General features: G+C 37.4%; 1 protein-coding gene across 1 annotated transcript; it reads right to left on the bottom strand.

Annotated features, from left to right (window-relative positions):
* Positions 1 to 15,431: 15,431 nt before the first annotated feature.
* LOC149785633 (uncharacterized) lies at positions 15,432 to 75,185 on the bottom strand. The gene is made up of 9 exons (XM_089979450.1): positions 74,991 to 75,185; positions 73,214 to 73,398; positions 61,860 to 61,989; positions 60,525 to 60,679; positions 56,530 to 56,666; positions 53,651 to 53,773; positions 37,483 to 37,652; positions 28,930 to 29,101; positions 15,432 to 28,504 (listed from the first exon to the last, which is right to left on the bottom strand). The coding sequence occupies exons 1-9, from the start codon at positions 75,033 to 75,035 to the stop codon at positions 15,759 to 15,761; spliced, it is 13,863 nt and encodes a 4,620-aa protein (XP_089835576.1). The 5' UTR covers positions 75,036 to 75,185; the 3' UTR covers positions 15,432 to 15,758.
* Between the last annotated feature and the right edge of the window lie 35,228 nt (positions 75,186 to 110,413).

A 110,413-nucleotide genomic window follows, 5' to 3' on the forward strand; every position in this document is an offset into this window, starting at 1 on the left:
TGATCACTTATCATTACCTGTGAAGAAAAACAACGCAAAAATGGATATATGAGAACGTTATTACCTTTTGAACCACAGTTCGTACACTGCTTCTTGGAATCCTGTCGTGTGTGCTAAAGGTGAACTACCTCATCGCAAACCTCAAGACCATCAAGCTTATGTCATCAACACGGACGACAGTCATCTCCCAGGAACCCACTGGCTAGCGGTCTACTTTCCTAAAGAAGGATGTGTGGAGTATTTCGATTCGTATGGATTGCCCCCTTTGGAAGACGACATCATTGACTTTATGAGAAGAAATGCTCAGACACCATGATTCAATAATGTGAAATTACAAGGCACAGATTCCATGGTGTGTGGACAATATTGTGTGTATTTTCTTCATCAACGCAGTCTTGGATATTCTTTAGAACATTTAGTGACTTATTTCGATCTTCACTGATCTAGAAACGATGACAAAGTAGATCGATGGTTTTGTGACCATTATGGTTATCTTTTGTCTTTAGCTAGGGAACGTAGTTTACATCGATGGTCCAATGACTTCCAACAGTGGAAATGTAACTTCGGTTCACAACGTTGTTATCCTTGTCCAAAATAGATTGTTATTTGAAGAAAATATTTGATTGTTTATTGAACTGTTAATTTATAAATTTGTTGGTTGTTAGTTATTTTAATAAAAATGTTGTGTTTTGAAAAAATGCGTCTGTCGTTTGTTTGCCATTTGTATCATGAACCATGCTCTTTGACTTCTCAATATCCCTCTCCCTCAAATCAAACTATTCTAGCATTCCGACTCTAAACAGTGTAAGGATGTTTTCTATCGCGTCCGCGCTAGAACCATATAAAGCGGTAGAGTCTTCAGTCCGCCAGACACCGAACAATACACACCAGGATTTAGGCGATCTTAAGAAATGGCAAATCCAAAATATACAAGGTTGCTTTTTGCATTGATGCAGCATGACCACAACCACCAAACATTACCGCAACCTACAACTATAACAAAAACAATTATATCCAGAGGATTTACAGACTGCAGAAGTGGAGCAGCAGCCCGCTATCCTGCCCGCCAAGCTGTTTTGACCTGCAAAAGAGGCCAAGTTGCCCGCCCCGCCGTTTCGACCTGCAGATGAGGTCTAGCTGCCCGCCTAGCAGAACCAAATAATATGTTCACACCATCTTCTATCATCAAATTAAGTCAGGGATCCTAAAGGTAATTAAATATTGGCATTAAACCTTCGGGTATATATCTATTTGTGCTGTTTAAAATTCTCTACCCTCCCTATTTTCTCATTTCTCATTCTACCTAACAATTCACATTATTTACAATATTTACATTTTTTCAATCAGGCAGAAATCGTAGTATACGCATAGATAATTCTGACCCCCATATAACTCAATACCACAAATTACTCCCTCAAAATGTCTAGAGTTACTAGATCTCAAGTTAAAATGAATACAAATAGATATGCAGTTAGGAAAACGAACAATCTGTTAAACAAAATCAGCAAACTGAATAACTCAGTTGGGAACAACTCAACAAGTCCAGATACATCTGGCAAGAATGGCAAGATCAGAGAAAATATGGAAAGCAATGGCACTAGTAACAGGTCCATTTCAAACACTAGACCGGACAGCCCCCTCAACTTCCATACCATTCTTGGACATTTTACTTCCAGCTCTACCTCAAGTCTAGTCATTCAGCGCCCAACACAGGAAACGCAATAAAGGAAACCAGACCTATGGAATTGGGCGGAAAGACCGTACAGTTCCAAATGCCCTCGCACATCATATGTAGCCCGATATTGATATATCGGCCAGCATTAACAAAGGCAGCATCGTCGACAACTCTGCCTGCCCCGACCGGACTGGAAGTGCTAAACCTCTCTCCAAACAAGAAAAATCCAATTAAGATTGGCTCTGATTACAGTATCATGGCAACCGTGACCGGATCGCCAAACAAAATAGGAGAGGGCGCGGTGCTCCCGGATTTGTCGGGGCTGCCGGACTTGTCGGATTTGTTGCTGGATTTACGCATAATACACCTGACCCCAGAACGCCCCTCCCACGCAGTTGATCCTCCCACACTTACCCCCTACTCAACAACCAAGCCACAACTGCCAGACTTACCAAAGTTATCATCACCTACCATCCCATCTCCAATCAATTACCCACCTAAGTGTTTGTCTCCAATATAACCCTCACCAACCCAACACCATTCTCCTAACCATAAATGTCCACAGGACAATCTGATGACAGATGCTCCAAAACCCACTACCACCAGAAACAAGAGTAAGATCACCAAACTGGGTAAATTGGTTCAAATTCCACTATTGTCACAAGGCAAAACAAAAAGGGACTGACCAATTCAAATAAAACAAATGATCCGAACCACCAAAAGGCAAAAGAGGTCTTACACTCCAGCCAAACCCCAGGTCCTTCCATGGAAACAACCTTATCAAACCTAGCTGACCCAAATATGTACGACTCCTTACCATCAGAAGAAGACGATTTCCACATGCTATCACCGGAGAAAAGAAGAGCAAGGTCATCAGAAGAAATATTGAATTCCCAAAAGGGTAAAACCCCATCGAACGGAATATCCAAGGCCAGAAATACAACCAAGGTAATTATTAAGACGACAACAATCAAAACAAGACCCCAATCGAATCAACAAAGGAAATAACCTCAATCGCACAAACAACAGTGGGTAACACCAAGGCAAGGACTAAACAACAAATAAGAATGAACAACGAAACAACAATGGGAAACAAACAAGGAAAAAATAAATAGCATAGCATCAATCTTACTCTATTCATCGCCAGCAACAGTGCCAAACAACTCAATATAAACAATACTAGTCTAGCGTCCATACTAACTAAAACCCATGCTGGAACATTTGAAATCATCCGACCAAGATCGAATTATATCATAGTCAGATGTAGCACCTCAAGGCAATTGGCCAAATATATGGAGATTCAACAAATACGCCGAGCCAAAGTGAACATAACAAGGCATAAAGCACTCTCTAAAAACACCACAAGCAAAATACAACAGGACCAAACAATGAAGAAAAAAAAGGAAGAAAACTCAGATATCGTCCAAAAAAAAAACAATACCCAACAAACACGGACGAATGGGCCCAAATCAACTACAACATACTAAAAGGTCATTAACCTTCATCCAAACTTTAATCACCTCAGTAACGACCACATAGCCTTGGAGCTAATAAACCAGGGAGCTGATATATCAAGAGCTTCCAGGTTTAAGACGAGCCAAGGACAACCGATCAACATCATCCTACTAGATTTCTATCCAATTCCACCAATTCTTGTTTACTTTGATGGCCACTCATACCCACTACTGGAATACAACATCAAACCTAGCTTCTACAGTCTTTGCAAATCATGGGGACACCAAGCTAGCAGCTGCAAAATTTTTTTTAAAAAAAATGCGACACCTGCGGCGGAAATCACAGCAGCAAATGTACATACCAAGGACGAAAATGTGCCAACTGCAACGGCCCCCAACATCCTATCTCCAAAGACTGTCAGTACACCAGAAGAGAAGAAGAAATTATACAAGCAATGAAAAAACAAAAGCTGCCCTATGCAAGCGCCAAATCAACTCACCTATTAAAACGACCCGTTCAGGAAAAGGAACAAAAATTACAAACACCTGCTATAACAGTGCCAAACCCCAAACAAAACCCCAAACCCACCCCTATCCAAGCCCGTCCTAATCCGAAAATTCAACTGACAACAGGAACCACTCTTGCCCTCTAGCTCCAATACAAAAAAGGTGGATCCTAAAGCCAAACAAATAATTGAATAATAATTATATTCACCAAGCCAACCAAATCAGACATATCGACCTTAGTACAGGAAGTTCGAAACCATGCAAAAACCGAAATTGCAGACCCACTACTACCAAGCAATGCAAGTAGCAAGGGTGAAAGCAATGCAGGTAACACAAGTGCGCTCTCACATGACACCATTATCCATTACTTGAAGGACCTCATGGTGGGGATCACGAATATCTCTTAAAATTACCGTATACCATGTATCCCATTCTTCAGTCTATTACATGATTTATTGGAATAACACCTCCAAACGAAACACTGATTTGACCCCATAATTTACTACTATAATTAATTATAACAACGAAAATGGATACAACTAGGAAAAAAATAAAGTAATCTGGCAATGGAATAGCCGGGAATTAAACATTAATAAACCGGAACTAATGAGTAAACTCAAACAATCTAACAATAAACCTGATTTGTTAGTCATACAAGAAACACTTATCCATCAAAAAACTAAAAATAAACCAAAAAATCTCATTATCTCTGATCTTCGCGATCAGTGACAATGAGCTAAGAGGGGGTGGTTTAGCCATCTTTGTCAGTGATTCACTCCCAAATACATCATTTCAACAACACCCTGTTGGCATAAACGACCCCATTATCCCCACACACCCCGAGTATCAATCGATACTCATCCATAGCGGGCAGATTTTTAAAAAAAATCTTTAATATTTATGATCCTGGCAAACCTCATGCCGTCTCCCTTCTCAGCTATGCCCAACTCATCAGCACAACAACGGAATATATGATATGCGGTGACTTCAACGCACATATCAAACGATGGGAAGGAACGCATCAAAACAAGAGAGGCAAACTAATCGAAGATAGGACCACCAACAATAATCTGGTTATACTTAATGATGGTACTAAAACCAGAATTTCACCAGAGGATGGATCACTATCTGCAATTGACCCAACAATTTGCATACCCAGATTAGCATCTATATCTAACTGGGAAGTAGATAGATATACCACCATTTCCTCATTATTACTACCATCAATTTTACCAATCTTGTTGCCACTTCCTCCAAAGTCTCCAAATGGAGACTGGACGAAGCCAACTGGCACACATTCAATTCTTTGCTCACCGGAGTGACTATAGCCAGCCCACGGGACGACGACATCAACAAATGTAACAAAAAAAATCATCGAAACGATCAATGCAGCCGCCACTCAATCTATCCCCACTACTGGAACCAAAAACACCGCTAATGCTAAACAACCAATCCCGTGGTGGAACGACTTCTGCAAACATATAATCAAGGAAAAAAGAAAGCTATCAATACATTTCGCCATACAGGTCTCTCAACCGATTATACAGATTATAAAATAAAAGTAAAAAAAGCAAAGAATATCATTAAAAGAGCAAAGGAAAAATCTTGGCAAAAATATTGCTCCACCCTTGAAATTAACCAATGCAATTCAAAACAAATTTGGAATAAACTAAAAGCAATGCGAGGCGCAAATAGCAACAGTATTCCAAACATCAAGGGTGCAACAACTGATAAGGATAAATTAGAACAATTAGCAATACACTTTGCTGGAATGAGCAAAAATGACAATCATACAGCTAAATTCCAAGTACACAGTAAACCAATAGAGTATAAATACCCATACCTATTTACTGACTTAGATCAAAGGTTTTCTCCATTAAACGAACTATTCAGCCTAGACGAATGGAAAACAGCACTTAGAGATAAGAAGCCCCCCAGGGGAAGATAACCTAGGATACGAAATATATAAGAAAATACCACCTAATATGGAAGAAATCATACTAGATTTGGTTAATCAATCATGGCAGACAGGACAAATTCCCCATAAATGGAACCAGGTTATATTCATCCCGGCATGGACTCCACATAAATATCCTCTTACAGACCGATCTCTCTTATTGATACCATATGCAAGAGGATGGAGACGATGATAAACAGCAGACTCAAACATCACCTTGAAAGTAACAATCTTCTCTCACAAAACCAAAGTGGCTTCCGCAATAAAAGATCCACCCTAGATCAACTAATAAGGCTCGAGTCTCGTATCAAACTAGCTTTCAATGCTAAAAGAAAATGCGATAGACACCTCATAGCCATTTTCTTAGACCTTGAGGAAGCCTTCGTTTTAGTTTGGACTGATGGTCTTATTGCCAAACTGAACCATTATGGAATCAATGGCAAAATGCATAAATGGATTAAAACCTTTTTAAAAGACAGACACATCAAAACCAGAATAGAAGCGCATTATTCAGAAGAATATGTGCTAGAGAACGGCACCCAACAAGGAAGTGTCTTGAGTCCGACCCTATTTAACATTATGATAAACGATCTAGAACGCTGTGTCGATCTCTGCAAAATAGACCTATCGCAGTTTTCTGACGACAGCGGCTTATGGAAAGCGGGCAACCTACGAGCAAACAACTATTAACAGAACTGTAAGTCAGCCTAACTAACATCGGCAAATGGGCCGACAAATGGGGGGTTCAAACTGTCAAAAGGAAAAACAATGGGAATACTATTCTCCCCCCCCCCCCCCCATAAAAGATACAATATAGAGCCACCAACCCTACATATTCAAGGCGAACCAATCAAATTTGAAAGAGTGGCAAAATTCTTAGGCATGTATTACGATCAACATCTCACATGGAACCAACACATCACCAAATTAATTCGGAAATGTAGCGGAGTCCTTAATCTTCTGAAAAACATCAAAGGCTCACAATGGGGTGCAGACCAAGATACATTGGTAACACTCTAAAGAGCCCTAATTAGATCCAAAATGGATTATGGATGCCAGATCTATTCATCTGCCATCGGTACTCAAACGCCTTGACATAATCCAAGTAAACCTTAACACTAAGGAGAGAAGAATTGATATTAAGATATGCGGCCAGAATTTCAATACAAAATCCAAACCACCCAACAAGGAACATCATTAACAAATGCAACATCCCATTTAGCCGGAGACTAGTTCCCTTCCCGCCATCTGGGAAAATGATCCACACATTATGTAATGAACTACAACTCGACTGACTTCATGCAGAATCAATACGATATCCAGACCCTACCCCATGGTCAAGGAGAAAAACAATTATCAACACCCTAGCAACAACCTTCGGATCCAAAGAAGAACATCCTTTGGAAATAAGATCAAAGATCCTCACTATATTAGACAACTCTTACAAAGACTTTGTCAAAATATATACAGACGGGTCCAAATCAAATAACCCAGACAGAACTGCTGCAGCACTCACTATACCGGAACTGAAAAACGAAATAGGAAGTCGACTGCCGGACAAATGCGCAGTATACACAGCAGAATTCTGGGATATATTCGAAGCAGTAAAGATAGCATATCAACAGAAAATTCAGAAAATACTAATAGCAAACGATTCACTTAATATACTAAAAACACTGGAAACAGGCAACTCAAAGGGGCAGGGAAACCTCCTTAAAGAAACCTATTTGCTAATTAACAACATGGAGAAACATGGCCATATTGTAGAATTCATGTGGGTTCCATCACATATAAACATCCCAGGCAACGAGAAGGCCGATCAAGCAGCAAAGAACGCACTAAGCGAACTTGAACCAACCCACATCGAGTACAGCGTCCCAGAATTGTACAGCATGATAAGCACAAAAATTGTCTCTGAATGGCAAACAGAATGGGATACATGCCTCAAAGGACGTACGCTGTACTCGATTAAAAAAATACAGCGAGTCGCAATATCAAATCACCGAAAACCAATATCAAGCATCATCAAATGGATCATTAGCCGAATCAGTACAGGAAAAAAACTTACTTGCAAGCAGTATGGGGAAATATGTCCTGGCTAATCGTGGATTTGGAGCAAAGTGCCCCAATTGCGTTGATGATGAAGATCTCCGGTATGTTTTCAATATATGTCCGAAATATGACGAACAAAGGAAAAAATTGGTCGATAACTAAGGACAATTAATTTGTCATATACCTACCCCGAATTTCTTTATCAAACTAACCCAAACCCCAATCAAACAATTGATGCTATGTTGATTTTCCTTAAGGAAATTGACAAAATCAATAAATTATAAGCCAACCAAATCCATACTCAGACCGACCGGACACTAGGACGATTACATAAGCAATCTATTCTAAGGCATAATTTTAGAAATAGGACAAATTAATAAACATCCATACATCATTAGACTGTACACTAGCGGACACCCCACTTAGTGCGGCTGGGTGGGAAAGTGGGGGTGGGAGTAGCATACGGTTTACAGCCCGAATAGGGGCGAGTACCACCAGCGAGCGGGCTGATGCTACACTTGCACCTATCACGCACTTCGGCGCCACAAGCTTCCCAACTATATAGCGTATTAAGCAATATAACAAGTAATCGATAATTAGGGAACCATCATAGATACTAGCATATATATTCTATCATTACTTAAAGGATGATGAATCGACCTAAAAATACTAATTATGACTGGCCAACAATTATAAAAAATTATAAGGTGGCTTAAATCTCAGCCATCAGGGCCCGCTGGACAATGCGACAACAAATTGACCATAAACTAACCAGAAAAGTAGAGTAACAACCCCAAACTAGATCTATAAGGTGGATAAAAATCCAAAGCCATCAGGATCAGCCACACAAGGTAGCATCAAATTACATAATTAGGATTTATGTCCTTAAAAATATTGATCTATAAGGTGACTAAAAACCCAGTTATCTGGCACCCCACACGAGCCGGAAACATTTATTTTTTAGCATGGAAACACCAAATATCGATTGAGTACTTTTCTCCCTAAAATAGATTAGGAGATTCATCTTGCTATCTATATGTATATCTTTTCTACAAACAGCACAAATGATTTTCCAAAATTATAAATACGGCAAACGACGCCATGTACTATTCGGAAATTGGGGACGAAAATCGATACCGGATGTAGAGTGCATCCCTTCCGTTGAGCCCGATCCTCCTTTTACCGCATCCAGACATGTACCATCTAGGTGAGCGCCTGTGGACCATTCGCTCATCAGTCTGGTTACCCATTGTCATCGAGACAACTGTAAAGAATGAGTAGCAGGATAAGCAAATTGCTTGAACTCCAACTGCACATGGAGTATGCCATGTGTTTATTGGATGAGATGGTTATGGAGGCGATTGCAGATGAAGCCAGGATAGAGAAAGAGGAGAAGAGAAAAAAGAAAGAAGAGGAGGAAAAGAAAAAAACTCTCTTAACTCACTTCATCCTGAGGCAAAGTTGTGAGGTAAAGCATGTGGTGAGGACACCACCACCACTAACACGTCAGCCACAACAGATACCACCGGCGAGAGTCACTGTCCCCCAGACTGAGAACTGGGATGAGGAGTTGGAGAGACAGCGACAAGAGTGGGAGTTTCAGCAACCACGCAAATAAGGAGACCACAGCATCCGCAGGCAGGACGTAGAGTCGTGAGGGACAGAAACTTCACTATCCCTCAAAGTGAAAATTGGGATGATGAGGCCACTCATCAACCATCTGCGCTCCCAACAACAGCAATCAATTGGGATAATTATTGGAGTAGGCGCTGAGTGTGTGGTGCTCGGCCTGGAGGGTGCAGGCATTAACCAGGTACATTTGGAGTTTAAAAAACAGCCCTTCTCAGGGCTAACCAAATCTCTAGAAAAGAGACTATTCAATATTAAAGTTGCCAATTTGTGTGAGTGTGGAGTAGTGTGATTATAAACACTCACACCTTTAATGATGTGAGTGTGTGTGTGTTCTTAAGTTTGTGTGGATAGTAGAGTGTGTGGTTTTTTCCTTCCCTTCTGTGTGGATGGTATAATTGTGGTTAGTTTTTCTTCTTCGCGTGTGTGGATAGTATATTTGTGGTTTGTTTTTTCTTCTTCACGTGTGTGGATAGTATATTTGTAGTTAGTTTTTTGCCTCTTCGCGTGTGTAGATAGCTTATCTGTTGTTTGTTTTTCTTCTTCGCGTGTGTGGATAGCATATATGTGGTTAGCTTTGCTTCTTCGCGTGTGTGGATAGTATATTTTGTTTTGTCGATAGTATACAATAATTTTTGTCCTCTTTGCGTGTGTGGATAGTAGATAATGTGAGAAGTGACTGTAAGGGATGATTTCCTTCACGCCCGTCCTTGACAAATATAAAGTCAAAGCGTTCGTCGTTCGCGCCATTCTACGGAATAACAAAATAAGAAGATGACAATCGCTTTATTAAACAACTTGAAGGACAGTTGGTACTGGACGGTGGATGCCGCCTATGTAGTGGAAAGGCTTGGGAAGGAATGGAGGTATCCAATTACAAAAAGACTTTGTAACAAGACAAGTGACAAGCCTGAAAGCAGCCATGGATCTTGTGAAAGACATAATAGAGGAAGAAGTGAAGAGATTAAGAGGCTTCATTCACCCTGAGTATGTGAGAGTGGAATCATTGAAGCAGGCCATTGATAATGTGATGAAAGACAGTTTTTATTTTATTTTTACAAGATATATTTAATTACACAGAGTGGACTTTTGTAAGGTTGGGGCTGAACAAGCTAAAGAAATCAGAAGAACTAATGAGAAAAGTGATGGAAGAAGAAGTGAAGAAGATGAAAGAAAGGTGGTCAAAGGAAAGAAAGGAATGAGAAAACAGAAAGAAAAATAAGGAGTTTGAGAGACTAAATGAAAACTGGATGAAAGTGCAAGAGAAATTTAGAACGATGAGCCATCCTGACTGGATGCCAGAGACGGAAATGAAGAAGAAGAAGAAAGGAATAATTGAAAAAGTGAGGAAATGGTAGAAGACCTGGAGAAAATAGAAGAATCTAAAGGCCCTATTCAGGGCCACTCATATGCCTCGAAAAGATTTGCTTTTTGTCTTAATTTTATTTTAGTGTTGTGTATAGTTGTTTGTATAATGTCTATTGTCTGTGTTATCTCTGTCTCTGTCCCGCCAGTCCCGTTCCCGCCAAGCGTTCTAGATTTTTATTTTCCCTTGCTGTTTGGTCCGATTGAGGTCAGCTCTTTGCAACATTGATGCTAATCGTCAGTACCGTGAGGTCACCTCCCCTGTTCCATTCCTTTTGTCCCTAGACAGCCCCAATACCTTTTTGTCCCTCTATAGTCCCACCCATGTTAAAATTCCCCATGTTAAATTCCCATTGTCCTTAGGGTACAAACTCCCTAGTTTAACATTCAAGTCCCATAGTCCCTAGGGTATCCCCTATTACTACTGATGCTATTTATTGACTGTAACGCAGGGTGAACGGATATTGACCGCAAAACGCAATGAAAAATGTTGGATACAACAAATGAAATCTTGTGGAGAGTTTGGACCAAATGACAAAGTCCTAATGTAATCTTATCAAAACTACAGACATGCATCAGTTTATCAGACTTACGCAACTTTTGCAATACTATTTACCCAATTAATTATTATTATTATTATTATTATTATTATTATTATTGCTGTTATCGTTGTTTGAACTAATTATCCCGCTGCACCAGCTGTTTTATATACTTCCTTGCTACCTCCATGAATAATGTTACCAGGATATAATTTCTGTTGTGCAATTTGTAGATGGCGTTGATATTTCACCACGAATGGTATTCGTCCTTTGTTCCCAGCGTTCAATTAGAACAACAACAAAAATTGGTTTTCTGCTAGTCCTACATGTAAAACCTGACGCTGATATTTATGTTTTGGGCGTCAGGGTCTTACAGCCTAACTAACGCACGCTGTGTAGTGTGTTTTGATGTCAACTAACATCCTTACGAAAGCAACATTTTCAGGAATATTTCACACAACTGACAACTAAAATAACGACGCTTTTCTACAAAGTAAAGTTATAATGTTTTAGTCAGACTTTACTTACTCTGATGTCTTTTCTCTAATAAATCCAATTCTCACAAAAGAAATGGACCCGTTTTCAAGTTTCTTTGGCCTAATTTCAGTTAGCTGGAAAGCGATGAAAGCCGAGAATGCCGAAATCGGGTGAAGCTGAAATAAGATCTTTTAACGAAACGAATAAACAATATATTATGCCTATTAGAACTGTAAGCAACGGTTCGTTTCGTTCAAGAAACAGATTCCCAACATGAACCTACTTGAACTTACTTCGGCATACCTCGTCTACCGTCGCATTGCAACAAATTCAAATTTATGTCAACGGAACGTGAAAATGCATCCATTTGCTAGTGGTCATATTTTCATTCCACCAGGATAAAGACAACACAGTAAGTATATTAATTACACATAAATTAGTGGAAAAATGTCGATATAGGCTGCACGACATCGGAACACACTATACAAGCCCGTTATTTGGACTAGTTCTCTGCGTGATATGCACGATGATTACTTCTTCGAGATTTGATTTACAATTGTGTTGGTGTGATGCCAGCGTACCATAAATATATGGCTTGCCTGTTTTAAGACCATTTGTTAATTTTTTCTTTTTCTTTTTTATCCTTTATTTCCCCATTATTGCATCATGTAGGAGTCAAGAATGTGTTAGGCTTTTTTGTATATTGTTGTTGTCATTGTAGGGTATAACGCCATTTTTCAGCACACGATAGGCTATACATGGCGGCCATTATTAATGGTGGAGGAAGAACCCGGGAAAACCCCGGAAAGAACCATCGACCCACATTAGCCGATTCCGAGACTCGAACCCACATCAGACAGAGGTGAGATGGCAGTGATCCGTAACGGAGAACGCTTTAGACCACTCGGCCACTCTGGGCCCCTTTTTGTATATAATCCTATTTCTGTTAACTGGAAATTTACAACTCATCAAATACATATGCATTACAATTTTTCTCTTGAGCCGCCATGACGAATATTTTAGGTTAAATGTTTCCTGCAAGTTTTATTTGCAAATAGTCTATATTACTAAATCAGGTCTATTTACTATCTACTAAAGTTAATTTTAATGAAAAATTGATATTTTCCATCAAAAGTGTTATGATAATTTGTAAAACTTTTTTCCAACAAGGAACCGAGAAATGCAAATATATCCGTTTGACGTCGAGGGACTGTAGTGTATTCAACAAATATTGTCAATATGCGTTAAGCATTTTACATTTTTATTTTACCTTTATCTCTTACTTTATACATCTTTCACAATATTTTAACATCTTTACCTTTCAACTTTTATCGTTTAGTAACGCGTGTTTGCTTTCATTTTGAAAGCTTTATTCTTCTAGCATGTCGTTTTTGTTCAAAATACTTTATATTTATCATTTTGACATTTATCCCCAATCAGCACCATATATCCAGTATTGTACAGACATGCCATTAAACTCTACATGTATATATATTCTTTTGCTAAGCTAACATAAGAGTGATGCAATTCAAGTTCTTGACATGTTAAATAACTTGTTTTCATTTCTGTAAAGTGGCAGTCCACGACACATCTGTTTTAGTTCATTCAGAAACAAATTTAAACAACCACAACGTAAAGAGCCTTTTACGCGAGTGCACATGATTTGTGTACAAATCAAAAGTATTGGCGTCTGCGTCCATTGTTTGTTTACAATAGAAAGTAGTTCCTTTATGCACGTGAATGCTATATGTGTATTGCCGCGTGAGTTCAGTATCGGGTAATACTGAACGATTCTGACAATATAAAGTTAACGGGGGAAAAAATGAGCATACAATAATGACTAATTTATGATTTTTTTAGGTTTAATAAACTCAGAAAAAAGTAATGCTTATATTGGACGAGTACTTTGTTTACTCATTCTGACTATACGTAACGTGCTTTATGCCCTTAAAAACCCCATTGTACTTATGTGTATATCTGTATCCGTTGTTATTTTTTTCTTTGTCAAAGTTTAACCACTTAATGAAACTCTTCATGCATTATCTGTTTCTTCTATCACACTGGTTGTGTGGTCTCACCGGTACATCAGTATCGTGCATTGTGGTACCGTACACTATGTTTATCAGGTATATATACTTCACAGTATACCCATATATCTTTAAAACTGAACACCTTTAATTGTTTACCAGTACGGGCACAATGATATGTAGATATTACTCCTCTAGTAACAATGGTAGAGACCTCCTCATTAAGAGTATTCAAATTTTGCTTTAAACTTGTTTGAAGTCACGTTCAGGGCACGGACACAAATGAAACAACATGATCGGCCAAAGACTTTTAAAAACATGTCAATATTCTGTTATAATTTTATGTTTTATTTGGTATCGTTTACTCCACAGTTCACTCTATTTTATATCTTTTATTTCCTACATTGATTTGCTTCACTATTTGGTTACTTTAAAAGAGTACTTAATGTAAAGTTTTAAATTATATGATATGTAATAATATTACCAATGGTTAGGTGTTCACACTGTTTCCTGTAGTTCTATTCTCCACATTATAACTTGCAAACACGTCTGTCATAATCCCATATTGCAATGTTCTGAAAATAAACTCGGCTACCTCCCGAATCCAAACCTGAAAAAAGAAACTTTTGTCCACCTATATATCGTATGGACATAGAGAAAAAAAAACATTTACCCATTACCTCTCACCAATGCCTCCTTACCAACGCCTGGTGACTACAGTTTTAAGCGTTCGTTCTGCACAATAAAAATTCAGGGCTTCTCGGAATCCATCGAATATCTTTGTTATTGCACCCGAAATCCTGCGAATATCCGAGTGATTTCACCCGATCCATCCAGAAAGTTAGCATATTAGTGTGGAGTAAGGTATTTACAACGTGTGGCAATCAGTATTTGTCAAGTACTTTTGATCAATATTTATGAGAGTTTTATGCAGCGTTGAATTCGTTTATTTGGATCTTATACTGCGACGCATTGTCGTCGGTGTGTGTTGTTGGTTGTTTATTATCGCTCACTCCATAAATATATATTTCCGTTTGTTTAAGTGAAGATGGTTGTTGTGATTTGTAAACACTCGGGTTGTTATTGCAGTTTGCCCTGGGTAGAGGTATAATGGTAAGCATTCCCTCATCCTATTACCTATTCCCTTTACGGTGACACTTGAGATTGTTTTGTCTCAGATTCTTTTATTTGTTGAAAATATTTATTATTAGCTAGGCATGTGTTTTTTCTTGATAGGAAGATGTAAAATGCACGTAATACATATTTTTGGTCTCTATAACCTTGACCTCAAACATCTTGATCTCAAGTTCAATCCTTTTTTTTTTGCTTTGGTCACTGCAAGCAGTGCAAAACTTATCACTGGATGCTCTATGTGTTCTTAACATCAACGCTCTATCAATAGATTGCATTCATATTCGAAAATGCTCCATTAAGTTTGTGAATATCTGATGTACACGAGTAAGCAGTGTGTGCGTGTGTGTTTGAGAGAGAGAGAGAGAGAGAGAGAGAGAGAGAGAGAGGGAGGGAGAGAGAGAGATGATTAGCTTTTTAAATACGAAGCTGTAACAAAGTATAAGCGTGCAACTATTACGCCTTCATGTGTCACCACTTGATGGAATCATATTGTCGAGCTAAAACACTTATCTGGGTTTTGGTGTAGGTATATATTCTCACTGAAGGTTTCGTATGTTATGTCAAATGTTGCAGAGTTGCTATGGTTTCTATTGCAAAAACAACTTTATGCATAGGGACATTTTAAATTTTTATGCATGGACTTAATTCTAACAACGTGCAATTAACAGACACCAAAATAGTTTTTGTAGTACAATAAATCAACGTTGGAGGCTATTATTATCATTCTAGCGCAAGTGAAAACCCGTATGTTACTCTGGTTGTTGCCCAAGTAACATTATTTCCATTAAAACGGGCTGTTTGAAACAAAACTTTAAAACTGTCTTTAAGATTAAATCTCCACTCCACCCCCATCGTCTTTCTATAGCCTTAAATTTCTCCAACATAACACTGTTTTCACCCAGCTGTTTTAAGTCCAAGTTAAGGCAGTCAACTTCACCACAACTAAACCCGGTAATTTCTTTCAATATTTGAGTAAATTGATTCGTAATTACTTTTATATCGTTCGGTTAGTTGTGTGAAATATTGATCTACATCTTCACCTACGCGATCCACAGTATTCTTTAGAATTTCCCTACCACGTTTATAAAATTCATCCAACTGTTCTTTTGCTGCCTGAAATCTCTCAATCATTTTATGCCTGATGATTACAGAAGGATAGCGCATAACAGTACGGATGCCCCTTTCACAATATTTCCACAAAGTTTTAATTTTATCCAACATTTGGAAGAACAATTCTCTTGTACTCTGGTACACAGCCACTGCTGTTTCTTGCACAGCGGAACGTGCTTTCTGATATGACACCGCGGCATACTGGACGCATGTGCTAGCTATGGTTGCTACAGCTCGGAAGATGGTAACTTTAACCACTGGATGATGCAACACAAAACTGCCGTTTTTAATGAATTCTGTCTTGTTGATGTTTCCATATAAATAAACTTCTTTACGAATATAGGAATTGTTTATAGGAGCTAGGTCAATATGAAGTTGTTTATCCATTCCAGAAACTGTGGACAAAGGCCAGTATTTTGGTGATGTTGTAACCATTTCTTCCGAATCGTTTACTTTGATTGCTGCTGTTTGTCCAAGATCTCGAAAATATGATGGTCGAAGATCGTTGATGGTTGTTGAAGAGCCATTCCTTTCAGGCGAATCAGAAGTATTTGTTAGCAAGATATGATGTGGTGCTTGTTCTATGTTAGTGTTCTTCTTCACAGATTTTGATTCCATACTTGTTAGAGGAAGAACTGTGGTTCTCATGTCTGCCATGATTGAGGTAACAGACACGGTAAAATTATTATATACCTTAGTCATCCATTCAACTATATCTTGAAAGTGTATGGTAATTGGTTTCACAGTAGGGCGAGTATCAAGGTCAATCAACGTAGATGTTGTTTGAGGAACTTGATCTATAAGATGACCGTCGGTTGATGGAGTCTTAGCTGGGGTTAGTGTAGATGTCATCTCCATTGGTGGCATCCGAGGAGACTGCGAAGGTAGAGTAATCTCTTCTTTGGGCAACAGTTTCAAGGTCGTTGGTGCAGAAGACACTTTATCTCCAAATGTCGGTGAGGACCAATCAAGGGAGGCAGGTCTGGAGGTTTGTTCCCTCTCAGGAGAAATTGTAATAATTTTAGATTCTACAGGTGTATGTGTTGTAGCTGTTTCTTTCACATGTATTGCAGTTGTCTGAGATCCAATCGCAAGAGTTGGCGGTAGTATCTTTGTGCTAAACATCCACTTGCTTGTAGTACTAATACCTGATGGGGCAAAATCCTTTAAGGTTGTAGTTGGAGTCTTTTGTTTTGGTATTTTGGTAGACTTTGTTTTTTTCTTTCTCTTTGGAGTCACGAGATCTTTTATTCTTCGCCTTGGTGTAAGAGTGATTTGATGACTTGGTAATAAAACTTTTGTGGTCAGTAACGTTTGGTTTGGACTAGTACCTGTACTCTGTGTTTCAGATGCTTTGGTTGAAATAGCCATGGTCCGTGTTTCTGTAACCTTGGCATCAATCTTGTCCCTATAATGTGTTGTAGTTTTATTTAACATTTTTGTTTCACTATTTTCAGCTTCAGATGCTGGACTGATTGTGCTCTCATCAGTCTCTCTCCAAGACACTGAGCTGCTGTGTGCATGGTGAGTCTTAGTATCGTTCTCCAAAGCTGGCAGATCAGTAGTTTCATTTGATAAAAGAGTAGTAAGATCTATTTGCGGCAGCATTGTAGACTCTACCTCTACCACTGAGTGCTTTTCAGTCGCGACCGATGCGTACTCTTTATTCGTGATCAAATATGTTTCTGTTGAGTCTGTCCATTGTTTCGGTATTTTAGTAGGCTTTGGTTTTATTTTCCTCTCTGGAGTCACGAGATCTTCTGTTCTTTCTTTTGGTGTAAGTGTAATTTGATGACTCGGTAATAAAACTTTTGTGGTCAGTAACGTTTGGTTTGGACTAGTACCTGTACTCTGTGTTTCAGATGCTTTGGTTGAAATAGCCATGGTCCGTGTTTCTGTAACCTTGGCATCAATCTTGTCACTATAATGTGTTGTAGTTTTATTTAACATTTTTGTTTCACCTTTTTCAGCTTCAGATGCTGGACTGATTGTGCTCTCATCAGTCTCTCTCCAAGACACTGAGCTGCTGTGTGCATGGTGAGTCTTAGTATCGTTCTCCAAAGCTGGCAGATCAGTAGTTTCATTTGATAAAAGAGTAGTAAGATCTATTTGCGGCAGCATTGTAGACTCTACCTCTACCACTGAGTGCTTTTCAGTCGCGACCGATGCGTACTCTTTATTCGTGATCAAATATGTTTCTGTTGAGTCTGTCCATTGTTTCGGTATTTTAGTAGGCTTTGGTTTTATTTTCCTCTCTGGAGTCACGAGATCTTCTGTTCTTTCTTTTGGTGTAAGTGTAATTTGATGACTCGGTAATAAAACTTTTGTGGTCAGTAACGTTTGGTTTGGACTAGTACCTGTACTCTGTGTTTCAGATGCTTTGGTTGAAATAGCCATGGTCCGTGTTTCTGTAACCTTGGCATCAATCTTGTCCCTATAATGTGTTGTAGTTTTATTTAACATTTTTGTTTCACTTTTTTCAGCTTCAGATGCTGGACTGATTGTGCTCTCATCAGTCTCTCTCCAAGACACTGAGCTGCTGTGTGCATGGTGAGTCTTAGTATCGTTCTCCAAAGCTGGCAGATCAGTAGTTTCATTTGATAAAAGAGTAGTAAGATCTATTTGCGGCAGCATTGTAGACTCTACCTCTACCATTGAGTGCTTTTCAGTCGCGACCGATGCGTACTCTTTATTCGTGATCAAATATGTTTCTGTTGATTCTGTCCATTGTATTGGTATTTTAGTAGACTTTGGTTGTTTCTTCCTCTCTGGAGTTACGAGATCTTCTGTTCTTTCATTTGGTGTAAGTGTAATTTGATGACTCGGTAATAAAACTTTTGTGGTCAGTAACGTTTGGTTTGGCCTAGCACTTGTACTTTGTGTTTCATATGCTTTGGTTGATATAGCCATGGTTTGTGTTTCTGTAACCTTGGTATCAATCTTGTCACTATAATGTGTTGTAGTTGTATTGATCATTTTTGTTTCACTTTCTTCAGCTGCAGATGCTGGAGTCATTGTGCTCTCACCAGTCTCTCTCCAAGACACTGAGCTGCCGTGTCCATGCTTAGTTATAGTATCAAGCTCCAAAACTGGCAGAATGGTCGTTTCATTTGATAAAAGAGTAGTAAGGTCTATGTGCGGCAGCATTGTAGATTCTTCCTCAACCATTGAGTGCTTTTCAGTAGTATCCAGGGTGTACCCTTTATTCGTGATTAAATAGTCTCCTGTTGCTTCTGTCCTATGTTCATCCAATATACTTGCTTTCAGTTCACCAGGCAAATTTTGAGTGGCATTGCCAGATATATGTTTTATTACAACTTGTGTTTTCTCTGCACCATAAATGGAAGTAGTGGTATCTTCATTTGATGATGACATTGTTGTTATATCCCTAGATACAGTGACCGTTGGAATATCAGTGTAAGGGGATATGGTAACAGTAGTAGTGGGGATACCAGCTAGTGGATATGAAGTATCATTCAATGTTGCTGTAAACCCGTTCGTTAGTGTCGTTGTACTTGCTTTTTGCATATTAGTTAGGACATTTGGTTTCATGGTTTGTAGTTTAGATGTCTTAAAAGTTGCTAGTATGTCTGTAACTGATTTTTCAGATGCAACAATGTCTTCAGTAAGTAGTATTCCAGTGTGCGTTTCAGTAACTATGTCAGCTGCATCAGTCTGGACATTTTCGCTCGTCGACCATCTACTTTTACCGGGCACCGAAGTCTCACGCAATTCACTTGTTTTTTTCTTACTTGTTACAACAGTTGTATATGTTTCATTTAACATTCGTTGACCTGTCATTTTATGAAGCGCATCTTCTTGCAATTTAATTTCACGATCTTTACTTTCTATAAATTGTTGATCTGGAGTTTCAGGCTCCACTTTGGTAACCTTTCTAACCGATATTGTTTGTGTATGTTCGTACTTAGTTTCAGGCATTCTTGTAGTTTTCTTGTCGAGAGGTCTTGGTGTTGTATCTTTGCCATACTCTCCAGTCTCAACTTGATTAATTAATGTTCCTTCCTCTTTTCCGACAATAGGCGTGTATCCGCTTTTATCTGGCAATATTTTTATAGATGTCTCCGTCGTTTCTGTAGTTTTCCTGATGCATGTGATATTTGTATGCTCTGTACTTGCATTTTGGTCTGCAGATGGTACCAAAGTTTTAATACACGTTATATCGTACAATTTGCTTTGCTCATTTGTCACGTCTTTCCGTGTAGCCGGTACCACAGCTTCGTCAGGTCGTTTCAATTTTGTTACTATTGTTGTTGTTATTTTTGGCGACTTTGTGCTAGTTGCCCTCAAACTGGTGGTACTGGTGGTTGGTAAAACCACTGCCTTTAAAGTTGTGATCAGGGCTTTCTTTTTCGAAGTTGTGATAGGCTTCTTCCTAATCTGAGTCACAGTGACAGTTGTTACTTTCCTTGTTTCTTCCGTAATATCCTCCTTATATGTTGATTTTCCTATGGTGGTATTTGTCAACATGCCCAATTTCTGGGTTGATCTCTTAGTAGTCTTATCATCGTGTTGTATTGTTTGATTTTCCTTACCAGGCACCTCCGAATCATGTGGAAATATAGCAGTAAGCCTTTTCATATCCTGTCCAGTAGATCTGAAATCAATTTTAGTGCTTTGGTGTTCAGTGGAATCCTCAGATTGTTCGGTAGATGTCGTCTCCATCGTTGTTATAGATGTTTTTATCGGTTCTTGAGTTCCAGCTGTATCCAATTCTTCAGGTCGTTTTATAGTATATACATGTTTGAATGTTGAAGCTTGAGTACTTCGATGGGATATACTCACTTTGGGTACATCATTAGTCTGGGCATGGATTGACGTTTTATCAAAATATGGCGTGTGTGTACGTGTCTTTTCTTCTAAATTCTCATCAGTAATATTCTCATTTGCAGTTGTCCGTATTGTAGTTGTAAAAGATGTTGTTGCATCCATTGAATCCAATGATTCTGGCGAAGTTCTTTCAGCTCTAGTAATAACGTGCTTTGTTGTTAGACCTGGAGTTGTTTTATTTTCTTTCATTAATTCCTGCTTTAAGATTGTTTGTTCTTTATTAATTCCCTCAAATGTAGGTTCCTGAGGTTTTGATTCTAGATCTAGAAGCTCGTTTGGCTGATCTGTTATAGAGACCCAGTTTGGTTTTGAACTAGATATTGCTGTTTTTAGGATTCTATCAATCGATGAAAATTCCCGCTGTTTATCTGTTGTTACAGGCATTTTGTGCAGAATACCAGACGTGTCTCGTTCTGCTGGTGGTTTTGTAATATTTCTGATTTCAAGTATTTTCACATCATCTTCCATTTTAACATCAGCTTTTAGTGTTTCTTGTTTTATCTCTACGTGATCTGTAGATTTGACAGCAGATATTGTTATCTGCCCATCAGCTGCATTCTCCATCAGGTCATATTTTGTGGAGGATTCCGTCTTGTCCCTTGATGGTTCATTAATCGTTTCAGATATTGATGTTTCTTGCTGTCTTATGATTGGTTCAAAGATTTTATCAGCTATCGTGACTCGTGGCGATTCTTTGGTCTTTTCGGTAGATTCCGCAGAGAAAGCAATGTATTGTGCCTCGACTGGTCCAGTGGTAGTGTTATGAACAGCTGTAGTCGTCGGTATTTGAGTTGCTGCGCTTGTCGTTATTTCGGTAGCAGCCCCTATCGTGAAGCTCGTGCGTTTCTTAAATTCATCTTGTACATAAGTCTCCGTTCCTTGTTCTGTAATCTTATGGATAGTTCTAGTTTCATCCTTTCCGCTTTTTGCGTCATCAATATCCTTTGTTGACACTAAGGAAGCATACGTTTCTATTTCGTACTCTAAGACAGGGGACTGAACAGTCGGTGCTGATATGGTGCTGATGGAACCTACATCATCTACCGGAGACATGATTGAGAACATAGGAGGTGGCGGTGGAGGAGTAGGTGGAAGTAGGAATATACATTTTTCTTTAGGTACAAAAGAACTCGTACATTTATCATAAAGCGTAGTCTTTGCTTCATATGAATCTTCAGTAATTCCTGACTTAGAGTATGGCATGTTCAAATCACGATGACTGGTTGTTAAATTTGCTTTTGTCGCTTGAGTGCTCATCGTCTGTGGTTCTGAAAATTGTTTCAAAAATTTAGCATAAGTGTAATCAAATTTGTTTTGTTTTGTAGCAGTGTCTTGGACAGAATTTGAAGAGATTGCATGTGTGGACATTCGTGTCGTTGTAGTAGCTGTTTTGTTTTGAAGTACGCTTTCCAACGACTTAAATGATAAACCACCCGAAGCGCTTTTCTCAGTTTTAACATCAGTTTTATGAGATGTTGTTGATTTAATGATGTATGGAATATGATTCGTGCTTGAATACGCTTTAGAATATGAAACTGAACCCGTCTCCTCTGGAATGGTCATTGTGGTCAGTGTTAATGCATTAATTGGCGTATCTTTAACAGTGGATGGTAATGGTGTTTTGGTGTATAGTTTCTCCGCTAAATATGCATCAACCTCTTCAGTAGACATCGTGGGTTTTGCTGTAGATAGCTGAACCGATGGTGACATTTTCCTACCAACATCTTTGTCTGGAGGTATAATTTGAATAGGTATTAGTGGCAGATCAGATAGATCAAATGAAAGCATATCAAACTCAAAGTAATCTTGCGTTGTTAGAATATGTATTACGGATAGCACAGTAGGTTCATTAGTCGCAGTATCTGAAGCATTTAAACCAGTAGTAATAGTTTTGGGACTACTATCTACTGATTCCATAGAAAGGTCAATAGGGATTTCGGATATTTCTCCAGATCCTGACTCTGATAATTGATGAATTTCACCTCTCTGATCACCAGATGAATACATCTGACTTAAACCACCTATCGTCACATCGCCACTTCCATCACGGCTAAAGAAAACTGATGGTTCATCTTTTTTAGATTCTAGAATATCTTTGTCACTCGCGTGCGTTGTAGATGTCAAAGTACTAGTATCAATTCCATACTCACCAGACCATTGCGAATCTTCGATTCTTGCTCCCATTAATGTACTGTTTTCAAATGATTTATTCGAGAAAATTCTTATATCTCCACTACCTTCGCCACTACCAGAGGGTACATCAGAATATATGTGTATTACTTCTATCTCTCCACTACTTTCATCTCCAGATGAAACATGTAAGTCACTGGACTCGTTTGATGTCGGTGAAATTACTATCTCTGCATTTTTTTCACCACCATGAAGTGTTGCTGGGGAGAATGTGCCCAAAGAGGCTTTGAGATAATTAGTAAACTTTTCTTCTCGCGGTTCACCACTACTTTCCTTTTCTGAAAATGTTTGATATTCATATGAAAAGTGTGACGAGGACTCACTCACTCTACGGATATCAGCGCTTTCTGAGAATTCAGGAATAGGTTTGTTTGCAGTGTCTATAGGCTCAGCAGGTCCTTCACCAGATGTTCCAGTTACGTACATTACACTCACACCACTGCCTTCTCCAGACGAATCACGTGCCACATCAATAAACGGCGTGTCTCTCTTTATGCCTTCTTCACTGCTGTGAGATAATTCAGGTGAAAAAGTACTCGCAAAATCTGTTTTGAAGTCTGATCCTTTCCTCATGGCATCGTATATTGTTGTTTTATCTTCTAGCGTTTCCATTCTGTCAGATACAACAGACGAAGATTCTTCGCTACCAGGTAGTTTAGGATACATTGTGTCTGTGATCTCTTTAACATCTACAGACCCTTCGCCAGATGACATAGGTAGCATTTCGTCTCCAGATAAAATCGTTGTTTTATTTAAGTCACTTTTCGTACTTTCTGTACTACTTTCGTCTTTATATATTTTTGTTTCAGTTGTGCTAGCCATCACATTAGAATCTCCAGAGGATTCTTTAATATCTGTTACACTCCCACTAACATAATCTATGGATACTATCCTTTCCTTGAATATGCTAGACTCTGTCTCTCCGCTACCATCTTCCTTAAGAGATTTTTCTGTTGTACCTGCAACTTGCATAAAGTCGCTGAAATCTTCAGATGATACCCGTGCTTCTAGTAAGTCACCGGAAGAAGCTACTCTTTCAAATCCACTTGATTCAGTTTCTCCTGTTCCATTTTCGTTTGGAAATACATCTGATACTTGTGTCGTCATTACGTCCATAAATTCATCAGAATCTTGTCCAGATGACACATGTATTTCCTTCAATCCTTCACTTCCTTCTTCAAACCTTGATACGACTTTCCTCTCATCAGACGCAATTTCTGCATCTCCACTACCAAGTCTGCTATATACTAATTCGGGCAAAACTGTACTTAAAGTATCTTCAAACCCGGAAATTTCTTCACCGGATGACACATTTACTTCCTGTAAGTTTCCACTTCCTTTATCTTCTGATGGAATTTTCTTCTCGTCATATTCCCTGAGCTTTGATAACTCTTTTTCTTCATGATCCCCACTGAATAGGAGTCCAGAAGAGAATGTGTTTATTTCAACCTGAAGATCGCCTGAACTCTCACCTGATGAAAAGCCTGACTCTCCACTGCCACTTATTTCCCCACTATAGGGAATATGTACTTCAAAGTATCCACTTGAAAGAGTATGAGTTTCACCGCTACCCACTGTCTCATCAAAACCCTGACCAGATGATATATGTATTTCCTCTATATAACTACTACCTGAATATCCTTTCCGAATTTGAAAATCATCGGTGCTAACTGATGTAAGATATCCGCTACTTGCGAAATCACCAGAGTCGTCTCCTGAAGATACACGGATTTCCCCGAAATCAGCGCTTCCTCCATCAGCTAACCCGGCAGCCGTTATGTACAATCTCTCTACCAAAGTTTCAGTTTCTTCTCTACCTGAAAAATCATTCGATCCTTCGCCAGAAAATACATCCACGGCTCTCAATAGACCACTACTTTCTTCTCCAGAAAATGATGGTTCTTCGCCAGACCCACTAATTGACGGTCTAATATATAAAATATCTTGAATATCTCCGGATTCTTGTCCAGAAGATATAAGTATTTCTTCAATTCTTCCACCACTTTCATCGCCTGAAGAAAATTCTACTTCAGCCAACCCACTTGCAAGATCACCCGATCTCTCCTCAGAAATCACATATTTTTCTCGAAAGTCACTCCATCTTTCACCAGAAGACACATGTGCATCTCTCAATAGGCCACTACTTTCTTCTCCAGAAAATATTGGTTCTTCATCAGATTTACTGACTGATGGTCTTATATCTAAACTATCTTGAATATCTCCGGATTCTTGTCCAGAAGATATAAGTATTTCTTCAATTCTTCCACCACTTTCATCGCCTGAAGAAAATTCTACTTCAGCTAACCCACTTGCAAGATCACCAGAATTCTCCTCAGAAATCATATATTTGTGTCGGAAGCCACTCGATCTTTCACCAGAGGACACGTGTGCATCTCTCAAAAGGCCACTAATTTCTTCTCCAGAAAATATTGGATCTTCATCAGATTTACTGACTGATGGTCTTATATCTAAACTATCTTGAATATCTCCGGATCCTTCTCCAGAAAATATATGTATTTCTTCGATTCTTCCACGACTTTCATCGCCTGACGAAAATTCTACTTCAGCCAACCCACTTGCAAGATCACCAGAATTCTCAGAAATCACATATTTTCCTCGAAAGCCACTCGCTCTTTCACCAGAGGACACGTGTGCATCTCTCAAAAGGCCACTACTTTCTTCTCCAGAAAATATTGGTTCTTCATCAGATTTACTGATTGACGGTCTTATATCTAAACTATCTTGAATATCTCCGGATCCTTCTCCAGAAAATATATGTATTTCTTCGATTCTTCCACGACTTTCATCGCCTGACGAAAATTCTACTTCAGCCAACCCACTTGCAAGATCACCAGAATTCTCCTCAGAAATCACATCTTTTCCTCGAAAGCCACTCGCTCTTTCACCAGAGGACATGTGTTCATCTCTCAAAAGGCCACTACTTTCTTCTCCAGAAAATATTGGTTCTTCATCAGATTTACTGATTGACGGTCTTATATCTAAACTATCTTGAATATCTCCGGATCCTTCTCTAGAAGATATATGTATTTCTTTGATTCTTCCACTACTTTCGTCGCCTGAAGAAACCTGCATTTCAAATGGTTCAGTAGATGATTTATCTGGTTCAACTCTGTCACTGAAGTTACCAGTTTTCACTCCCGACGATATGTGAATTACAGGTAACTCACCACTACTTTCGTCTCCAGAAGGAAATTCTACTTCAGCCAGCCCACTGGACGAAGCTTCACCTTCCCCACTGCTATAAATATAACCAGATCCATCTACAAGGTTATATGTTTCTTGTAGGTAACCACTACCATCGTCTCCAGATGTAAAAATCCGTTCTTCAAAATATCCTCTTGATGAAATTTTAGATTCTTCACTACTTGCATGATCACCAGATCCTGCCTCAGCAGGTATATATTTTTCTCGAAAGTCACTGCTAACAATATCTTCAAAAAAAATTGTTTCTTCAACTAAACCACTTGATAAATTGTAATTTTCCTTGCTGCCCGCATCACCAGATCCCTCCTCCGATGGTATGTATTGGTCTCGAAAATCACCACTAATTTTGTCTCCAGATGAAATCTCAACTTTGAAAAATTCACTTGATAAAACACTGGTCTGCCCGCTACTCTCCAAAGTACGAGATATTTCAGATGTTACAACCATTTCCTGTAAATACTCACCTCTTTCCTCTCCAGACGAAACTGGGACTTTACCATATTCACTGGATAAATCATCAGACATATTTAATGAAATGGACGGTTCTTTGCTACTTGTAATAACACTTAACTCTTGTTCATTGACACGAGTTTTTTCTGGTATGTGACTAGTAATATTATCAAATGTGAGTAAATTATCAATTGTTGCCGATGAAGTGGAATGCTTTGTCTCAAGCAAGAATGACTGAGTCTTGTGTTGCGTCATAGTAAAAGGTTCAAAATCACCTACACGTTCAGTTTTGTTTGTTTCCGCGGTAGATGTTGGAACAGCTGAACTTTCAAAGATTCCTATTGTTGATAATGGAACAGTTCGTTGTGTTGTAAGATTCGTCGAAATCGATTCTGCTTCCTCTGCGTTCGGGGACGTATCTGGTTCTAATGATGGAGTGGCACTGTCACTTTTAAAATTAGATCCATAATCTGAAAGAAATGAGGTCAACTCATACATTGTACTTACTGATGAAATCGTCTTATCCGTTGATAAAGCTGGCGATCTTACAGAAGTAGTCGCAGTTGAGACAGATGTTGTTCCCACAGTTAAAATTAACGATTCGCAATTAACCCCAGTGAATCCTTCATAACAAACGCAACGATAGCCATCCAATTCATCCTCACACTTTCCATTCTGACACGGAGAACTTTTACATTCATCTATGTCAATTTCACAAAAGTATCCCATATATCCAGCAACGCAGTCACAAATAAATCCACCGATCAGATCAATACATACCCCGCCATTTATACAAGGATTTTCAAGACATTCATCGACTTCTAACTGGCAATAATTTCCCGTAAACCCCTCTGTGCATGTGCATAAGAATCCATCATCCTCATTATTGCATCTGCCACCATTTTGGCAAGGGGATTTGTAACAGAAATCTATATCTTGACATTGCCGCCCAGTGAATCCAGGATCACAGATGCATAGATAGGAATTCACACGATCCAGGCAAACTCCACTATTCATGCATGGAGAACTAGCACATTCATCCACGTCATTTTGGCATAATGGCCCACTAAATCCACTAGGACAAATACAAGAAAATCCAATAGCTAAATCGACACATTTTGCACTGTGTGCACAAGGAGACAACAAACATTCATTGACTAATTCAATTTCACAATTGTCTCCAATGAATCCATCACCGCACAAACACCTATATTCACCCAGCAAATTCAGACATTCGCCATCATTTTGGCATGGGGATATTTCACATTCGTCGATATCAACTTCACATGCATCTCCGCCAAAACCATTGGGACATTCGCATTTGAATTTGCCTACGAGGTCAATGCATTTACCATAGTTGTGGCATGGATTGCTTAAACATTCATTAAGTTCTATTTCACAGTTATTTCCAACAAAACCAGATGAACATCTGCAGGCGTATAGTCCATGTCCACTCACACAAGTTGCTCCATTTTGACATGGGGAACTTTCACAGTAGTTAATCATCTCGGTGCAAAACATTCCCGTGAATACGTCAGTACATTCACATTTGAATCCATCAATCAGATCTAAGCATCTTCCGCCGTTCAAGCACGGAAAACTGGCACACTCATTGATTTCAATTTCACACAACCTTCCTGAGTATCCAGGCGCACATTTGCAATTAATGCCACCGAGAACACTAATGCAGGTTCCGCTGTTTTTACAGGAGGTAGGTGTGCAAAAGTTTATCAATTCCTCACAATGTTTGCCTATAAAGCCTGGTTGGCAGATGCAGTCATATGAATTTATCTTGTCGTTACACCATCCGCCGTTTAAACAAGGAGAACTGCTACACTCATCAATGTTGAAGTTGCAGTCTTTGCCTAGGAAAATGGAAGAATTGTATAGATCAGCATGGGTTAGGGCTGCATAATAATTGGTATTTCATTCCTGAGAAAAGAAATGCCACGAACATGTTATTATGGAAGAAATATTGCTTCAAGATGCAAGAAAAAAACCTTTAAGCCCAAACAAAAATGGAATCATAACTTTGTGAAAATTTGAATTGATTTTTCTTGTATGATAGGACTCCAGACAATAGCATAGTTAAGTTTATTTTTGACAACAAAACACATCCCTCGTGGACAGGCAAACCTAACGATCTGGATGCATTTGGACTGCTAACACTGATACTTACTTTTCACTAAAACATCCTAAACTTGAAAGGTAAGGTAGCTAGACGAGAGAGAGAGAGAGAGAGAGAGAGAGAGAGAGAGAGAGAGAGAGAGAGAGAGAGAGATGAGTATACCTGTATAACCCGAAAGACAGACACACCTATAATCACCCCTGAGATCTATACATTCAGAGGCCTGTACACAATGGTTTCCGTCACACTCGTTCTCTTCAATTTCGCAGGTGTGGCCACTGAATCCAAGTGGACAGGTGCATCTAAATCCATTAATAGCATCTTCGCATCTACCCTAAGATAAAGAGTAGGTAAATTGGCAAGAGATATGAAAATATGGGAAACAAAAATATAGCAATCAAGTACGTGTACAATGTTTTAATCTCTATAAAGACCACGTTTTTCATGTACAAACGAATTAGCGTCTGTTGTGGGTAGAGTTTTTAAGTTTCCATAACATTTAAAATATTAAGACATACAAAAAGCTTCAAGAATTATACACATATGACACACTAGTAATTTCTAGTCACAATTACGTATAAAGATGCAGTTGTAGTAAAATGGAATTTAAGACCCTCCATATATGAAATTTTGCTAAGTCATGGAGCAGCATTGTTTTTGTTACACCTAGAGGATCTTGAGAGAGTTATCTTCCACAATCTGAGGAACTACGATGGACACATGCTGATGGCAGTTACTGGAACGGCCACCATGGTCAGACATCAGTGCCCTACCCACTAAGATGAAAAAATATATGACCTTTTCCTTGGATCAGCTTCAGTTTATAGACAGCTGCCAGTTTCCACCCTGCAGGCTGGCCAAAAAGCCTACCGATCATCCTAAGAAAGACTTCCACATCATCCATAGATATACAACACACGATGTCCCTCTTCTAACTGCCAAGGGTATATATCCGGACGAGTGTTTGGGTTTGGTGAGACTAGTTTGAGGAGTCTAAGCTCGCCCCGTTAAAAAATTCTTGAACACGATTAATCGTACGAGCATATACTCGAAGGAATACAGCACGCTCAGAAAGTTTCGGACGCATTTAGTTTTAAGTCGATGGGGAACTATCACAAAATTTAACTCAAGACAGACATGCTCCTTCTTGCCGATGTATTTGAAGCTTTTCGGGTAACCCCCTTAAAGTCGTATGGCACAGACTATCCTCATTACTTTACCACTCAGTTTATGATATGGGACACCATTCTCAAAACGATATGCGCATAGCTCGAGCTATTGACGAATATCGTTTTCACATCCTTGTTAAGAGATGACCCTACTCGAGAATCACCATTTGCGGATGAGGTACCATCTGCAACGCACGGCGAGGTGGCCGTTCATCCAGCCTGGTAGTGACTTATCGAACTGGTACATGATGGGCTGACCAGGAATTTCGCATCGGTCAGATTTAACGTAAGTATCCAACAACCATATCCTATCGGTGGCGCGGTGAGTCCCACCCTCAAGATCACAAAGCGCATACAAGCATCGAACCATTGCTATCCCGTTGAGAGACTAACACAGCGATTTTCACTGGCACGTCAAATGTGTCCAGAGAGGGGGTATATGACTTCTACTGTTCTTAGAAAAGTAAGATGGGTCACCTCTTCATTCAAAACCTACAGCCCGGCCGGCAGTCGCCGAACCTACTCCACGCTGCACACTGTCACCCATTTTTCAAAAAGCAAACAAAGCTATTGGGCCTACTGCCACAACAGTGGTTGTACCAGGGATCGGTTAAACCGCTCAAAGATGTCTGTACCGGCAGCTTACCTGACCAGGAGCTGAGACACAGCACCCATAAAATCTCACCAGGTTTCGACCTGCAGCAGTTTGTGCCACTTGAGTGGACCCCGCTTGTAGAAGAGAGTCAAAGCGACACAAACTTCAGCAGCCTCCATGTTCGTCAAGGACTCGGCTGCCTTGTATCAGCTGGCGGCGACGATCACCAAAGTCGACGCGTGCTAGCACGTGCCCCTATCACTTATCTCGTACGATAGAACAAAACATAGGCATGTGAACCTCTTTGGTGGTCGAGAAAACTCGGTCAGACAACTTTACTTGGCTCCGGTAGGTAGATTTGCCTATTTATTTAGCCACTCTTTAGCATGTGTTTATCGTAGAGTAAGGGCCATTGACATCTTTTTAGTCGCCGCCTTCAGGTAACTACTGTGGTTGTAGTAAACGGATGCAAGACGGGTCTCCATCGCTCCAGCCTACTGAACCAGTATTCATATTACATAGTGAGCATGCGCCTAAGCCGCTAGCCAATAGCGAACCCCGGATGGATTTTAGTGTAACCTTGTGCTGATATGGCATTTTGTTTCTGTAGGTGTACGCCAGTTCACGCCGGTAGCACAAGGTATCCACAGGGATTATTGGTGCCTCGCTTGACTTATCGATGCTGGCAGTGTCCAGATGGGCCCCAGGCCGACAGTAGTTGCAACTCGGAAGATGCTTTTCCCCGGGATACTTACTCCAGGGAAAGTCTGGTAAGTTCCCGAAGATGGTCCTATGTACCTGTTTCGCTTTTCTCTCCCTTGGCGGTCCCCACAAATGTGGCATTTCTGTGCCCTCAGAGGGTTTGCGAGTAGTTGGCCAGGACAACCACTGTTTCGGCCTATTGCAGACAGGGTGGGAGCATTTTGGAAGATTCTGTAAGCTTTCACTAAATATTGAGGTTGTTAATTTTGCTCTTCACGGGTTATTATAAAGCAGCGGAATCATCGGCTTCTACCACCAGAATGCGATCCGGTTCTGCTGATTGATCATTCTGGCAGTGGTAAGATTCAGTCGTTGTTTAAACTCCTGACGTGGTAGATGAAGTGGGGCCAACTTTACGTGGTCGGTGAAAATGGATCTTTGGCACAAAATGTGATTGAACTGCTTACACGCAACGAATCTTATTCGGTGAAAGAAATATCGTATGGTTGTATACTGATGGACCAATGAAAGTTTACCCCCGCTGATTACCAAGCAAAGGATTTCCCACGACGGTGTTAAAACTCACGTACTGAACCTCGGAGATGAGACGCTACATCCGCCACTGCCTCTTGCACGGCTAATGTATTAGAAGTGTTGACGCAAGAATAATTGTCATGAACGCACCAAGGCGCGAAGTCCGAGTACGGGAGGTGAACTCTCTGCGACTGACATACCAGCTAAAGGAAGTGCTTCCAGCTGTCGCAGTTAAAACGCAGTCCATACAGTCAGAAAACTGTACGTAGGCACGCGGGCGCAGCTTCAGATGAATATATAATCCGCTAAACTCCTTCAATAAGTGACACTGTTACGGTTAGAGAACAATACGTCGACTCCGCTGTCAAAGCACGGTCGCATCCTGAAAAGAGTACGTGAGTAGCCAAGGCGGTTGAAAGCATCAGTGGTCCTCTATATATAAATAAAAATAAAATTACTTCCAGGCCTGGTAACCTCCTCCTCCTCCTCCTACCCAAGACGTGGCGAACAAACCTACATTGACCATTCATCCAATAATCATGGCTCAACGGATTTATATGCTCCCAATTCAGAGTCTTTTTGACTTTCCATTGTCGTCCGAAGCTGCTAAGCCTCATCATTCTTACTCTTGATGGAACCTTAATAAGGCAACTGTTAATGGTCCCTATACTTCCTTTCCCGCGGAAAGCAGGTTGGTGGGTGGGGTGGATTGTGCTATATGCCGTTATTCGATCGTGGTGGGCTGCTTTAGGGCTGTTGGGAATGACTTTAACGTCTCATTTATGCGGTACGATATTCGGGTTATCCAGAGCACAACATTCATACTGAGTTATTATAAAGTAACTTTTATTAGAATGATGCAAACTGCGTCAAGATCTTTGTTTCTCGTCAAGAATAGACTTTTATCGAAACGGCAACGTAGACGATTAAACATGTCCAGCAATCTCTGAAAAGAATGTAAAGAGGCCATTAGACAACGCCGAGAAGCACTGAAAAATTTTAATAATCGCCCAACACCCGAAAATTTAACTAAGTACCGTATTGTTCGGGCCAATGCTCGCCGCACGATTAAACAAAGTAAAAGAACATCATGGAAAAAATATGTTTCAACTCTAAACTCTCGTTCCTCCATAAAGAAAGTTTGGGACACGATCCGCAAAATCAATGGAAATAGGAAATACAATTCCTTTCGACATCTCAAAGTAAACAACAAGAATATCAATTCCAAACATGACATTGTTAACATACTTGCTGATAGCTTCTCAAAAAATTCCTCATCCTCTAATTACTCAGAAGCATTCAGAAGATTAAAAACTCACAAAGAAAAGACACGGTTGAAATTCACATCGAATAACTCAGAAAGTTATAATCAACCGTTTACAATGTATGAGCTGAAGGAATCTCTGAATAAGGCCCACGATACATCCACTGGGCCTGACGAAATACATTACCAGTTTTTGAAACATCTCCCAGAACCTTCATTAACAGCCCTACTAGAAATTTTCAACAATTTATGGATTACTGGTAATGTACCTAAAATCTGGAAAGAGGCAACAGTAATACCAGTTCCCAAACCCGGTAAAGATAGCGCAGATCCTAACAGCTATCGACCAATTGCACTCACAAGCTGTGTGTGCAAAACAATGGAACGATTGATCAATTCTCGGCTTGTCTGGTACTTGGAAACTAATAATTTAATATCTCCTTTCCAAAGTGGCTTTCGATATGGCCGGAGCACCAACGATCATCTGGTTAGACTGGAAACATTTATTCGAGATGCATTTATCAAGAAAGAACACTTAGTAGCGGTTTTCTTTGATTTAGAAAAGGCTTATGACACGACATGGAAGTACGGGATACTAAATGACCTGCACGATCTAGGTCTAAAAGGCCGTCTGCCCTCTTTCATATCCAACTTTCTCTCCGACAGAGAATTCAAAGTACGAGTGGGCTCTACCCTCTCAGATCTGCACGAGCAAGAGATGGGTGTGCCCCAGGGCAGTATTTTATCTGTGACGCTCTTTAACATCAAAATTAATAGCATCACCAAGTGTTTGACTCCTGGTGTGGATTGCTCCTTATACGTTGATGACTTTCTAATATGTTATCGGTCAAAGCACATGCATACAATTGAAAGACAACTGCAGCAAAATATAAACAAAATTCAAAATTGGGCCAATGCAAACGGTTTCAAATTCTCGAAATCAAAAACGGTATGCATGCATTTCTGTCAGTTACGAAGACATCACGATGAACCGAACCTCACGCTGGATGGAACACCTATTCCAGTTGTTGAGGAAACCAAATTTTTAGGTATAATCTTTGACAGAAAACTGACCTTTATTCCACACCTAAAGAACTTAAAAGCTAAATGCTTAAAAGCACTTAATCTACTTAAAGTAGTAGCGCACACTGACTGGGGTGCTGATAGAAAAGTCATCCTAAATTTATACAGAACGTTTATTCGCTCCAAACTAGACTATGGTTGCGTTGTGTATGGTTCAGCCAGAAAATCGTATCTTAAAATGCTTGATCCAATTCATCATCAGGGAATAAGACTGGCTCTGGGAGCATTTAAAACATCCCCGTGTGAAAGCCTTCTAGCTGAGGCGAATGAACCACCGTTATCGCATCGTACAGAAATGCTTTCCGCACAGTATGCTCTGAAATTAAAATCAAACCCTCAGAATCCTGCTTTTTCGGCTGTTTTTCAACCCAAATACAAAACTTTATACGAAAATAAACCAAACGCCATACGTTCCTTTGGCATTAGAATATCATCCAGCCTTGACACTACAAATATAGATCTTTCTAAAATTCAGAAAACATCCATCTCCGAAACACCACCCTGGCTAATTAAACAACCAAAAGTACGTTTTACGCTACACGATGGAAAAAAATCCGAAACAAACCCTTCTATCTTCCACAACTCTTACCATGAACTCCTCACCGAATTTAAAAACTACACCAGAATTTACACTGATGGATCAAAGGATGCGGAAAAGGCTGCTGCAGCCTTTGTTTGTGGAAATCACACAACGCAAGTTCGCTTACCAAATGGAGCATCAATTTTTACAGCCGAAATCAGAGCAATAGACCTTGCTCTGCAACATATAGAAAAGAACCGTATTTCAAACTGTATCATCTTCTCCGACTCGCTATCAGTACTCCAGTCACTACACAATAGAAAACTGGAGAACCCATTATTGAAAAACATACTTGTAAAAAATACCGAGTTGAGTGTCTCCCACAATATAATATACTGTTGGTTACCTAGCCACATTGGTATTAAAGGTAACGAAAAAGCAGATCGCGCTGCTAAAATGGCCCTTTCTCAAGAACCATCTGATTTTAAAATACCATATACTGATTTTAAACCTTGTATCAGAAAGTTCTTACGTCAGAAGTGGCAGGCATCATGGAATGATGCTGTAAATAACAAACTTCATGCAATCAAACCAACTCTAGGAGAATGGACTCCTTCCTACAGAACCATTCGTAGGGAGGAGGTAGTCATTGCAAGAATCCGAATTGGTCATACTTATATCACCCACACCCACATACTAAAAGGTGAAGACCCACCAGAGTGCGTTTCTTGCAATGAACCATTCACTGTCAAGCACTTTATGATAGAGTGCTTTGACCTACAACCTACGCGCGATCGTTATTACGTTGTGCATGACATGAAAGAACTTTTTGATAATATAAACATCACTCGTATTATCGAGTTCTTGAAAGCCGTAAATATTTACTCTAAACTCTGACTTTTATGCCATCACCTTGTGTAGTTTTATGCAATATACATACCGTCCCATTTTAATACCTATTCATCTTTTTTACATCTCCCGTTGATCGGGAAGCTTTATTTTGCACCGTTACCATCTTACCGTTTTTAATTTCAACCATTTGTTCTTTTATATCGCTGGTCGATATAGAACCTTTTATAAGTTTTAAAAGATTATACAAGTAACACTTTGTTTGGCGCTAAATAGCCTAAAAGTGCTGATGCGCCGTTAAAAAACAAACAATCAATCAACCAGCAATCTCTGATCGCGATGTATCCTACTGTTCCTGTTGTAACCCATGAGGAGTTCCCCATTACTACCGGGATGTAGAAGCTCAGCTCAAGGCCGAGATTAAGCAGCGATGCTTCCTCTGAAAAAGGTATGGACGGGCTGTCAAGATTGTGGACGGTATGACGGAGGTGTCTAACCCTATTTCTATATGCGTCGGAATCGCCTCAGTGGGGGTGCTCGCTATTTTGTCGGCTGCCCCTCTCGCTATGCCCCTGGCAGACACATCAGTCGTGTGCGGCCTCTTTTCACTCGCTGAACAGTTTACTCTTCGACGCCTCTGAGTCAAGGTTCAAAGTTATGGTCAGATTAGGATCCTGACAGAGGTAAGCTCAAAACCATAGAAAAGTTAGTCTCGCGAGTCCTCGTAATACCTTTATGTCTATGGATGAGCTTTACGCTGATATTGGACGGGGTTAACAATTATAAGAAACTCAAGAACGACATACTGGCGACTGCCAGAAAAGTCCTGTGTCGTTGTAGCTATCAGCAATTCCAAAAAAGGCGCTCTTGGCCCAGGGTCGATAAGAGGATTGCGCCGACGTTCTAAAAAATTAGGCAAGGGTGCAGCCTAAGCTGTGTCATCTATTTTTATAGCCTACCCGACCTCCCAGAGGTCATTCCGAGTGATCCTCTTGCCTACGAGCCTTAGATGACCAAGCCGACGACCCTTCTGAGCTGGCTAATTTCCTATGAGTTCTCGAGACTATCTACAATTATATCAATTATATATGCTCCATCAATTCGCCTTCCGAGGTGTAAAGAAAAGTTAATTCAGATTAACTATGGATAGAACAGGGATGGTATATCCCCCCCGGTCGTACAAGGCAAAAGCCTTAGGTCCAATCGTGTCGGGTATGATCAATGATTCCTAGATGAGTTAAATAAATGTTCACGGTTACTGAAAATAAGGTCTTGATGGTTTCTAGTGGTTCTATGTGCACCTGAACCTAGTCTTCAAGATAGTCACCTGATTATTCACAATCAAGGTAATGCCTTCATCGATACAGAACTCCACACGGTCTTCTCGTTTACACTACAGGCTGTCCATGATGATATACCACAGACCCCTCGCGTCCCTAACTAATATGTTGGTTATGGATGTCCATCTGATGTTATGCTACGATGACCGTCAGAGACCTGCATAGACCTTAAACGCTAACGAGGTATGGTAAAAACGTTACTGCTCCGTGACATAGCAAAATGTCATGTACGTGGATCTCAAAATCTCACTTTACTTCTGTTAGATGCATTCACCTCACAGACGCTCGGACATGATCTAAATGGAAATCTTTACACAATGGGAGTACAAATTGAAAGTGGGGTACCAAATGTCTGATAAATATGTTCCGGGGGACTCTTTCTTTATGCAGCGTACGTATCACTAATATAGAGAAGGTAATGATATATATTAATGTGTATTACGTTGGACAAGCATAAACTAATGGCTGTGCTTGAAAGGTGAGTAATATACACTCAATCAGCTACTCATATTTGAGTCTTATAATCGCATATCACATAGTTTGGATTAGATCATGTCCACTGGATTCTTAAAATAATTTCGATGATTTATGATATTTTGACAGGACATTTGTTTCTAACTTATTATATGCATGTTTATTTTGTAATTAAATACACTTACCCCATTTAGGCATGGGATGCTCATGCACTCATCTAAATTTATTTCGCATGTAAATCCGAGAAAACCGAGCCGACAGGCGCAATGGAATCCATTAAGACCATCATGACAGCGACCACCGTTTTGACATGGGCTACTGGAGCATTCGTTGACCTCAGCATCGCAGAGCAATCCTGTAAAGAGATCCATAAACACTTGACAACTTACACAACTGCTGTAGAATACGCCAAAACATAACAAGTATAGAAACCAAGAGGAAGGCTTAAATTCGTTGGAATAGCATATACATTTTCTTCACCAAATTAAGTAGTAACCTCTTTTCACCCGCGACAAAAACGCGAATACAAGACTGCAAGTCATATCGCAGGTAGCAGCAGAAAGGGTGAACAGTCTGTTGCTGGAACGTCATTTTTTTTAAAAAAAAGCTTGATACGAAAATGAAACTAAAAGGTCAATAACGTCAAAACGAAGCCTCTAATTTACTTAGAGTTTCTCTATCTGGGTTATTTATTTTATCTCTTTTTGGTCATTTGTGTTTTTCAAAATTTGTAGGTGTGTTCGTTTACCCGCCGAACGTTTCAGTGAGGTCGCACCTTCTCTGCTGCTACAAGTGTGTGAGTAATTGAATCATTAATATATTAATAATGGAATCTTACTCTAGTAGATTAGCTCGAGAAAGATTAGCAGCAATGAAAAATATATTCCTGTTCGTGATGCTCTCAAACCAAAACTGCAGAAACAACAAGAAGCACAAGTTTAATATGCAGACGAAAAAGAACGATTTTTTAAATCTGTTACAAAGGTTATTGAAAGGGTTGCAGAAGCTAACGAAGGTCTTATTCCAGCTGTAAGACAAACTGCTGAACAAACTGAAAAGATAGCAAGAAGAACCAAACAGACAAAAAAGATTTTAAGAGTTCTTCCAGGTGAAAAAGTTGCCGCTTAACCTCCTGGCAAGGAAGGAGAGATACTTGAAGATATTAGTAAAATAAAAAAAGATAATGAACTGAACCTAAAACCTAAAGTAGGAAAGGAAATTGTTGCATTGATTAAAAAATTTTCAGAAAAAGCTGTTGATGAACTGAGAAAAATTAAGAAAAAGCCTGAGTATACTGGTGTAAACGTTGATATTTTTTTAATGGATATATCGCATATATTACAATAAAAACAGGTTAGAGACGATGACGTAAAGTATCATCGATATATTACGGAGATAAATAGACTGCATGCAGAGTCAACAAAAACAACAACCTCATCATCCTAAACCTGAACCTAAAATAAAATACAGCCAGAAGCTGAAGTTGCTCTTAAAGATATATTTACGACTTGGGGTTTTAATGGTATCCTAAATGCAAGAAGGGAACAAGTTTAAGATATTGCTGCAAATTATGAGAATATAAAGAAATATGTAAGACCGAGATATACTGGATCTTGGACAAAAGATAATTGGGTTAGATTTTTATATCTACTCTCCACTGATAAAAATTCTCTGAGCTGATGACTGATTTTCAAAATTTTAAAGATGCCGTAAGAAAAGTAGAACAGCAATTACAAGAAGAAGATGAAAATGTCCTTGCTGGACTGGTGAGAAAACCTGAACCAGAAACCGGAAGTGGATTATGAATTTATCCTGACAGTGTTCTTGCTGATGTTGATCACTTAGAAGTTTTGATCGGACGAAAACGCGCAGGAAATACTTCTTCAGAAATTATTAATGAAATATCTGATATTTGCCGAAGACTATTTACAGGCGGCATCATGGATAATAATGTTTATCATTAATGAAATTGTTGATGATTATCACAGCGATTGCGAATAATTAGATCAGTAGGTTGAGTATTAATAAAATGATTATACACAATGCTCAACATGGACCTGTAATAGTTAGGGTAGTAAACTCACGATTACCAACGTATAAAGCGATTTACTGAGATGAACTTGGTGATGTCGTTATGGGTTTATTTAAGAGAATAACTCCAAAAGCAATACCGATTGCAAAATATTTAGGAATGAAAGATATTGATGCTATTCGCAATAAAGGTATTGGTGCTGTTGGTAATGTTGCCGGTAAAGCATTTTCAGCAGTCAAAGAAAGAATAACTCGATTAGTACGAAGAAAACCACAGCCACCAGTGAAACTGGCCAGCATTGAAATTATGCCTGCAAATATCAGTAAAATAATATATCAAGCTGGAAAAAAATAATTAAAAATAGCAGAGGTGGCTAATATCCCCTAGTCAGAAAAAAGAAAATAATATAACAGCAAGTTTAATAGCAGGAATGGGTCTACCTGTTAAACTATAACACTTATAATAAAATGTTTAAACGTGTATCCGATCCAGCATTTGGTATAGACGCATCGGTTCATAAAGATGAATCTATACGCGATTATCATTATTATCAGCATGGTCGAATTGAATTACAAGTTCAAGATAAATACATATATTTTTTACCCGCTGAAGCATATATTGAAGTAGAAAGTAGAATTTTGCAAGATGATGGTACAAGAGTTGCAATTTGTAATATAGTTGGTTTTGTTAGCAATGGTATTATGGCGTTCTTTGACATCACTACGTACATGATTGACGGAAGAAATATTGAAACAAATCAAAATGACGATGTTGCTACGACAACACTTGGTCTTGCAAGATATTCAGATGATTATACAAGATCAGCCGGCCATTCAATGATGTTTGCTAAAGATACATGTAATCATCCTGAACACACCAGGGACGTTGAGGGTGATGTAAGATCCGCTGAAGGAGCAGCTGATGGACCATCAATTGTATGAATCAATGCAAATTACAACTTAGGCTTTCCTACATTAAGAATAATGTTAAATGATGAAGAAGCTTTTTCACTCGCAATTCCACTATCTCATATATTTGGAGTTTGTGGAAATGTTATAAAAGTTATTTTGGGAGCTAAACATACAATTGTACTTGTAAGAAAAACTACTGGCAACGATGCAATCTGGCGTCCTGCTACTACTCATTATTGTATGGTAAGATTAACAAAACTTTCACTTTGGATGCCAGTAATGACTCCATCAATTACTGAAGTAGAAAAAGTTAATTATTTTTATTAATTCAGGTGGAAAATCATTGTTATCATGGTTAACAATGACCACAGACAGCATTCAAGGTAATGTTTCTGGGTTATTTACATGGCATATAGCATTACAACAAGGAGTTTCTGCACCGATGCATATATTTATCGCTTTACAAAATGCTGATCGACTAGATTCACAAGAACGTAGTCAATGATATTTGACACACGTGCAGTTAGTGAAGTTTTTTTATGGATAAACGGACATCAAGAACCATATGAAGATATATTGTTAAATTTTGACTGAAATCATGTAGCACGTGCATATCATCGTTTAATGACATTTATGGGACGCGATCAAAATATAGATACTGATTTACAAACATCACAGCGGGATTTTAAAACACTGTATCCGATCTATTATTTTTCATTGGAGCATATAGAGTTATTACAATAATCTGTTGTTGATATTCACTTTCTATCTCGTGTCAACCCCATTGGTGCTAATTATAGAGCAGTTGCAGTTATACTCAGCGATAAAGCAATGCTACTTGAAGGCACTGGTGGACGATTGAGAGTTACTGACGCTCTAGTAGAAAACATGTAATTAAATCGATGACGATATTCATAATCTCATATCATCATGCTAGTGTCAGTTTGACCCCTGGTCAGATTAAAAGCTTCAATCAAGTTCAGCAAAGAACTGGGGAAGAAAAATATAACGAAAAACATCAAATCACAGGTGGTCAAAATAAACTATCATTGTCAGAACGTCACTTCAGGCATTTCAATAGCGCCAAACAATCAAAAACAGGCGTTAGACTCAATCTTTCTGCTGGTGCGGTTAAAAACTCAATTAAAACAGGTGGTATATTTCCACTTCTTGCAGATATACCAGCGTTAATAACCGCTGTAGCTCTAACTGTATAAAAAGCAGCTGCACTTGGTGCTGTTGGAACTGCTGATGGGATGACATTAAAGAAAGCAACAGGATAAGGATTTTAAAAAAGGGAAGGGGTCTAAGATTACCAGGAACCCCATATCGATACGGTAAAGGTATGAGGCTTCCATGAATACTTTGCTAATCCATCCAATGTCAAATTTTCATTTACTTGAAAAAATTAAATATAACAACTTTCAGAGGTTTTTTATGCTTGATCAATGACCAGACCAACCAAACAATGTTGGAACAGGTATCATTAATCTTGATAACAGCTCTGGTCCTGGTACTCATTGGGTGTCATACGCAATTGGTGGAATTATTTCTTTTGATTCGTATGGTCTGGCTCCACCAAAAGAATTCATAAGTTACGTAAAATCAATAAAATCTCCAGTCTGGTTTTCAACATTACCAACACAGACAATGACCGATCCGCCAACATGTGGGCGTTAAGCAATTGCTGTGCTCGACGCGATATCTTCATCAACACTGCCACCTCATAAAGTCTTGCACGAGTAAACAAATTGCCGTTCATCGTTTTAAACAGATCTTAAAGTGCGACTAAAGATGAACTTTCTGATATTATGAACCTCTCTGGAGTTGACCAAGATGAAGTTATTTTTCAGGATAAATACGGTGTTTTAAAGACGAGTAATATCAAATGGAGTGACATAGTTCGTAGAGTTCTCAGCGCTACTAAGGATACTATTCCAGTATTTACTGAAGGCGGTAAAATCAAGGACTCAAATATATCAATCGAAACTAATAGAAATGAAGTTGCAAAAAGTGTTGCTAATCGTTTACGATCTACAGGTGATACAATGACAGGTGAACTCAGCATGAATGGATATAAAATAGTTGTTTTGAGACATCAGATATCCGATGAAGATACCGCAACAATACCATATGTAGACAATAACTATAATACAGTAGATGCTAAATTAACCATGCTGCAAGCCGAATATGACGTTCACGTAAATATGTTTTCAAATCTTCGAAGAATTTTTCGACAACCTAATAAAATCGAAGATGATTTCTTTGGAAACCACTTGAATGTTAACGTAAAACTCGTAGATATTAACACAAAACTTGGCGGTATTAAAAGAGCTATAATAAATACTGAAACTATTAGAAAAAAAGAAGAAGATGTAATAAGTGGAATTCCTGATATCGTTAAAATATTTAATCTGATTAAAATTTCCCACAAGCAGATTATGAACGTGGTATACACAGTGTCATCAGGATTCTCAAGATGGTCACAGCAAAATAACACTATCAAACATACTGCAGAAGTCACTGGTATGTATAAGCACTCCGTGTTTAGCGGTGCAAAATTTAGTATATTTACTACGTATCCCTGGCGTCATTCAACCGATAGTTTTTTCTGGAACCGTGTCTAATATGTTAAATAAGGGGGACGAATAAACATTTGTGCTGGAATGATCTGATAAAAATTAACCGCAGCGTTTTACTGGTGGTGTCTGGAATTTGTCGCTGAAACATTTCAACTGATCATTAAAAAAATATAATAAGCCTTCTAATCAATGTTCAGAATTTTAGGTACAATCAAGCACGTGAATGGAAAACAGAACTAAAAAATGTCGTTGACGAATATACAGTAAAAGTGGAAAAAATATCGTAGACGTGTAGTTATCGTTGACATCATTGTTTATTCAGTGTCTGCTGCTATTGCGGGAACCGGTGTATTATTATCAACAATGACAATGGTGGCACCAGCAGTTGTCCCAATTTGTGTTCCAACTTCAACAACGACTGCAGGTATTCTTAATATCATTACAAAAATATATGCAAGTGTACAAATGCAAAATTGCATGATTACATAATAAAATTACACACAGCGGCGGTAGCATATTCCAAATTATCCATGTTAATATCAACAAGTCTTAGTGATGGAAAAATATGAGATTTTGAGTTCACGAAGATGATTAAAATCTACAGGGAAATAATGACTTTGATAGAATCCACGACTGGTTTAGATGATCGGGTTTTAAATAATAATGTCAACTCCACCGACATCGTCCGGCGAGCTACTGCAACAAAATTGTCTTTAACACATGTCCGTCAAAAACTACGATGATATTGGTAAGCTCAACTAATTCAGAATTTAGTATTAATTTTCCGACCCCAATCTAGGTAAAACAAATTGCACTAGCACAATTGCAAGTATATTATAGTTGGCCAAATATTCGATCAAAATCATTTGGTGGATTACAAGGAAATAATTAACTTGTATTTGCAAATAAAAATAAAGCTGATGGAACTCCTGATTGGCATGTTGTTGGAATTCTTACGGGCACTTATCAGACAGAACAAATCAATGATGAATTTCAATGCAGAAACGAATCTATAATTGAAAGAGAATCCAAAATAGCTATAACAGTTCATGAACCGACTTTATCAACTGCGACATAAATATATTCGCAAGATTATGCTGTAGATATATATCAATCGTCGATCCGAAGTGTTCTAGGTAGACAGAAATTCCGCCCATTTATCACGGACCACATAACCAAAATTAAACGATTTTCTTATGAATGAGAGAATACTTATAACAACTCCCGAATATCGAAAAGGACCACCATGGTTGAATGTTGAATCACAGGCAGATGGTGGAACCCCTTATTTTCATATAGCCGGTGGTGAAAGACTTCCTAATTTATCAAGATCCATATATAATTTTGAAAAGGAAAAAAAATATTTCATCGATGAAGATTATTTAAACTCACTTTCCAGTGAAATTAATTCTGAATGTAATCGAGTATATGGCGATCTACGAAATCTAGTTTCTTCTATATCACAACACTACAATTATGATACAAAACGACAGATCATTGAAACAATACAACATCTAAGCCAGGTTATATCAGATTTGTTGTTTGCTAATAGAACAATCACTCAAAAAACATTTTTCCATGGATATATAATATTGGTTTATTATCAAAGAAACGTATTATCATATGAGAAATTATTTCTCAGGCACTATACAAAAAGCAGAATTACCAACTTTTATAATACCAGTGTTTAAAACAAACAAACTAAAAAGATCACTCAGTAATCTTATCAATGAGAACGTCCTAAAAATCGTCGATTCATGGGAGAAAACAGCCACACCTTGAAGTATTCTCAAACAACATAGCAATGATCCATACGGTGGCGGCAGGCATGTTTCACCGGGAATTGTAAATTATAACTTCAACTATTGCAGTTAATCTTGTTTGTGATGCAATCGATGGCAGCTATCAAATAGATCTTGAAAAATCTAGTCAGGCTCAGCAAGGATATATTTTATATACATTTACACCGCAAGTACCTCCTGGATATATGATTGTGCAAGAGCCTATTAATCCTGTTTATCTGCGTTGACATAATTCGATACATTTCAAACATATTGACCAATCCTGACGCTGAACTGATTTACGTCGAGAATCTCTGAATATAAATTTATATGTAAAATCTTAACGATTCATGGGTATATTCAAATTATCGAGAAAAAATATTCTACAATAATAATTTCATAAACAAATATATTTGTAACAGAATTTTATTTATTTCTCAGGTAGAATAAAAGTCAGAGGATAATTAACCACGACATTGCCGTAACTTTCATTTTCATTAATGACGTTAATACTTTCAATTTCGAATTTTTTTATATATATTATTTTCACTTTCGTCATTACTGTCACTTTGCAAATCCCATTTACTTTTTTCATTTTCACGATCTGACAAACATTTTTAACTGCCTCACACGCGTGTTAATAATTGTTTTCATTTCGTATTCGTGAGATAATTCTGATCTAATTCTTTCGATCACGCTTGATTGGAACATAGGTTTTTGGATGAGTTTTATAAATCTGTACTCTGCTGGTAGTGTAAATCTATAATCAAATTTACGTGTTTGCAATTTTTAAAAATATAAAATAAATTTTTCTGGATGAAGATGAATTTTTATGACGTCTTTTAAAAAAACTATTGCAGAAATAGTATCATTCATTTATTCATAATTCATTATATATATATATATATATATATATATATATATATATATATATATATATATATATATATATATATATATATATATATATATATATAATAAAAAATATTTATCTATTTATTGTATTATATATTATTATTAGTATTATTTTTATTAGTATTACTATTATTGTATATTAGATTGTATACAATCTAAGTTCTAAGGAAGACACGATACATAATCTTAATTATAGTAGCATATTTACAGCATTTTTTTAAGCTATTTACAGCACTATATACAATCTTAGCTCCAAGGAGAGCACATGATTAACTTAATTCTGTGGACGGCATAATGCATATGATCTAATGCTTAGCACGGCACATCATATATAATGGGCCTTCTCTACGTTCAACAGATCTTTGCACACACACCCATAATCAACCCCGTGAGAGTTCAAAAGAGCACCCACCACGTGGTGAAATGGTGGGGAAGGTGTATTTTTCTGTTGAAGTTTGAGCTTTTGCGTGGACCCCCACTTATTTTAAAAATTGCCAAATATCGCCACCGCTGACAGTTGTCCGCCATGAGATTTGATCGCCGGACCTCGAGTATAAGACTCCAATACTCTAGCATTACGCTACGTTCTAATCTTGTTATTATATGTTTCAGAAATTATTATAAAGAAAGCTATACTGGATTGCTACAGATGATTATTATACAGTACTGAGTAAAATTATAGCGTAGATTTATTTCTGATTTTAAATACACTGTATAAAATAATCGCACATTATATTTCTGCACTGACGATGGGTGTGGCTTGTTTACTGATTGTGTTCTTTTTTTTTTATTATCGCTGATAAAATCTAGATGCAGCAAGAAACCTGACAAATTCAGAAAAATAAAGATAATGTTTCTTAGAAAATCAAGCTGAAGAACATTATTGGTCAATAAATAAAAAATGTTTGTAAGATTAAAGACTTTACCTTTATCTAACAGATTTATTCCCCTTGAGACTGTCAAGGATTATATCATCGACGAAGTCATAAAAATATTAAACTACTCTGTCTTACGATAGAGTTAAACCTTTAAATTATGATACCTTTGTTTGAATTTCTTTGATAATACCGATTTGGTTATATTATTTGGAACACGATGAGGAAAATAATAATTTATTAATAAGTGAATATTATCCTAAAATACAGGCAAGGTTACTCTTTAATCGCTCCTTCTTTTACCTGACAGATTTATCTCTCTTCATCCGTCTGTATCTAATATAACCGGGGGATACTGAAATATAATTGTTTGTTTATATATCTTTGAAAACGCCAATCTGGTAGTATTATTTGCGACACGTTATACTGAAGGTATGCAAATATCAAAATATTTGCCAGCTACATTCACTGATTGAAATATTATTTCTTCACCAGTCTCCAAGTTCAGAGATTTAACATCCCTGGGAAATTTATGACATTTCCAAGTATTTTAAAATTTTCAATTCTTGCTTTATTTACAGCTCGTAAATTAATTAAATTATTTTTGGATAAGAATCAATATGATCGATCACAAGACCTTCTTCTATTACTCCGTGAAAAGACTCGTAAATAAATTTATGACAATGATTAATTTTTCTTCCCAACACAAAACATGAGATAACCAGCATTAGTGTCAAAACCGACTGTTATTTTTAGTCGACAATTCCTGATGATACCATCATGAGATGCTTCATAATTTTATATATATATATATATATATATATATATATATATATATATATATATATATATATATATATATATATATATATAATGTATGTATGTGTGTCTTAATTGTACTATGAACGAATTGACAAAGATTAAAATTATGCCTTCTGAAGATAAATTTAATCATGACAGAATATCCCCTGAGTTACCGATGCGAGGTCTGGTTGATCCGATGAATAGATGTTTGGTTGATGCTATTCATGACACCAAAAAAGAATTTAGTAAAGATGGTGTATCTCATGTGTGGTCGACGTTTAAAATCATACGTAACACCGATGGTGTCGACGATGTCAGCAATGCTACTATGAACGAAAAACGAGCAGCCACGATTATTATTTATCTCGACAATCAAATATATTTTTTTTTAGAGAAAAGTTTATTGTATTAGCAGAAGCAAGCAATCATACTTGGATTATCAGTGAAAAACGTGACCCTGTCCTTCATAATGAAAAAAATACTGTGTTATGTAAAACTTCTAAACCAGGGATGTTGACTGGTATTGACAAACCGTATTATGAAAGAGCGTATCATGTAACCGCGGTTATTTATCGAATGTATCATATAAATGATAAACCCAGCGTTAATAATCTAAAACCTACGAAATTTTCAAAAATAAATTGTGTAGCCGAAAGAGTAACGGAACATTTCACAAACGCGATACATGGAAACGGTTTAACGAATAAAAGACCTAAATTAATAAACGAGTGAGGAGAAATAGGTAAAGATACCGGAGCATCTGTCAAGGACGTCGCTGAATTAGGAAAGAAATTAAAATTTTTGATGGGGCCCCGAGTGGCCGAGTGGTCTAAAGCGCTCTCCGTTACGGATCACTGCCATCTCACCTCTGTCTGCGTAGGTTCGAGTCTCGGATTCGGCCAATGTGGGTATGTGACAAAGCTTGCCAGTAGCTTCTCGTGGGTCGGTGGTTCTTTCCGTGGTTTTCCCGGGTTCTTCCTCCACTATTAATACTGGCCGCCATGTATAGCCTGTCGTGTGCTGAAAAATGGCGTTAAACCCTACAACAACAACAAAATTCCTGATAATAGTAAAAACAATAACCTGAGAGATTTTATACGAATCGAAGTATAAATCTAAGGGAGCGTCGATTAAAATTATTGAAAATAATGCGCGTGCATGGACAATTGCAGTAACATTTCCGAGAAATTGAGCTGTTAAATTTTACCAAGGAGATATATTTGATTTATAAACAAAATAAGTAAGAATGATCCTGTATCCGTGTGACTGTTTCAATTTTCCGATAATGGCAACTATGATCAGTTTGCACAACCTAATGGAGATATTTATCGTACAGAATCTCTCTATGAAGAATCGTGCGTTGAAATATACCATTGACGATGGTGAACAATTACTGGGTAATTGTTTTACCGTTCCTTCATGTGCTGCTCATTTTGCTAATGAGAAAAATTCGTGGAAACCAACACGATTGGATTTTCTTGAAGAAATACAACGCAGTTGTGTCGAATCCGGATTCGGTGGATTATGGAAGGCTTAATACGATTATAGAAATGTTATTTCAGTTGATATGGTTGCATGTTATCCGGGAAGTTTTCTCGGAATGGGAGAGTGTTCTAAGAACTTGAGAGATTTGGACATCCCACACACGAGATGACCGGAGTATCGATAAATGGACCATTACCGGATTTTGACCTGACTGGATTCGCTTGTATCGAGTCATTTAAGTTTGCTGAAAATCTTCATCTGATTTGTTATGTCTGGTGTGGCAAACATTTTTCAGAAACAAATGTGGGCACCAATAGTTTTATTACGGTATATGCTCGATGTAAAAATACTATTATCGTCGATTGTAAGTGAAGCAATTATATCGTATCGTCCCCATAAAGAAGTGTGGTTATCATAACAAAAGAAATATTCAATGATGAAAATCCTGATATAACTGATTTTGAGAATAAAATCACGAAAGATCTTCGCAGAAAAATATTCGGTAAATTCACCCAAGGAGGATCATATGATCATAAACGACATTGTACAAGATTGATTAAAGATGATGCTGAACTCGATTTTATAATTGCCTGATACAACCAATAGAAATACGTTTATAAGTCGAGAAACAGTTTTCTTGCAAAATTGAACTAAATTAGAGATACACTTGTGAGTCATATTGATAGCGAGTCACCGCAGTTTACTCATTTAAGATCTTCAATGCTCGCTTACGTTTCGATAAATATATTATCAATGATAAATAGTGTTTCTGAGTTTGCTGTCAGAGTCGCTACGGATTCATTTTATATCAACAAGAACACAGGAATGCTAGAACAACTACATAGCGGCACTTATGCATCATGGGGTGAATGGAGAATAAAATAAGAAAATATACTCAATTATTCTGAATCCGCTGACGTTGAAATTAAGAGTATTTATTGCCCAAAATATCAAATATCAAAATTATCATCTGTACCATCGGTATTTGATCCTGTAGCTAGACATAAAACAGTTTACCTTAATGGGTCTGGAGGTTCTGCTAAAACAACTCGTGTGATCGAATTATTCTTGAACAGTAGTTCAGAAATAGTTGTATTAACACCTACACACAGACTCGCAAGATAAATGAAAGAAAGAAATATTAAATCATGCATTTATCATACATTCTTTCGACGGAAGGTAAATAAATGGACTCCTGAGCGAATGGAAGAGAAATATATTCCAAAAATTATTGTTTGGGATGAAATATGCACCGTTTCATTAGAAACATTAAAAATATTTCTTGATTGGTTATTGACAAAACATACTGCTATAATAATGGGTGGCGATCATGGTCAAACACCGCCTTTTGTTGGATTGTCTCCACATAAATGGCTGAAGAATTTTGTAGATTTTTATGAAGAAATAACTAATGATCATACAGCACTTGATTCAGTATTAAGAGAGTTCAAGAAATTATTCAGACTAGAACCGAATAAAATTGAATGTGAAATAATGCGAGAAATAATTTCAGAAACTCCTATTAATAATTTCTGAAATTTATGGAGACCAAATGATTTGATAGTTGCAAGTAGAAAGATAATTCTTCCCGTACCATTGTGTTATCGACCAGCAGATACGCAACGACAGAATATCGACTTTGATATACCTGGATCGTCAGAGAAACAGAATCTTGTATTAAATGATATTGTCTTAGTTCATGTCATTGTTGTTGAGAGCGCGTTAACTCCTGACGCAGTCAGGGACATACTCCATGGATGCTATGGACGCAATGACGATTCATTCATCACAAGGATTCACCATCTCAGATACAAAAGTTTGGATCGTCGATGAGCATATCGAATGGTCAAACTTAGTTTATCTCGCAATATCTCGAGTCAGAAGAATATCTCAGCTGCGGAGAATTTTTATAGACTTCACAGAAAATAATAATCAGATTCAGGAAACCATTGCTGGCAATGGTGATGATATAGTAAGAAAAAGTTTAGTTATAAACAGTGTGACAAAACATAAAATAAACACGACTTTGATATCGATGCTGAATTTATCATGACATTAAAACAACAACAGAATAATCATTGCACGAGCTGTAACACAGTAATGTTATGGCAATATTAAAAAAATAATCCATGACAATTTACCGTAAACAGAATTAATAGTAGTCTTGGTCATACACGCGAAAATGTGATGCTGACCTGTCTTGAGTGTAATCGACGTAAGGGTGCTGGCACCCTGGCGCTAGTTTACAAAAGTGAATGCGGTGGTAATTGTGTGTCTTCAGGAATTACTTGTAATTGTTCACGTACAAATCCACGTTGAGGAGCAGTTGACTCTAATATGAAGAGTGCATGTCTACCCGTGGATCTTACTCCAAATACGATCAGTCACTCTTTTGTTTACCGCCTTCAAGTTCACTAGGTTCATGTAAATATCTTACAGTATCATTACCTAATAATGGTAATTTTTGAAAATTCATGTCGTTGTATTGGTATATGTTTTTTTGTAATTGCATTAATATGTTTCATGACAGTTGTTCGAGTAATTTCATTTCTTTAACGCATTTATAATAATTGTTAATCTTGGAACCCATTCGCGAGATCTCATATCTTTCTGAATTGTTTCCTTTGCATATTGATATCCAAATATCCGCTCAGCAAGTGTTCGATTAAGTCGTTCAACAATTGCCTGATCACGATGTATTGCAGTATGTCCTCATCTGATTCTGACGTTATGTTTTTTCATCAACCTGCAATAGTTGTGGTCATCGTAACGTTACTCGTTATAAATTCGTTCAAAAGCAGAAGAAAATCCAGTTGCTGTTTTAGTTGATAACCGCTCTGATTCCATATATCTACTTGTAACGTCAACGACAGTTAACGCGTATTTGTACGTTAATTGACGTGTTCCAATTTTAATAGTATCATGTGGTAAAAACAAAATATCTGCTTGACAAACTTCATTAGGAGTGCTGACATCAAAATGTGCATGTGGAATTTTTTTAGGTGGTGGTAGTTAAATTTGCCATATTGCCTGTCGTGCTAACCAATTTGCAGCAACAGAACGTGCAACATTTGCTGCATCACCGAGTTTACTAATCGATGCTCTACCTTTCCAATATCCTCTTGGGCTATAATAAATCGATTTCATTATTTTATAATAATCGGTTAATTAATTACCGTCTCCTAATGTTAGTTTACCTCTCATCGCAAATCTTACCAACCAATTAGCTAATGATTCTCTGAAAGATTTCATTTTTTTAATGGAATTTAACGAATGAATCAACTTCACATCTGCAATATGTCGTTGTTATAAATCTTTACTTTTATAAGCTACACCATGAACGTGACATGCTTGATCCATTGCATTTACTGGATACTCTCCAGTTCTTGGTTGATCTTGCTCGTCAAGTCGGATATCAAGTCGGGTTCCAGGACCACAATAGTTATATCCCGGAAGATGTTTCTCTGCTGGGTATTTAGCCCATGGAGTTCGTGGTAATTTTCCTAATGAAGTAGCGATATCACCACCGATTTTCCTTGACTTGTCAAGGGAGATAAATTTATATTTACTTGTACCACATTTTACACATGTACCTGTAAGTGCACGCTTTTTATTTTTTGTTATTATAGTTGTTAATCCACTTGTGGATGTGGATGCTCTACATCGAACACAATATAGATCCATCTTATTTATTATATTTGTACAACAATGGATATCAATGATTTCTCAGAGACACGAAAACAAGAGCCGGTCAAACATATTTCAGCATTACCAAATTCCATCAGAATGATAATGATAAGTCCATCTGGGTCTGGTAAAACGCAATTATTACTTAATTTGATAATGAGATGGCTTAAGTGGGATAAGTTGTATTTAGTATCTCCGTCAGTTGATGATCAGAGATGTTACGATGTATTTAAAGATTTTAATGCAAATGCAAAATTGTTGGACGAAGATGGTAATGATATTATTAATTTTATCACCGACATTGATGAAGTCCATTCTGTAGATGACCTCAATGGATTTATTAATAATTTAGTAGTATATGACGTCGTAATGCTGGAAAAACAATCCAATCCAGCTAGAATATTTTCTTGAGCAGAAATAAAAATACTGATGTGATTTATGTTACTGAGCGATATACACAATTACATAAAGTCATCAGAGATAACTGTAAAATTTTAGTTGCGTTTAATGGATATGATACACATTCTCTGCGAAATATTCATCAGACTTGGTGTGGTGGGGATATGGACATGATTAAGTTCAAAAACTCTTTTTCAAAAGCACAATCTGCTCCACACGGATTTATAATGATACATTTACATGATCAGCTATCGGTCTTGATAAAATATTTGGTTGAGATTTTGATTTAATTACTCACACATTTGTAGCAGCACAGAGGGTGCGATCTCATTGAAACGTCCGGCGGGTAAACGAACGCACCTACAAATTTTGAAAAACACAAACGACAAAAAAAATATAAAAAAAAAATAAACTAACCCAGTTAAAGAAACTCTCGATAAGTTAGAGGTTTGACGTTATTGACCTTTTAGTTTCATTTTTCGTAGAAAGCTTTATTTTTCAAAAATGACTTTCCAACGAAAGGTTCGTTCACCCTTTCTTCTGCTTAGGTACTTAGGTTAAAAAAGAAAATAAGTCCGCATCAAAATCTGTTTGCTTCGTTCCCTTATATTGTTCTTTTTTTATTGCTTTTAAGATCGGAGGAAAGGTATAGTCAAATCGCATGCGCTGAATCTCATCATGTGATGACGCCATATTTGTGCATGTGATGTAGTTCTTAAAAGCGCGGTGCTCTATTTTTTTGTTTTTCGGTCAAAATATATGAATAATGTTTCTACATTTAAATATTAAATGTTTAGTAATTCCCAATTCTTAAACCAAGGCAAGAGTTCAACATAACCTGAATCTCATTTGAAACCGAAAAGAACTTAACAATGTACTTACCAGTCCGACCAGGTGGGCACTTGCAATTGTAGTAATTGACGCCATCTATACACGTGGCTCCATAGTAACAGCGGTGACCCAGACAGTCGTCAATGTTGGTGAGGCAATCATCGCCTCTCCACCCTGTATCATTTTTTTAAAAAAAATCGCTTAAATTGATACACTGATACATTTTAGGAATAAGCACTTTTCTCAACTACATAAACATCATTTGGTTAACGGTGGGACACAAACGCTTTACTAGTATAGATTTCAAAGCTGTAGTGTCTTGTCGACTACTAGGCATGTAATGTTTATTGAAGACATTTGACAGAAAAATAGTATCAATATCACATTGCACAATCATTCATATACGTTAGAAATGAAAGTCAAAGGTTAGGAAATAAAAGGATACGTTTTCTTTTCTGTAATAAAGTTTTCTAATTCGATACAAGAATTCATGGGATCCGACACGATTTCTCAACGAAGCAGGAACGTTAACTTTATATAGTGAAAAAAGTACATACTAATATTAATAGGGCATGTCCTTTTAAAGGTTTAAATTTAATCATGGTTTTTAGCTCGAAGTACAAAAGAGCAATGCTATAACCCCGGCGTCGTTGGCGTCAGTGGATGAAAGGTTAAAGTTTGCATTTATGGGTTTCTCTACTGTTGACATCCAGGGTAAAGTCTGTGTTTGAGGTTTTGATCGTTGCTTGAAGGAAGAAACTATGCCATTTTGTTTCAGTTATATGTGTTATTTTATTTAATTCCATTTTAAACCCAAATTTAGTGGTATTATGACAAACATGTTGCAGTTAAAGTTTCGTTTAAATAGCAGCTTAAAGTTCTATCAAATGTTTTGGTTATATACCTTCGCCGCCTCAGATCATAAATATCATTGTTATTTCTCAGTATTTGTAAACATTTCTGGTCCTTTTCGTTAGCTTTTAAACAACCTGCGCTTATTTTGTTTATTAAAAATAAAAATAAAAACTATACAAAATGAAATTTTTCTTTCTATTTTGTTCTATCCAGAGTTTCCACGTTACCTAAATTTTTCTACGGCCTGAAGGAACGACACCTGTAACAATTCCTGGTCCTAAAGGACATCTCTTTTTCGTCAAGATTTGGTTTTCTTAAACTTTTCTATATTCTGGACCGGGCAAAAGAACGAACTACTTCAGCTTTTCTTATGTCGACCCGACCAGAAAGTTATCTGCTTCAGAACGGTGGACAGCGCTAAATTTCGTTCGCTGGCTCTTTCCAGCTAGAGTTTCGAAGTCCTCTCTCTCGTTACCTAAAGGCGTCTTATTTTTCTTTTTTTTTTTTTTTTTTTTTTTTTTTGCTTTTAGAGGACACATACCATTTTTGTATAATCCGCAATAAATGTGAAAGATGCATTTCGTGTTAACCTCGTCTGCCTAACCATTTGTACGTCTGTCTGGCCAGTATCCTTTCCTGGGTGCCCGCACCTCTAAACATGTTTTGGCCAACATCCGTAAAACTTAGCAGCTCACCACTACTCTTGCCCCCCACCCCCCGACAAATATTCTGCTGGCGCCCTCGTAACCTTTTCCTCGCCATTCCTTGGTTTAGTTTGCATTACGTTTGGTGAATTATTCGTGCATTCTCACTTATAAGATCTTGCAGTTTATTGTTGGATCCAATATGGTCAGAGCTGAACTGTTATGCCAAAAGAAGGTCACCGTGATCCACAGTTGATGCTACAGTAATTTATTTTACCTTAGGCACAAGGTCACTATGTCACACAACACTGAGTGTACAGTCACGTGGCTCTATCATATTGATTTTTCACTTCAATGACATGCCATTGTAACCTATATGTCATGTATTCTAGACTCGGAGCTATACTTTTAGGCCAGGAAGGAATATCAACGGTTGGGTTATGTACCTTTGTGTACATATGTATGGTATGTATGACTCCGTTATTCCAGAAGCACGTTACACAGAACCGTATTTCATGTTTAAACCCACAAAATTGCTGGAAATATTTGTTGACATTTCCATATAAAATGTCTCTTTAACTGAGAAGCTATGATATCAGTAGCGTTTCATGATTTTGATGGGAATCGAACCCGTGACCTCCCGCAGCTGAGGCGGACGCTCTAACCACTAGGCCACCAGAGCGATCCCTTCTAAATTGAAACACTTCAAACGTGTTACAATCATGGAATGTTACAGGTGAGCCAAATTGTTTTCTGGCATTTCTTGGTTTTCCTTTTCACTTTGCCTTTTAAAGAATACAACATCATTATGACACGTAGACAAGAAATGTCAAACAGACCTTCTTTTGGTGTCATATACCTGACAAAGACTCTGAACCCTAATAAAGTCTCTACTTTCCGACAGTCCATTATTGATAACTCTATGCCAGTAGCCAAGTAAAGGTCGGCTCTATAATCTTATTACCTAAATTTTGCTCGATTTTAATGAGCAATAGCCGTTGAAAGATTGAAATTAACAATTCGCTAAATCGATACTCCTAGATGACTTCTTATAATTACATTTTCTTCAACACTTTTACTTCTTCCCAGGGTTTTCCAGGGTTCTTCCTCCACCAATTATACTGGCCGCCATGTATAGCCTATCCTGTGCTGAAAAATGGCGTTAAACCCTACAACAACAACTTTAAACGCGACCATCCCTCCCCGTTTGAATATTACTGCGCATAATTTTATTCGTTTATAATAAACCCTTCTCTTACTTTTTAAAAACTATGATGTAATGAAAGTCGTTTTTATGGTCTCACGGTTATGCTTCTCTTTGCTATGGGCAGAAGAACATTACTGAAAGATTTGTACCAAAAACAGCTGGAACTACAAAAACATGACACGTGGCCAGTAAGAGTATAGTTTATTTTAGAGCAGACGACTTACCTAATTTGCATATCCTCTCTCCTGTGACTGGGTCACAAGTGTAGTGCCCTGTTTCGTCGTCGGTTGGTTTACAGTAAACGGAACAGTCAGAGCCAAAGAAGTTTGTATCACAAAATACCTTCAACTTCATGTCAAATCTGGTAAAGTAGAAATTGAAACATTTATAAATTAAATATATTGCGTTCACTGGAGGTCCAGCTATTTATTTATACACGTTTTCAATCAATACTTTTCTTGATTACATACCCATTTAATCTCACATAGCTGATATGGCAAGCGATACAAACTCTGTAATTCCGTATCGCACACCCAGCCCGGAACTACTTTTACAACGTGAAATATTCAATTTTTTATTTTTGGACAAATGCATACACATGTGAAAACCGGTGAAAAGAGCAACATGTATCATGTTTTCAACTCTATGGTACATCCCTTTTTGAATTACAGAACAGTGGTAGATGCAAAAGTAAGTTTTTACTTACCATTACCTCGATTCAACTTTAAGAATCCTGTTCCATGCAAGAATTAGACATTGTCTTCTTCACTGCACATACATTGTATACATGCGACTCTATTTTCAAAATAGGTAAACTATGCAGCACACACGTCAACGCCGAAATATGATTGGCTCAAAAGGTTATACTTATTATCACATGAGCTCGGACTTGTCTCAGAGTAAAAACTCGCGAAATTCGCATGTTTCGAAGCCCGTAACTTCAGTTTCGTACAACGCAGAAAAGTCAATAATGACTTGATGAATAGAAAAACATCTCAGGAGTAAAACAAGCCATATAGCATGGTCGTGTGCTTTTAAAATCGGAAATAGCAGAAGGAAATCGAGGGTCATGGGTGGAACGAAGTATTTGGAAGTTCGGTACCTTCTCTCTTATATATTATGATAGAGAGGGTCCTATGTCAGAATGGGCCATGGGGATAATCTTAGGTATCTTTATCACTCTGTATGATTTTTGTTTCCTTCAGATTATTGTTTTTTTTTATTTTTCTCAACATCAAGCTCGCGTCGAGCACCTGTGGTTTTGCTTATAGTTCAAATTTAGAAGAATTAATCTTGTTACAATGTTGTTGAGACTTTTCAGCACTGGGACACATAAAGGGAACTGTATGTTTACATGTTAAAGTATTGTGACTGTTCAAATAGGGAATAAAGAAAAGAAAACAGAACAATATTGTTTGGAATATTCTTGTTCAAATATATCCAAATGAATATTAAAATTCTAATCCGCATGTTATAAAGAATTTCCGATTTCTTAAAAATATATACTTAAATTATCACTTTAAGTTTAATGCATCAAAAATTTCTTGTATTAAATAAAATAAAAAATAGAGTTTGAATGTTCTGTAATTTCATGAGCTTCCTGCTTAAAATTGAATGTATTTAATTACTGTTAGTCTGTGAAATTTGCCCTGAAATTTAATTGGTAATAGTATGTCTACTCAGTATGTAGAGTGTAAGAAAAAGGGTCACTTAATGGCCCAAAACCTATGAACCACTTCAGAAGTAGGGATAGAATCCACTTGCATGCGACAGCAGATTAAATCTAATTATATGTCCTATGCAACATTTTTTTTTTTAATTCAAAGCTAAAGAGTAAATCTATATCTGCAATGCAGACAGACCCATGACGCAACTGCACAGTGTATACATAGGCCTAGCTCCGGTTACATATATGAGGGTTGTACAATTTCATTAATAAAATGCCAAATGCCTACAAAAATTTAAATTATACATTTAAAAAATTCAAAAGATTGTGTGAACAAAAAGGGAATATTTAATAAATGTAAAACCCCATAAGTGATTTGTTCCGAGTCGGGAGAAGGAACGCATTTGATACGGCGAAGGAAAATATATTTCGTCCTGACTGTCTCGACATTCCTACGCGATATCAAACTCGTTATTTCTGCCAACAACAATACTAATAATAATAATAATAATAATAAGAAGAAGAAGAAGAAGAAGAAGAAGAAAGCGTACTGAATATCATCGTAATTAAAAGTTTGCGCTAAATATATTTAGTAATGCCAAGGGCTGGCCAACTGAACTTATTTCCTGAATTTCCTTATATGTGGTGGCAAATGCGCATATTCGGTAGCGGCGAGCTATTTTACCAGTATATCGGTATATTGTGATAAAGATCCGACATGCACCTAAACCGTGGTAGATTGCCACTGAACCGGTTTATACGGTGTTACAATAAATTGCATTCAATCAACCTTTTAATTCAGCTTTCGTTTGTTTCGTCTCAGTGTTTTGTCTCTTTCAATCTTCTTTGTTCCAATCTCCACCCCAATCCTTCTGAAAGATGCATCTCCAAGAAAATGGTTGAACTGCAAGTTATACCCCACCAGTTGAATAGCAACGACCCAAACTGGCGGACGTGGAACCTTCCGTCTTGCATAAGCTGGTGCCGTATATAAAGGCAGAATAACTTGTCTGTCAACATCTTTTGCTGAAATTCTCCAAGAAAGATGGAAAATTCATCGATAACCTTGCCATATTCGGGGAACATTATGGGGAGTGTGCGATGACGAACTTGACTGCTCTCGTTAGCCGATATTATGCCGTCCGAGCCGCCACACGGACAGAGTTGAGAAGATAACAATTAGGTCTAAAGAGGAGTCTGTCTCATGTAAACGAAATGAAAGTTATATGAAACTTTTACTTTTTGTTCGCTCTTTAATATAGCTGTATGTTATTTGTATTCAGGTCCACGATTATTGCTTAGATAGCTATGTACTATTTGTATTCACGTCCACGATTATCGCTTAGATAGCTATGTGCTATTTGTATTCACGTCCACGATTATCGCTTGGATAGCTATGTGCTATAGCACATAGCTATCCAAGCGATAATCGTGGACGTGAATACAAATAGCTATTTGTATTCACGTTCACGATTATCGCTTGGATAGCTATGTGCTATTTGTATTCACGTCCACGATTATCGCTTAGCTAGATTTTAGTGATTATTTGTTGATTATTGGAGGTCAGTGTTGGGAAGATATTTCTCAACCAGGGTAATTAACCAATTACTAAGAGCAGACGTAATCAATGTACAGTGTTCACGAGAATTTACGGTAGCATGGTTTAGCTTTGTAAACTAGGGCCTCCATAATTTTTAACAAAAGACATTTTCGGGAAATAAGAATAATTATTTGTATTAGGTGTTTGGGCGGTTTTTGTAATGCATGATATGAAGTTCCGATATACAGCTTCGAGCGGTGTACATAAGGGTCATACAAGATGTCGTTGTTAGCTGATTAGAGGCAACTTATTTGTGTTGTTTGCGCATTTAAGAACCCTTGTGTTTACAACGACCGTTGTTTTGAGGTCCTTGGAAATGGGAATACATCGACCTCAAGACAGACGCGAGCGTTGTTTGATTGGCTCGGTATTGACACCCTTACTTGTTATAATATCTTTTTACACTGTCTTCGTATTTTCCTAATAAACTGCACTACATATGACAATGCAATAGTAACATATCGCAGTATGAAAATGTGCGTGATAACCAATTTAATTATTGGGAAAATTAAATAAATTCATTTTCCAAAATCAACGTTTCTGTCTTGCTTGAAACAGTGATGTTCGTGCACACACACACACACACACACACACACACACACACACACACACAGAGTCTTTGGCGTCTTTATAGTCTCTGATTTAAAAGTAAGATTAACCTTTCTATTCATGAAATGGTACAGACCAAGACTAACTATTTAACGAAGGCAATCAGGATTCGAGGAGGTAGGAGGATTACATGACTGTTTTTGATGAGGTTGGAGACCAATAAGATTGCAGTCGGGGCCAACGCCTCAGTGGGCGAAGTGAGAACCGATATATCTGTGCGACATAACAGAAGGGGTGAGTACAAAGGGGGGCTTCATACTATAAATTAACCTTTGTACCAACGTAAAACAAAATATTGACGCAATGGTGAATAGCTGAATCATTGCGACCTCAAAAACACTCACCGTGACCTAGACCCAGTCAACACCAGGTTCTCAATCGGCGCGTCGACTTCTTTGCGTAAGTCACGTGTTCTGTATTGATACTCAAAATGGTCGACGAAATCATACGTATTCTCGTCGTCTAAATCTTTCACATCAACCTTCAACTTCACAAAGCCCTACAAAAATGAAAGCATACATAAAATGTATATTGATCTTTACTGTTTGTAACGTGAGCAAAAAGTGTTTGCCCTGTCTGTAAGTCTGCTATGTTTAATATAGACTTCAGGCATGTCAGTATCATCATCTGTGGAAAGCCTATTGGTTACATGTATACCTGTCATCATCAGATATCAATTACAGTCCACGTGTACAATTGTGTCTTACCACTGGCTTTTTTTACACGAATAAGCTTTGACAAAGATGCATTTGCATAACTATTAAGTCTATATGGTCGTGGCAAATTATATATACAAGTGTATTGTTTTTCTGAAAAGCATATAAATTGTATATTAAATTAAATTTACTGTGATACAAAACCTAGTACCCTTCTGTGACCCTAGGATGCACATCCCTATCCAGGAATTTATGAAGTTCCTCCCCACTGACCCAACTCGATCTCCTGGGTCATATATGCCCCAAACTAGTTTCTCGAAATAAAAGAACGTAACAAAGCGTACTCTAATTTCTAAATGTGTATCCCATGCCTTACTGGTGATTATACAGGTGAAAGTAAAAACAAAACAAGACACCACACCCACTCACCGGAAAAAAATCCCCCACCCCCACCCCCACCCCCCGTGTTCACAATTTTAAAAAAAGCCATTACTAACTATGCAAATGCATAGAAGTGTGTTTATATATGATGTACTGTGAAAAGCTAAGAAGCCGAGTAAAAGACAACCGTAACAACAGCCTCCTAATTTCAACAATGTCCTGCACCTAACATTAAGTATATATCAATATTGTATATATTTATGTAGGTACTGAATTATGAATCTATCTAATTTGTTGTTTGCTTTGTAATAAATCAAGTGGTTTGGTGTTTAGTAAGTAATCTACACATTCATAGCTATATCTATCCACTGATTTATACATACATACATACATACATACATACATACATACATACATACATACATACATACATACATGCATGCATGCATGCATGCATGCATGCATACATACATACATATATATATACATACAAGTATGCATGCATGCATACATACATATAAACATGCATGCATGCATACATACATACATACATACATAAGATGCGTGACAAAACGTCGTTATTATATAATATGTAACGTTGACTGGAGACACATGTCAATTTTTCATGTTTAAATCCCTTACAGGCCACTGATGGAATGGAAACTTGAGTGGGTTGTCCATTTTCCCTACTTTGCCGTCAAAATGTATCTCATTTCCTCCAATACTACCTGTCTCCTCCCGTCCGAATTCACAAGCGTTCATATCACTAGATCTGAAAGAAGGAAATGAAAGCGTACGTATGGTCTTTAGCGTCACAAGAACCATATCTACATAATTTACAATTTTGATGGCCAATATGTTCTCTCTGATAGCAGAGCAAAACTCACTTTGCATTGCTACATTTTCGGTTATATTTTTTGTTCGTTGGTGGGGTTATTCTGGCTGTTAAAATTATTAATATAAAAAATTGTTCAATAAACTAATGGAAGTAACAAAGTAAATCTAGCACACAAAATTATCGCTGAACTCTCCGAGAATTTGTTGTGGTGAAGATGTACTGATTTTACCCCATCTTCTTTTGTTTCTTTAAACTTTTGTGTCCTGCGTTTGTTTTTTGACATATCATTTTCAAATTTAAGTTATTCATTTAGTGATTAGTTATTTTTGTTCAGTTTAAGCATATTTCATTATCTATCTATCTATCTATCTATCTATCGAGAGAGAGAGAGAGAGAGAGAGAGAGAGAGAGAGAGAGAGAGAGAGAGGGAAGGAGGGAGGGAGAGAGAGAGAGCCACGTTGGCTCAGTATTAATGTGATGGACTCGTGATCAGATGGATGCGAGTTCGATTCCCAACAATGCATCAGTCCAGTTCAGCTACGTGGTGAATACCAAGTTGGGCAAGGCGCTTGCCTCGGTAAGGTATGACCGTCCATACTTTGTTGTGTCATAAAAGAATCAACCAAATTATTTAAGTAAAGCAGTTGTTTTTGGGAAACAAGTAATGCAACTTTGGTACTGCCATTTCTTTATACTTTGTTTTCATTATCTATCTATCTATCTATGAGAGAGAGAGAGAAAGAGAGAAGAATAAATGCATAATCATTATGCAAATGAAACAAACAAATAGTTTTCATAGCAGTCCGTTATTACATTCTGAGATTCGACTTGTTTCTTTGATGAAATTATGTACATTAATGAAACAGTTTGCAATTCAAAATCAAATCATATAGTAAATATGGAAAAACATAATGCAATAATTCATAAGTTTCAGGTGTGTGTAATTGATTGAGATTCAACATTAATCTTCTACGATGTGCCGCATGAAAGTTGAAGTCTAGGAAAGAGTGGTATTCAGTTGTTCTCCACAATTACTTAATGGTGGTTGAATTATAGGAAGAACAAACATGTAATGATTACCGCACTAAAGCTGATGATGTTTCTTGTAAGCAGGATACAAAGGTTTCACACACCAGTATTATAATATTGAGGCGTTTCAACTACTGTAACAGCAATGAGGTTTGTTTTCGAGACATGAGGGTATGGGGGTTCATCCTTATATGTTCTGGAAAGCTGTTTCAAAGAGTAAGACACCAATGGTCAAATGACTTTCTTGCTATTTGTAATTTACAATTAGAAATTTTAAAGTTAGATTTTTTTCCCTAGGTTAGAATGGTTTAATTGGGATAAAAAACATCATAGATAATCAGGGTATTGAAAATTCATGATGTCTGTATCTGTCCTACTTCTAGCTATTTCAGTGAAAATGCATGCTGCCTGTATCAGTTGTAATTCTAGCTATTCCAGTCGAAATTCATGCTGCCTATATCTGTTCTACTTCTAGCTATTCCAGTCGAAATTCATGCTGCCTATATCTGTTCTACTTCTAGCTATTCGAGTGAAAATTCATGCTGCATGTATCTGTTCTACCTCTAGCTATTCCAGTGAAAATTCATGCTGCCTGTATCTGTTCTACTTCTAGCTATTCCAGTGAAAATTCATGCTGCATGTATCTGTTCTACTTCTAGCTATTCGAGTGAAAATTCATGCTGCCTGTATCTGTTCTACTTCTAGCTATTCCAGTGAAAATTCATGCTGCCTGTATCTGTTCTACTTCTAGCTATTCAGTAAAAATTTATGCTGCCTGTATCTGTTCTACCTCTAGCTATCCAAGTGAAAATTCATGCTGCCTGTATCTGTTCTACCTCTAGCTATTCCAGTGAAAATTCATGCTGCCTGTATCTGTTCTACCTCTAGCTATTCGAGTGAAAATTCATGCTGCCTGTATCTGTTCTACCTCTAGCTATTCCAGTGAAAATTCATGCTGCATGTATCTGTTCTACTTCTAGCTATTCGAGTGAAAATTCATGCTGCCTGTATCTGTTCTACTTCTAGCTATTCGAGTGAAAATTCATGCTGCCTGTATCTGTTCTACTTCTAGCTATTCCAGTGCAAATTCATGCTGCCTGTATCTGTTCTACTTCTAGCTATTCGAGTGAAAATTCATGCTGCATGTATCTGTTCTACTTCTAGCTATTCAGTGAAAATTCATGCTGCCTGTATCTGTTCTACTTCTAGCTATTCGAGTGAAAATTCATGCTGCCTGTATCTGTTCTACTTCTAGCTATTCCAGTGAAAATTCATGCTGCCTGTATCTGTTCTACTTCTAGCTATTCGAGTGAAAATTCATGCTGCCTACATCTGTTCTACTTCTAGCTATTCGAGTGAAAATTCATGCTGCCTGTATCTGTTCTACTTCTAGCTATTCCAGTGAAAATTCATGCTGCCTACATCTGTTCTACTTCTAGCTATTCGAGTGAAAATTCATGCTGCCTGTATCTGTTCTACCTCTAGCTATTCGAGTGAAAATTCATGCTGCCTGTATCTGTTCTACTTCTAGCTATTCCAGTGAAAATTCGTGCTGCCTGTATCTGTTCTACTTCTAGCTATTCGAGTGAAAATTCGTGCTGCCTGTATCTGTTCTACTTCTAGCTATTCCAGTTAAAATTCATGCTGCCTATATCTGTTCTACTTCTAGCTATTCGAGTGAAAATTCATGCTGCCTGTATCTGTTCTACTTCTAGCTATTCAGTGAAAATTCATGCTGCCTGTATCTGTTCTACTTCTAGCTATTCCAGTTAAAATTCATGCTGCCTGTATCTGTTCTACTTCTAGCTATTCGAGTGAAAATTCATGCTGCATGTATCTGTTCTACTTCTAGCTATTCGAGTGAAAATTCATGCTGCCTGTATCTGTTCTACTTCTAGCTATTCCAGTGAAAATTCATGCTGCCTATATCTGTTCTACTTCTAGCTATTCCAGTGCAAATTCATGCTGCATGTATCTGTTCTACCTCTAGCTATTCGAGTGAAAATTCATGCTGCATGTATCTCTTCTACTTCTAGCTATTCCAGTGAAAATTCATGCTGCATGTATCTCTTCTACTTCTAGCTATTCGAGTGAAAATTCATGCTGCATGTATCTATTCTACTTCTAGCTATTCCAGTGAAAATTCATGCTGCCTGTATCTGTTCTACTTCTAGCTATTCGAGTGAAAATTCATGCTGCCTGTATCTGTTCTACCTCTAGCTATTCGAGTGAAAATTCATGCTGCATGTATCTGTTCTACTTCTAGCTATTCAGTAAAAATTCATGCTGCCTGTATCTGTTCTACTTCTAGCTATTCGAGTGAAAATTCATGCTGCCTGTATCTGTTCTACTTCTAGCTATTCGAGTGAAAATTCATGCTGCCTGTATCTGTTCTACTTCTAGCTATTCGAGTGAAAATTCATGCTGCCTGTATCTGTTCTACTTCTAGCTATTCCAGTGAAAATTCATTCTGCCTGTTGTTACGTTTAAGCTCGTAATAAACGCAACAAGAAAAGAGTGAAGACAAATTTCAATAAATGTCTTTGTCCAAGAATTCTGTATGATCACTCAAATATTCTCCAGGGAAAATAATTAATCTCTTAGAATCCAAATAATTTGAAGAAAAAAATAAAATATATAACTTCAACTGGTCATAGCAGAAACAAACACCTTTCAGTGTCAAATGTAAAATGCCCAACTGGCTCGTTCATTTCAAGAAAACAATTATACAGTCTAAGTAAAACGCAAAATAGATACCCGTATGGAAGTCATGTGATCACTTCCTAGAAACATATATAAGCTCTACGTCACGCAATCCCAGTCAGCCTCGATTTCCCTCTTATCAATCCCACATTACGAATGAATAATAAAAATTTGTGTTTACTTGACTGTCACTCAAGGCCAGGAACTAGATCAGCATAGAGATACAAAGTTCTAATTTTGGGTGTTTACGACCAAACAGTCAGGTCAAACTCATATCTGGAAAATGTCGAATTCCAGTAAACAAAATTACATTACTTTAACATGTAATGAAATTTTTTAATAATTAAACTTACAAACATACAATTAAATTAAATGAAATATAAATGAAATCAAATCTACATAACACTCCCCCCCCCCATAAAGACAAAGAAAGATTTATGTGATATAGCTTTCTTTTTTAGCATAGATTAATTATACATGAGGTTAAAAAGAACTCTCATAAATTGTACAAAGTGTACATGAAATAATATATTTCTATACACGGGAAAGTGCATCTGCTATAATTATTTGTTTCCTTGATGTGCCTGATGTCAATATCATATTCCTGTAACAACAAACTCTACCTTAGTCGTCTTTGATTTTTATTTTTCATCTTGCTGATGAAAGTAAGGGGGTTGTGGTCACTAAACACAATAATTGAAGAAGGAGCTGAACGAATGTAAACTTCGAAATGTTGTAATGCCAATGTCAAAGCTAAACATTCCTTCTCGATTGTTGAATAATTTCTTTGGTGCTTATTTAATTTCTTAGAAAAATAGCACACTGGATGACCAACACCATTTTCGTCTTCTTGAATCAATTCTGCTCCAACCCCAACATCACTTGCATCAACAGACAGTTTAAAAGATTGGCTGAAATTTGGATCTGTGCAGATTTGCTTTTGCAATCTCACAAGCCTTTAAAATCTTATATTTAAAATTGGAAACATAATCGAGAAGATTAATTTCAGTATCTCCATTAGAAGGAAGTTTCTCGTTCAACAACTTCAATGGTCCACGCAGAGTGTGTCCAAAAACCAGTTCAAAGGGATTGAAGCCTAAAGATTCTTGAACTGATTTCCTAACATCAAGCAATACTAAATGAATGCCATCATCCCAATGTTTACACGTATCAAAACAATATAATCAAATCATGTTTTTAAAAGTCTGATGGAATCTTTCTAAAGCCTCTTGGCTCTCAGGGTGATAGAATATTTGAATTACTGAATGCCTAATTCGTACATAACTTGCTGGAAACTTCCAAATATGAAATTTAAGTCTTGATCAGATTGGACAGATTTGGGAAGGCCAAATTGAGTAAAAAAAAACTTTATCAAAGCTTTTACTATTATTTTAGATTTAGTATTCCTCAAGAATTGCCGCACACACAATGCTCAGCAAGTATTGGTTACCTGACTTGGTCTTAGGTAAGGGACCAAAACAATCCACCATAATTCTACTAAATGGTTCGTCAAATGGAGAACAGATGGCAGATGAGCCCTAAGTATTTTCTGATTGGGTTCTCCCACCATTTGACAAGTATGACAAGATTTACAGCATTTACAAACATCACTTTTGATTTTAGCCAATAGAAGCGAGTCAAGATCTTGTGATAAGTCTTATTAATCCCTAAATGACCAGCCAAAGGAGTTTCATGGGCCAGACTAAGTATTCATTGTCTGTAAGATTTTGGAACTACAATTTGATATTCACTGACCACTCATCACCGGCAGGTACCTCGGGAGGTATCCATTTTCTCATAAGAATTCAATTTTTAATGAAATAACAGACATGTACTTCAGTGGGTTCAGTTTCACCAATGGCTCTTTCAAACAAACAGGAGATTTCAGGATCTATTTGCTGTTCGACGACAAGTGATTCTCAGTTCGTTACCCTGATTAGAATAAAGAAAATGAGGCGTTAAAAGAGGATCACTGTGATCAATACCTTTTGATTGATCCAAACAAGGAGTGAAAGCGACCTCATCAAAAGCCTGACTAATACATGTGTCCACTTAAGGAATACTTTCCTGATCAACGGCATTCTCAAGAGCTTTCATTGCCATAGCTCTGGTAACTGCACAAGCTGGGTATAAATCAGGGAATTCATTTTCAATTGGACCGATTTTCTGATCCAAACAAGGCTTGTCAGTTACAAGTGGATCAACCACAACATTGTCTCCAGCTAGGTAGTTATCTAGTAATAAATGAATGCCATCAACGGGTACAACAGACACTGTGCCGACTGTTATGGGTCCTGAGACTAAGTCTGATGACAAATTTACACAATGGAGATGAACATTAACAAAGCCGCACTCTACTCCCTGAATAAGAACACTCTCATTAGAAGAAGATTTGTAAGAAAAGGGCAATGTATCTGGCAATAAAAGACTCTGAGAAGCTCCTATGTCCCTTAAAATTTTAATAGGGATGGGATTGGCCAAATCACCCAAGAATGATATAGAACCCTTCGATATGAATGGTTCATAATTCTCCGTAATAAAATCAGACTGAGGTTTATTAACCCAACGAAAGTGTTGCTTTCAGTACATGACCGAGACCTTGACCCCTTAGAAAGAAGAGCATTTGGAATAGGTCTGTCTTGCTTCTGATTCCTAATTTTCAATTTGTAGCAATCAGAAATAGCGTGTCCTTTCTTCTTGCTATATGTACACATAGGAAGAAACAAGGATCTTTGATCAAGCTTATCTGAAGCTTGATTTCTCCAAGTTTTGCCAGTTTGAGGTTTAGAAGGGCTTGTATTAGGCTGAAATAAATTTCTACCAGAAGATTGTTGAGGGGAAGTCTTATTTACAAAAGAAACTTTATGAGCTAAAGAATACTCATCAGCAGCACGAGCAGCATCTTCCAAGGTTTCAATCTTATGTTCATCAAGATAAATTCACATGTCTGTATGGACATAGTTCTTTAACTCTTCAACTAATATGAGTTGTCTGAGACTTTTGCAATCTTTATCAACCTTTCTAGAAGAGCACCTCCTATCAAATTGTCGTGCTTTTTCCCATGCAAATTCGACATAGGTCTTGTTAGCTTCATTTTTATAGTTTCTGAATTTTTGCCGATAAGCCCCAGGGACTAACCCATAACCCATCAAGATGCAGTCCTTAACAGCATCATGGTTAGCACTCTACTCTAGTGACAGTGAATTGTAAATATCGCTAGCTTTGCTAGTAAGGACACATTGTAGTAATAGAGTCCAGTGCTCTCTTGGCCACTTAAACTCTGAAATTCTTTCAAAACGAAGAAATATTGATCTACTTCTTTTTTTACAGAAAAGGATATACTAACTTGATATTTCTTAAAACATCAAAAGTAGGGGAGGTTTTTTCACTTAGTCAGCTCTAATTCTTTTAACCTAATCTGAAATTCCCATTCTTCCTTCTCTCTTTGCATTTGCATTACTTCCATCTCTTCCTGTAACTGTATCTGTCTTTCTTTCTCTTTCTTCCTTTTGTAACTGTATTTGTGTTTCTCTTTCCTCGCTCTATTTTTTTGCAACTGCACTTCCATCTCTTTCTGAAACTAAATTCGTCTTACTTCCATCTCTCTTTCTATTTGTAACTTTTTTTTATATCTGAAACTGAACCTGTCTTATCTCTAATTTCAAAATTTCCAACCACTCCTAGGTATAATTTAAAAAGAAAATACTCTACTATTGATGATATTGTAGAAAAGCTTGCTGATTCCACTAAAGACTTCAAAATTGTGATATAATAATTCTTGGGAAATAAAAAATTTCAAAAACTAGGAGAATTCAAATTTCAAAAAAATAAAGTTTTCTGAAATATTTAGCCAAAATTCCTGTATCTATGGACGAGGCCTCAATATTCTTTGTTACGTTTAGGCTCTTAATAAACACAACAAGAAAAGAGTGAAGACAACAAGCTTTGTAAAATTTAATAAATAATTTATTTCCCTAGGAAACAAGGTAAAAATGGAAAAATTAATATCCGATTTCAAGAATAAATCCAAACATAATCCAAAAATAATCCAGGAATTAAAAGTTATTAGTCCTAGTAATATAATGTTCTAATGAATTTGAGTTCGAGTCCCGACGAAAACCCAAAAATAGAAGGCGATGACGTATACTGTAGCCAGTATAGTACGGATGTGTCTACAGTTCATTGTTGTACCACGGAAAATAATCCGGTGTTTGAATTCCGAATAAAATTTCAATAAATGTCTTTGTCCAAGAATTCTGTATGAGCACTCAAATATTCTCCAGGGAAAAGAATTACTCTCTTAGAATTCAAATAATTTCAAGAAAAATTAGAATATAATTTCATCTTGTCACAACAGAAAATACACCTTTCAGTGTCAAAGGTAAAATGCTCAACTGGCTGGTTCATTTCAAGAAAATGATTATACAGTCTAAGTAAGACGAAAAATATATTTCCGTATGACGGTCACATGATCACTTTCTAGAAACAGAAGCTCTACATCACATAATCCCAGTCAGCCTCGGTTTCACTCTTATCAATGCCACATTACGAATGAATAATACAAACAAAAAAATGTTGTTTACTTGATTCTCAATCAAGGTCAGGAACTAGGTCAGCATAAAGATACAAAGTTATATTTTTAGGTGTTTACGACCAAACAGTCAGGTCAAACTCATATCTAGAAAATGTCAAATTCCAGTAAACAAAATTACATTATATTAACATGTAATGAAATATAAAAACTTAAAACATACAAACAGACAATTAAAGTAAAACAAATACAAATTAAATCAAATCTACACAACACTGTATTTGTTTTTACTTTTAGTTATTCCAGTGAAAATTCAAACTGCCTATATCTGTTCTACTTCTAGCTATTCGAGTGAAAATTCGTGCTGCCTGTATCTGTTCTACTTCTAGCTATTCCAGTAAAAATTCATGCTGCATGTATCTGTTCTACTTCTAGCTATTCCAGTGAAAATTCATGCTGCATGTATCTGTTCTACTTCTAGCTATTCGAGTGAAAATTCATGCTGCCTGTATCTGTTCTACTTCTAGATATTCCAGTGAAAATTCGTGCTGCATGTATCTGTTCTACTTCTAGCTATTCCAGTGAAAATTCATGCTGCATGTATCTGTTCTACTTCTAGCTATTCGAGTGAAAATTCATGCTGCCTGTATCTGTTCTACTTCTAGATATTCCAGTGAAAATTCGTGCTGCATGTATCTGTTCTACTTCTAGATATTCCAGTGAAAATTCATGCTGCCTGTATCTGTTCTACCTCTAGCTATTCGAGTGAAAATTCATGCTGCATGTATCTGTTCTACTTCTAGCTATTCGAGTGAAAATTCATGCTGCATGTATCTGTTCTACTTCTAGCTATTCGAGTGAAAATTCGTGCTGCCTGTATCTGTTCTACCTCTAGCTATTCAGTGAAAATTCATGCTGCCTGTATCTGTTCTACTTCTAGATATTCGAGTGAAAATTCGTGCTGCATGTATCTGTTCTACTTCTAGCTATTCGAGTGAAAATTCATGCTGCATGTATCTGTTCTACTTCTAGCTATTCGAGTGAAAATTCATACTGCATGTATCTTTTCTATTTCTAGTATTCCAGTGAAAATTCGTGTTGCCTGTATCTGTTCTACTTCTAGCTATTCGAGTGAAAATTCATGCTGCATGTATCTGTTCTACTTCTAGTATTCCAGTGAAAATTCATGCTGCATGTATCTGTTCTACCTCTAGCTATTCGAGTGAAAATTCATGCTGCCTGTATCTGTTCTACTTCTAGCTATTCGAGTGAAAATTCATCCTGCATGTATCTGTTCTACTTCTAGCTATTCGAGTGAAAACTCGTGCTGCCTGTATCTGTTCTACTTCTAGCCATTCGAGTGAAAATTCATGCTGCCTGTATCTGTTCTACTTCTAGCTATTCGAGTGAAAATTCGTGCTGCATGTATCTGTTCTACTTCTAGTATTCCAGTGAAAATTCATGCTGCCTGTATCTGTTCTACCTCTAGCTATTCGAGTGAAAATTCATGCTGCCTGTATCTGTTCTACTTCTAGCTATTCGAGTGAAAATTCGTGCTGCCTGTATCTGTTCTACCTCTAGCTATTCAGTGAAAATTCATGCTGCCTGTATCTGTTCTACTTCTAGCTATTCGAGTGAAAATTCGTGCTGCATGTATCTGTTCTACTTCTAGTATTCCAGTGAAAATTCATGCTGCATGTATCTGTTCTACTTCTAGCTATTCCAGTGAAAATTCATGCTGCATGTATCTGTTCTACTTCTAGTATTCCAGTGAAAATTCGTGCTGCCTGTATCTGTTCTACTTCTAGCTATTCGAGTGAAAATTCGTGCTGCATGTATCTGTTCTACTTCTAGTATTCCAGTGAAAATTCATGCTGCCTGTATCTGTTCTACCTCTAGCTATTCGAGTGAAAATTCATGCTGCCTGTATCTGTTCTACTTCTAGTATTCCAGTGAAAATTCATGCTGCATGTATCTGTTCTACTTCTAGCTATTCCAGTGAAAATTCATGCTGCCTGTATCTGTTCTACTTCTAGCTATTCGAGTGAAAATTCATGCTGCATGTATCTGTTCTACTTCTAGTATTCCAGTTAAAATTCATGCTGCCTGTATCTGTTCTACTTCTAGTATTCCAGTTAAAATTCATGCTGCATGTATCTGTTCTACTTCTAGTATTCCAGTTAAAATGCATGCTGCATGTATCTGTTCTACTTCTAGTATTCCAGTTAAAATTCATGCTGCATGTATCTGTTCTACTTCTAGCTATTCCAGTGAAAATTCATGCTGCCTGTATGCGTTCTACTTCTAGCTATTCCAGTGAAAATACATTCTCTCTGTATCTGTAACTTTTCAATGTATCTGAATTTTGTTTTGAACCACCATGCCAGATAAAATCTCTGTACTCTTAGTGTGATCGTATGAAGGAGTTGTGGTTTTTTACGTATTAATGCACGAAAAGTATCCCATATATATTTCTGTAATTATAACATTCACGTTCAGCCTTCCTGTATTTTGTTACGAAGTCAGTAGATGTAAGGTACGTTATCAAAGACAAAAATATAGACACTTAGACAAGTCCCCCATATTGGCTCAATTAAAGGTTAAAATCTATAAGTGTTTCGCCTGTGACGGATTCATTTTAAACATCTAGACAGTACGCCGATTGCGCAGTAAATCTACGAACTTTTTCCGATGTCTGAATACCTTCCAAAAATGCATCAATATTCTCAAACGTGCTTAGAAATTGTGTCCTGGTTTTGATTCCAACACTGCATTTTATGATTAAAATTAATATATTATTGATTTTTTAAATTAAAATTATTACATTATGATTAAAATGAATACAAGATTTATTTTTTATGAATAGGATAATCGAAAATTATAGTTTGTACTTACTGTGTATGGTTACCAAGGCAAATAACTAAACTGTGATCACAAGGCTTTGTACATCCATCTCCTCTTCCCCAAGCCCAGAAACCGGCCTTGTCACAGCAGGTACCGTCAAAACGCTTTCCTTCAAAGTTCTTAAACATTACAAGGTTCGCCTCTATGTAACCATCACCTGTGACCAACTGGAAGGCCTACAAGAGACAGACAGACAGGCTGATGAAGGGATGAATTTAAAGACTGACAAATGGACAAATTAACAAATGACCAACATTGTCCATTATTCTTAATTTAATTACTTTTGATGCGATTGTAATTGCCTTACGCGACAAAATATCCAAGATAACAGCTAGCAAAAAATGTGAAAGTTCTAAAGTCAGCGGCAACCAATCTCCGTATTTATGTTTAATGAACTGGTGTGCAATGTCTGATCAACATTTAACCAAGACAATACATGATCTGGAGACTTTCATAACTGTAAGCTAGAAACTGTCAATTCAAACGTTTGTTTCGAATATTTACGGCTTTCACTCTCCACCCTACCCCATCACCAACTTGCCATTCCACATCTTCCCACCCCGAGCAAAATGGATTGGTTCGACCAAAATATATAGTGGTGCACAGTTAATGACAAACTAGCTCTGAAATATTAGATTCAGACAATCAGAAGAAAGACAAATAAGAAAGAACGTGTATGTTCTACTCAAAGTGTACGCTTGAGAGATTCAATACATTTACGGGCTAAATCTATTCACATATCATATTCAGTATCCGACTGGTGATTGATTCGCACAGAAACTATTGTAAAATCATATGGAATTATAAGAACTGGATTGACTGTGATTTAAAGTTTGTCCTACGCCTGCAACATTTCAATGATATCATTATATGATACTCTCATAACTCTTATAAAATACGACCATTTATATCTTGTCACTCTGTCCCACGAGCAACGGAATACATGCAGATATATAGGTAAAGAATGAAAAATGTAGACAGATATATTGAAGTGATTCAAACAGTATTTCTTTCTTTACAGAAGTCATCCTGGAAAGTACATACAATCAAAAAGATATATAGAGGATTTAGCAACAAGCATAGGCTTATATTGAGGTCTCTACCCATTAACAATGATATTTGTTTTCATAGTGTGACTGACTTGAATAATGAAAACGATCATTTGAAATAAGCTAATGAGATATTAAAATAAAATTGTACATAACGCGTGTAATAAACATTTATAACAGAGGCATATTACTAGATACTAACAAGATATAATTTGAAAATGTTGGTGTTGATAGAGATGGGGTGGGTGGGTGCGAATGAAGGTAGGTAAAGGACCATAAACGCCATCTCAGGTAGTAAATATTTAGTAACTAAATACATAACAGAGCTGTATCAGGTTAGAGTGAATATATAAACAGTGATTTAACAAATCTCTTGCTATTATATACTTTCGGATAGCCTTTAGTATTGATAAGAAAAGGACGTCGGTAGATAAAACATGTTCTAATAGATATACAGATAATTTATAAATAAGAAGTCTAGCAAGCAAGCAAGATACATAGATAGACACACAGACAGACAGAAACAGATTTATAACAGAGAACTGGATCGCAAAAGAATAAAAGACACTATATTCCTCTACATTTAACGAGACACAAGTCACACGAGCAATAAGGACAAAAATAAAATGCCAAGCTATAATATTCAAGTGCAGTATCCTATTTCTTCATGTTGAACCTAAACTAGTAGAGTGTTCAATCTTATTCAAATCGATACTTACCGTGAATATACAGAGGGTCAATGGCCAGAAGAATCGAGTAGACATTGTGATCAATCATGTGGTCAGCATCATCAGTCGAAATATGCCTGACATTGAGGGTCATTGACCTGTGGTTATGGAGGTATTGTCATGTGGCATTCTTGGTACGACCCTGTTTTGCGCTACTGTTAACTTACAAACCACTTGTGGAAGTTGCTATAATAACCTTCAGATACAAGTGCAGGCACCCAGTTAAAGCCTAATTAACGTATGGAGAGGAAGCCTTATTTATACTTTCGGATGGGGCCAAGTGTATCAGAGTAAAATATGTTTTCTGTGACCTTTTTTTTTTGCTTACGGTAATGAAGAGTTAAAATCAAACGAAATAGGGGAAAATGATTACATTCTTCAATTAAACTGAGAAATAAAGTTAAAAAAATCAAACGTATATCGAACATACTCAGATATCAGCATTAATGTCGCAAAAATAGGAATTTGATAATGGATCACAAGAACGTCCCCATGAGAACCTATGGTTCGTTTTCACTGACGTCACGATTGTGTGCGCAAATACCCATAATGCACATTGCACCGCCATTTTGAGCTCCCAACACACTTTTGTCAACATTAGTCATCACGTATATTCAATATAAAAATCTGATTTAATCGTCGATAAGGATATTTACTTAATTGAATGATACATGGATTATAATTGAAATTAACTTCCCCTATAGCACAAAAGTAAAAATAAAGCTGGAAGTTCCCTGGCTTTTATCGAAAGATAGAATAGTGAAGTTGAGCAGTAATCTTGCATACTGCTATCAGATAGAAATATTGACATTTAAAAAAAAATATTTTGTATGATGTCCCTAAGATTGTCATCTTGAAAGAGCATTTCAGGACAATGATCTTCGGCATTCAATATCAGTTACTGAATTAAAATTTCGTAGAATGTGTTTTATGCCAGAAGATTTATGCAGAAATAGTTTTCGCTAAAACAAGTACTTGTGCAAAAGACAGCTGACAAACCAATATTAATTAGTACGGTCAAATATTGCATTTGTGGTGGAGATGATGGACATAGGATGATACTGAATAACAGCGATAACCGTTCAAAGAAGTTTCATCTTCAGTGTATAAAAATTAACCATGTGCCTAAAGGAACATGACTTTGTGTCAAATATCAAAACCGAGTATTCCTGAAATGTTCTTAACAATTGGACTTTTTAACATGAACGATAACCAAATGATTTCAGCCCATAAAATTGAAAATCATGACATGTTTCTACTTGTTTGTGTATCCACTTGTTTATGCGTTGTTTTATTGATTGATCTATTTGTTTATGAAAGAATAATAAAGAAGGTTGAAATTTCAATGTTTTACTTAAAGAAAAAAGGGGAAAAGTCAAGCAATTAGTCTCGTGCGGTTGACATGCACAACAGAATATGATGTATTGGGATATCCTTACGCGTAAAATGAGACGTGCCTTCATAATTGTGTGGGAATTACAATGTTTTTAGATGCGGCTAGGGTATCAAAATGGCCGATGTAGAAGCGCACACGTTTTGTCACACCGCGTGAACACAACGGATTGGGCTGAGAGAGAGAGAGAGAGAAAGAGAGAGAGAGAGCAGCTCTTAATTCCATTTCTACAAAAGCAGTACATTTTCTCGTATAATTTACAATTATGTATCTTTGCAATACAATTTACAGGCAGGTTAACACAAAAGTGGCCATATGTACCAATTAATTGTATTGTTAAAGATGTAAAAATGAAGAATTTCACCGAGACTTTAGCAAGATAAACCCTTCCAAATAAATGTAACTCTACTGTGGTACATCATCATAAAGTTCCCCGAGTTCACATCGAAAATACATTATGTGTCGCATGGTACTCGACATCGATGTGTTCTACTGTCAGAAGGCTGCGACCGGGTATGCACTCTGGTCAACTGGTCAAGACTCACCGTTAAGAAGGTATTCATTCGTTGTGAGAAGTATACGCGCTCCCCCCCCCCCCCTTCCCGGTGTTACTGTACACACCAATGTACTTTTTGGCTGTACCGGTACTTTGATATTTTCCGTCAGCAAGGAATGAACGGACATTCCCGAGTAATCTTATTACAAATTGAATTAAATTAACAGCATGTTTTTATTTTTCACGACAAATAATTCCACGAATTATTATTATTATTATTATTATTATTATTATTGTTATACAAAAGAGTTATGTTTATCATATATTAATTTGGAATAAAACAAATTTACTCATATTCAAATAGTTTAATAATATGCATGACACGTGTCACCTCTGCCAACGTGATAGCCATATCGGAAATTATGATTGATACTCGGGCCAAATCTAACTTTTGGAAAATATTCGGATTAAAACAATCATTAGTTAATTATTTACTAGTGTTTTTAATGTGTTAAGTACATGAATTCCTTTGTAAGACTGCAAATCATCTTTTAAGTTGTTTTCTGTTTGAATTTTACATAATTTTCAAGTCCACTAAATATTTTCTTGTTTGTTGAGTAAGTGTGTAGACTGCAGGCTTCAGTGTCAACACTTTCTACTTTTATCAACAAGCCCTCTAGTATCATCACAATGTCTTTCACAGGTGTGAGTTAAAAAATAAGCTTAATCGTTCCACTTTATTTACAGTTTTCAGATTACAAATTATGCAACAATTAATATACACATTGCAATGAACCTACTATATGGTACTGACCACTTCATTTTCTTTTGCTCTGTGATATTTTATTTTATTTTGTGTCTCAAGATAATTATTTTTTTTGGACAACTATTTAATTGACACGTGGTGCTACTTTGCTATAATCAGATGAATCAAAGCAATCTATTTCTTCCAGCTATTGACAAACGGAAATTTGAAGAAAAAAATATCATGCCCTGCCCAGAACAAATTTTTGGTCCCTAAAAAATTTCGGTATAGTATGGTAGGTATGTTTCGCTGTACCCAGCTTTAGTACTCATCGTTCAGGAATATGTGTCCTATACATAATGTGCACAGTTCCACCTCATTCCTTGCGATGTGTTCTGTATAAGAGATACGCTTCCCAAAGATGGGTTTGATTTTAGGTTTTTTTTAAATTTCGGGGCAGCGTAAAGCTTTGCAACCAGTTACTGTCTGTTACAGAACGTGTCAATATGTTCCCAAAGCATTGACTAGGTTAACTGTAATTCTCCACAACGGAAGCACGTTATTTTTGTCCACTTGCGATCTGGCTTTATCCTACCATATCCTCGTGGAACTTGATCATAATGAGAACTAGAAACCAAGTAAAATAATAAAGCACTTAAAACCACTAGCATCATTTATTTCCCCAAACATATCATTAACAACTAGTGCGTGGTTGTCTTGAGTGTCACGTGTTAATTGTTGAAGCTAGGTAAGTGTTATTTTAGTATTAGTAGATTTCCTTCGCTTACTGGTATTCAATACCATTTTATCACAGTTTGTTATCTTAGTAGTGGGGCAACATTTCAATTACCTTTTTACTTATCGTACAAAGACGTTCTTAGCAATAAATATGTTACATCTAGATGATTCGAAATGAATGTAAAGTGCATTGACTCTGTGCAGAATTTGCGCTGATGGTGATTCTAAGTCTTTTTCTATGCTCCTATTTTCGTCGGTATAAATAGCTATACGAAGTCCTTTTATAGGACTAAAATATAATAGTGAAAAACGGAGACATTCTTTAAAAATGTCAGCTAGTAATCACAAATTTTGTAAATGACGATTTGTTTATGCAGACTCTCTCAGTATTACTACTGATATTGTCGTAATCTTTATTTGTCCAGTATATTTGTTTATGATGTAACACACACACACACACACACTCATATATATATATATATATATATATATATATATATATATATATATATATATATATATATATATATATATATATATATAAGATTACATGTATCTTGTCTCTCCTTGACCACGCAAATATTGATAGTTTAGTATTAACTTCCAGCCTGACACTCTTTGCGCTGACTGTTTACGAAGTACATATTAATAATTGTTTGAAGAAATTGGGTGACAATGTAAAACTAACATTAGCCCATAGGTTACGTAGAGAGGTACCTGGTGGACAAGGAAGAAATCCTATGTTAAAATTGTTTTGTTTAACATGGAAATGGTATTGGGGACGCAAGTGTTAACGGGGACATAAATTTGTAGGGACAAGGAAAACATAAATTGAAAATTGTTAAGGGAAAAAGGTTCTAAAGTTTATAACGTCAAGGGAAAACGTAATGTTAAAATTATTGATGGGAAAGGGCCGAACATTTATAGGGATAAGTGAATATGTAAATTTTATCTACAATCCAACACACACCTTTACAATCCGACACACCACTTATACTATCCAACGACCGCTTTTTGATTACTATCAAACATACACCACTATCCAGCAACATGTTTCTGATTATGATTGAAACACACACCACACAATCCAGCAAACATGTTTGATTACTCTCCCATACTATCCAACGAAAATGGTAGAAGTGTTCATACACGCACACTATACTTACATATACACAAACATACTATCACACACAAAGATAGGAAGTGTTTATCGACACAAAAGAGGTAAGGTGTAAAGGGGTTTTACGTTTTAGACATACACAAGCACATACATATACAAAACAATAAACAAAATGAAATTGGCGAATATAATTATTATCTCTTTTTTTCTAGAGATCTGGGTAGTCATGTAAAAGACCGTTGGGGTTTGTTAACCAAATTGATTATCACAAATGGCATTTCCTTACTGTATTCTTCCCAAGCTTCTTCTCGCGGTTATTCTGTAGACCAGTGCACTTTCAGAAAGCATTGTCTCACCACATGCACCCTTCTTTTCCATATTGCTGTGTCTGTGATCATGGTAATGGCCCACAATGCCTTCATAAATATGGGACAGCCTGGGTTAAACAGTATTACTGAAAGGAAGGTTGATGACTCTGCCCATGTCCACATCATGCTTGAGTTGTCTTACGAAAAGGTTACAGCATAGGAGAATGCACTTGTATATAGAGTAAGACCCACTCGATGTTCCACCAATCAAAAACGCAAGTACCGAAATTCGGTAAGAGTTTGGGATTTCTCTTCCAATCAGAAGATACCGCATGCGTGACGTCACATTTAACATATATAACGGTTTACCATTTCGAAACAGTTAAAGTACAGTACATATGGGTGAATAAGCGAAGAAAGTGTACTGTGAGCGCCTTCTGCGGATACATCGTATACTCAACTTACAATGCGATGACTACCATTGCTAATGAAACTGGAACCCGTATTCTTCTTCCAAAAGAGGATAACTTCAGTTTAGCTTTAGCTGATTTCCTGTCGACACCTTCTCCATCTTTACCATTGGTGGATGATTTCAAAAAGAAACAAAAGGCATAAGTGGAGAGTGTTTTGCGACCACAAACGAAATCAGAAGTTCTTGATCAACAACAACAACAACAACAACAACAACAAGGAAAAAAAGAAAAAGAGAGAAAAAAGAGAAGCGGAAACTTAGAATTGTGAAGAACATTTGAAATGGAGGGAAAACGAAACGGCGAGGCTGTTATCGGACATTTTGAAGGAGTGAACGTATTTGAGACAAATATCAGTCTTCTTTAGCTCAGTCTATGAGATAGGGACCTTCACGTGTCAAGAATTCAAACATTCAATCACTATATCCACTCTCATTGCCACTGAAATGCATGCAGCAGCAGCAGTTACTATCATTACCAAAGCAACAAAATGGCGGCAGAAAGAAGAGTAGGACTTGCATACGGCAAAGAATTAAGACATTTACAGCTGCTGTCAGGTCCATCAGTATTTTTAAAAATTAAAAATACGCGAAAGGTCACATTCCTGCCACCCATATCTCTTACAAAAGAGATAATGCTTAATGATAACAAAATAAAGTAAAAATGACAAATCCCTACTTCATTATTAAAGTGTGTGTGTGTGTGTGTGTGTGTGTGTGTGCGTGTTTGTGTGTTTAAGTATAGTATGCATACGAAACGTTTTACAAAATCAAGACAAAGAGACACGTGTTTTCCTTGGTATATTCTCATGAAATCAGAATCAAAATGAAATTTCATGGCACATCACAAAAGTTCAATACCTTCTTTATTTTCTTTCCTTCACTGTCTGTCTCTCTTCTTAATTTCCTGGCTGGTATGAGTTCTTCTTCAAATTCTGGAGAACGCTCCGCTTCCTGCTAATCCTCTTGCCTGTCCTCGTTTTTTCCTTAGAACGCTCTGAAGACTATTGTCCTTTTTCCTCGCAGTGATAACGGTTGTCCTTGCTTTGTCTCTCTTTTCTTCCGTCTTTCGTTTCCTTTGACGTCGTGGACATTCTGGAGTACCGTGTCCTTTCTCTTGACAGACATAGCAAGTATCTGGACTTTTATCTCGAGTGGAGTAGTCACCACAGTCTTATCTGATTTATACTTCCGATTGACTGTAAATCTCTGACGAGAATGGCAATCTATTCTGACTCTTCTCTTCCAACGTCGTGTTCACGGTCCAAAAGATGAATGAATATATACTCTTAAGTTGAGAAGCTCTCTCTATATATAGGGAGAGAGTAGCGTTGGTGTTTAGCGTTAAACCATGTATTCCTGAACGTAAAGAACGAATTAATTGTGCTTCTTGCAAGCGACCCTTTATGAGTCCCACAAATTACTAAAAACCACCACAAAACAGAAATGTACATGCGAATTATTGAGCGTGTGTTCATGATTGTGGACATCGTATTCGAACCAATAATCCGAAGGTACACGTTTGTCTAGGAATGAAAAGATAACGTTTTTGTGACAACATCTTGGATTGCGAGCATCAATGTTACATCCAAAATACAAGAACGAACTTGAGGAAGAATTAAAGCAAGACCAGAACAATAACAACAACAAAATATGTGGATTTTATCATTTTGACTTTGAGTGTACACAAAAGATTGGCAAACACATCTCTAATATTTAGGTAGCTCATCGTGTTTGCGAAAAGTATGTACAATAACATATTTTTTCACTTTCCCGACTGAAGTAAAGTTCTAGGAGACGAGCGAGAAACAATCTTCCAGGGCTTTAATACTCTTCGCGATTTTGCTGAATGGATCTTAGACACTACCGACGACACTCGGAGCGAGGAGGACATCCATCCAGCGTTAGGGGGACTGCCATCGATATACTACAGTGACGGTTAACACTTTTGCAGGATTCGATGGACAGTTACGTTGGATATAATTGTCAGATCAAGGTCCAGAATGCCACACAGTCACAATATATGAAGCCAAACTCATCTACAGGACAATAGGACAAATATAATTTAAAGATTCCATGAATTATTTGACCGTGGTTTTGAGAAGAAATGCCTAAAAAGTTATGAATGAATAATATAAATGGCCAAAGGTTATTTTCCACATTGTTTTCGAAACGGAAGCTAATCAACACGTTGTGCTCATCAGAAACGGCTGGGGGTGGGGGTGGGGTGAGTCAGAGGACTTACGGGATAACAAATAACTTATTAAAGAAGTGTCACCTCAAGACGAAATACCTTTAGATCATATGGTATATGTGTTGGTGACTAAATATTATTTTCCACTGTTTACGCCATGTGGTGTATGTATTGGTGATTAAAAGATTATTTTCCAATTTTTTCCTGTAGACATCCTTTGTAATAAATATGACATATTGTCCCAAACGGAAAGATATTGATGTGAAGGACTAATATAAAAGATTACCATGCCACGACTTTCATATCAGAGTTGCAACAAATTCTGTGGAAGGAAGTCAATGACAGTGTTCATGACTTTGAGGTCAACGAAGCACTTTTACAAGAATTGTTTCCACCTACGATTCCATTTAATTTTGGACGACGTGTAGTGTGATTGTGAGTGCGTGATAATTATTACGTTTCTTAGATTTCGTAAACAAGCATTTCGTTTTAGACTATTAAAGAATAGTACATGAATCATCTACATGACTTCCAAAACTTTGCACGAGACATTCATTCTGTTAATTGTAGTGCGATTTCTGATCAGTACTTCTCTACTCTGTTCGAAGAAAAGATTCATCACGCTTGGTCCATACTTCATGCCAAGACGTTTGTGGGGCTAGTGATGAATACCAACAAAGTTACGTCTGGAAAGATGTACGTGATGGAAAGAGTCTTGGATTTGATGGTTGGATGCAACAGGTGGCTCATTATGTCAAAGCCTTGTTTGACTGACCCAATATAAGAAGTTAACGAAGAACCCCTGAAAGATGAAAAATCATGACAAATCTGAAGTAAAAGTGGAATTACAGACAATTTAGAAACAGTGGTAGAACACCTGAGAAATAGAATGAGATAGTGCAAGTCCAGGAAAGTAGTAGTTGTACAGACAGAATAGAAAGAGGAAGAAATGACATTCCTAAAGAAATCAGAGAAAATAATGTTCGTAGAGACTAGAAGAACACTAGAGCTGGTACATTGATTTAGATTGACGCAATTAGATCAAGAATAATGTACAATTACTGGTTTATATGCAGCCGTGGTCATCTGAATTTGTGCCGTATTGATGTACGGAGTCATTAATGCATTATGTGTTTCCGTTTTTTAATTCCTGTACACAGAAAAGTAATTATGCCTTTGTTATTACACTGTTATGCATTCGTTATTACACTTTTATTAAACATTAATTGTGTATCAAATGAATAAAATATTTTGTGTCGTTAATGGTAATTTCAGATTTCTCAACATCATGGTCAATACTGTATCATTATTCGTTCTCAAATTGATTGATGAAAGGTTATATGGTCCAAGTAGCAAGGCATTGTATATTCGCCAACTCTTTAACATGTTGATTGCTGGACCAAGTAGTTCAGGCAAAACAGAATTTGTCAACCGTTTGCTTGAGCACAAATCACAATTGTTTGATTATCCACCACATCGTTTGGTTTAGTATTACAAAGTGTGGAAACTGTCATACATATCACCTCAAGAAAGTGAAGGAGAATCCTTTTTGTTTGTAGAAGGCATTCCTAGCGAAGACGATGTCACGCACATTCGATGACATATTAAGCGACGAATAAGAAGAAGAGGAAGAAATTAAACTTTGGCTTTCAGGAAATGTGTATTATCATTATGCCAGTATCACTGACATTACTTAAAATTTAGTTAAACAAAGTAAAGCATGTCGCATCATTATTCTCATTGCCCATTATATGACGTTGTTTAAAAGTTCAAGAGTCAAATCTCAAGTGCAGGTGTTAGCCAAACAGGAACTGCTTGACTGAATTATGTATAAGACAATGCCACTCAAACACCATGCGTATTCATTCATCAATTTAAAACCGACCGCTCCCGATTAGTTTAAATTTCGTACAAATTTGTTTTAACATTAGTGTCAAGAAGGGGGTCTTTTCATTTACATGTCACCTTTAGCGTTTGTCTGAAAAGAGCAATATAAACATCTTTGACTTCTTTTCTTTCTAATACTGTAGAAAATAACATAATAACATTCTCTCAGCCTTATCTTCCTGCCAAATTATTATGTGCATTATTATGTGCACTGTATGGCATAAAAAATGCACAAGTACGATGATCATATTTGTTAGAAGTGTGTCCCAAAGCAGTGTTACGATGTATTGCCTTGACAGCAATTATGTTATTACACGGCATCATTCACAATCCCATCAAACCAAACGGTTCTTTGAAAAACAAAAAGTAGTCTTGAACAACTGGAAGAACCAAGGATCAATACTCAAACAAAAAGTATTTGTTTGGAAACCTGCCGGAAGTGGATCTTTAGTTGGTGTCATTATTAGTTCCCTTTTGAATTGTAATCCTATTGCCAAGCCCTTACAAAGAAAGCCAAATCCAGCAAAAGATGGCAGCAGACCAAAAACAGAGAAGCGGAGCAGCAAGTTTACACTCTCACAAAAAGAAAAAAGGAAAAGTTCTAAGGTGAGAATTCCTACAAAGAAACATCTCCTGCTAGAAAGAGAGGTACTCCCTCTTTGGACGGACACGTACTCTAGAAAAACACGCTTTCAAGGTGATGGTGTCTCGTCCTGCCGCGTCATTTTTTGTTTTTCGAGTTTATGGTGATGCCTGCCAAACCTGATCTAAGACCAGTGTTTGCTAATTTGATGAAAAAATGAAAACACATTTCGAAAGGAGCTTCAATTTCTTCAGCGGCGGCGACGACGTCTTCTTCTACTGCTCTAGCTGCTGACGTTGCAGCCAAGAAGGTGACCTCTCCTAGTACAAAAGTGTAAGACAAAATATGTGTGTTGCAAAGTATACTGGATTTATAAACTATCACGATTTAGTCTGTTGAAAACACGTCATCGTTGAATGATTCTCATAATGTAGTAGATATTACCTGCAACAATCAGTGGAACCGAATTCCATTATAATAAGGTAGTGTCAGGTATAAATCATTTCAGGGATTTTGTTTCTAAAAAAAGATGCCACCAAGATGTGCACACCACCATCAACCTCCTTGTCGTCTCAGGATACAATCTTCCTCCAAAAAGGCAAAAGAAAGGGATTACGCCTTCGTCAGTACTGACCTAATCAAATGTTCCGATGCAAAGAAACCCAGAAAACATTTTGAAAAGCACTCGAATGTTTTTGAACTGTACCTTTAACATACAGACAGAAACAACGATAAGGAAAACATGGTAACTTTCTTCACCCAATGTTAAAAATACCCATCAAGACCTCACAAGTGTACCTTTAGATCTTATCAAAGACAAACAATTACGTTAGTTCTATGAAAACGGATGGAACTCCAACCTTGGTACAAACAAAACTAACTTACCTACTAAACCTAATCTCACCGAGATGCCATAGCTACAACAAGAATTTCAATGGCTCGAACCGAATTGTCAAAAACGGAAAAATCGTAACGGTGCAGACAATTACTGAAACGTCTTCGCCTATTTCATCAGAAAACTTTATATGAAACAGCTAAATCTACTCAGAGAAATTTCAAGACTATCAAGTAAAGCGGATCAAAGGCCACCAAGACAAACACAGCTACGATATGAAAGAAGACCCACAAGAAGTATTTTAAACTCAATCTGCTCCAATGCATAGTAAGATTGAAGCTTCTTTGTTGAGACGTACCCTACTCCCCGACGAGAAGAAACGAAAGCTTTAATCAACAAGATGACGTCTGAAGTTTCTTCAGCATAAGAAAAAAAATCGGAAAGAAGACAAGTGACAAATGACATCAAAAAGATCAACGCTATAACCGGATTCTACACCTATTGCTCGTTGGGCACGCAAAGCTTCATCCAAGCCAATACAATACGAACATCAACCTAAGATCAGTTTTGGATAGGAGAGTAATTTATTTAGGAGCGGCAGCTACAACAACCACAATAAACCACTATATGGACACACTTTTAACCGGTGTTTACTACAATCCTGCACATGCTTCTGGTTACGGAGAAATTCAAAAATTGAATTGTGCTGCAAAAACCAAACTTAAAAGTGTACGTTTACCAGACGCTCGGCAATGGTTACAAGAACAATCGACGTATACGTTACACAAAACTCATTTGACGAGAATTTTCCTGAAGAAAAACCAAAGTCGGTGCCACCGATCAGCAATGGTAAGCAGATTTAGCTGATATCTCCCATTTGCAAACGTACAGTCGTGGTTATAAATATTTGTTTTGTGTCACTGACGTGTTTTCAAAATCAGCTTCGGCAGTTCCGTTGACTGCTTAAACAAGTTCCGAGTTAGAGCGCGCTTTATAACTAGTTTTGAAACAAAGTGGTCGATATTCTCTGTAATGGCAAACAAAGAAACCAAATTTCTGAACCAAGTTTTTCAAGATGAATTGTCGCGAAATTCCTATAAATTCACTTCAAACATCAGGCCAGGGCATTACTTTATCTTCTAAGCCAAGCAAAGATGAAGCTAAAAGACACCTCGAAACCCGCGCAGGTCTCACGACGACGTCCAGTTAAAGGGGATAAAAACCGATCACAAGCAGTCAGAGAATTAGACATTTTCGATTACTTACTGAACACTAAAAAAAATAACAAAATGATGCCCGATATTCGTCCTAGTAAGAAATCGATTTGTTTGCCATGCCACCGACGTTGATGACGATGAAAGAATTCCAATCGGTAAAAAGAGATGACCACAGCATTTCACAAAACCTATTCTGACTTGTACTTTTGTCTCAGGTGAGCCACTTTTTTACCTGCGGCATGAGCTGCTTGAGCTGTAGAAGACGTCATCGTCACCGCCGCTGGAGAAATAGAAGCTCCCTTAGAGATGGGTTTCCATTTTTTCATCAAATTAACAAACACTGATCTTAGATTATACAGGTATCATTGTAAACGGTAAAGAAGAAGATGTAGACGTGGCAGGAGGAGACACCGTTACCAAACAGCGTGGTTGTCTGCAATACATGTGCGTCCCAGCGGTAGTACTTCTTTCTGGCAGGAGATATTTGTTCTTTGGACTTCTTTGCTTGGGACTACACAGCCTTACAAACAGTGCAAATATCAGAAAAGGAATTGCTTTATTGATGCCTGCGATGTAATGTTTACTGCTTGCCATACAAAAAAAGAATCTACAGGTTTATGTCCGAATCTTCATTTAAGAATTTTTTGCAGTAATTTTAAGAGTAACTTAAGTTCTGAAGAAATCGACAGGAAAGATAAAACGTCATGTTTTCAAAGCTGCAATCTTCCTTTGTTACATTCTGTAGGTGTCAGTTTGATTTAATGCTGTCTTCACTATCTGTCAAAGATTTTTCAGGAGGTCAAAATGAATGACTACCAATTTATGTACAAATACGCAAAAAAGATATACAAATTGATCTGAGGCTTTCCAATCTGGAGCGTCAGGAAAATCTAAATATATTACAACAGTCTATTAGCTCCCATACTCTGAGCTACAAAATGGTTCAAATATTCAACATTTTATATAATTTTGAAAATCGGTCGAAACGTTTTGAATCTCTAAGTACAAAAACAAAATCATGACTCCTATAAACAGTTAGAGTTGCTATGGGGACTTACTTATCCGCAAGAGGGCACTTATATAAAACACTAGATAAAGATGGCAGTGGTTGATTTGGAACAAAGTGAATCGACGACCAGTGGCTAACGAAAATGCTGTACCAAATACCAGGGGCGTCCGCGACCAAAGAATTATTTGCGAACGGGGGAAGGGGGCAAACATATAGTGGTCAGCTGTGCAGTTCTACGGATGTAGGCCAAAACATGTTTAGAGGCAAAATGTCCTCCCCCCCCGTTTCTTTGTGCAGGTATCCATGTCACACACGCTAGATGCATACCTATTCTTTGAGTGAATCTGCTCCAAGTTTCACAAAAAGTCTCCCGATTTTGTTCCTTTCATTATGATTTCGCAATATTTCTTCTATTGCAGGATTTGGAATGTGAATTTTATTTACAGATCATTAAGTATGCGTTACTGATTAAATACCGTCATGATATCCTGGATTTTCCTGAAATGAGTATTGTTAGATCTCTGCAGAAAATTGAGGATGTCATCATATTCAATACATTCCTCTGGTCATTATTCAAGAATAAAAACACTCTCAGGTGTAAAACTATAAAGGTTTTTACATCCCTTTATTATTTCTATTGCAATAAACCTAGGGTATTCAAGAGACTTTATGACAGCAGAGTATTGTAAAATCGGCCCTCCCCAATTTCTTAACATAGGGAATTATCTGAGTATTTTTAACTATATGTGTTCAATAACTTGAGATAGGAATATTTTTTGTATTAGGTGTTGTGTCGTGCTTTGTATTGCATGGCATAAAGTACTAATATTCGGATAAACTTACTGAATACATGTGTGACCCCAACCCCTAAAAGAACAAAACATGCAAGTGTGAAATTAGAGTTTTTTGATGTGTGGTTATTAGGTGAGTAGAGAAAAATTTGTTTGTGGTGTATACGTTTAAGAACCTATTAGTTAACAACGACTGTGATCTTGAAGTCCCTGGAAATAGGCAAACACAATCGGCCTCAAGCCAAACTCGTGCAGGCATTTGATTCGTTCGGTAGAGAGACTCCTTGCGTGTAACTCTTTCTCAATATTGTCAGAAATATGACAAATGAGATAACAACATCTCATTTTGAGGGAATTGTTTGTGAAGTTGGTCATGCCCGTATGAATAATCCTCCGAAAGCTGCTAGGTCATATCTCGTTATGCTATATATTTATTGGAAGTTTGAAGTTGGGTTAAGATTATTAAGGAATATGTAATTCGTCATTTGATGGAACATTATTGCATTGGCAAAACGAAATAGATACCTCAGATAATAAAACTTGGCAGCATTCGATAACGATTCTTCTTCGTCCGTCTGGAGCTAGAGAGGCAACTCGCTGCAGAGAGGTAAAAATAAATCATAATGTAGCAGGAGCATATGTTTTATAATTTTATAGTCATGTTTTAATGTGGATTGGACATGTGGGTACTCCAGCCATATCAATTTAGAAGAATACACATGGAACTCCGGCTGTGTCTATTTTGTTTCATTCATGGGATTCAAGAAATGTGAATCATTTTCATTGAGACTTTGTGGATCATCTGAACCGTGTGATTGACAGTGATATTTATCCTGTGCGTAAATAGACTGATATTTATGTGTTTTGACTCATTAGGACATTGTATAATTTGTTTGTTCATTTAACCTGGACTAAATTGTTCTTTGATGAAGTAGGTAAGAATGGTTATCATCAGTGTAAGTTGAAATAATTTGTATTTATTACAGAAACATCTATGAATATTTGAACTTTATATATATATATATATATATATATATATATATATATATATATATATATATATATATATATATATATATATATATATATATATATTTTAGTGTGGTGCATTTATACATTAACTCCATCATATAGCAACCCAGTGTAACAGATGTTCATATTAATGGAATTTCCTTCCTAACTTTGTTGCCATTAATTTTTTCTCCTTAGTATATTTTTAGGAAATATGTTATTTTGGAAATTTGGTTCAATCTGTAAATCTATTTTATAGCAGAGTTAGAATACAGGTAGTTCTGGTTCAGTTGATTCTTCTAGAACTATTTTCCCATAGAATGTATTTTTTCCCCCAATTTTGCAATATTCGCTATTGACAAGGCAAACATTGTTCTTTCAGAGTGATCCTTATTTGTGAAATATTCTTGCTTAACTGGCCCTATATAGATATTGCACAGAAGTTTATGCATTTCTTCGTTTTGATCGCGTTTTTCTTTTTTTTTTGTGTGAGTACATATGGAGTTCATAGAGGACGAAGTTCATAGTAGGGGCCTTTAAGGCTTTAAAAGTCAAACCCAAGGCAGACACACCTGAAGATTTCGCAAAGTGGATGACAGACTTCACGTCATCGATGGGTGCACATCCTATTAAGGAAGAGCTGACGGCATCAAATGCAATGGCGTCCGTGGCCAGTGGTCCTATATCGGTCACACTACCACATGAATTAAGGATATCGGTATTTTCAGGAGAAAAGAAGAGTGAAACATCGTATGAATTATGGAGATATGAAGTTACATGCTTACAACAAGGCAAGTATCCACAGGACCAGGTATCTCATGCCATCAGACGTTCCTTGAGAGGAGAAGCTGGACGGATTGCTATGCGATTGGGTCCAACAGCATCCATTAAGGAACTGATATCAAAGCTGGACAGTGTGTATGGCAATGTAGATTTGAAAGAGACTTTGTTAGCTGACTTTTACAGTGCTCGCCAGAAAGAGGATGAAGATATTTCTACATGGAGTCGTAGGCTGGAAGATTTGTTAAGCAAAGCCGTCCAACATGGGTTAGTGAAGACCAATGAGACTAATGATATGCTAAGGGCTATGTTGTGGACAGGACTTAAACAGACACTTAAGGATGTGTCTGGCCATAAGTTTGATTCACTCAAGACATTTGACGAATTGAGAATAGCTCTTCGTCGTATTGAATCTGAACACAGGCAACGGGAAGATGAGCTAAAACGTAGCAAGAGAACTACCAATCTTAATATGGCATCAACTTTAACCACATCACAAAACAAGGAGCTAAGTGAATTGAGGGATCTTGTCCAGCTGCTGTCAAATGAAGTGAAGATGCTTAAGGAGCATTCAGCATCCCACGTATCCAACAACCAGCAACACTATATGAATCGATTTAGGACAAATAATACTGATGAGAGGAGAGTCCGAATATGCTGGCGCTGCGGGCAAATCGGACACATTGCTTCTGCTTGTCGTGTTCGACTAGACCATTCAAAACGGGATTTAAACTTCACGAGGCCTATGGCTGGGGTCAAGCAGTAGGCTTTTCAAGGGGTTGCCCCAAGAAGAATAAAGGAACGGACACGATAGAGCTAGTAGGACAAGCTAACGAGGTTTCTGTTGTCATCAATGGTATTAGAGTAAATTCATTGATTGATACCGGATCGACCATATCAACAGTTAGCCAGACATTTTATAACAAGAATTCGAAGACTACTCAGATTGAGCCCATTACAGACCTTTGAATGTTGAATGTGCAAATGGAGAGAAGCTACCATATAATGGCTACATAGAAGTTGAAATAGAAAGTTGTTGTTGTTGTTGTTGTTGTTGTTGTGGGGTTTAACGCCATTTTTCAGCACACGATAGGCTATGCATGGCGGCTAGTATCAATGGTGGAGGAAGAACCCGGGAAAACCCCGGGAAGAACCACTTGCTAGCGGTGTGATTCGTAAATCACGTAGTCCTTGGGCCAGCAATGTTGTTTTAGTGAGAAGAAGGATGGAAAATTTCGCCTGTGCGTTGACTTTCGGCAGTTGAATAAGATGACAATCAAGGATTCCTATGCCTTGCCCACGATAGAAGATATCTTGGACTGTTTGGCTGGATCTAAATATTTTACAGTGTTGGATATGAAGTCGGGGTATCATCAAATTGAATTAGATGAATTTCATAAGGAGAGGACAGCCTTTACATTGGGTCCACTAGGTTTCTCCGAGTTTGATAGACTACCCATGGGGCTTTGCAATGCACCAGCTACGTATCATAGATTGATGGAAGAGTGCCTCTGAGATATGCATTTGACCATCTGCGTGATCTATCTAGATGATATCATCATTTTCGGTAAAACCCATGAGGAACATTTAACAAATTTGGAAAAGGTCCTAACAAGTCTTAGGGAGTGTGGTTTGAAATTGTCCCCAAAGTGGTGCCACTTCTTCAAGGAAAGGGTCATATCTGTCGGCCATGTTGTATCAGAGGCAGGTGTTGAGGCAGATCCAGCCAATATTGACAAGATCATAAACTGGCCAGCTCCACACACCCCTGAGGAAGTGAGACAAATTCCTTGGATTTGCTGGCTATTACCGCAAGTTTGTGAAGGACTTCTCGAAGATAGCTAGACCATTATCAGAATTAATGTCAAGCACTCGGCATAAAGCGGGTAAGCGTCAGAAGAAAATGCAACACATACCATGGAAGTGGGGACCGGAACAGGAGAAAGCCTTTCAACAGCTGAAGGATGCTCTTTCTTCACCACATATTTTAGGCTACGTTGACATTGGGTAACCTTTCGAGCTGCACACAGATGCCAGTCAACACGGCCTTGGTGCGGTTCTGTATCAGATTCAAGATGGTATCAAGCGAGTAATCGGCTTTGCCAGCAGAGGGTTAACAAAAAGTGAGCGAAATTATTCAGCGCATCGACTGGAATTCCTAGCATTAAAATGGGCAATCACGGAGAAATTCAATGATTACCTTTATGGACAGTACTTTACTGTGTACACTGACAACAATCAGCTCACGTATATTCTTACATCAGCCAAACTTGATGTCACTGGGCATCGATGGTTAGCTGCTCTAGCCACTTACAACTTTGACATCATTTACAGAGCCGGTTCAAGGAATTCGGACGCAGATGGTCTATCTCGGTTGCCATGTGTGGAGAGCCGGAGCAGTATCAAGGATAGGAAGACTATTACCAGAGACCTCACACGCTCTCTGTAATTTAGCTAGTGCCCAGCCATTTGTTGAAAGTCTTTGTATGTCTGCAGATGTTGTTGAAGACATTGAGTTTGGTTCGGGAATAGCCACAATGACGGATAGAGATTGGAGAGTTGCTCAATCGAATGATCCGGTTATAAGGGAATGGGTAAAGCATGTACGAGACAAAAGAAAGCCTAATCGACAGTCTCTACCTACTGAAAGAGATCAGTGAGGATTATTTCGGACTTTTGACAATTCATTCCTGCGAAGAGGTGTGCTATACCGGAAGATAAGTGCTGATGATCATAATCAACTACAGCTGGTACTTCCCAAGTCTCACCGTGAGGAGGCTATGCACTACTTACATGATGACTGCAGTCATTTAGGTCGAGACAAGACGCTTTCTCTCCAAAGGGATAGATTCTATTGGCCGCTTCTGGCAAAAGATGTGGAAGTATGGATCCAAAAATGCCGTCGTTGCATGCTTAGAAAATCGTCAACGGATGTTCGAGCACCACTCGTCAACATAGTGACCATACAGTCATTGGAACTCGTTTGCATCTATTTTCTAACTCTTGTGATGTACAAAGGATGCTACCAAAATATACCGTTTATTACAGATCACTTTACCAGGTATGCACAGGCCATTCCGACAAGAAACCAGACAGCCAGGACTACAGCTGAGGCTCTGTTTAACAGTTTTATAGTGCATTATGGTATGCTCCAGCGTTTACATTCAGACCAAGGTGCAAACTTTGAAAGCAAGATCATCAAGGAATTATGTCAAATTACTGGAATAAAGAAGTCTCGCACGACACCCTATCATCCAATGGGCAATGATATGTGTGAGCGACGGAATAGGACACTGCTAGATATGTTGGGAACTCTTGACCCAGATCAGAAAAGGGATTGAAAGAGCTATTTAGGACCATTGGTTCATACATATAATTGTACGCGCCATGAGTCTACAGGCCAGACTCCATTCTTTCTGATGTTTGGAAGAGAGCCACGTTTCCTTAATGACCTCGCATTTGGATTAGATAAGGGTAGTGGATCAGGCAATTTGTCTATTTATATTAAATCTCTTCGGAACCGATTGGAAGATTCGTACAAACTAGCCACATGTCTTGCGGAAAAAATCTCAAGAAAACAGAAGAGGGCATATGACATAAAAGCAAGAGCTGCAACTCTTCTGCCTAGGGATATGGTTCTTGTGAAGATAGTGGCATTTGATGGAAAACACAAAATTGCTGATCGCTGGGAAACTAATGTTTACATTGTGGAATCCCAACAAAACCCGGATATCCCAGTATACGTCGTACGATCGGAAGACGGCGAAAGACCGAAACGCACTTTTCATAGATATTTGCTGCTTCCAATTGGCGCCTTGCCAATTCAGTCGGAGCATAATAATCGTAAGCAAGAGAAACAAGCTTTCAAGTCTGCGACATCCAAGACTAGAAATTCACCCAAGAATAATTTCAGGGAAACAGATTCTGACCAGGATGAAAAGAACTCTATATCGCTTTATCTTCCAAGTGATAATGAAATGATTGGTGTAACTGGTGGTTCCGCAACGGCAGATCCGGGAGATATATCTGTCAGGAACAGTGTTGAAGATGATTTAGCCGGCGAAACTTCAATTACAGACTCCTCCAGTGAGAGTCTTACAGTGGATGATGAAACCTCTTCTAACCAAGATGATGGTAATCCCAGTGTGGGAGGAGAGTTGGTTTCAGCTAGTGCAGTTGATGATTATGGATACTCCTAAATGATGAGGACATCATTTAAATGTGTGGAGGGAAGTGTGTAGCAGGAGCATTTGTTTTATAATTTTATATTCATGTTTTAATTAGGCAGAAGTAGGTATTTTATTATTTTATGTAGTTAATGGTTATTATTGAGTGAAATACAGTCATCAGTTGCAATTATTGTGTTATTCTCATTTTACACATATTTAGCTACTTAGGTAACCTTGAACCAGGATTACCTGTTAGAGTTTTGTTCACTGAGCAATGCAACTACCCTGATTGCTGGTCATGCTGGGTTGTTCTATTGTACGATAAGTGGTAAACAACTTTCTGATTGGTTAGTTTGCTACTTGTCTGTATAAACAACATAGTATGAACAGCATATTAGTGGTCAGTCCATTAGAGTTTCTGAAAGGTGCTGGTCATGGCATTGCATTAAAGTGCCTGATGATTCTTGTGCTTGCAAGAAGATGTAAATTGGTCTTTGTCCCATATGATAAGGTAAATAGATTTATAATATGGTTAATGTAATAGTTTATTTTATATGTACTCTGCATATTTCTCGGGAATGCATGTTGATGTATTTTAGTACATTTTAATAGGTTATCAACATGCATTTTATTATTAGCATATCGTTCTGTCCATACCTTTGTCTGTCTGTCTGTCTGTTCCCTACTTCTGCTCTAAACACTGACTGTTGTTTAGGTTTAGTTGATCCACTATCTCTCTAGATGGATAATTAATAAATATATGGAATTGTAAGTTATTCGTATTGAATGTACTGTAAAGAGAATCAATGTAAGCATGCAGAACAATAATGCACTGATGACATTATTTATTATTGTAGTAAATGTATTTTTATTGTATTTGTAGGGTGTATGTAACAAAGCAAGGAGAAATGTCTCAATCTCCACCTATCAACCCAATAATGCACAATAAATCCAATACTGAACAAAATACTGGACTTGTATCGTCTCACCAGTGAGTAGAAGGCAAGTGCTGTAACAATAATAAAATGCTGGCAAAGAAGTTTTCTATATCGTTTTACTGTTTATTACTCAATCAAATGTATACAGGATATTTAAAATTATTTTTTTTGTACTGTGAAATATTTTGGACGAGACATTACAATACTGGTTAGCCCTTACCAAAGGCAGGTTGGCCATTACAGCCACTAGATTATGATGCACCCTGACTAGAGATTATTACATTAAATAACACATAAATATAAACTACGCTAGATTTGCATAATTGAGCGTCAGTAGCGACAGATGGGTGAGACACTGGATGTAGATCTACAACACTAGAGAGTGATTGAGTGTATATAATGAAAAGAACGGGACCGAGAACAGTCTTGTGGAACAGTAAAACATGTATCGACTGGGTGGGAATGTTTTCCATTTACGGAAACAATATGTAAGGCTCCATATTGAACATCTAATACAAGCTGAGGAACGTGAAGTAATACGTCATGGTTTATTGTGTCAAATGCCGCAGACAAGTCAAGTAGGGTGAGGACTGTAATCTTTCCACTATCCAAAGTAGACAGGTCATTAAGTGTTCTCAGTTTTAGTACTATGGTGGAGCAATATGCAGACTGAAATTGCTATAAAAAAAAGTCAATTTGAATTTAGATGGGGTAGATCACATTGGGGTAGAACGTTTTCTAAGATTTTTAAATGCCAGTTAGAAACAGGGAGGTATCTCGTTAAATCATTACGTTAAGAGTTTGTTTCTTCAACAGAGGCTTTACAATGGCAGTTTTGAAAAATGATGGGAATTCCCCGGATGACAGAGAAGTATTGATAACAGCGGTTATTGACGGTAATATCTAATCTAAGCACTCAGGTAGCAGCGATGTCCGAATCTGATCGTGCTCACATGACTTTGGTGCGCTCTTCATCACAATTGTGTGTACCACATCCATAGAGATAGGTTCAAGTGCTGTTAAAGGTTGCCGTTGATATTCTGTATCACAACTGTATGGTGACGACGACTCAACTTAAATTGTGTTATCAATCTTATCTCTAATGGATTGTACTTTGTTATGGAGGAAATCTGCAAACAATTCCTGAAGGTCGACCGGAGAGAAGGTGTACATTTATTCCTTGACATTAGCTGTTGCATAATCTGTACAGCTGGAACTTTCAGTGATCTCGTAACTGTAGTTGGCTGTTTTTGCTGCATGAACAATATGACATTCTTCTTAGTAGCTTCATTGATTTGCTTATGAACAGCGATGATGGTGGATAGCCAAATCCTCTCTGCCTTACGGCGATCTCTTTTAGAAGTGTGAAGCTGGTCCCTAAACATACCATACCACGGAAAAACACTTTTGAATTGATACTCTGCACTTGTTTGCTTGTGCATGTTTGTCTAGCATTAAACAAAAGCACTTAGCAAGTTGTATTGCTGCAGAAAGTAACGAAGTTGTTAGGTTTGCTTCGATGTCATGCATTAGTTAGGTTCTATTTATCATACGGAAGTTTCTCTTAGTAGCTAAAAGTGATAAGGGTTAGGGACTGATACGTTGAGATGGCATATGACGCAGAGGTGATGTGATGGAAGTTCGTGAGACGCAAATGAAGACCGTGGAATATAATCATTAGGTCTCTGAAGAATCCAGTCTTAAATGTGACCATGTTTATGGGCGGGTTGGCTAACTGACTGTGGTTGAATATGTGAATAGAATATAGGAGTTAAGATGTATGCAGGTTTCCAGGACTATCAAAGTTGAAAGCTCCAAGAATAATCAGGTTGCCACCTAGCATATTTCAATACTCCAGGAGGTTAGGAAACTGCTCCAAAATGAGAGATTCAGTAAGCATGTTTTACGAATAGGATGAGGGTGGTAGATGGAGAAAAAATGGACCGCTTTATTCCATTGTGAGCGAGGTTTGAACCAGTTTAAACAAAGTGTGATCCAAATTAAGAGTTGCAGTGGTTAATACGGTGGATTATCAAATTCTTTGCGATGACAGCAATTCCACATTCGCTTGAGTGTCGTGGGAATGAATTGATGGAGTAATCTGGCGTTAGATTTTTTTTAGCCACGTTTACGTTAGGAAAAAAGACGACAATGTCCTGTCCGTTGATAAACTTAAATATTTATGTGCGCCTATCCGGTGGTCCTACTGACTGGGCGTTGACTAATGCAATGCATGCTGGTTGCTCAGACTTCACGGTTGATGATTTAAGAGGAATTTGAACTAAGTTTGAAAATTTAACGGTCGACTCTTCAAACTGCTGTGTACTCGGCTGCACCCAAAACGCCACGTCTCACCATACGTCAATACCAAAATTGTGTGTGTGTGTGTGTGTGATTTGGATTTTTAACGTAGCTTTAACAATGTTTTTATTGTTATCGCTACGGTGTCTGTAGTGTGGCAGTTTATAGTGATGTCTAGCACTGGGGCATCATGCCGCAGACATACAGCATGATGTCCCACCCAGTTAAATTATCTTGACTCCAGGCTGACCAGTCCTAACACTAACCTCTTAATGCTGAGCGCCAAGCGAGGCAGCTGTTAGTACCATTTTATAAGTCCTTGGTCTGACTTGGCCGGTGTTCAAACCCGTGACCTCTCGCATCTGAGGCGGACGCTCTAACCACTATGCCACCGGAGCGGTCTCTAATGAGTGATGCTGCCATACGGAGACTACTGAGAGAAAAACATCAGTTACAAAAGGCCTCTTTAGAAAGACGGTACTTCATCTAAATAATATCACAACGAACTGTCCAAATGCAACTCAGCGGTGCAAGTCTCATGGATGAGCAACAAGGCAGACATGAAGAACTTCTGTGACTATTGGTGCATCTATCTGATTTCAATAGCCGGCATAATCGGCCCTAGAATACTGCTGAATCTCTTCATGCATAACATCGATCAAGGATCCTGCCGTAAAATTTAGTGTTGCTTCAGGAAAGGACGAGGTATCACATACATGGTGTTTGCAGCTTGTGAATTCCAGGATAAATGCCAGGAATAGAACTCCAACCTGTACATGACATACATTAACCTGACAAAAGCTTTCAATATACCTCAAATTACATGTAATATTATAATGTGAATTAGTATACCTCAAATCACATGTAATATTATAATGTAAGCTCATTGATGTGATTCAGTATACCTCAGATCACATGTAATAATATAATGTAAGCTCGGCTAGCGTGGGTACGTGGGAAAGCCTGCCAGCAGCTTCTCGTGGGTTGGTGGTTCTTCCCTGGGTTTTCCAGGGTTCTTCCTCCACCAGTTATACTGGCCGCCATATATAGCCTATCTTGTGCTGAAAAATGGCATTAAACCCTAGAACAACAACAACAAGAACAACATGTAATATTATAATGTAAGCTCATTGGTGTGATTCAGTATACCTCAAATCACATATTATAATGTAAGCTCATTGATGTGATTCAGTATACCTCAAATCACATTTAATAATATAATGTAAGCTCACTGGTGTGATTTAGTATACCTCAAATCACATGTAACATTATAATGTAAGCTCATTGGTGTGATTCAGTATACCTCAAATCACATTTAATAATATAATGTAAGCTCACTGGTGTGATTTAGTATACCTCAAATCACATGTAATATTATAATGTAAGCTCATTGGTGTGATTCAGTATACCTCAAATCACATGTAATATTATAATGTAAGCTCACTGGTGTGATTTAGTATACCTCAAATCACATGTAATATTATAATGTAAGCTCATTGGTGTGATTCAGTACACCTCAAATCACATGTAATATTATAATGTAAGCTCATTGGTGTGATTCAGTATACCTCAAATAACATTTAATAATATAATGTAAGCTCACTGGTGTGATTTAGTATACCTCAAATCACATGTAATATTATAATGTAAGCTCATTGGTGTAATTCAGTATACCTCAAATAACATTTAATAATATAATGTAAGCTCACTGGTGTGATTTAGTATACCTCAAATCACATGTAATATTATAATGTAGCTCATTGGTATGATTCAGTATACCTCAAATCACATGTAATATTATAATGTAAGCTCATTGGTGTGATTCAGTATACCTCAAATCACATGTAATATTATAATGTAAGCTCATTGGTGTGATTTAGTATACCTCAAATCACATGTAATATTATAATGTAAGCTCACTGGTGTGATTCAGTATACCTCAAATCACATGTAATATTATAATGTAAGCTCATTGGTGTGATTTAGTATACCTCAAATCACATGTAATATTATAATGTAAGCTCATTGGTGTGATTCAGTATACCTCAAATAACATTTAATAATATAATGTAAGCTCACTGGTGTGATTTAGTATACCTCAAATCACATGTAATATTATAATGTAAGCTCATTGGTGTGATTCAGTATACCTCAAATCACATGTAATATTATAATGTAAGCTCATTGGTGTGATTCAGTATACCTCAAATCACATGTACTATTATAATGTAAGCTCATTGGTGTGATTTAGTATACCTCAAATCACATGTAATATTATAATGTAAGCTCATTGGTGTGATTTAGTATACCTCAAATCACATGTAATATTATAATGTAAGCTCATTGGTGTGATTCAGTATACCTCAAATCACATGTACTATTATAATGTAAGCTCATTGGTGTGATTTAGTATACCTCAAATCACATTTAATATTATAATGTAAGCTCATTGATGTGATTTAGTATACCTCAAATCACATGTAATATTATAATGTAAGCTCATTGGTGTGATTTATACCTCAAATCACATGTAATATTATAATGTAAGCTCATTGGTGTGATTTAGTATACCTCAAATCACATGTAATATTATAATGTAAGCTCATTGGTGTGATTCAGTATACCTCAAATAACATGTAATAATATAATGTAAGCTCACTGGTGTGATTTAGTATACCTCAAATCACATGTAATATTATAACGTAGCTCATTGGTGTGATTCAGTATACCTCAAATCACATGTAATATTATAATGTAAGCTCACTGGTGTGATTTAGTATACCTCAAATCACATGTAATATTATAATGCAAGCTCATTGGTGTGATTCAGTATACCTCAAATAACATTTAATAATATAATGTAAGCTCACTGGTGTGATTTAGTATACCTCGAATCACATGTAATATTATAATGTAGCTCATTGATGTGATTCAGTATACCTCAAATCACATGTAATATTATAATGTAAGCTCACTGGTGTGATTTAGTATACCTCAAATCACATGTAATATTATAATGTAAGCTCATTGGTGTGATTCAGTATACCTCAAATCACATGTAATATTATAATGTAAGCTCATTGGTGTGATTCAGTATACCTCAAATAACATTTAATAATATAATGTAAGCTCACTGGTGTGATTTAGTATACCTCAAATCACATGTAATATTATAATGTAGCTCACTGATGTGATTCAGTATACCTCAAATAACATTTAATAATATAATGTAAGCTCACTGGTGTGATTTAGTATACCTCAAATCACATGTAATATTATAATGTAGCTCATTGATGTGATTCAGTATACCTCAAATAACATTTAATAATATAATGTAAGCTCACTGGTGTGATTTAGTATACCTCAAATCACATGTAATATTATAATGTAGCTCATTGATGTGATTCAGTATACCTCAAATAACATTTAATAATATAATGTAAGCTCACTGGTGTGATTTAGTATACCTCAAATCACATGTAATATTATAATGTAAGCTCATTGGTGTGATTCAGTATACCTCAAATAACATTTAATAATATAATGTAAGCTCACTGGTGTGATTTAGTATACCTCAAATCACATGTAATATTATAATGTAGCTCATTGATGTGATTCAGTATACCTCAAATAACATTTAATAATATAATGTAAGCTCACTGGTGTGATTTAGTATACCTCAAATCACATGTAATATTATAATGTAAGCTCATTGGTGTGATTCAGTACACCTCAAATCACATGTAATATTATAATGTAAGCTCATTGGTGTGATTTAGTATACCTCAAATCACATGTAATATTATAATGTAAGCTCATTGGTGTGATTCAGTATACCTCAAATAACATTTAATAATATAATGTAAGCTCACTGGTGTGATTTAGTATACCTCAAATCACATGTAATATTATAATGTAGCTCATTGGTGTGATTCAGTATACCTCAAATAACATTTAATAATATAATGTAAGCTCATTGGTGTGATTCAGTATACCTCAAATAACATTTAATAATATAATGTAAGCTCACTGGTGTGATTTAGTATACCTCAAATCACATGTAATATTATAATGTAAGCTCATTGGTGTGATTCAGTATACCTCAAATCACATGTACTATTATAATGTAAGCTCACTGGTGTGATTTAATATACCTCAAATCACATGTAATATTATAATGTAAGCTCACTGGTGTGATTCAGTATACCTCAAATCACATGTAATATTATAATGTAAGCTCATTGGTGTGATTTAGTATACCTCGAATCACATGTAATATTATAATGTAAGCTCACTGGTGTGATTTAGTATACCTCAGATCACATGTAATATTATAACGTAAGCTCACTGGTGTGATTTAGTATACCTCAGATCACATGTAATATTATAATGTAAGCTCATTGGTGTGATTTAGTATACCTCAAATCACATGTAATATTACAGTAAAACCTGTCTTGAAAGACCACTGCTATGTGAGACCACCTGTCTTGTGAGACCACATTCTCAGTGAACAAATTTATTGATTATATAGGATTATGACCTGTTATGAGAGACCACCTGTCTTGAGAGACCATAATTTTTTGGCAAAAGAGGTGGTCTTTCAAGACAGGTTCTACTGTATAATGTAAGCTCATTTGTGTCATTTAATATACCTCAAATCACATGTAATATTATAATGTAATATACCTCGAATCAGACGTAATGTTATAATGCAAGCTCATATAAAGTGTTGTACATGTAGTCCAGTGCATCTCATATAGTAATACAGAAAAAAAACCAACTCCCTCTTCTGCCCTAGTTACTATAATGCACACATTTCCTGTTTCGGTATAGAGAAGGCATATTTTGTATAAAGTTAGCCTTTCATGAATTGTAACCCAGGTTACCAAAGGTCAAAATCAGGTGAGTAAAAATTCCTAACTCTTTTTCACCAAAATGTTTCAAAATTACTCCTCAAATTGAGATTGTACAATACATGCTATTGAGATTTTACAATACATAGTCTGGATACTTCTGAAATAGCTGAATATTCAAAAGACTTCATTTGCATATTTGTCAATCACATTTTCTTGAAATCATGTAAATGACCATAAAGAGTCAACAAAAATCCATGTCATATTTTTAGTGCACAGCATCACTTCAAAGCTATAGGTTTTGCTTCCAATTACCTCCATTCTGATGAAACACTGACCACAATTAATGGAAATGGTTCAAAGAAGGGTACTGACTCATCTCAGATATAAATAAATCTTTCAACTGTAATACCTTGACTTCACCTATTTTTCATGAATATAAATTTTTGTGGTTTTGCAAAAATCAAATCATTTATTGATCAGTACTTGAATTCATGCATCTGGGAACATGTCATTTTGATTCCATTAAAAACGGATTTGGGAATGTGTTGTTTTAATTCTGTAGAAGTGGATCTGGGAATGTGTAATTTCCATAGAAGTGGATTAGGGAATGTGTAATTTCCATAGAAGTGGATTAGGGAATGTGTAATTTCCACAGAAGTGGATCTGGGAATATGTCATTTTGATTCTACAAAAGTGGGTTTGAAAATGTCATTTTCATTTTGCGGAAGGATCATGTTCACTGCATCCTTAATTTTTTATTTGTAGCAACCATGAAATTCACAAAAACTGGTACACCATGGAAAATAGAGAATTCACAGTATTAGAATTTTTAACTGATTTCCCACTGTTACCATGGGATACTTATTAAATATTTACCAATGGTGGACATCTTGTTACATTCAAAAGACAACTGTACATTTAACTGCACAGTCGTTTTAATTATGTGATTAAAGGTTTATTTCATATTTACTTTCCAGTTTCATTCTATCAGCCACATAAGTGTTAATTATGATGAAAAAACTTTATTTTGGTAGTACTGGGCATCTTGATAGAACGTGTCATGAAAGATTTCAAAAAGGCATGATTGTGCAATAAAGGGACTGGCATCAAATGGCATGATTGCAGTAAAGGGATGGCATCAAATGGCATGACTGCAGTAAAGTGTCTGACATCAAATGGCATGACTGCAGTAAAGGGATGGCATCAAATGGCATGACTGCAGGAAAGGGTTTGACATTAAAAGGCATGATAGGGATAGGCATCAAATGGCATGACTGCAGTAAAGGACTTGACATCAAATGGCATGACTGCAGTAAAGGGTTTGACATCAAATGACATGACTGCAGTAAAGGGTTTGACATCAAATGGCATGACTGCAGTAAAGGGTATGACATCAAATGACATGACTGCAGTAAAGGGTTTGACATCAAATGGCATGACTGCCGTAAAGGGTTTGACATCAAATGGCATGACTGCAGTAAAGGGTTTGACATCAAATGGCATGACTGCAGTAAAGTGTCTGACATCAAATGGCATGACTGCAGTAAAGGGATGGCATCAAATGGCATGACTGCAGGAAAGGGTTTGACATTAAAAGGCATGATAGGGATAGGCATCAAATGGCATGACTGCAGTAAAGGACTTGACATCAAATGGCATGACTGCAGTAAAGGGTTTGACATCAAATGGCATGACTGCAGTAAAGGGTTTGACATCAAATGGCATGATTGCAGTAAAGGGTTTAGCATCAAAAGGCGTGACTGCAGTAAAGGGACTGGCATCAAAAGGCATGACTGCAGTAAAGGGACTGGCATCAAAAGGCATGACTGCAGTAAAGGGACTGGCATCAAAAGGCATGACTGTAGCAAAGGGACTGGCATCAAAAGGCATGACTGTAGCAAAGGGACTGGCATTAAAAGACATGACTGCAGCAAAGGGACTGGCATCAAAAGGCACAATAGGGATAGGCATCAAAAGACATGATAGGGATAGGCATCAAATGACATGACTGCAGTAAAGGGATGGCATCAAATGGCATGAGTGCAGTAAAGGGATGGCATCAAATGGCATGACTGCAGTAAAGGGTTTGACATCAAAAGGAATGATAAGGATAGGCATCAAATGGCATGACTGCAGTAAAGGATTTGACTTCAAATGGCATGACTGCAGTAGAGGGTTTGACATCAAATGGCATGACTGCACTAAAGGGTTTGACATCAAAAGGCATGACTGCAGTAAAGGGACTGGCATCAAAAGGCATGACTGTAGCAAAGGGACTGGCATCAAAAGGCATGACTGCAGTAAAGGGACTGGCATCAAAAGGCATGACTGTAGCAAAGGGACTGGCATCAAAAGGCATGACTGTAGCAAAGGGACTGGCATCAAAAGACAGGACTGCCGCAAAGGGACTGGCATCAAAAGGCACAATAGGGATAGGCATCAAAAGACATGATAAGGAAAGGCATTAAATGGCATGACTGCAGTAAAGGGTTTGACATCAAAAGGCATGACTGCAGTAAAGGGTATGACATCAAAAGGTATGACTGCAGCAAAGGGTCTGGCATCAAAAGGCATGATAGGGATAGACATCAAAAGGCATGACAGCAGTAAAGGGTTTAAGATCAAAAGGCATGACTGCAGTAAAGGGATTGGCATCAAAAGGCATGACTGCAGTAAAGGGACTGGCATTAAATGGCATGACTGCAGGAATGGGTTTGGAATCAAAAGGCATGACTGCAGTAAAGGGATTGTCATCAAAAGGCAGTATAGGGATAGGCATCAAAAGACACGACTGCAGCAAAAGGCTTGGCATCAAAAGGCATAACTGCACAGGAAAGGACTTGGCATCAAGAGACATGACTGCACAATAATGGGCTTGGCATCAAAGTGGTGACTTCATAGTAAAGGGGCTTGACATCAAAAGGCATGACTTCATAGTAAAAGGACTGGCATCAAAAGGCATGACTGCCGTAAAGGGCTGGCATCAAAAGGCATGACTGCAGTAAAGGAACTGGCATCAAAATGCAAGACTGCAGTAAAAAGCTTGGCATCCAAAGACAAGACTGCATAGTCAAAGGCTTGGCATGAAAAGGCATGACTGCACAGTAATGAACTGGCATCAAATGGCATGACTTCATAGTAAAAGGGTTTCGCATCAAAGGGCATGACTTCATAGTAAAAGTCTTGGCATCAAAAAGCATGACTGCACAATATTGGGCTTGGCATCAAAAGGCATGACTTCATAGTAAAGGGCATGGTATCAAAAAGCAATACTATGCAGTAAAGGGCTCTGTATTAAAAGGTATCACTGTGCAGTAAAGGGCTTGGCATCAAAGGCATGACTGCACAGTAATGGGCTTGGCATCAAAGGCATGACTGCACGGTAATGGGCTTGGCATCAAAGGTCTGACTGTGCAGTAATGGGCTCTGCATCAAAGGCATGATTGCACAGTTATGGGCTTGGCACCAAAGGTATGAATGTGCAGTAATGGACTTGGCATCAAAGGCATGACTGCACAGTAATGGGCTTGGCATCAAAGGTATGACTGCACAGTAATGGGCTTGGCATCAAAGGTATGACTGCACAGTAATGGGCTTGGCATCAAAGGTATGACTGCACAGTAATGGGCTTGGCATCAAAGGTATGACTGTGCAGTAATGGGCTTGGCATCAAAGGTATGACTGCACAGTAATGGGCTTGGCATCAAAGGTATGACTGTGCAGTAATGGGCTTGCCATCAAAGGCATGACTGCACAGTAATGGGCTTGGCATCAAAGGTATGACTGCACAGTAATAGGCTTGGCATCAAAGACATGACTGTGTAGTAATGGGCTTGGCATCAAAGGTATGACTGTGCAGTAATGGGCTTGCCATCAAAGGCATGACTGCACAGTAATGGGCTTGGCATCAGAGGTATGACTGTGCAGTAATGGGCTTGGCATCAAAGGCATGACTGCACAGTAATGGGCTTGGCATCAAAGGTATGACTGCACAATAATGGGCTTGGCATCAAAGGTATGACTGCACAGTAATGGGCTTGGCATCAAAGGCATGAATGTGCAGTAATGGGCTTGGCATCAAAGATATGACTGTGCAGTAATGGGCTTGGCATCAAAGGTATGACTGCACAGTAATGGGCTTGGCATCAAAGGTATGACTGCACAGTAATGGGCTTGGCATCAAAGGCATGACTGTGCAGTAATGGGCTTGGCATCAAAGGTATGACTGTGCAGTAATGGGCTTGCCATCAAAGGCATGACTGCACAGTAATGGGCTTGGCATCAGAGGTATGACTGCAGTAATGGGCTTGGCATCAAAGGCATGACTGCACAGTAATGGGCTTGGCATCAAAGATATGAATGCACAGTAATAGGCTTGGCATCAAAGGCATGACTGCACAGTAATGGGCTTGGCATCAAAGGCATGACTGCACAGTAATGGGCTTGGCATCAAAGGCATGACTGCACAGTAATGGGCTTGGCATCAAAGGTATGACTGTGCAGTAATGGGCTTGGCATCAAAGGTATGACCACAGTAATGGGCTTGGCATCAAAGGTATGACTGCGCAGTAATGGGCTTGGCATCAAAGGCATGACTGTGCAGTAATGGGCTTGGCATCAAAGGTATGACTGCACAGTAATGGGCTTGGCATCAAAGGTATGACTGCACAGTAATGGGCTTGGCATCAAAGGTATGACTGCACAGTAATGGGCTTGGCATCAAAGGTATGACTGCACAGTAATGGGCTTGGCATCAAAGGCATGACTGTGCAGTAATGGGCTTGGCATCAAAGGTATGACTGTGCAGTAATGGGCTTGCCATCAAAGGCATGACTGCACAGTAATGGGCTTGGCATCAGAGGTATGACTGCAGTAATGGGCTTGGCATCAAAGGCATGACTGCACAGTAATGGGCTTGGCATCAAAGATATGACTGCACAGTAATGGGCTTGGCATCAAAGGCATGACTGCACAGTAATGGGCTTGGCATCAAAGGCATGACTGCACAGTAATGGGCTTGGCATCAAAGGCATGACTGCACAGTAATGGGCTTGGCATCAAAGGTATGACTGTGCAGTAATGGGCTTCGCATCAAAGGTATGACCACAGTAATGGGCTTGGCATCAAAGGTATGACTGCGCAGTAATGGGCTTGGCATCAAAGGCATGACTGTGCAGTAATGGACTTGGCATCAAAGGTATGACTGCACAGTAATGGGCTTGGCATCAAAGGTATGACTGCACAGTAATGGGCTTGGCATCAAAGGTATGACTGCACAGTAATGGGCTTGGCATCAAAGGTATGACTGCACAGTAATGGGCTTGGCATAAAAGGCATGACTGTGCAGTAATGGGCTTGGCATCAAAGGTATGACTGCACAGTAATCGGCTTGGCATCAAAGGTATGACTGCACAGTAATGGGCTTGGCATCAAAGGTATGACTGCACAGTAATGGGTTTGGCATCAAAGGCATGACTGTGCAGTAATGGGCTGTGCAGGAAAGGCCAGGCATCAAAAGGCAATATTGCATAGTAAAGGACAAGATGGTCACAAAATATGTCATTACATGTTTCATTAAAATATTAAATTTCTCAGAGAAGACAGTTATCCTGATTCTCCTATTTTCAAGTTACTTGTACTTAATATTTACACTATTAGCAATGGCAGCTGCATCAGTTGTTAAATGTTGGGGTGATCTCTATTTGTCCGAACATAGCCATGTGATCAGGCCCAGTTGCGTTTATTTTCAGTATACACTTATGGAGAACTACTTTAAATACTAACTTCTATAAATAACGTCATGTGCAAACTAACTAATGTAAACACTGAATCGAAAGGCATACACACCGAATGCCTTTAAAATGAAATAAATATGGTGGATTTATATTTTATTTGGAAAATTGAATAAACTGATTTGACAAAATCTAATAACAAATCGTTGTAGTTTTTCTGACGATAAATAATTCTTTGACTAGATTTGAGAAAACAGTTGGGAAACTAAATCTTGGCCAAGAAAAACATTGTGGCTATTTTGTACAGCACTTTCACCGTAGCTTGTTACAAATAAATTTAAAACTATAGGTAAATGGAGACTGGGATTGGGAGGAGGGCGGCTTCAAAGAAGAACATTAGAACAATTGGACTCAGATGAGGGGGTGGGTGGGAGAAAATCCTGATACTTCACCAATGTAACTGTCTGGGTTGATGTCTTGCACTATTTGACTATTGGACCCCATCACTATAACTATCTACCAAGAGTCTTACTTTCATTTGTAGGTAACCCTGTAGGTAGCCTAAACTATTAATGAACACGAAAATTGATTTAAAGATATGAAAATTGGTTACTCACATGTCGGGATAATAATTATTTGGCCAAGCCACAAGGAACTCATGGGACCATAAAATCCAAGAGTCATTCGCACGCCAAACAAAACATCCTTTGCTTTGAATAATGAACTTTTCTACTCAGCTCACATGTGCCCAGTTAGATAAGATCAAGTCCATTCCGTCCAAAACCTTAAATCGCCTACCAATGGTAGAATTATTTTTTTAAAAACTGACATAGCTATTAGATTACAGATAGAGAATCCCCTGTTCTATATATAGCTATATAGCAAATGCCCTCAACAAGAATGCATACACTTAAATAAGGCTCTAAAACTGATCATTAGAAAATGTAATAATTTTTTTTTTAAATCTTAAAGAATTGCAATTATAAAGAGTATAATGTTATATATCTATATATATATATATATATCTGTGTGTGTGTGTGTGTGTGTTTAATTTTATCAAGATTTTTGAAATATATATTAAGTTCCATAGGAAACAATCAGACATTCTGTTTGCAGGCTATAAATTTCCTACTCCAAGGAAAACATCATATATCTGACATACACCATTATGTTTTGTTTATATCAAATTTACTAAATAAATTTAACACACTGAAATAGATGTAAAGACATTTTCCCAGCTTTGTGAAGGATATCTGAAGAAACGCAAAACTGCAAAGTGTCCATATATTTCATTCAATAAATACTAAATTGGGTTATAAAATGAAGTTAAAATATTTAAACTGTTAATGGATTCAATCACTTAAAAAAGTGCATTACCATAAAAATTTAAATTTATTCTCAATTTTTGAAGCATTTTTTTCTACAATATCTTGAACTTAAAAGTTAATTGTTATATATTATTATTTCAATAAAGGTTACCAAGTAAATATTGCATGAATATGTATTCTGAGGTATTTTTTTGTCACCTAATGTAATCTCTCCACAGCTTCATTAATCCGATATACTTTGGTGTTGAATTCAGAAAATAAAAAAGATCTTATTATTTTAGTTTATATGTAACACAAAATCAATACTTTTGTGGATGTTTATCATAAAATGAAAAGTTCTTCAATTCTATACAGACAGAAGGATATGCAAATATAAAGATATATTATAACTTTTAAGGAATGTATTTATCATAAAGACAGAGATAGGCGTTGATATAAATATATACAATAAACCTGCGATTTACACTTATATTACATTCATTAGAAATCTCATGTATGTTAAATCTGCGCTGTT

Source organism: Sinohyriopsis cumingii, chromosome 13, assembly GCF_028554795.1.
Source record: "Sinohyriopsis cumingii isolate HCF-2022 chromosome 13, ASM2855479v2, whole genome shotgun sequence".
Lineage (NCBI taxonomy): Eukaryota > Metazoa > Mollusca > Bivalvia > Unionida > Unionidae > Sinohyriopsis > Sinohyriopsis cumingii.

Excerpts from the sequence above, each read along its gene's own strand:
- LOC149785633 (XM_089979450.1), bottom strand. The coding sequence starts at position 75,035 with ATGTCTACTCGATTCTTCTGGCCATTGACCCTCTGTATATTCACG. Across the intron at positions 60,680-61,859 it reads TTCCATTCCATCAGTGGCCT|GGCTTTGTGAAGTTGAAGGT; the intron begins GTAAGGGATTTA and ends TCATTTTTGTAG. Across the intron at positions 28,505-28,929 it reads CTGTCTTTCGGGTTATACAG|GCAAAGACTGCAACTTCAAC; the intron begins GTATACTCATCT and ends CCATTTTCCTAG.